Source organism: Misgurnus anguillicaudatus, chromosome 15, assembly GCF_027580225.2.
Source record: "Misgurnus anguillicaudatus chromosome 15, ASM2758022v2, whole genome shotgun sequence".
NCBI lineage: Eukaryota > Metazoa > Chordata > Actinopteri > Cypriniformes > Cobitidae > Misgurnus > Misgurnus anguillicaudatus.
Genome location: NC_073351.2, coordinates 25,678,285 through 25,802,982, shown reverse-complemented (window position 1 = coordinate 25,802,982; position 124,698 = coordinate 25,678,285). Strand labels below are relative to the sequence as shown.

Genomic DNA, 124,698 nt, shown 5'->3' with positions numbered 1-124,698 from the left:
GAAATACTCTTTACAAGAACCAAAGTTTCCACTGTTGTGATGAATTCCTAATCCAGTGAGTCATCCCCCAAAAAAATCTTTCTATTGGCATGCCTAAAGGAGAAATGTAAAGTATTTGTGTTAGTTAATGTACTTGATTTTCTGATTATTATAAAATATAAGATAGCAATTGTTAAACTTTTTTTGTCTAAAGATTAAATCATGAGCTGAATTACTTGGCGTATACTGTCTTGAAATATAAAGCAAAGACAAAAGCCACTTTTAGCCATGTCTTTTTCTTGTGGTTATTTACATGACTTAAATACCTCTCACTGCTAAGGATCCTTAAAGAGGTTAAAAAACCCCTTATAAAGTTCATCTGGATTAAATCAGTGGTTTGAGCCAGAATTTACACTGAACATCAACTGATGACCTAACATTTTGGTTGGCATAGATCCTTATCATCATTCAAATATTTTTCAATTTACCCACATGCACAGCCAGTGTGGGTATCACCAGGTTTCTACTCATATAAACACCAGCAGTGTACATTTAAAACTGATTTTGTTGTGTAGACCTCAGAATGGATTCTTATTAACATATTAATCTAATAAATTGAATAGCCTGCATGTCTAAGTCCGCTTTTGAAGGACTATCTGTTCAGCAGATACGCTGAACTATAGAAATTGAAATAGGACTGCGGGTGCATAAAATGTATAGAAATTGATAACAACATTATATTCTACAGACATTAATACTACCAATATCCATAAAATAACCAATTAAGCCTTTTATTTTTTAGTTCTATGTTAATATTAAAATTGACTTACCCATAAGATGTGGATCTTTTAAATGAACTTAAAATGAATATTGAATCCCAGATCTGCCATGTACAAGACTGGATCAACAGTGATAATGATTTGTGAAGTAAAGTTTACTGATGCTTTATTGTAGTTTTACTGCTTTTATGTTACATATAGTTCCACACCCAACAGTATCATAGCAAAAGCCTAATCAAACCCTAATTAATCACCCGCCTGTAATTTTCAAGTAATCTTGAAGACCTGGATTGGCTAGTTTAGGTGTGTTATTACTTTAGGGATGGAGTTAATAGACTGGTGTTCCCAGACTTAAATTTCCTCAACCAGTTTAGCTAAACCAGCTATTTGGAAAATCCCATATCATTTCTTTTGGTCCCCCTGAAGGTTTAGTTTTTTTTTTTTTTAGTTCCTTATTTGCGCATCGCAGACAGTGTAAATATTTTTTTAAGAAATGTCACACTTCCGACCTGTCAATCACATGTCATACCTATAATGTAAGTTAAACAAAACAACAATGAACTAAAAAAACATTGTGAAAGCTCAATTCAATTCGTGAGAATAATTAAGCAATCATAAGAAATATGACATTTGACCTAGGTGTGACTATAATAATGAGGGTAACAAGTGTGGGAGATAGAAGGGTTTAGTGAACAGCATTCAAATGCTTGTTGCAAACAGTTTACATACTTAGAATGAGAAACCGCTTCTTCTACATTTATTGCTAGGAATGCAGAAGATGATAGAACTAGGTCACCAAATTGCAACTCATGAGGCCCAAACCACAAGAAGGTAACTAATTCATGACATGATTCATGATTCTGTGAATTGTATTATGAAGTTAAACTCGGCTTTACACTGTAGCTTTTTGCCAACCAATCCCAGTTTCTCAGGTTCAGCAGTATCACAATGTTCACTATGACACCTTTTGATTTGATCCTCCTTTTATGATGACCTCAAACAGGTGTAAGTGTGACACATAAGCCATTGAAAGTGTGCACAATTATCTTTAGAATTAAACATTGAAACATTTAACTCCACAAAATGGCAGACAAAAATTATAAAATATCATACAAAACTTACAATAATCTAATTCAAAGTACTTAATATTTGCAAGCAATTTTTATTATACAGGTATGTATGATCACATCCATTATACTGCATAACATTATCCCTTTAACTTTAATGCAAGCGGCCTCTATGCTAACAGCATCTTGTTTCCGTTTCCCTGTCTCGTCCTCGGTTCCCTGAGGACATCTAAGACCGAAAGACTCAGTTCCCATTTGCTTATCCCACATGATATTATATTACCTTGGCTTCTTTTATGTATGTTAATACTTTAAACAATGAGAAAACATATCAACAAGTACAATTTAATAATAATAATAATAATAAACAAGCAAAAGAAAAAAGTTTTGTGTAGACTATCAAAAAATCACTTTCTCTTTCATATTTCGCAGGTCGCTGCGTAGCAAAGTTCAAGTCTTGTGAACTGGTCATGTGGAGTTCTGTGACCAGTACAAAACTGGAATTTCACTGCATGACCTTTTGTCAGAATCCTGCCACAGTCCATTCTACGGTTGTAAACCATATTTAAAAACTGACATTCTTTTGTTGTTCTTTGCCTTCTGTGTTTTCTTTGTTTCTTCATCATGTAAAGCTGCTTTGGAACAATGAAGAGTCGTGAAATGCGCTATATAATTGAATTGAATAACATTAATTTTCATTCCTACAACACTAAGATTATTCACAACATTGTGACTGATGACCCATAAAGTCATTTGCAGGTAACAGGCCAGTGCCATGTTCTTTGCAATGTGCATGCAATCTGTTGCATCAATATCACCACATCATAATTGTTTTTTTTAGATTTTAAAAAAATCGATTACTGTGGATTTGCATTGTATTATAGACCTTGCACACATCCAAGACCAAAGCTCTTATACACATTTATAAAACCGGTACCCCCCCCCCCCCCCAAAAAAAAAAAATCCAAAAAAGTGCAGCAGAATGTTTTTTTTTTTCAATTATTCCCCTTAATTCTTCGATTGTGGTGGAACGGGAGCTTCGTGCCCTGGATGTGCATCCCACAAATCTCCATCAACTGCAAGATGCTATCCAATATGGGCCAACATTTCTAAAGAATGCTTTCAGCACCTTGTTGAATCAATGCCACGTAGAATTAAGGCAGTTCTGAAGGCGAAAGGGGGTCATACACGGTATTAGTATGGTGTTCCTAATAATCCTTTAGGTGAGTGTATATCCGAGTGAAACGGCTTAAAAGAAAAAGGCAAGGTTGGATTTATTTGTCCGTTTTTGATTAAAGATTATAAGGGATTTTTTTAAATAAAGCTCAAAGATAAGTAATTTGTAAAAAAATATTCCAAAACAAATGACAGTTTTTCATTTCAATTTCATTGCGACTTTAAAAATGGCTGTGATGTTGTAACCCATGTTGGGTACATATTGGCCAGAATACACAGCTGGGTTGGAAATTCCCCAATTTTTGGGTATAACAACCCAGCATTGGGTAAATGTTTAACACAATATTTATCCAGCATATTTACCCAGCAACACCATTTTTTTACAAATGGTCCCCAATAAGCAAAAAACAAAGAAAAAAACATAATTACTTAAACTTTACACTTGGTTTAAACCATGGTTAATTTTTGTAAGGGAATTGTGTAAAAATGGATCTCAAGATCAAAGATGTTTGTATTTCGATATATTTTTGTCTCAAAATCTCTATATTTTGCTGTAAAGAATTGATTGTAAAATAGCCTATATAAAGAAATAAAGTAGTGAGTGCCTTGTGTTAGAGATGTGATGATTTAATGACTACCTACACCACTACACTACACTACACTACTGCACACCAGTCAAACAGCATCCACCTCCAAGAAAATGGGATTTGCTTAATCTCACCTCATTATTACCCTATGATTGATTACTCACTGCTATTACATAGCGGGCGTTGTTTAATGTGGTTAATGTGTCAGCTTGATTGTAAAATGTATAATTAATGTCGTCATATTTTGCGTTTTATAAACTGTTTTTTGACAGTCTCTTCATAAAATTCTCTGCGTTTTTCAAGTTCGGTTTGGTTTTGGCGCATGCGCTCTGATGTCCCAGTTCGCACAGGAGCTTCACAGGAATTCTAACGGAGCTACACGGTCCATTTGACTCTTGTTTAGGCTGTTTGCTTAAATAATCCAATTTGCTTCGGTTTGGTGTTTGCTCTGTTTTCTTGACTGGGTAAGTTATTGTAATTGTCACTGTTTTTAATGTTAAAGAGTTTTGTCAATGTGAAAATGTAATTTTACCTCAGAGATGTTATAGCCTATACCCAAAATCTACCATCAGCAGTGTGTTTCATCAACGTACGATTTTATCAGTTAACTGTTATTTTTCAGGTAACGTTATTAAGTAGCCTGCTGTTAAAGGCTTATACCTATATGCGTTTTAGTGTTTAATATAGGGATCGCATGTCTAACAGCCTATTATGTAACATAACACCGCTATAATATAACTGATCTGTACACTCACACTGTAAAAATGCAGCATTTTTGTCAAATCAGCATATATTTTTATGCTACTTTTACTTTTCAACTTGTTTTATACGTTATGTCAACAAGATGTTTTAACTGCATGCTGCATTTTTTTTTACAGTGTATGTAAGTAGTAACCTGTTTGCTCACCTTTCAAACACGTTTTTCAAAGCAATAACTGTAGTTTTATTGTGTTTTTATTCTTTTATTATTTGTTTCTTAATTGGATTATTTATTTTTGGTGACATTTTACAATAAGGTAAGCTAAATTTATTAACATTAGCAAATACATTAGCTTACATAAATGTAAAATGGGCAAAATAGTTTTTCAGAATCTTAAAGGGACACTACACTTTTTTTGAAAATATGCTAATTTTCCAGAGTATAGTTCCTAGCCATATCTGGCTAAATCACAACTTTTAATTTCCGTCAGTCTTAGTACACGATGTAACTACAGAAGAAGTTTTATATAGGAAAAATATCGAAACTCTGTGGTTATTTTTAGTGCAGTGCTAATGGTCTAATCAGATTCAATGGATTATGCTAAGCCAGGGGCGGACTGGCCATCTGGCAGACCGGGCAGTTTCCCGGTGGGCCGACGTACTTTTTGGGCCGATCCATCTCATACTATTTTTGTCTGAGCAGCCCAGTTAGCGTCTTTTTTTTCCTAGACAGACCGGCCCACTGACATTTAAGCAGCAGCCCATTGGTTATTTTTTTTAAACGACATTAAGCTGGCCCAATGACGGACCAGCCCAGTCATCGTCCTTTTTTTACCCTAAATAGACCGGCCCACTCACATTTAAGCAGCAGCCAATTGGTTATTTTTTTAATGACATAAAGCTGGCCCAATCACCGCTTTGGTCTCTGTGCAAGCGAGCGTGCAACGTCGGTCAGTTCACGTGTCAAAATAGAGAGAGAGAGATGGAGAAAAAACTCAAGGGAGGTGAAGAAAAACTGCGCGACAAAAAGAAACAGACTCTTCAGGCAGACGCTGGAAAATAACACAACTGTTTTCTTCAACTCGCGTCGCTGGTGATGATGATGATGATGATGATGGCGCGTGGCACTGGCCGCACCAGCACGCAAAATGTCAGTGAGGAGAGGGAGAGAGAGACGAGGGAGAAGTGAGTTGCGGTAAGCAGAACTGCTTTCAAAACACAAGTTTAGATAGATACCCCTTGATAAAACCAAGTCAAAAACACACAATTATGGTGATAAAGCTGCAACAAAATAATTGCACTCTTTGCTCTGTGACTACAACCCAGACGAACTGGGGACTTCAATACTATTACGTCCGTTGCATTCTCTTCTCCTATTTTCTTACAATTTTCGCGTTGGTTTAGGGTTAGATTTACATAATGACATCCCTACCCAAACCTAACTCTAACCCCAACGCCAGGTGACAACTGTTTCTAACCCCAACGCCAGGTGACAACTGTTTAATTTCGCGTACACTGTTTAATTTCGCGTACACTGTTTAATTTTGCGTAATCTAACCCTAAACCGACGCGAAAATAGGAGAAGAGAATGCAACGGACGTAATAGTATTGAAGTCCCCAGTTCGTCAAAAAATGACGCGAAAGGTATACCCTCCGCGTCACATATTGACGAATGGTCAAGTGTCGTCAAATATTGATTGTGAGACTGTGTTAGTGACTACGAGAGTGTATCTGATTCGTAGATTTTTCGTTGATTGTCTGTTTCAAAACGTGTCATTTCTCTTCAAGCAAAATCAAACAATCCAGGACATCTGCTTACAGACAAAATATATGTTTATTGTATATAACAACACAATTGACAGATAATGTTAAAAAGCTCTATTACTGTAATCACACAAGTTTAGTTCAGTGAATGTAGTAGTGAATACTTTCCTGTAAGTACTGCAAGTAATAATCAGTTTTTAATATTACTGTAAGCAGCACTTGTATTTTGTTAAAAGTCAGCAATTCAATGGCAAATTTTGCCAATTGCACCATCTCTGGTGTCCTGTTCTTCATCATAGGGTACTCTTCATCTGTCTCTCAGACTGTTTACAATCCACACAATTGGTAAAGAATACCATTAGAAAAAAGCGTGTACAATTTTGAGTTGTTGTGTTTGCTTGATGACAACTGAGTTGTAGTTGTGTTCATCTTTAGCAGCCTGCCTGTGTTTAGCATTTATAAAACAAGTTCATTGCAGTGTAAAATGTGTGTTTTACTCAGAAGTTTGTTTAGAGTTTAGCCAAAAGAGTGCATGACGAATGTGTTTAGGCCGCTATGAATTTGGTTCAGAGATTGGGGTTTAGTGTTTTAGCAATTCAGAAAAACTGTAATCAACATATAATATGACAGTTAATCAGATAGGAATATTTTTGTTGTGTTCATTATTTATTATAAGCTACGGTGTGTAGTGAATAGTGTTTTTAGGACCTAACAAAAATGTTTACAAATGTTTGAAGGATGAAGCTTGTTTAAGGATTCATGTGGATTATAGGCTACAGTTTTACTGCATTAATAAATAACACGTTCTAGAAGTGTTTGTTGTGTCAACTCTCACTTTTTTCTACCTGCTATTAATTGGGCTTAGTGCTTTTATGGAATTGGAGTTGCTATTGCTTAAAGGCGTGCAAAGATGGGTGGTATTTGTAAATATATGTAGTGTGGGCCGGTTTGGGCCAAAATGCCAGGGCCGAATTTTTGTCCCAGTCCAGCCCTGTGCTAAGCTATGCTAAAAGTGTTACCGCCAGACGCGGAGATCAGCTGAATGGATTCCAAAACTGTAAAAATCAAATGTTTTACTCTAGGGTAGCTGGAAAATGAGCATATTTTCAAAATAAGTGGAGTGTCCCTTTAATGTTAGTTAATGCCCAATTACAGTAATCATGTTTAGATCATTGTGAATTAACTAATATTAACATTTATCCCATTAGATTCACAAAATGCATTAGTCAGTGCTGAAATTCCCATGAACTAAGATTCATTGTTACTTCATGTTAGCTAATCCATCATTTACTAATTTTTTTTATCAAAGAGTTGTATTTTTAATGCTAAACATAGGCAAAGTGTCAAAAAAGCATTTCTGTGCCGAATTTACTTCGCCAGGGTTCGTACAAGTTCCAGAAAGTTTTTTCGAACATGAGAGATTCATATGTAACAATCTTGCGTTAAGTTAAGGCGCTAAGTAAAACTGCATCAAATGTCTGTGTTTTGTTGGCAATCAATAATGTCATCGACACGACACAAACATGTTGAGAATCATAAATTAGTGGCATGATGTTTTGTGTATGTTACTTGCTTGTGACCCACTCCACTTGAGGGGCTCTGATTTTTAGGTAAATAGTGGGGGTGGCTTGTGTTTTTCACTGTACTTTGATTGGATTAAAAAAGTAGACATTTCATTCAAAAATAGAACTGGCAGCAGATTGACAGTTGGAGTGGGTGGAGATAACGGATGCTCCCGCCCAAGCCGTCTTACTTACATCATCTAAGAATTATCGCCACAGATTTTGATTGAAGTTATGAGGGCACGTGAATTAAAAAAAAATTATGACTTACATGGATAAATTGTTTATAATGAACACTGCATACATAAGAAAATAAAAATTGTTAGTTTCATTGGAACTTTATACATTTTCATAAATGCTGAAAATTGTAGGTAACACTTTACTTGAAGGGGTGTTCATAAGACTGACACGACGTGTCATGAACATGAAGGAGATTTTATGCATATTATGACAACTGTCATTAAGTGTCATTTGTTCAATTATGTCACTTTTAATGCAAATATGACATTGTTTGAGATGTCTTTGTTATGACAACTTGACATAAACCAATACATCATAACCTGACATAAACATGACATAGCAGAATAATTACCTAGCTGTATGGGTAAACATTACATTAAACTGTCATTTAAATGTCATTAACCTCCTAAGCCCTGGATGTCCACAGACGTGGACATCGCATTTTTTTGGTGTTCACACCATAATACTTAATTCTGTGTAACTGGAACCTGTTGTACACAAATGTGGACAATTACACTGCTTCGTGTTCAAAGAAAAATATTTGGTTATTATATTTATTGGTTCTTCTTAACCCCAAAATAGCTGGAAGAAATCCATAATAAAGACAAACCAAAGCTCGGGTTTTAGGAGGTTAAGTGTTAATAATATCTCAATTAATTGTAAATACATAAAAAAATGCAACAGACACGTCAAAAGATTATACTTAACTGTATGTATGTGCTCAATATATAAAAACCGACAACTAACCGAACTTGTTCTTTCTCACACAGAGAAAAATAACAAAACATTTAATTAATTAATTTAATGTAATTAACTGTTCTTCCAGCGATATGGATCCAATGGCTTAACCCATTATTGTACTGTTTTCATTTAATTTGGTGATTTGGTTTTCAAATGCAATAAAATATAATTTTATAAATTTTAATTATTATTATTATTATTGATTTTTTTTGTTAAACACATGGAGAAAACTTAAAAAACCATTATGAACTGAAGAATATTCATGATGTTGTCATAAAACTATTTGAGTATTAACACTTAATGACATTTTAATGAGAAATTATATTTGTACCACTGTAGTTGAGGTCAAGAAAAATATTCATAACGCTGTTATAAAACTATATGACAGAGTATTAACACTTAATGACATTTGCTAATGTTAAAGAAATAAAACCTTACTCTAAAGGACAGTACAGTACATACTGTATACAGTAGACAACACAACCAGAGCACAGAATAATTATACTGAGGTTTTGTAAAAAATATTGTAAATATTATTACGTATAGTTCACTCCAGGCTTACACGACAAGGTTTTTTCCCAATGGAAACAAAAAGGTTTAATTTCCATAAGGGACTTATACATTGATAAGAAATTTGGCTCATTTAGTCAACTTAAATTAAAATATGATCTCTTATCTACGGATTTTTTCAGGTATTTACAAATCAGGGATTTTACAAGGAAACATTTTGCAAGCTTTGAAAACATATCAATACACCAAACTCTCGAAATATTAAGTAAGCGGAGCCCAGTGGAACAAGGTGCTGTTTCTTTTTTTTATGCTCTATTACTAGATACGGTGAACACAAACACTGTTCATATAAAGCATGAATGGGAGAAAGAACTTGCTATAGAATTGTCTGATGATTCATGGGAAGGTTGTCTTAATAAAATTCATGAATGTTCTATTAATGCAAGACACGCAGTGATTCAATTTAAAATTATCCACAGACTTCATTATTCAAGGACCAAACTACATAAGATTTACCCAAATGTATCCCCTATTTGTAACAAGTGTAAAATTGCAGAAGGGACGTTAGCTCATGCTTTTTGGTCATGTCATAAACTTTGGCCTTTCTGGCAACATGTATTTGAATTCCTCTCAGAAGCATATACAATTGACTTGGTACCTGAGCCCAAATTGGGCATTTTTGGGGATACTTCAAATATAGGAAATAAATATTTATCACAGGCCATTTCATTATGTATGATAATGGCCAAAAAAGCAATTTTACAGAAGTGGAAATCTGAATCTGTGCCCATATTTGAGAGTTGGCTCAGAGACATAAGTAGTGTGTTACCCCTCGAGGAGCTGAGATACAAGTTAGCAAATAGACCCAAGACATTTGAAAAAATTTGGAATCCAATAAAATCCTTACTTAATCTTAATTTATAACTTCTTAAGGGTTGAGTGATCAAGGAAAGACGTTCGCTCCGTGTGCTCCCAATAGTCTGAGATATTGCTTATCTTGTCAAGAGACTGTACTTCTGACTATCAGGTTATATAGACTGTTACCACCTTTTGTTCTAGTTCTTGTTTGTATTAAAGTTACAGGGAACAAGTATCGTCCTCAGAGATAGTATTTAAGTGTCATTTGTAATTTTTTTTTTTTTTTTTTTCTTAATTCACTTATTCTTATTACTCACTGGTAACCTTTCTACTGACGAGTATGAGCATAATGTACGTGGGTTGTTACGAAAAGGTTGCATATGGTATGAATATGCATGGTCATGCAGGTGTATAAGTATATTTGTGTTTGTATGAATATATGGGGTGTGTAATGGTATGTAAGGTGCATACATGTATGATTATGTAGGTATATGCAGTGTTTTTTTTTTCTTTTTTTATATATATTTTTTTTTATACTATATATTTTCTATGTAAGTATGTATAATATGTATATATATATATATGTATTGTTTTTTTTTTTTATTCTAGATATTTATTATTTCTGACACTTATAATTGAACAGGTTGTGTTTGCTAATGTCTCCCTGTTTATGAAAAGCCAAATAAAAAAAAAATAAAAATAAAAAAATATTATTACGTATAGCACAGAAAAAGCATACTGAATCAACAAAGGGATGGTAAAAGAGTACATGCACTGTTAAATAACGCTGGAATGTTTCAAACAAGGTTGGGTCACAATATGCAAATTTTCTACATTGTAAAAAATGTTACAAAGATTGTCGCTGGGGCTGGGACTGTCAAGCTGCCTGCAGATTGACGGAGGGCTTCTTTAAAATAAAGTTTTATGGAATTTTGCTTAAACATTTCTGCTGGACAGATTGTTTAACACTAAAGTTCTGGTTAAGTACAACTAGCTGGGCTGCCACAAACTCACAGGTTGAGACCTACTGGATAGATTGCTGGTTGCCTAGCACAGATGTCAAACTCATCAAGCATTCCCCCCCAAAAATTTCCTTTAAGATTTTACATATTATAATCATGTTTGTAATTATATTAAAATGAAACAACAATCATTTAATTTATAAAATATTTTTATAATAACTCAGTTGGGCTATTTATCAGCCCATCCATTGGCTTTGTTGCTGGCCCACAGAAATGTCAAAATGGCATGCAAACCATGCTCATAAACACGGCGCCAAGCCTAAGGTGGCATGAACATCCACCCATGTAGGGCACAGGTGTGAAACACAATCTATTTACATAACAGGAAAAAATAGGGAAAATGTAATTATCATTAAATGGGCTGCAACACAAATAGAAACAGGCAACATATGGATGTTCTCTAAAAATGATGAATTATTTTTAACACAGTGTTGGATGAAAAAAGGGCAAACCCATTTAACCCATTGTTGGGTCAAATATAAAAAAATTTAGTTAATTTAATCCAGCGGCTAGGTTTTCCTCTTTTTTAACCGAGCGCTGGGCTCATTCTGTATGAATTTATAGCATTAAAATAAAACTCTGAAACGTTAGATAAAAAGTACAGTTAAGAAATCAATTAATACACATAACCTGCCTGTAAACTTAATTGCATTTATGCACACATAAACATGAAACTTAATGCTCACACCCTGTGCTACTGGAAGACTTAAGAACTTTACAAGGCACGTGAACCCTTTAGGCACACACACTTACTATAACATGTATGTGACGGTGGTTGACCTAAAAAAGGGTGTGTCGGGTTACTCCTCATTATTTTCTCAGAAATCAAGGAGAGCCCACCTAATAAAGGAACAGAAGGCGGTACATGCAAGCCTAATAGAGCCTGTTTAACATGGCATGTTTATGTATATTTTTCCAGCCATTTTTAATGTTTCAGCAGCGTTTAGTTTGTTTTGACCTTGAGCATATTTTGTTTTGTTTCTGATAAGACAATAATTATGGACTGACACACATAGTAATTTAAGTATGTCATTTAGTCTGTATGTCATTTTCTTTTTGCATTGAAAAGATAAATGCTAAAATAAGGCACTATAAGCTTTGCTTTTAAAAGTGACATGCTTGTCAAGGAAGCAACACATACTCGAAATGTGACCTCTGCATTTAACCCATCCCAGTGAGTAGTGAGCACACGCACTGCAAGTCATGAACACACACCCCCGGAGCAGCGGGCACACGGGGAGCAATTAGGGCACACGGGGAGCAATTAGGGTTATTAAGTTGCCTTGCTCAAGGGCACCACCTTCGCGACCCGCCAGCCGTGAGACTTGAACCAGCAATTCTTTGATTACAAGCCCGACTCTCTAATCACTATGCTACATTATATTAGTCTTTTTGCAAACAGCATGATCATATATAATTATTTTTCAGTCTCTTTATTAGAATACACTTTATTAGAAAATATAGGACATTTGTACTGTATGTAGTATTACAAAACAGAATACAATTATAAGCTAAAGTGATAAGTATTTAGTGTGAGCTTCTCTTATAGGCAGCAGCAGGAAACTGTTGTCTCTCTTAAACCTAAATTAAATGAAATCCTAATTTCCAATTCTAATCTAATAACTTTTGGACTAAAAAGTTCAAAATAGATTAGTGCCAAAAGAGGTCACAAATGCTGACTATTGCCTAAAGAAGCCATTTTGTTTTGACAATTGCGACTGTTCATCTTAATAAAGAGAGTGATAAAATAAATATGGATGGAATAAAACTCCTAAAACAACAAAGTGATGGTCCCCTTAATGCTTTCCCACAAAACTTAGCAACGTAACCTTGTGCATCATCTGCATTCAAAAAGTACCAAAACCATTCATTACAAATGATTCACATTGATTAATTTTTTGCCATGCACGTGAAAGTATAATTTTCGCCTGCAGCTTTCATTGTGGTTATCTCATGCCTTGCGCTGCTTGTGCTGTGATTGTATATGCGTGACATTCCATTCATTACGAGACTGCTAGTTATGCTAATATATAGCTTTTTTTAAGTCAAGACAAAGTCAAAAAATAAGCAAGGCACACACATACTGAATGACTCACTGCTAATTAAATGTTTGTTAAAAAAGGTGTGTAAAAACAATTTCAAAAATCAGGTGTGTACAGATGGGAAATTAAAGTCTGCTGCTTTTACGTTTGTTAAAAGGAATGCAGCATCTACTGTATGTACTTTAATTGCTAACAACTTGGCAACAAACACAAGTAGTCACTAACAGATACAGTAACCATGTAACATAACTAGTGACTTCCCACAAATCCAATACTCGGAAAAGAACTAAATGTGCCCTACCAGTGTTCAATTATACTCTAAAATATCCATTGAACATCTATTTAATGAGTGCTTTCTGTGTTCGGAAGTGCAAATCTTTCAGACAGATACACTCGAAAAAAGCAGTGGGAAAGGGAAGACCCCACCTCATTGGGTTGTATTTGAAGAGTTTGGTTGTAAAACGAGATAATAAAGTTATAATTTTTGTAAAAACGTGTTTATTACTATGTTATCGTGTTTTTATTGTGCTACTTTGCTGTATTTTTAGGTTATGAAGGTTTAAATCAGAACAAACCAACTGCAGTTTGGAAAACTAGATTTTTTAAAATAAAAAAAAAACCTGAATTATCTTGTTTTGGAACAAAACTCTTCACTTTAACCTGATTTTAACCCATTGTTGAGTCAAATGAAAAACATTCGGCTGCACTGTAAAAAAATCTTTTTGCTAATCATTTTGACTGTATTGACTAGTGATACGTTGCTGTAACTTATAAAGTTGACATAACTAAAGTAAATTCAACTTGATTTAAAGTTACAGCAACTCATTACACTGTAAAAATTACACTGCATTTTGGTCAAATCAACATATCTTTCTATGTTACTTTAACTTAAAAAATGAAGTTAAACAATTTCAACCCAATTTTATAAGTAATGGCAACTTTTAAAGCCAAAACTTAAAACTTACTTCCCTTTCTGGTTGTTCCTGGCCAACCCAGTCTCACCCCATGGCGTCAATATTTGACGACACTTGACCATGCGTCAATATGTTGACGCGGAGGGTATACCTTTCGCGTCATTTTTTTACGAACTGGGGACTTCAATACTATTAAGTCCGTTGCATTCTCTTTCCTATTTTCTTACCATTTTCTACCATTTTCGCGTCGGTTAAGGGTTAGATTTACATAATGACATCCCTACCCAAACCTTTCCCTAACCCCAATGCCAGGCGACAACTGTTTAATTTCGCGTACCTAATAGTATTGAAGTCCCCAGTTCGTCAAAAAATGACGAAAGGTATACCCTCCGCGTCAACATATTGACGCATGGTCAAGTGTCGTCAAATGTTGACGCCATGGGTGTGAGACCGTGTTACAACGGCCAAAAAAGCCACTAAATTAAACGTCTGTAAAAATTTATCAATTCATTTTTTACATGATTTTAACTTTTTAATTGCCAGGTAAATAAGTAAATAAATAAGTAAATTTCACTGATTTGGGGGGGACAAACAAAATGACAGATTTTCAATAAAAAATTAAATTAAAAGTGATTGTGGACTGAATTTTTTTTAATACCTTTTTCACAGTCTTGGGCTTGTCAAAGATTAGTAAAAACATTGTAGCTTTGATGCATTTTTAGTTTTTGTGCAGCATCAGATTTTCTTTCTTTCTCCCTAATTAGTTGTTCATGGCTTTTTTTTGCCCCATTGACTTCCATTAAAACGACATTTTTTGATTGCAAAGCCATGACATAATCATACATTCTTGATTGTTGGTGATTTTTCCTTTTGCTAAGAGGTAAAATTTGTCAATTTTCACTGTTGATCACCATCTGGCACCATTAACCCTTTAGTAGGCCTATGTAAAAAAACAGAGCTTAATTTGCTTAATTTCATCAGTAGTGCGGTTGATTAACAGATTTATGCAAAAATTGGAAAAAAATCATCTGCTTAATTCAGGGCTCAACTCAAATAATTTTTTATACTGGCCTGTGGTTCAGGTTTTCACTTGCCCTGCCAAAATCACTGGCACCAATAAAAAAAATGTCAGTGTATTTCACATATTTTAAAATAATAATTAAAAAGTCAAATATAATTGTATACATATTCAACAGACATGTTCCAACAAAAAAGGCTCCCAACTTTTCAGCTTTATCTGTAAACTGACAGCAAACGGCAAAATATGGCATTGTTTCTTTCGTCGTGTTTTACCCAAGTAAATGTCTGCTTCCAAGATGTTAAATAATATACATTGATGAAAACAAATTTTGGTGACTAAGATGAAGCACTGGCCCAATCGGAAATAGCAAAATTTGCCCACAGTTGTTGAGTTTTTGAAAAATTTCAAAGCATTTTCTTAAAATATGTGTCAATATAAAATTTGTCACCAAAAATTATTCCATTTGCTGAAACACAGAAAAAAAGTTGTGGCCAAATTAAGACAAAAAAAACACAAACAAACACAAAAATAGCCTCATAACCCATAAGGGTTAAAACAGAAAGTTGAATTGACTTGCGAAACCAAGTTGTTTACTGCTGCATATTTCTTACACTTGTCAAGATAAGTGAAATGACTTGTAAATCCTAGTTAATTAAACTTAAAAATGTCTCTTTTTGACCCAACAGTTGAAAATATCCCAGCATTGTTTAGTGTGTATGTTCAAAGTTATACCATGACATTTTAAATTGTCAAAAGCGGCTTAAAAGTATTTATGGTGACATTAGTCATGATATTACCAAATGCTTGATGCAGATCAACAGGTTCTTCAGCTACTGTATACTAAACCGTGTTATATTCATTTGTATAGTTTTTAATTAGTTTTGTTTAAAACAATAAACAAGTCAGCAATATGTAACAAATAGTTTTTTTTTAAATGGAATGATAATGATTATACAAGATCTGAGTAGAAACATGCACTGTAAAAAAAATTAGCAGCCTTAAATTTCTTTGTTGAATAAATTTAGAGTCATGTCAACTTACTATGATTTATCTTGATGAGTTCTAAAATGAAGTTGACTTTTTTCAACTATATTTTATAAGTTATAACAACCCATCTTTAGTCAAGATAAATAATAGTAAGTTATAATGACTTGTAAATCTGAGTTGATTGAACAAAAACATTTAAGGCAGCTGGTCATATTAGAATATCATTACAAAAATATATTTTTTTCACTAATTCCATTCAAAATGTGAACAAAATGTTGGAAAAATAAAAATATGTATTGGGATAAAAGGTAAAGTGTGCTGAACAGGGACAAACGGAATGACATCTGCAAACAACGTTATGGACAAATTAAAGAATGCATCAGTTCAAATGAGTGGATGTTGCCTCACACAATCTTGTTCAGGAATAAGTTCTGCATGAGTTCAAATGCTAGAAAATTCCTAGAAGCTGATGAACGAGTTGATGAGCATAACATCTGCAAACTTTGAAAGCTCTGTAAACATTGAGTCATTTTAGATTTAACACCGTATTGTTACTCATTTTAACTTGTTACATCTCTATTGTTCCACAGGTCATGTGAGAAAGAACAAGGAAATGCAGAATGCAAGAAAAGAAAAAGATCACTGGGTCTTTCTTTAAAATCCACCTATTAGAAAAAAGTGACAGGATGGCATGTTATGACAAAAATTGTAGGGTCCATGCAGTGCTTTCATCTGTGTAGAACATGCACCCGCAGGGGGCTTGCTGGAACGCTGTCTATGATGTGAAACAGGGGCGGACATACCCCCATTAGGCAAAGGGCGGCTATTGCTTCGGGCCCCAAGCTACCTTTAAGTTACTGGCAACCAGCTGCATAATTACAGCTATTTTTTACAGTGAACCTTTACAGCATTTATTAGTTAATATTAATTTAAAACCTTTTGGTAAAGCATTACCATGAAATCAAAGATATAAATTCCTTACAATTTAGAGTTGGACATGGATAAAAACAAATTGAACGACTTTTTCAGAATGCGGCTGAAATCGAGTTTTATCAATTAGTTAAGCATAACTCGCATGCTGCCGCAATCTTTACAGTAGCAGCATGTAGGATAAATGTATATTTTCCGTATTAGCTTACCTGCTTCTCGTGTAACTGCGTAGTGCTGCAAAGGATATTATAGAATATTATATAATCGTTTTTTTGTATTATTATTGTTAGTGGCAGTTGTATATATGCTTATTGTTATTTATTATAATATTTTTAATAATTGTTATTACTATTTACTATTAGTGGAGAGGGGCACAATACATTTTGAAACAAAAGGGGCAGGGGCTTGAGCCCCCCTGCCCCCCGTGCACACCAATGATTCCATGCATTACCTTTGCATATCTGCAAATATATAAGTTTAAGCAGAGCTGCAGCGAGCGACTGTGGTACATTAACAACAGAGTGAAGCTACAAAGAAATAAACTAACAGTGAATCGTAGCTACACCAGTGGAGCAAAAAAGATGATGCACAAAAAATGTAGCCAAAGTCTCAGCATTTCTTTACACAAACACCACCACTGTCTGTCTGCGCTGCTGTCAGCAACATCTCTTCCGCCAGAACAGTCCTCTCCCAGTCATGGCCAGTGATAGTGTGCCGGTGAGTATGCGCCGCAATGCACAGTAATTTCAGGTACAATAGCCCTTTAGCTTTAGTCTGCTGAAATTTCTGTCCAGCCCTATTAAAGATTGTAATTTATTCCCCAACCTGTACACAAATTTTTCATTGGTAAAAGGTGCATAGTTGGGGCCCGCTACATGGATTTGCCTAATCCGACCCTTATGTAAAAAATCTTTACTGAGTAACATATAGAGGGTTTAATAATAACACTGCAGCTGTGAATGATGTGAGCAGGATCAGCATGCTGGTGACAGGTTTTGTTAAAACATGACCCATGCATTTCAAAAAGTTTTATTAAGAATGTTGCCAGCTATCAGATTAGGTTAGCTACATCACATAGCTTAAAGTTAGAGTAACTGGCTTATAAAAACTCAGTTATTGTCAAGTTATAGTAAAGAGTGAAGTGTGAAGTGAATTATGGTCTCTTAGAATATAAAAAGTGTCTAAAGGTGGTAAAGCATTTTCCTACTAGCCCCTAAGCTCTGGAAAGATTTGCCAACTGATGTCTGAGAATCAGACACAGTCGATCACTTTAAATCTAAACTTAAGACTTTTCTCTTTAACAAAGCATTTACATAATTTGTCTAGTTATCCCGCAATAGTTAGCTTGTACGGAACAAAGCATTCACATAACTCGTCTGGGTAATATACTAATGCCGCAATACCTAACCTGTCTGGAGCCGAGCAGATATAAAACCACAACTCTCCCTGTGTCGTCCTCAATCCCGAGGACAATAAGACAAACAAACCCAGTTCTGGCTGCCGTGAAGGTCAACACACCACTGATCTACTGGCCGTCCTTCAACGTGATACCCAGCCGATGCCTGACCAATGACCACAGACGGAACCTGTTTAATCTCCTTATCCGTTTACATAAATATATATATATATATATATCAAGGGTTTTTTTCCTCCTAGGACTTTTTTCTCTCCAGGCTAAAAAACACGGGAGGTTTTTCTCTTAGGTGGGTTTTCAACCCCGGGGAATCAGCCTACATTGGCTTAACTTAGCACCCTCTTCTATACGTTACATTATTAAAACACTCGCTTGTAAAGTTTATTCAAAGCCGCTGTATTTTGTTACTTGTGTTGTCGGTCGATTTTTCTGTGTTTTCCCCTCTTTCTATTAATGTAAAGCTGCTTTGAAACAATTACCAATTGTGAAAAGCGCTATATAAATAAAATTGAATTGAAAGAAACTTTTTTGCTGAAGGCTTTTATGTTTTTAATATATCATGCAGAACAGCTAAATTTGTGAGGACTGTGAAGAACAGAAAATGCTCTTATAACTTTATATCTGAAATGAATAGCTTTTGACTTAAATTAAGTGTTGTAAATAGTTTTTGATATAAGTTGTTTTTAAAAAAAGGTCACAGGGTCAAAATATAATATGTGTATATTTATTGTATTTACCCTATAACTATATGGGGGTAACAAAGCATCCTTTTAATTTACAGCCTGCAATGTGACTTATTCAGTAACTACACAGAAGAAGATGGTAACAAGGCATCACTTAAAATTAAAGCATGAAAATAGTATTTTCACAGTAATTAAAGAGAAAATGACCTGTTTTATTTTACTTGCTTTGAAACAAGGATAACCAAATAAAATCAGCTGAATTTTGTCAACTATGAAGGCCAGTTGAGGACACTGAACTGTCACATTTTTGTGGCAGTTTGAGATGATGTTTCCCTCTGAAAGGCATTAAAATGACAATGTGGCCCAAAAATGTCTGAAGACGGGATGGATCCATCATGTTTATTATTGATCTCAAAGAGATTCAGAGTGGTAATTTATCAATCTCAGTTCAAATCTTCAAATAAGGATTTTATTACAGTTGAAATTTAAAGATGTTTCCCATGTTTCAGAATCTATACATTTTATGCAATAAAAAACAAAGCTTTGGATCAAAAGTGTCTCGCATTGGTTAATGTATTACATAATCAAATTCATGTCTTTTTAATTATGCAAACTAATGATATACCTTTTACTGTACTATAGCCACACCAAAATTTCCATTGAAGCAGATGCTGGACAGAATGAAAACTATGTGGCAGACACAGCCTTGTGCATTCAAAATCAGATGCCAGAATCTTCTGGGAGGGACTGTAACTTGGATATGTTCTAATGACAATTTTTTATTCTCAGTTGTTCTAATAATAATAATAATTGTTCAAATAATTGGTTATATAATATGTACCCTCTTTGTGATGCTTAAAATAAAATTATACTACAAAATGTAGAGAATATTCTAAGAAAATCTAACTGTATATCTAAAGTTATAGCTAAAAAAAATTTTTCTAACTAATAAATCTGTGACCCTTAGGATACAAATGTGTTTAAATGAATCTATTGATTAGCTATATCTGACTTTTGTGAATAAAGTGTATGTTTTGTATGTTTTTACATTTACATTACATTTAGGCATTTACCAGGCACTTTTGTCCAAAGCGACTTACTAAGATAAGGAAACAATCAAGCGATTTGTCAATAATACAAGAGGTGCTTATATCAAGTTCCAAGTTTTCACAATTCCCAAGCAATACCTGTTGAGAGAAAAAGAGATAAAGTTTTGGGTTTTTTTAGATAGAAGAGGTGTGTCAACAGTCAATATCAATTTGTCAGGTATATTTGGAAAGATGAGTTTTTAATTGTTTTTTGAATGACAATTTAAAGTGAAGCTAGCATGTTTCAATATATTTATGTTATACAAGTGTGTTTAAAACCATTTGAATATCTCATATATATATAAAAGTTCATTTTTGATGAATGCCATTGGCCTTCTTTATTCATTTTATGCATGTTGAAGATTATAGATATTATTTTAACAATAAGACTACCGGCATTATAAAAGCTTTATAAAACATATTGTGATTTTGGTTTTTTACCTTCTTACGTGTTTAATAGTTGGAAGCGTGGGATGACTTCTCTTTTCTCTTTGAGTCATGTCAGTGCACGACACAGATTTTAACTTTATACGGGCATCACTTCTAAATATGAAGGAAGCAAATTCATGTAACTAATTATTTATGCCAAGCACTAAATGCACATACCAGTGACAGTACAACGCCTCTATGAACTCACATCACTCTTCTGTGGAATAGAGGAAATTGGGCCAAACCCTTTCATCTGACACCTGTCAAGTTGTTTCCTGTTACTACCATGTCCGATGATAGAGAGAAAAGCTAAAGTATTAGAACAAGACTTGCTATATAGAGGAGAGCAGGGTACAACCATGATTAATCTATTCGTGTCCATAGCACAAAATTCATCTTTTTTTGTGCCTTGAGCACAAGTGTCTTTTTCGTGTCACTCAGCATGAATTTCTATAAATAGTTTTTTGTGTCCATGGCAAGACTTTCTTTTTTGTATTTTTTATGTATTTTTTTCCTATTTTTTGTCGCTTGGGGTTGGGTTAGAATTGGGGTTAGGATGTCTAAAATTTAACAGAAAGTGATTCAATTCAATACAATTTTATTTATGTAGCGCTTTTTTACAATTGGAAATTGTTTCAAAGCAGCTTTACATTAATAGAAGCAGGGGAAAACACTGAAAAAATATATACGTAGCAAAATACAGTGGCTATAAATAAACTTTACAAGCGAGCATGTTAATAATATAATAATAATAAAGAGCATGCTAAATTAAGCCAATGTCAGCTTAAAAAAACACTAGGAGAAAAACCTCCCGCATTATTTAGCCAGCATGAAAAAAAGTCCTAGGAGGAAAAAAAACCTTGGGGTTTATATATATATATATACACACACAGTATTTATATATCCCCAAAGGGTTTTTTTCTCCTAGGACTTATTTATATATATATATATATATACCACAGGCGACAATGATAAGAAAATAGGAACAAAAACAGTGAGAAAACAATACATAAAATGAAACGAAACAAAAAAGAAACTTGTGCAATAGAAACGAGAAACTATTTTTAGAAATTAATGCAAGTGACACGAAAAACACATTCATGCTCAAGGTATGAAAAGAAGCTGAACTTCGCGCCATGGACACGAATATATTAATACAATTTTGCATGACTACTACACGACTTTCCGTGAGATCAGTTTGGTTTATTAACATAAAAAAATATTAAACTTTCCAAATATTCCCAGCAAGCAAAAACCAAGACAGTGAAATAACGGCTAGCTATACCAATATAGTCCAGCTATGATAAACTTGAATTTGCTAACATCCTGTTTTTGCCTAAATAACTTGGATATGTACTATATTCCATCATCTAAGCAAAGTCAACAGGTGTTCAAGGTGTTTGCTTTCATTTCTTTTACATGTTCTAAGGGTATACGCATAGTCTATTTTTGGGCTATGATTAGACGTCTAATAGACTTTAACTGACAGCGCAAATTTTGCCTTGTTTTAGCCAAAATTGCTTGCTGGGGATTGTCTTCTGACAGTAAGAGATGACCAAAAGCATAAAGTGCTTGACCCTGTGTAACTATGTAAATTAGCTGTGTTACAATTAACCCCGCTTAATCTTTGTCTTTAAACTGGGAACATTCCTATGAGCCAAATTCTTACACTACAAGCTAACCCTAACATTCACGTTAAAACGTAAAGGTGAAAATTAATCAACAGTTGACTGCTTGTGAACTACATACTTATCAAACAGGCAATATAAGAATGTTTTCTAAGTAAGTACAATCAGAACAGCAACAACAAATAATAATGAATTAAAAACTAAATAAACTTTTCAATCACACAATGACACGGATAAATGAGTAAAATATTTCGTGACTATACCACGGAACTTAATGAGATCATGTTGCAACACCAAATACAAACAAAGACATAACAACAACAACAGCAAACACACGTGTCTATGTTTGACCTAGAAGCCAAAAAGATTTTGTACAGTTCACTGTCGGAAAAAATGGTAAAAATGTGTACTCAGCTGTCACTGGGGCTGTACGCTGTACCAAAGTGTTGGTTTCAAAGGGTTTAGTCCTATGCATTTTTGAGCTGGCTAAATTTAATAACATCTTGCCCTAAAATATCTTAAAGTGCACCTATTTTATTGCTTAAAAACAATGTTATTTTGTGTGTTTGGTATAATACAATGTGTTAATGTGGTTTATGGTTAAAGAAAAATTTTTTTCCTCTTAATTAATTTTTTAGCTCCAGATTTCACTCCTGAAATGCCCCGGTTTTTTACAAAACTCTGTGACGCTTCTTACCATGTTTGAAAGATTCGGTCACAATGCAATGCTAACAGGGGTCAAAGGCAGGGTATCACATTTGATCCTTCACCAGAGTTCACGGGGCACGGAATCACACATGTTCACATATGAAGTAAAATTTGATGCAGTAATGTGTTCCTCTAATAATTTTATCTAAAAAATTTTTTTAATCATTATTGAATGTTTCGCTGTTTATATACTTTATGGATTTAAAATTACATACATTTTATAGGATAATGCAGTTAAATGCATTAATGACACAATTAAACAGTCATTTATTAAAACGTAAATAAACAAAACATGCCGTTTCAGATGTAAATATGATGCCAATATGTCATTATTCCAATTGAATAGTATTTGATATAAAAGTCAACACTTTTATTTTGGAGGTTTTTGCATGAAGGCAGGGGCGCTCAGATTGTTAGAAATGTAAGTGCCATGGAAAAGACTGAAAGCTATATATATTTCATTTGATGTCTGTGTATGCACAAATTTCTGAGAGATGTGCACACTGTGGTCCCTTAAAAAAAAACTTGGAAAATTAGTCTGGGAACCCACCGCAAAGAGTTTATATTAGTAACTTAAAGATATATTATTATCTACATTGTCTACATTACTTTTCCTAATCATATTTTTAAGGTGACTTGACTTTTTAGATGGAAAGTTTTGATGGTTAAATAGTTAAGGTTATTTCAGGTAAGCCGTTTCATCATTGCCCATCCCTTCCTGCTATCTTCAAAGAAATGCAAAGCAAAAGCAGATAGTTGTTGTTGTTTTAGTAGATCTTAGATTTGATAGATTGGATGGATGCCATCTTTTAAGTTAATTTTGCCTTCCGAAGAGATAAAAGTTTTGGTATGGACTTGTGATAGATCAAACTGGGCATATACCTTGTAGATCTTGTAGATCCAGTTGCTAGTTTCACCAGATCTCTCTCCCCATCAGGAAATTAAAGAAACAGAGCAAGATCAAAGAAAATAAAACCGAGTCTGCTCTTTTAAGAAAACATGTTTGTATTCAGCGGTTGAAATATTGACTTTTTTGACTCTCTTGCAAAATTAAGGTCAATGTCAAGCTTTATTAGAATCCCTTTCAGGCGATTTAGAAACAGCGGAAGTCAAAAACACAATGGACCCATACAATACATTTAAAATAAACATACATGTAAATAAATATAATACATTAAGTTTCCTTAAAAGTAGGAGAGAGCAGGTGTGAAAGTACAATTTTTCTTTTTTTTAAAAAGGTAATTTTTAAAGATAATGTTTTAGACAGAGATATATTTTTGCTGTGGTCAGTAACTCACAAGTGTGGTCTATCAATACCAGATGGAATTTTGAACAAATATTAAACAACTTCAGTATCATTTCACTTTGAACATAGGTAGCACATTGTTACTTGTTACTGTCAGCTGGTACGAACGTAACACACTGGTGGGTCAAAAGTAACACAACAGAAAAAGAACACACACACTATCTTCATAAGGGTGGTCCCAGTCTTTAAAGACAAGTTCTTCCTCATTGACTCCACTCTACAACGATTTGTCGTGCTCATTAAGATTTTGGGAGTATGAGCTATAGTTTATAGTTTGAAAAATATGTGCCCATTTAGTCTTGCCTAATAATTTCATTTCTACAAAATGTGTAACCAATTAGACTACAAAACGACCCATTTGCTCTGGCACAATGCTACATCCACCTCTTGGGGCAATTTCCAGTAAACCTTAGATTTTAAGAAAGTTAACATTTCAAATTGATTTCAAATCTCAAAACACGCCCAATGATTGTCCAACCTTGTATATCTGTTTAATCAGATGAGAAAGCAAGAACTTCAAAGATCTTATGTTTTTAATTATCATCTGATCATTTCCACTGATTGTATCTGAACACTCCGTGTGACGTGCAATGAACCACATTGACATGAATGAGAAGTAGAAATGTGTGCCATTCATGCCACGTGAACCGTAGCTGCAAGGTTAGCAAGATAATTTTTAGTATGAGGCTTCACCTTCAACACCACAACTTGTCGTGGGACCTGCAGAGCCATTAAACCATGGGCGTATATTTCATCTGACAATGGGGGGACAATAAATGTAAAATTTCTCAACTTATACAGACACAAATAATACAGCCAGAATTGTACTTGTAAGGATAAGTGTACACAGAGGAAAGCCACCAATTAAACTTGAATTTTAAATGTAGTGACTGTTGGCTAGCGTTATAATCTCAAAGAATATCTGATAAAAATTTGTTTTTTAATAGTTTAATATTGATTGTATTTGTTTTAACTTCGTTGCCCTTAACCCTATCAGATTTAGTTAGTTGGGACATAATGTAATTTGAATTATGTAGAATGACTTTATGAGGAAAATCTGATCTCACGGAAAGTCGTTTTATAGTCACGAAAAATGTTATTAATTTATTTGTGTCCATGGCACAAAATTCTGATTTTTTTTGTGCCTTGAGCATGAATGTGTTTTTTGTGTCATTTTCATAAAATTCTATAAATAGTTTATCGTGTCAGTTGCATGACTTTCTTTTTCGTTTCATTTTTTTGTATTGTTTTTTCATAGTTTGTTCCTATTTTCTTACCATTGTCGCTTGGGGTTAGAATTTCCATTTCTGTTACATTTTTAGACATCTTAATCCAAACCCCAACTCTAACCCCAACTCCAGGCGAGAATAGTTTTAAAAGTGGAAGATGAAACATGTAGAAACCAATACATAAAACACATAAAAAAAATGAAATGTTGGGTATAATTAAAAATATTATGTCAACAGGTTCCACACAATTTTAGTACTTTCAACAAACAATATTAATAATAATAATAATAAAATAATAATAGTTCATTTTACAAAAGAAGTTTAAGTAAAAAAACTTAACAAACCTTAGCAGAGTCAACAAACAACAACTGAGTTAATTGAACATGAAATTTTTAATTAATGATGACAAAAAAAAATTATAATTCCATTTTACAAATTCCACCCCCTTTAATTAGGATTCAATAAGTCCATTAAACTAAATCAATCAATCAGAGTGCAGCTGCTCAATACAACTCATTATATAGACCTTTTTAATACAGTTTATTAAACACATCACAAAGATATTTAAAAATGCAATGTTACAATTCAAACCGTTTGTTTGTTTTGTTCTAAAATATATCAGTTAATTTACTTATACTTGGTCATTTATTACTCGGGTACCTATGGTGCTACACTTATTCTGCCAGCACAACAATTGCCCATAATACACTGCAAAATCCTCAGCCAATGAGATGCAAGTCTGTATTGGTTTTATTCATTCTAATATCTGTTACTTTTATGCAACAATGTTATGGTGGCTAAACAAATAATTTTTAAGTAAAGCTTACAAGACACACTTGAATTAACTAGATTCAATTAAGTTCACACTGTTAAATTGATTTTTTTAAGTAATCACAACATGAAAGAATTATGTAAAATTGGCAAAAGTGAAAGTTCATTTTGTTGAGTGTAACCCAAACCCCAAATTTAAATTCAACCCCAAGCGACAATGATTTAAAAATAGTAAGAAAGAAATGACACGCACACGAAAAACTATTTATAGAAATTCACAAAAAAAATGTTTTGCTCAAGGCACGAAAAAAACTGAATGTTGTGCCATGGACACGAATAAAAGAATCACATTTTGTCATGACTATAATATGACCTTCCATGAGATCATGTTGCGAAAACAGTAAATCACAAGAAAGACTTTAGCTGGGTTTTCCCATACCTTACAGGTAGGACCGTAGCCACTTGCCATACTAGTATTGGAACCATAATGAAACACAAGGAAGAGGAACAAAATAACTTACCGTAAGGGCGAAACTTTTATTCATAAACAAAATTAATTAGGGTGTATTTCACATATTAAAAGATTTGAGCTCATTAAATTCATTTTTTTTCAAAGCCAAAAATAGCTCAGGATGCGTCAACTATTCTGAGAAGACCCATTATAGGACACGTGAATGTTTAGCTTTCATAATGCATTGCTTGGGTTTTCATATTTGTGTGTTTGTTTACTGCATAGTTCTTCTTTTGGTTTACCAACAATAAGCGGATCATTAAAGCAGCTGAAAGGATAATTGGTGCCCCCCTGCCCAAGCTCCAGGACTTGTACATGTCTCCCCAAATAATGCGGCATGTAACATTGTTAAATACCCCTGCCACTTAGGTCACAACCTGTTGCACTTTTGCCCTCGGGCAGATACTGTAAAGATCCCCATGCACCAAAACAAAAGCACAAGAAGAGATTATTTGCATAGGTCATCTCCACCTTGAAAATTTTGCATACATATTACCTACATTACCTTCTTTAAAATGCAATATTCTGTAGGCAATATTTAAGCGTTTGCTTCGTCCACCTCCTTTTCAAACCATGCACTTGTATAATATGTCTGTTGTGTTGCGTGTTATGTTGTTTTGTGAGAAAATTTTGAATGCAGGTTTGAAATAAATAAAATAAATAAATCCTACAGTAGGGTTTATGCTTTTGAATTTTTTTTTTACAGTTATAAACATTATTTACATTATACTACAGTACAGTAATATTGTAATTCTATTTCATTTTCACTTAAGATTTAATTGTCATTCCACTCTTTTACTATATAAAGAGCATAATGAAAACTTAGTTTGAAGTGTACAGACAAGACAGATGTACAATCTCACAGTTGAGTATTGTTGCTGAACATATGAGTCTGAACCCAGATGAACTCTTTGGCATGTGGTAGAATGCGACATTTTGAGTATTCACAACATGACTGAATCCTGTTGTAATATCAAGATTATTCGTTTATTGTCTCTTTGTTTATTATTTTAAAAACATTATTGTTGAGTTCAGAGGCAAAACCCACTAAGTGTGTATGGCATGATTTCTTTGCATTTTTATATCAGACTTCTAATGGATTCTGCCTAAAAAAATGTATTTTTGAATCGCCACAGGGAGGGATATGCTCATTTTTGTCGAGAGCATTTGGTTACAATCATTATCTTATTTTTGAAGGAGATGGCATTTAACAACTTTTACATCTGGACTTAAGCCAATATATTTGATATAATGTGCAATATTGTTACTTTTCTATATTGTGGTTCTCCTCCTAGAACTTTAAAAGTACATCAGCCATCTTGTATAAGTTGACTGGAAGTTCAAATATGATAGTTATCTTGGCTGAGGTCAATGAGTGCATCAGGTGTCTTGGATGAATTTACTGGAATTTTAGGTCATATCATGCCAGCAAAGCTAGTGTCAGTGAGGCCTTGAGAAAGGTTTTGGGGTCATTGACTGTCAATCAAAAAAAAAAAAAACATAACAGATCAGACATGAGGGGTTGACCACCACTTTTGTGGTAGACCAATTAGTACTCTTGCAGACATGCCCAGAGATGACTACACCTATAATCATGCTTATTTTATTTTATATGGTTGAGTATCATTTGCCTTTACATTTCCACCACAGTGGAGTCTTCTGATCAAAGTGTAGAATTTTGAAATGCTTATAATTTAGGCCAACTAACCTGAATAATAAAAAATACTTCACCTGAGAATAATACAGAATGGGGTGTTTAGATAGACAGCAATCTTAAGAAACAGCCCATGTCACAACATTGACACCAAAGGGAGGTCCTGCTAATGCACCTTGGGCTTAAACTGTGATGTATTTACGATGCCTAGAGGGCTGAAAGGAGAATCTGATGATTTACTGAGTCAAAGCAATGGACAGGTCAATGAGTATGAGGCCATTCTTAAGCAGTTCTTGACAGTCTTGGACTTGGATTGCAAGGTGGTTTCAGCTGAATGCTCACTTTTAAAGTCACCATGAAAGAAGCAATCATCTTATTTTCTCAGCGTATTTCCGAGTGAAACGGCTTCTAAAAAATGAATAAGGTAGGGCTGGACTTAATTTGTCTATGGAGAACTGATTTGCATTTTTGATTTAAGATTATGCATTTTTGATTAGATTATTTTTAATTTTATTGCGACTTTAAAGTTTGACCCATTGGTATCCAACAGGTAAGATTCTTACAAGTAGGGGCAAAGTAGGGGAGCTGGTTGTCTCACGGGTTGGTTGTCACATTGCTTATATGCTGTTAAAATAAAGTAAATAAAGCATTAAATAAAGAGGGTTTAACACTAAAAATTATTTCATTTTATTTCTCAACACAGTAGACAATTCAAGTAACTGATCACCCACTTTAATCCCATTATTTAAACATAATGGGCATTGATGACAACTATCATAGGGGTGGTATTCATATTAAAACTTATTTGCAGTTCCTAGCTTAAAAATCTAAAAAGTTACACATTATCTTTTCAGATCCCAATTTATCACTGAAATCCTATTGAACCACTATAGGGACAACCAACCCCATACCCCGTGATGGGGTTGGTTGTCACATTGTGTCAGAGTGTCTTTGATGGTTAATTACTTCCGGTTACAATACAAAGTAAAAAGTATACACATTTAAAGCAATTACCCCAAGTTTTCATTTCATAGGAATTACTGCTGAACGTTTTTTTGAAGATGAGCAATTCATGCATGAGTAAAAATTGTGACAACCAACCCCCGTCTCCCCTATATAATATAAAATAATTCAATAATTTATTTTAATAATCTTTATCTTGGCTGAGGTTAATGTTTGGAAATATCTGAGTATTGCGAAGCATGTTGCTTTAGAAATTTTGTATATAAAACTTACTTTTATTTTCAATTGTAATGTAATCTATAATTACTTGACCTGAACAAACCTGTAACCCATTTTGGGGTTGTTGCCCACCAGTTGAGATCCATTGGGTTGTATTAAATGCTGCAAGTTACAGAAAGTTGATTGAAGGCAAATTATTAGGTTTTTTTGTTGTTGTTAAAATACAAAGCCAAAGATGCCAGTTGATGTTAATAAGGAATGAGTTTGAATGAGTGCAGGCAGGTTCAAAAATCAACATTTTGCCCTACCTGCCAATGGGGGGTGAAGTTAGATGCTTGCTGAATTTTTTTCTTATTTATCATTTCTTAATGGACAATACTGCAGAAATTACATTATTACTTATTAGTCTTTTATTAATCCTGTAAAGATGTAATGATTTAGCTGTTTTTTGATTGTATAATGATGACTAGCCTATCTGTCATAACATTGGCCTCTCATAAATCTGTCACCTGTGAGAAATTAAAAGTGTAACGGAAAGTCCCATTGCGATTTTCTTCCTCATATTTTTAACAGGGTTTTTTGATTTGAAAATAATTTTTCATCTACTGCCGCATTAAGTTCCTCATGATTTCTTAGAATAAATAAATGAGTAATGCATGCCAAACTGAAAAAAATTATATGTCATATTTACTTTGACAGATATGGCGTGTCCTTGGCTAAGTCTGTAAAGAAAATCTTTGCTGCCTTAAACTTTTGAACAGATGAGCAAATACCAACCCATCCCTTGTCAAGATAAATAAAGTTGACATAACTTTTAAAGGGGCCATGGCATGAAAATCTGACTTTTCCATATAAGTGCTATGATTGGGTTCCCAGTGCTTCTATCAACCTAGAAAATGTTAAAAAGATCAACCCAGTAACTTAGTTTTGGGAAACCATTCTTTACAAGCACATGAAAAAATAGGTCGTTGAAATTTGGCTCTCTTTATGATGTCATAAGGAGCTCTTATTATAATAATACCGCCCCTTAATCTGCACTATCCAACAACAGCACTGCCATTTCAGTGCAGAGAGAAAGAGAGAGAAAATAATTCACAGCACAATTGAGTTTCAATTGCAACAAATCACCATCATTGTGATCAGTGTTTGCACTTCATCCGCTCATTTGCATTTTAAATGACACACCCAAAACGCCACATTTTTGCACACACCTACAAAGTGACAATTTTAACATGTTATAATAAATCATTTATATGGTATTTTGAGCTAAACTTCACATACGTGCTCTGGGGACATCAAAGATTTATTTGACATCTTAAAAAAGTTTTGTGACATGGCCCCTTAAAATCTGAGTTGATTCAAGGCAGCAAAGATTTTTTACAGTGTAGAGTAGATCAGTGGTTCTCAAACTTTTTCAGCGTGCAGCCTCCATTGAATACGGTGCATCATTTTATGGCCCCCCCAAAGAAAATTTATGACATAAAACATTGTAAATTTTCATTTTAATTAAACAAAATTAAATCAATTAAATTATTCACTGTAGTGCTGTTGGTTAGTAGTATTCTTTTTCTGAGATTTAAGTACACAGAATTTATGATTCGAATTGATATGATATAAATTAATTTATTTTATAAAAAACCGAGGCCCCCCTGGCACCATCTCATGGCCCACAGTTTGAGAACCACTGACTGGAGTAAATCATGGACAGAAATGGAATAAGTGCATTGTCCAAATATATTTTTCAATTGCAGCGTGAATGCTGACATGCAATAAATAAATGACTGTATCTTTCTCTTCCCACATAGAGGGAGCCCATTGCAGATGTATGTCCATTTAGCAGAGAGGTAATTTATGTGATCTTCACTCGATCGTTGGGGAACAATTTGCGGTTGCATTTCAAATAAGAGCATCGGATAAGAAACCCGCTGCATTTTTTACAGTGAAGGTATCCTCCCTACTGTCCAATCTAATCACTTTTAGTTGTGGAGTCTAGGAAGCAGAATTGATGTCAGAGCTGTGGCCGTGTGGACAGCACTCCAGGGTACCAGAGTTTAAGTCCTGCCTCGTGGTCCTTTCCAGATCTTCTCTCCTACCCTATCACTTTCTCTCTACAATCTTCTCAAAAATAAAGCATAAAACCCCAAAAAACATAACAAAACAAGTGTACAAACAACCTTTTGTGCAATATATTGATGTTAAAGGTTCTTTACAGAACCATACAGCCCAGACAAAGTCTTTTTTCTTATGGCTTAGTGTGAGAACTTTTTAACAGGACCTGAACCTTAATCTGTTTTGTCTAACAGCTGAATGCAATAGCAGGGCTCAACACAAAGAATATTTTATACCGTGATTCAGGTTTTTACTTGCCCTGCCGAAATTTTCAATGGCCCCATCAAAAAAAAAAAAGATTTCATTGTCACATATTTTAAATAATAATTCAAAAGTCAAATATAATATATATATACATTTTATTCATCGTTTGTTAAGACAATTTTAATGTAAACTCTTAATTCTGGAATTTCACAATAATTTCAGGTATATCAGGATTAACTGTGCGAAGAAATGAAGAACTCATATCAAAAGAATCTTGCTGTAAGGAAGATAACGAACCAATATTAATAAAACAGTGTTATACGTCTCACTGTTAAGTTCAGTGGACCAGATGAAGGGTCATCAGCAACCCTTTTGCACGGTGTGCCGTCAGCTTTTCTTGTGAGCTTTGAGGTTTTGTTTAAGGTAGTTGCTTGTTCCAACGAAAACATAAATGTCTGCTTCCAAGATGTTAAATAATTAAGTTTTCCTTTGGTCCCATAATTAGATAGCACTCCTGCCATATCTCTACCAGCTGAGGTAACGTGCAATACACGCAGTGTCCACAACAACTAATAAGGTAGGAGAAACCTCATGAAATTGCTGAGAAGTTCTTGTTTGCAATGCTGAAAATGTGTCTCAATAGCAACATTGCATAAGAATCCATAAAGACAAATGGCCACAGGCAGAAAATATATTTTAGTGCCTGAGGGTGATGGGGCCAGTGAAAATGTTGTTTACTGGCCCAAGAGTCTTTCATGTTGGCCCCGGGCCATCGTGCAGTCCTTTATGTTGAGTCTGGGTGTGTTCCACTGCCTCTGAAATCGCATACTGTGACAATATAAGCTATATGTGCACAATTGAATGAATAGGCCTATACCTATTCACTGTTAAACATTATGTTCTATTATAGTATGTGTGTGGCGTACACACAACATGCATTCCAGACATACTATATCCGCCATGATTTCATTGTCATATGTTCAACCATGTATACTGTAATTTTTATCCGTAAAAATAGTTTACACAGGCGTTGTTTCTTGGTAGTCTACCTATTGCTTAACCTTGAAAGGATGCAGCTGTCTTTATCAATTTGGGTGGCTTTTCTGTGAAAAACTGTCAGGGTATTTCAAACATACTGCAAATGAGTATTCAGGCATATTGATGCTATTTACGCATACCGATTTTCTCTTGATATTTTTCATAATATTTAATAAATGACACAACATAACAAATTAAGATTACATGCACAATTTTAACTGTTATAAAATACATATCTGTAAGCAATAGTTGAGCAATAGATCTAAAAGTGTCAGGATGAACATGAAACCCTCGTTCTGGAGATGTGTTTTATGATCGTTAAAAAATACAATTGATTAAGGAAAACGTGAACTCGCCCCGCCTTAATTTGTACAAAGCCAACAGACATTTAAATGAGAAGCCTTTCATCGACTGTCAATCCGCGTCTATAAAGTGACTGCGCGTGACAGTTGATTCGTATAAATACTAGGTGTGGTAGTATCATGTTATTGGAAAGCATGAGGAGAATAAAAAATAAACGAAAGGTGGAAAATTAGACGTATTAGCCCAAACTACAATGTGTGCTATACATTCCTCTTGATTAAAAATGTATTTCCTCCGGAATTTCGCAGAAATGAAGAATGAGGAATGATCCAAAACAAATATGTTGACAATCTTGGTTTTAACATTGTCAACATAGTAACAGACGCTGTAACTGCGTCTCTCAACACACTCAAAGGGGTTTCAAACTGTGCGCTTTTTTAAGTCGGTGCCCACGTCTGTTGCGCAATATGACACAAAAACAATTTAGTCAAAATAATGATTGCGAATAAAAAAGGTTTTGATAACTTAAAATAATCTATTGTGGTATTGTAAGGGAGTTTTTCGTATTATATGTTATTCATTCCATGTATAAAGCCAATGTTTCTTTATTTGAAAAATATCATTATTTTTTAAATTATTATAGTCATTTTTTGTGTATAAGCATATTGTTTTCTACATAAAAACACATTATAATGTAGAGATTATTCTGTGACAACATAACCTGTTTTTTTTTAACTGACTAAGGTCTTGTCAACGATTGAAATTAAAGTCAAATCAATGACTGAAATCAAACTTTGATGATCATAATCTCATAAATAGATTATAAGATTTAAGCCTGGGATACACAGACAGGCTCACAGTGGGTCCTGAGACATATTATACCTGTCTATGGGTCTTGAAATAGCCTAAAATGTCTGGGAATCTCTGACATAAAACAAACAGCCTCGAACCTTAGCCTTGAACACTTGCGCGTTAATAGTTTCCCCCTTTGAGCGTAAATCAGACTATATATTTTATAATACCATGTATTCTATATATTGTATAATTTTCCTGCTTTCTATTATTTATTCTTCCTTATGTCACTACGGTATTTTTAAAGGCATTTTCTGTAAGTTGATTTACAACATTGCAAAACAAAGAAAGCGCTATAAAAAGACATTTCAACTGAATTGTTGCGGACATTATCTTGTCCGCATTTAATTATAGGTTGATCCCAAATTCAAGCGTCATTCTGATGTAAACATCACGCCTTCGTGTAATTTTAATAATGAACAATATGAGGTGAGTAAGCTTACAAGTATGTAATCATGTCGCAAATTAAAATACGTAATCGTTTGATATATCAATAGCCTATAGGGCTGAGATCTTATGTAAGAAAAATACAGCTCCAGATGGCAGAAAATGTTAACGAATTATTTTCCTTAAACGAACGAAAGTGTGAAGGGGAACATCACTTATTAAAAACAGGTGGCAAACATATAAAGTGTTTGGATATCTCTGTGTACTAATCTAATGCATCCAATTCAAACGAATAAAAGATTCAAATCAAGGACCACACTTTTTTTAGACACTAAGCTGAATATGAAGATAAATCAAGCATACAAAATAAGCAACACAGTGTCTATCACAGCTAATTCTGATTAAATTGTAGAATTAATAGAATTACAGCAGGTTTGTGTTTCCTCATTTGCTAGTCGTGTTATATAGAAACATCTACAGAGTAAATAAATATAAATATATGTTTGATAGTGTTTTAAACATTTTCCTTTAAATAAATTAGGTCTGTCTTGACTTTTGGGCGATCATTTAACCATTGCCGGGACTTAAAGTTGTAGGAGTAAAAGTACGTATGTGGTGGGCAGGGACTTAAATAATGAGGGGAAGGACATTATGATAAGCTTTTAAAGTGTACTGTCATTCTTCTTAAGCTTGAAGGACCAGTCTCATCTGCTGATGATTAAGGAAAGGCTGGCATCAAAATGGATAAAATGGATAAACATCTAAATATCGAATTCAGGTAATGAGCTATAATTACCCCTTTATTCTTTAAAACTTTTATAAAAATCATTTTGCCTTGTATTTGGTTCTTCAGTAGGCTAAAAGTAATTCCGATTTTTAGAGTATTTGGAACTTTAGAGGCATATGATGACGTATTTAATAAGAAGCCAACAATGAATTAAATATTTTTATGCTAATCTAATATGGTTTTATTTCTAAATCCAGATATAACACACTCAAATATGTTTAGTATTTTAGCAATTTTATTCATTTGTCTATTTTTCCACTTTTTTCAAATTGTTCTCTCCTAGTGCTGGGGGGCGTTCAGTGGCGCGAGGGTCATACCCTTTATGTAGTATTGCGGGGTTTTTCAAACTTTTGGTTGTCAGCTGAACCCCCTTGACCTAAAATATTAACTTTAAGTACCCCCTGAGATTTTAAGTAAATATTTCAATAATTTGATAGCAAATTCTATTTTATATAATTTATTTCTTATAGTCTTTTATTTAGATTGTTTATTTTACAAATCCTTTGTAAATGTATGATTTAATTTCTTTATGATTTAATTAAAATAAAAGTTTGTATCAACTCCCGCAATTCGCGAACCCCAGTTTGGGAAACCCTGTGGCCGTTTTACAATCGAAAAGCTGCAGCCTCCGGAGGTCGCATGTATGCAGGCTGCATACGTAATGAAGCCTAGTTTATTTAAGTCAACTGAGCATTACATTCGAAAGTCATACGCATATTACAAAAAAATTACGTTTAACTAAGAATAATTGTCAACTTTATAATTATTAAAATTCTGAAAGGCTGGCATCATTCCGACTCAGAAACGGCCTGAATATATGTGAATAATACATCTGAGCTTGTAACATAATTTAAGTGTACATTGTTATGACTTTTTAAAATAAGAAGGGTGTAAAAGCCCCTTATGGTCGGTTATGTACCTACGTTGTGACAAAAGTCTGTACGCTTGATATCTGATGTTATATGATAAAAAATAAGATATTCTGACAGTCCAAACTGAGATGCGCCGATGCGGCAAGTGCCGCAGAAAATCTATTCCGATCTGAAACTTTTTCCTGTGCAGTAGGTTCCTCCCCGCTGTGTTCATTTCTGCTGCTTTTGTCTTGTTAATGTGCAACACATAATGTAAGATAGTAAAAAACAGATTGTAAAAATGTAAAATAAAATTAATACAACTCTGCTGCTTGGATTATAAAGAAATTAGTTCAATGAACGCGATATGTTTGACAGCTAAGTGACCTGTAGCTATTCAGAATGTTATTCTAAGTCAATTTTCTTGACATTTTTAAATTTGCCAAATATAAAAGGAACCAAATATGTTTTACATATTGAAATAAATGTCCTCTTTAATATTCAGTCATCTTTTGTTCGTTGTTCAAATTGATCCTTTACCATTTATTTATATTTATTTTAATAGTCAATCGCAGCCATGGGACACCTGCAGAAAAGTTCCAGTCATTCAAAATGAAAAGAAGCCAAAACCTGCTGCCCGTTGTTTAAAATGGTTCTCTTGTATTATTGTTACCATACTTGTCTTCGCTCTTGCACTTCTCAGTAAAGTAAGCATATTATTATTATTATTACTATTAGTATTAGTACTATTATTATTAGCAGCTAACAATGTTTTTGTTTAAAAGTATTATATTTACCATCTCCTATATAAATTAAACACAACCAATAAGACTGTCTGTAATACTTGTTATTTGTTTTTGTTTTCACAGACAACATTTCTGCTTTTGATAACTTTTGGGAACAAAAATTCTACATTTGTAGAGCACAATGTGACTGGTCTTTTAGGCATCGGCTTTGTTTTGGTTGCACCATATGTTCTTCTTCTGATTAAGAGCATGTGGAAAATCTTCTTCAAGGCTGCAATAGTACCTTCTAAAAAAGTTTTGTGGGTAAGCAAACATACATATATTTGACACTGTTGTTTATTCACAACTTTACAATGTGTACATAAATGGACCACGTAACATTTTTTTTAATTCTAACTATTTCTATCACTCTTTTCTTCTAGGTGCTTGCTGTCGAATTCGTGATAGCATTAGGAGCTGCAGTCTTAGCAGTCGTGGCCATGCCACACTTTGACATTGTCACTAATGTGATGATACTGAACTGTGTGAGCATCCTGTCTGCAGTCTTCCAAGTGGTCGCTCAGTGCTTTAACGAAGGCAAGAAGAGCTTTATAATAATACCAGCGTGCTCCATTGTCCTCATCGTCGTGGGTTACGTCCTTTTTGCAATCAGTTATCTTGCATCAGATGCAAGCTCTCTTGAGTTGAAAATATCAGTCGGCCTTGCCATCGGGGGATCCATCATCGTTTCTCTGAGCTGGTGGGAGAACTACAGTTCACTCTTTAACATTTCCTTTCTAAAATCCATTTTTAAAGAAATTGAAAGAGAGAAATGCCGTAACGTGGTCGCCCTCTTCTCCAGTTTGATAAGAATTGTGGTTACTGCAGCTGTGCTTGGAGCTTATGTTCCTTTATCAGGACAGGACTGGAAGACAGCAGTGTTTCTTTTTAAAACACCCACGGTTGGATTGCTAGTGGCTACCCAGATTGCATCCTCTGCCCTGTGTCACTGGTTTGTGGTCGTCGCTTGCAAGATGCATTTCCTGCGGCGCAGCTTCATCATGCCCATGTACCTTGTGTCATTCGCAGTTTTGATCGTGTTTTTTGTTCCAGTTGTTTTCATGCCTATGGGGCTTGCAAAACCAAATTCTACCTATTGTGAAAAGGTTCAGTGGACTAATGATGACAAATGGGTGAGCTTGATGATATTGGACGTTGTAAGAACTGTGTGTTCCCGGGACATTGTGGTGACCATGAATACAGGCAGACTGGCATGCATGGGCAGCTCTGCTCTGTGCTGGTGGTTGGGACTCATTCTCAGTACAATTTATGTCTGGTACCTGAAGATCCACAGAATAGAAAGGACAAGAGATTTGTTTGTGAGACGCATGTATGACGGGACATTTCTGGAACAGTCCATGTTGCTGAACACACGTTTTGAGGTCAAAAAGAAAATAAAGCAGGAAAGGTAACCAACTTGTCCTCTTGTTGGAAAAAAACTGCGATTTTAATGTTTTGTAATTTGAAGCATTATTTAACACATTTTGTGTTCCTCAGATCACAGGAAACCATCAAAGTGTTTTTGTGTGGAACAATGTGGCATGAGACCTATGAGGAAATGATGAAGTTAATCATCTCTATATTCAGGTAGAACATCTTTAAGTGTAAATAACATTTCATCAGTTGCATAAAATCCAAATTGCATTAACACCATCATCTTCTTTGCTACCAGGCTTGACAAATACAAACCAAAAACAGATAAACAAAGCGATGTGGAGTTTGAATTCCACATGCTTTTTGATGACGCTTTCAAGGACGTTAATAATACACGGCATGCAAATGAATACGCTGAAACCCTGGTGGACGTAGTCAAAGAAGTCTACACGTAAGTTTTGCTAGTTATTCACAACTTTTTTTGCTTACCGGGACAAAGAGCAAAACCTAACCTCAAACTCTTGTTGCCATGCATCCGTTAGCATTTTCAGTGAAGAGGAAAAATGTGTGTTCAAACAGAGGCCACCACTTCCTCCTCAAAAAGTCATAGAAACTCCATACGGTGGTCGGCTGGAATACACGCTCCCTAAAGGCAACTTGTTGACGGTTCACCTCAAAGACAAGAAGAAGATCCGTCACAAGAAAAGATGGTCTCAGATATCATTCATTGCGGCCAGCTATGGATTAGTTGGAGTACATATAGTTGCTACATTTCATCTGACGTTTCTCTTTGCAGATAATGTACCTGTACTACCTTCTTGGCTGGAGGCTTAATGGAAAATACTACAAAATGTTTGAAGAAGGTGGAGAATTAAAATGCCTTGAAAAACAGTTTAAGGTAAGGAGATTCTAAATATTTGGTCATTATTATATGTTACAATACAGTTTAGTTATTATATTATGTCATAAATAACATTGAAGATTCATATTAGCTGCATGAATTGACCATGTTTGCTCATGGTTCTCAGAAAGAAAAGGAGAACACATACATTTTGGCTGTGGATGGTGATACTGATTTCCAGCCATCTGCACTGATGCTATTAATCGACAGGCTGAGACTCTACCCAGAGGTTGGAGCTGCCTGTGGCAGGATTCACCCGACAGGCTCAGGTAAGATAATAACTAAATTTAGCTGCTATATGTTATACACACATATTGTTCTTCTGGCATAGATACTTACTATACATTTATTTGAATGAAGGGCCCATGGTGTGGTATCAGAAGTTTGAATACGCTGTAGGCCACTGGCTGCAAAAGTCTGCAGAGCACGTGCTCGGCTGCGTCCTGTGCAGTCCTGGCTGTTTCAGTCTTTTCAGAGGAGCGGCACTCATGGACGACAACGTCATGAAGACGTACTCAACCAAAGCCTCTGAGGCCAGCCACTATGTTCAGTACGATCAAGGTGAGTTACCTGTAGCTAACCACTGACAACTAGTAAGTAAATCGAGTTTCTCCATAAACTAATTTGTGGTGTGATGTCAGGTGAGGACCGCTGGTTGTGTACTCTGCTGCTCCAGCAGGGATGGAGGGTGGAGTACTGCGCAGCATCTGATGCCTACACAAACGCTCCGCAGGATTTTAAAGAATTTTACAACCAGCGCAGACGCTGGGGACCCTCAACCATGGCCAACACCATTGACCTTTTGGGCTCAGGAAGTTTGACTGCTGAGAAGAACAGCTCTATCTCAAAATTGTTCATTTTGTACCAGGTTATTAGCATGGGAGCTTCTATCTTGGGCCCTGCCACTATCTGTCTGATGATATCTGGTAAGTTGATGATATAAATTATTATAGAAAAGCGATGCTACTATGACATATTTACAATTGCAACACTTATCTATAACTAAAAGCTTTGTCTTTTACAGGAAGTTTCATGTTCATCTTTAACATGGAAGGAAATTGGGCCCTTTTTCTAGCTGTAGTGCCTCCTTTTATTTACCTGATACTGTGCTTCAAGCTAAAGCCTGACACTCAGATTACAATTGGAGCAGTCATGAGTGTACTGTATGCATTTCTCATGGCAGGAACAATTCTCTCCATCCTAGGTAAAATATGTTTTTAATTATTAATAGATATTTTTCTCTTTCTCCAAAGGAATTGATTTCCAATGTTTTTTTATCAACCCTCACAGGTGATTTAATAGTGCAGAACACTTTCATTACTCCCAGTGGCCTGTTTCTCATTAGCATGGTGCTGTTGTATTTCATCACGGCTGCTCTACACCCTCAGGAGTTCACATTGGTCATCTATGGACTTTTATACTTCATTTGCATACCTAGTGGGTATCTAGTGTTGGCCATCTACTCCATAGTCAACATGAACATTGTCACGTGGGGTACTCGCGAAAGCAGCGACAAGACTAAGGGTACAGCTGTCGAAACCATCAAGAAGCACGTCATGCGGGCTGCATGTTGTAAATGTCCGTGTTTGAAATCTTATCAAGTTATGAATGAGGACCAAGCAGCAGAAAGCATAACAATGACCGAAAATCCACAAGTGGAAGTTCCAGTAGAAGCAGAAAGGTAAATGGGTCTATAGTACTGTATTTGGAAGATTACTAAATTATTTTATTGAAATTAACAATTTGACTGATAATTACATCGTTTTATTTTTACGCTCTAGTGTAGCGGAGTGCTCAGTAGATGCATATCAAAGTAAGTACTGTCTACCTTTCATACATTTTTCCACATTTGTACATGTTGAAGAAACAGCAGTAAGAATAACAGTATGTAAATGCGTATGTTTTGTTTCAATAGCTTGGATTGAACGTCTGCAGGAGAAACCTTTTAATTTTCCAATGCAAGAGGCTACACTTCCAACGGTAAATATAAACCATGAAACATCTTTTGTAATCTTCTTTCTGCTGATGGATTTTAATGCATGTACCATAAAAACTGTAATTTTGCAGCTGGTAGTAATTTACTGTAGAAGATAAAGATGTTACATCTACAGTAAGTTACTGGCAACCAGCTGCCAGTAATACTGTAATTTCTACAGATATTTTTTACAGTGTGTGATTTATCTTTAGGAGGAAATTGAGTTTTGGACAGAGCTGCAGCTACGGTATCTAGAGCCACTTAAAGAAAATAAAGAGGAACAGGAAAAAATTGCTAATGATCTAATAGAACTAAGAAATAAGGTATGCATGTGCAAATGAAGCATTAGTCTTCATCTTTAGACATCTATTTAACATGAGTTTATTTAAAAAAGAGTCAAACATCTAAAAAAGGCACTTCCTATAAGCTCCTCCTTCTTTTTCTGTACAGGTGACATTTGCCTATTTCTTCTGCAATGCACTTTGGTTGGTGGCAACATTCGTCCTTCAAACTATTGGTAGCGCAGTCTCCATAAAGATCCCAAAGATTTATCCGAATGGGACTCAGTCCAATACAGAAGTGCTTTTCATTGATCCTATTGCACTGATGTTTCTACTGGGCTTTGCGGCATTGCTAATACTACAGTTTTTTGCAATGATATACCACAGGTAAAAAAACTTGCACACAAAATGTGTGTTTGGAAATCAACATGATGTTGAGATAAAACATGGCTCTCATTTGAAAAGTACAGTTTAATTACAGTTACTTATGATTTCTTATTACAGAATCTATACGTTAATCCATTTCGTGGCGTATGTGGATACATACACCAAATCTTACAAGAAACGTGCCAAAGCTTTAAAAAAATTACAGGTCAGTTAATAGATTGTATTTTTTTTAAGAATGAATAGAATTTCTAGGAACTAACTTTGAAAATAACAATGTCAATATTTTAATAGGCTTCACCAGTTTCAGAGTCAATTGAGTCACATGACCAAGATGACCTAGACGACCAAGATGAAGAAGATTACCATGATGACCAAGAGGACCAAGAATACCAAGATGAAGATTACGATGAAGCTGAAAACATTGAGTGATGAATGCCATTTTGCACTGGACATTTATACTGTATGTCCATAAACTGTACTGTATGTGTACTGCTTATTTTGTTTCCACAAGTACCTTCATCCCTTATTGTTACCTACAAGGACAAAAATGTGCACTGTGAATTAACAAGAAATATGAAACATAACCGAAAATATGAAGTAAATACCCTTGCCAGGTTTTATTTATTTTGCCATGATATAATATATTATTGTAAATAATATGGTGAAGGTGAGATGTTTTTTTATATTTATAGTATTTTACTTTTGCACTTATAGCGTGATCCCTGTTGTAATTCCTATTTATTTTTTATATTGTATACAATTGTACCTTCACTGTTTAAATGTTTAAAAATGTTTAAATGTTAAATGATAAATCAAGCCAATAAAACTTTGACTTGACTGTGACACTTTAATCAGTATTGATGATCTGACTGTGTGATTTTGATGAATGTAATGAAATGTGTTAAAGATGTTGATGAATGTTCTTGAAAACTGCTGTCTTTATTTATGTGTAATAAAGAGAAATGTTCAATGTTCAGTGGCTTGTAATAAATTAAAAATTGTTTAAAAACAGACAATAAAAATGATTCAAGTTTGTTGATTCGTCGATTGTAACGATGTAAAAACTTTTAGGTTAACAAAAATGTTTAGCATATCAGTGGAAATTAGTATATTATATAATTTTGATGTGAGAATATTTTTTAACATGTCGGTGAAATCCAGGCTTAAGTTTCATAGATAGGAGCATCAAATTTTGATTTCAATCATTGATTTCACTTTAATTTCAGTCTTTGACATGAGTGTTAAATCAAAAGATATCAAGATTATTGTCATCTAATGTTCTTTTCATTATAGGGTGGTTTTATGAAAAGAGTAAATCACAAAAAGCAATCAAGCTGAATTTAAACTTAAAGAGCATTACATTAAGTTTACATTTACTTTGGTTTGTACCGGGTGTGCCTCATAAGCCTTGAAAAGTGAAGTCTCTTGCGCTTTGATCGCCCCCCGGTGGCTGGCTGCAGTACAAGTCATAACCCCGCCCTCTCCATTCAAATGAATGGGACTATGCTCTAAATAAAAAAAATATTTACACTTCCAGTAAAAGTTTTCGAAAGATGGTTTTGGTCCTTTCAAGTAGTTGTTATCACCCTGATATATGTTCAAGTGTTTATTTTTGTGATAAGTTTCATTTTAGTAAGTAATTTGATGATAACAGGGCGTGTCTTTATGAATGGCGTGGTTGAATTGGGCATGCTAGCGTTTGGGCGGAAGTTTGATACAGCGGCTCCGCCTCTGGCTCCACGTATGATTCCTTCTGCGCATGCCTTGGCTCCAAACTGACGTTTTTACGTAACATGGCGGCGACCGTGGTCGGACATTTTTGGCTTCAATTCATTACAATGGTGGGAGGCGAAGTCGCGTCGTCCATCTTTTTTACAGTCTATGGTTTGTACTTTGTAGGTGTGTATTAGTACATGTTAACGATATGCAAAAAGTACCCCAAAGTAAACGATGATTATCGTCTCCAACGTAAATCTCTTGTCTTGGACTACAACAAACATGGATTGTAGGCAACAGTTTACTTCCTGGGATTGGTGATGTAGAGAAGACCGACATAATTCCTCCCACTTCGGACTCACAGCCTGTAAGCAAACTCCTGTCAGCATTGCATGAGGGAATCTTTTAAACATGGTAATGAGCTTCACATTTCCGACTGACTTCAGAGGTAAGGTTACGTTCTTGATCCCATTTTTGTAAACCCTAGTTAGTGTGTAATGTTGCTATAATAATATAAATAGTACCTATATAAGTATAAATAATATGTTGGTTTAACAACATAGTTGATGATGTCACGTGGGAGGTGAATTAATCTGTGCAAATAGATTTAATGTTATTGCTGTAAATAACATGCATCGGAAGATTTAGTTATCTGTTGTTTATTTTCAAGATATTTAATTCACGCGCACCTTTTAATTTACGTCACTCTCCCACGGATTCCCCAGGGTCTTAAAGCTGGTAGGATTGCGCACATGCGCAGTTTTCAAATGCAGCGCTTTCATTCTGTTTACAAATTTAAAGACGTAAAATAAAATTTTAATATATTTAGAATGATGGATATAGACTGTACTACATGTTTTTTTTTGCTTATTTTGTTCAAAAGCATGATCAACGTACGTAAGTCTACATATGATAATAACAGGATGCTTCTAATGACAGTCCAACGACACAAGTTAGCGATGCAGTTTGCGAATGTTTGAACAATCAGTGTCGGGAAACACAAAATCGTTGAACGATGTTAGTAACAATGGTACTTACGATGTTGTTGGCTAACGATGCTTTTGGGAAATGCACCCCAGATTAGCTGGCCAATCAGGGACACGGAGCTTTTCAAATCCGTGCATTTCAGGAAATTCTGGAGCTGCATAAATGTACGGTAGGCTATGTGGAAAATAATGTGCAAACACATTGTATTATACCAAATACACAAAATAACATGTTTTTAGGTTGCTCTTTAAAGTTCATTTACAGTTAATTTTCTGCAAATTATTATACAGTATAAGTAATTTTATTAATTTCAAAAAATGAACATGATTATTAAACCATTAATATTAAATGTCACCCAAGAATTATACAATATTAACATTATGATTTGCATCAGCTATATTGTACAAGGACCTGATGTAAGAAATAATTGATGACGGGCCGTTGAATTATTCGAAAATAATGCACACCCAAAGTGGTAATGTGGCACGACTCGTAATTTAAAGGACCGGATTCAATTATTCTGCTTATACCACGTTATACCGCAAACACTGTTGGTGGTTATTTTAAGACTTTTGACAGGTTAGGTGTGCATTTTACAACTACAGAAAATAATCAACACCTGTGGAACATTTGTCAACCAATCAAAATAAAGCATTCAACATAATAATGCATTTAAGTAATCTATAGTATAAAAGAACATGACCTTATCACATTAGCAAAAGAAATGCAAGTATTAACAGAATTCATACAAAAACTAAAGCTTAATAGGCAGGCCTTTTTTGCACTGGACCTGGCTCAGGGTCTCAGGAAATTTCTGTCCATGGATTCACCATTAGGGTAGATGAGGAAACCAGAGAAGGTTGTATAGCGTCCTTGGTTGCTGTAAACAGCATAGCCTTCATCCTGTTGACTGTACAGCCAAACACTGTCTCCTCTTCTCAGTGGCAACATTAGACTCTGACTCTGCATCTCTCTCTTCCGAGACGTGTCATCATCAAACACCATGGCCTTCACCTCTCCACTACCTGTCATCAGCTTGACAGACAACACCCGATGAGGGTGCTTCCCCACGGTAAATGCAAAGAAGTACGCGCCGGGAAAATGGCAGGTGAAGCGTCCGGATGTTTTGTTGAAATGACCCCCTATGTTCACATACTCCACATCAAATGTGAGAGCTTCTCTTTTGCGCTGACCCTTGCTTTCCCCCTTTGTTGACGATGTCCTGGCAACTGAAAAGGCAGACCGTGGTTCCTCATGGGCCACTTTCCTTTTCCAATCGTAATAATGGTCTACAAAGGGAGGACATCCAGGAAGATGAAGCCCTGGAGGAGACAGGTGGTTACTGAGATAGCTCACAGAGGATGTTGGGTCTGGATAGACGAGATAACCGCTAAATGTTATGTATGGTCCGACATTGCTGTAGATGGCATACTTGGGGCTCTCATGTAGTAGCAGGTGAACCGTGTCCATGGGCTTCAGACTGATCATCACACTTTGACTGTGCACTTTGCGGCCCTCATTCCGGTATCCGTTGTACGCCATGGCTTGCACCTCCATCCCGTTCTTCACCAACATGACCGACAGCATCTTTTTTGGAAACTTTCCGACCGTGAATGAGAAGTAGTATGCTCCAGCCAAGTGGCACCGGAAACGACCCGTATCTGGGTTAAAGTCATCACCAATGTTAACCAGGAGACGGTCAAAGGTTATAGCTTGCCGAGTGCCACCTAATACACTGCTGCTACGTGTGGCAGAGAAGGCCGAACCTGTCGGAAATGGAGGAATGTGGGCAGTGACATATCCCAGGTAGATGAGAAGACCCAGTATAGATGAACAACTTTTCCCTGGTCGCCATAACATCACACCAGCTGTAGTAGAGATATCAAGGTTATTCTCAAAGGTGTTTAATAGAAATTTTACCTCTGTATAGTGCAATAAATCATGTTTTTATCTCTATCTAATTTATCACTGTTACTATCAATAACATCAGTATCATATAGACCATTTCAAAAGATGCAAACAACACTGGTCCAGAAGCACCTCCCGTTTCAGTTTTTTTAACACTAGATAAACATTAGGATAAAATACAACCAACAGATAGAACTGAATCAAAAAGTTAAACATCTTAAAGATAATGATATATGTGAAATAAAAAAACAGTCACAAACTGAAACAGGATGGACCAGCGTTGTTTACATCTTTTGAAATGGTCTAGCTAATATTTTGTTTTACCAAATTGCTTTTTGATCAATTTCCCATGTTTATAAGATACTTCAAGGTCTCATGGTCCTTCAGTTCTGGTATATGCAATGTATAATGAACTGGTTAAAATGATTATAACTGTTCTGGGAAGTTGGGTTTAGCCCTGTCAGAATGCATTTTGCTTTTCATAGCAGGTGCTTGGTGGAAGCAGTAGTCCCTCTAATTTAGCTGGCATTGTCTTTTCACAGTGTGCACTGGCAAAAGGCAATAGATTAGACATTGGTTCATCTGCTCCAATGTGCTGGGACAAAAGCATATTTGGGAAGGATGACTGAAACATGTCAAAGATGTGGATCCATGGGAGAGTTTATAGTCCCCCCACCAGTTAGTCAGGGACAAGAGCATACGGAGAACCATATATAGGTGGTATAATACGACCAGTGTGAATTAATGAACTGGTCACTAATAATATTTTTATTAACCATTTAATCGAAAAACAGGACTGATTTTTAATCTGCAATAGATTTCTACAAAAAGTGTATTATAATGTGACTTTTCTTTTGTGGCTCAGTCTGTATTAAAAATATCAAGTTTATTTTTCACAGAATGCTCTTTATGTTATGTAGGATGAAACAAATGACTTTATCTGAGTTTAAACAGATCACATACAAAAAAATTTTATTTTTGTATATTGATTGAATTAATTTAATAATGCTTTATATATTCTTATTGCATGCCTAATGTTAAACGCAAAATGACATTGCATTGTAGACATTTACTTTTATTATTGGTCTGTTAATTCAATCCACTATTAGATAATAAGCTGTCACTAGGACAGTACCCTTTAAAATTGTACCATTTATGTACTGATTTGTGCCTTCAAGGTACCATTATGTGTACAAAAGTGCTCTTTTTAAAAGCTTTTGTACCATTATAGGAAAGTGTACCATACCTTCCTAATTTCCAACACGTTTAACCAAAAGTAAATCAATTAAATAAACGTTTACTAAATAGTAAAATAAACACAGTTTATAACATAAAACTGTCAAGCTTGGCAAATATTGTAATGATTCAATAAAAACTGAATGAATCTGGATATTCATTCAAACATTAGTTTGATTCAAATACATTATTCATTTAAAACCAATAAATGAAGAATACATTGTAAAGTTTGTAAAGAATAATGTTCGATGATCTCTGGTGATCATTGTGATTTAAACAAATACGTATTCTCTTCTAGCACAAATCACATACCTGATCTAAGCATATGGAGAAATTTCATCTGTGATGTTGAGGTCTTTAGTCCAGTAAAGCTTTTGAAAGACTCTCTCTACAACTTTGTGAAGCCAATGTCCTAATGTTATTTCTATCTGGCACCTCACCAAAAATTACAGTCCCCCATGTTCAAATAAAAGAGATGGGAGGGGGTAAAGATGTATATGGGTGGAGCAGGCAGGTTTTTAGTTTAAATATTTTATTATAGTTTTTTTAAATGATTCCCTTAAAAAAAATCTGGTAACACTTTACAATAAGGTTCATTAGTTAACATTAGTTAATGTATTAACTAACATGAAGAAACCATGAGCAATACATTTGTTACAGTATTTATTAATCTTTGTTAATGTTAGTTAATAGAAATTAAGCTTTTAATTGTTTGTTCACGTTAGTTCACAGTGCATTAACTAACGTTAACAAGATTTGAATAAAGTATTAGTAATTGTTGAAATTAACATTAACAAAGATTAATAAATGCTGTATTAGTGCAGTTCATTATTATTTCATGTTAATTCATATAGTTAACTAATGAACCTTATTGTAAAGTGTTACCAAAAATCCCTCTATTCTTGGAGTATATGGATGCTTAAAAAAAACTATTATGAATGTATGTTTTTGAAATGAAAGGTTTGCCATGCATTTAAGGAAAAGTTTTACATGACAAACAGCATATGAAAAAAATTCAATTTTCACAGGAGGAAGCTACTTTAAAAATCTAAGAAGCTTTCTGATTAGATTAATTCACCATGTGTTTTAGGCCTATAACTTTTTAAAATATTTTTTAAAAAATTACCTAAGAATTTACATTTTGTACACTTTCAGTTCCTAATACTTCTTGATGAATACGATAAATAAAAAAATTGCTCTTTTCAGACATTTTTACTGGAAAGTTCCTAAAGAAAACCAAAAATAGTTATTCTATAATGTAATTGGAAATAACTATTTTAGCACGTTATTTCTAAGAAAATAAACAGAATTTTGCATTAAATAATAAATAAAAGTTAATTATTACATTTTTGTCTCTCCTAACAAAACTACATGTTCCATAACTTCTATATTATCAAGGGCATGAGTTTCCGCGTGAGTCTGGAGGTCACGCCGCCCTGACGCAAGGCGCCGGAAGGCGTGCGTGCGTGCACTGCGTCTCCGCCGTCAATGCAAACGAAGTAAGAGGCACCGAGAGTCAAAGCTAAAAACCGCATTCAAGACAAGATGGCAGGGTTGCCCCGCAGGATCATTAAGGTAAACGTTAAGTGAGATACATTGCACATTTGATTTCCACTTTTTGGTTTGTATAAAATACACGTGCTTAAATATCATTGAAATGATCGGCGACAGCTGGTTAAGCCTTTAGCGTCTGGGCACTGTTTGTTAGCCACTTCCGTTTCGGTACATTCACTCGTATCCCGAATATGGGTGGGTTAAAAATACATCCACTGGTGAGAGAAAGATGGCGGAGGGCCTATCTTTTATTCATTACAATTTAACACCTTAAATCAAATACATTGCGAGATGACAAAACCGCATCGTCGCGAAACACGGACTAAAGTTTAAACGGTGAGCGTGTCAGGCGTGATTTGGTCATATCGTTTGCGGTCATTCATTGAGCGCGAGCTGTTTTGTGGAAGCTCGCGAGCTAAGTTAGCCGCTCCACACACGGCTAGCTAACTCCCCACCAGCCTTTAAAACATGCCACATAAATGATCTTATTCGCCCAACATAATAATATATTTACAAATTTTACACACGCCGACTGGAATATGTGCGTTTTCCCAAAGTGTTAAGTGACTATCTGGCCTATTTTGACACGATTGTAAGCAAAATAATTCGTGTCATTCGCTTCCTGTATGCTACGGAAGACGCGTCTGGTGCTAAATCAGCTAATGTGAAATGATGCCAGGGCCCAAAGAGCAGAAATGTCAAATAAACTTCAATTTGAGATTAATAAGAAAGTGAGACGATCAATATTTAAGTCTCAGGAAACGATTAATGGCACGAAGTATTAAAAGTGGACAGTGAAATGAGACGCTTCCTTATGATAGCGTATATCTTTTTTTGCATATTTAAAAATAAAGAATGGCATTCAGACAGATAGGATATACAGTCATGTTATCTTTACAAGCCTTGTCAGCGTTTGTGTACGTTGTTAATTTTTCTCCCGTATAATCATCGAATGCTTAACAAAACATTCCCAGAGAGACTATAAAAACATTGTGGAACAGTTTTAAGGATCTGCGTCTCCTACTTTTGTCAAATAGCAAAATTTTTAGGTGCTGTCAGAAAGAATAATTTTTTCATGCCACATGGAAATAAAATGTAATCTTGCAATTTCAAACACACCTCAGCTATGGGAACTTTAGGGTTTTGGTGCAGTGGGCTTTGTGTGTTTGAAATGAAAGCTTGATTGGGATTGCTGGGAATGGTTTTTGATGCCTGGTCCCCTAAGCATGAGACCATGACAGGGAGCCGGTCTCTTTGTCTTTGTTTTCTCTGCATGGTTTTGTCTGTGGGTTATCTGAAACATGCAAGGAATTTATTTCTGAGTAGCATCTAGGATAAGTTGCAGATCTAAAAAAATGTATACAGCGGAGTCATAGTTCATAGACGTGTCTAATGTAATTATTCCCAGTGTAGTGATTTCCGAGGGATGCAACAAAATAACAAAACCTTTAGGGAGAGTCTATAATTTGCATAAAATTTTAATTTGCTTTAAACATTGCAACTATTGGAGACCAAAACAATCTGGCATATATTTTACAATAAGATGGTGTTCCTGTAGCTCAGTTGGGAGAGCATTGCGTTGTGGGTTTGATCAGGGAACACATAATAATAAATTGTATATTAACTATCAAGTCGCTTGGGATAAAAGCATCCATGAAATGCCTAAATATAATTTGGTCAAAAGAACATTTTTGACTGTTTAGTTCAAATTTGTATTTATATTTATGCATTTGGCAGACACATTAATCTAAAGCGTAGTGCTGCCTCACAATTAGTTGCGACTAATCGTTTGCAGAATAAAAGTTTTTGTTTATATAATAAATGTGGGTGTACTGTGTATAATAATAATGTATAAATACACACTAATACACACTAATGCATGTATATATTTAAGAAACATTGGCATGTGCATATACATGTTTATATTTATATATAATTTATATTATCTATAAATATGTATTATATAAATATATTTTTTCATAAAATTATACATGTATGTGTATGTATTTATATATACATAATTATTATACACAGTACAAACACATATACTAAGTAAACAAAAACTTTTATAAGCGACTTATTTTTGGCTGGCCTGGGGATCGAACCCATGACCTTGCATAACCAACTGAGCTATAGGAACACTTTGATGGTTTCATAACTTAAGTTTAGAAATGCACCGTTATTTAAAAAAAGAATTCCACCGATACGATAGCCGCTGCAACTATCGACTATTTTTTCAGCCGATTAATCTATTGATTTTTTTTTTATTAATCGAATAGTCTAATGATTTTTATACATATAATTCACCGACAAATAATAAATGTAACATCTGCCATTAATGCCAAAATTTTATTTAAGCATTTTGTCAATTAAACAGATACACAAACCAAAATGTTCAACATGAAAAGTAAAGTGGCAGTGCCAAGGAAAATATGACACATCACATAAAAACAAGTCCAACATAAATTCAGCCTAACATAAACAGTGCAAAAGGGGCATTATTCACCTTAAACAATAAAATAGGCATATATTAATATTAAAGAAGTAAAATAAAAATAAACCGAATAATAACTTAACAACTTACTAATATAAAAACATCTCCCGCTCTTTATTGTTCCATCCCTAGTACTAATCATAAACTAATGTAAAGTCATCATTACTTACAACATGACTCATGATTCAACACATGAATTCATTGTTTATTAATACATTAACTAACAACTAAAAACCATGTCATGTTGTACTTAATGGTGACTCTTTATTAGTTTATGATTAGTACATGCATTAACTCATTAGTTTATTAGCATTAGTTCAGACTGAAGTAAAAATAAGTTCATGGTGATTCATGAACCCTTATTATGAAATGTAACGATTATATTATTACTGTTAATATTATTACTATTAGAAGTACTGCATTCTCATTTAGCATCAACTTTAACATTTAACTTTTCTTAAGTTCCGGGTAAAAACAAGTTTAGTTAGAATGATGATCTAATATTTTATAAACAGCGTTTACACTGCTGTTACTTTAAATAAATGCATGTCAGGAATACCTAATGAGACGAGCTTCTATAATATCTGTACATATATTCGCAAAAGATGTTAATTGGGAACTCCGCACTGCCAGCTCGCTATCAGTTTTCAGTGTGACAGTAACTTATTATTTCATAACTTCTTAATATAAAAACATGTCCTGCTCTTTATTTACTGTTTCAACATACTGCCTAGACGTGATGCAATGTTGCGTCTGTCAGGCGTCTCGCAGCTCGTATTAAACTAAGATGTAAACTCAGCTGTATTAAGCACAATATATGGCCTGAATTGATTCTATCGTTGTATAAAAACTTACTGTAATAGTTCAAACACTTACACTGCAGTCTCGTCATTTTGAGGCCATAGAGCCCCAAGATGTTTATGCACAGATGTTGCGCTGCTGTGCTATGCCATTTCAGTTTTACACAGTATGTGTTTTATTTGGTCTCTGCTTTAAGTATTCCCACACTTTGATCGCGTTCTGGCTGTTTGGTATAACACTTGTATCACCTGGTCGGAGCTGAACCACCTTTATTTCAAAATGTAAACAGTGTGAAGCATCGACGCATTTCCGGCAAATCAACGTAATTACATAATCACCGTAATTGACCACGTCGATACGTCATTCCAGCCCTAGTTATATGTGCTAGGGATGGACCGATAAATTGGCCGATGATGCTTGCTATGCTTCTCAATGAATTACGGTGGAATGACGCTACATCCAAAAGCCAGAGGGTGCTCTCGCGCAGAAACACCTTACCGCAGAAGAAGTAAAAGTTACACACGCATCTCCAGGAAATAGTTTAGGCATATATTTATTAGGGATGCACCGATAGGATTTTTTTGGGCCGATACCGATTTAAGCAGACAACTTCTGGCCGATACCGATGCCGATACCGATATTAAACACTATACAACACTATACAGTTGGTCTATTAGCTAGTTTATTTCTGCATCAAATTATTTTTACTGAACATGGATTGTATCTAATTAACATTCAACTGACCAACATAATAAGAGGCACAAATTAAGCTAAAACAAATATAATACGACAACAGGACAACCTTCAAAGGTGGTTTTTGCTATTCAGCATTTCTTTTATTAACAACATTAACTCATTTTTTTTTTTTACATATAATGGATTTCTTTAATAAACATAAATAATGCCAGTGCTATTGCTTTAAACAGAGTATAAATATTGCTACTTCAAAAAAGTTGGACTTCTTGCCCCACTAAAGTGCAGTCTGTTTCTTTTATTGTCCAAGACATTTGAGCCAGCTTAACAAAGGTTTTCTGTCTGTGCTTAAGTATAGTGCACACTAGGGCTGGACCAGAATGTTCGAATATTCGTTCCGTTGGTTGACATTAGATTTTCAGTTATGAGATTCGAATATATATATATTTTACAGCGTTAATGCAGAGCTTTTGCCAAGCAGGAAGTGCGCTTCACGCTCCAGCTCTATAGGTGGCGCAGAGAGACCAACATCCATAGCCAACAGCCATCAAACGCCACCAGTAGAAGAGATCAGAAAGAGATCGCCTCAAAGCGGGCTTCCTGCTTTGGCATTCACACTAATAGTGTTGTAAATAACGTTCAGTTTTTTGCAAAAACTGATTGATTTGCTTCACAAGATATCAATATGTCACACGGAGTTATGGGGGATTACTTTTGTATTAGATATACATGTTTAAAGTGGCGGATCGGTTGGCTTGCATGACGGAGCACTGGGGTTTCTGCAAAATATCTTCTTTATTGTTCTACTGATGAAAAACATATTGGATGGTGTAAGTGTTAGTAAATAAACTTGATTTTAAAAGTATGCTACCGTTTTATTACAGTTTGTTGAACTTCATTCATTCGTTCATTTATTTACGTTGTTTTATTTAAATGGGCTAAGTTACCCTTTACGTTATCAGTAATTACTATGCTTCTAATTTCTTATACGGGAGTGTTTGTTTGTTAGAAAAATGTTAGGCTAACGTTACCTTATTAAAAGTTTTGCTCGTGTTTTGTTTCACTAATGCTGATCTCGCAGCACGCGTGACAGGCACGCCGCTACATACGCACACAGATTCCTGCCTTTATTAAAGAGAAAAATATGTTCAGCCCCTCTTTCCAAAGCTTTGAATATTTGATTTGATTTTTACTAGAGCTTTGAAGCTCAAAAAAATGGTATTCGGAACAGCCCTAGTGCACACCCAAACATTAAATCATTTTAATTGAACATGCAATTCATTGACTTTATGCGGTTAAAACAATCGGTATCGGCCTTTCTCGTGCTATTGCCGATATGCCGATGGTTTCAAATTCATCAAAAATCGGCCGATAAATATCGGCGGCCGATGCATCGGTGCATCACTAATATTTATATTGCTTTTCTTTAAAGGCGGAGTCCACGATGTTTGAAAAACGCGTTGGAAAAGGAGACGGGCCGACTACCAAAACACACTTATAGCCAATCAAATCAAATCAAATGCCGGTTTGCGTATGTGTGGGGCGGGTCTATCAACAGAAGGTCCAGATTCTATTGGGGTAGGGGCGTGTTTGTTTAGGTGATTTCAAATATCAACATTGGCTTTCAAACATCATGGACTCCGCCTTTAAACCTTTTCAGGTATTTTCATAATAATAAAGAATATTGTATAATGATTATGTTTGACGAGTGTTGCTTGTTATAAACGACTCAAACTAACAGTGATTTTAGATTGATGAGGACTTACTGATCAAAAGCCATAGTACGTGAAATAGCTGTGCATAATATTGGCTGTGCGATTCAGAATCGTTATCACCAGGTACTATAAGGGTAAATCAGCATTTATCGTTCCATCCCTAATATCTGCCGATACCGATATTTTGTGGTTATATTAACTTGCCTTAACTAAATTCTATAGATTAAATTTTCTGAATGTTATTCATTCACGTAATGACCATTAATATTGAACATTATATTAGTGATGTTTATTTACATTTTCTATACACAGATCTCAAATTTCCTGAAAAAATGTACTTTTATGGACCGATACCGATTATTGGTTGATATATCTGTGCATCTCTACTGTTGTTGTTTCATATGACATTGTCACTCTTTGATATGAGATAATTTGTCCAATATGACTTTACTGTAATGTTTTGTCAAGTGGTTTTGGGGTTTTATTGCAAGAACGTTCAGGGGTAGACTAGACCATATTAAGGTTTCGTTTCCAGACTTAGACACTTCACAGGTGATATCAGGTTCTTGGTTTCATTAGTCATGTGGGTGCGTGTTTCCAAAGAGCTTAAAGTTCAGCATTGTGCCATACTTGAGTGTAACTTTGGATCCGTTTTTGTGTAATGCAAAGTATAATGTCAGACAAAATGTCAGAAAGCGGTACATGATGATGATGATGATGATGATAATGTCTAATAGGCATTTAGCTGAATGACAAAGCTACTTCCAGTCTAATTGTTTTATTTCCATGTGTGTAGGAAACGCAGCGTTTGTTGGCAGAACCAGTGCCCGGTATTAAAGCAGAGCCGGATGAAGGGAATGCTCGCTACTTCCATGTGGTCATCGCCGGACCTCAAGACTCCCCCTTTGAGGGAGGAACTTTTAAACTTGAACTCTTTCTTCCTGAAGAATATCCCATGGCAGCTCCGAAAGTACGATTCATGACCAAAATATATCACCCTAATGTAGACAAGCTGGGAAGAATATGTCTAGATATTTTGAAAGGTGAGACCATCTTTTTAATATCTTAAAATTATATATATTTTTACATACCGACTGTATATGATTGATGGTTTACATCTGTTGAAGTGGAACACACTAACTGCTGGGACATGGGACAATACACTATACAAAACTTTATCATCAAAATGTTACCATCTTACACACTTACACTTTAAAAAGTAAGTGTTGATTTCTAAAAAAGATATCTCTACCTCAGAATTTCTCAAATCCTACAGTTCTCTATTATACAATTTATCTTGCTTGGCATGTACATACTATGATTTCCATATATTTTCCATCTATATTTATGCATTTTTATCTAAAGTGAATTACAGGCCATTCAGTGTATACATTATTTATCAGTGTGTGTGTTCCCTGGGGTAAGAAACCATGACCTTTGCGTTCCTAATGCCTTTCACAAGATGACCTTTCTCTGCTCTACTGTACTTTATAACTTTACTGTGCTGAACTGCTAATCATTTTCTCCATGTCTCGTTCATATCTTTGATGTGATGTCACACAGATAAGTGGTCTCCAGCCTTGCAGATCCGCACAGTGCTGCTATCAATCCAAGCATTACTAAGTGCTCCCAACCCTGATGATCCTCTAGCAAATGATGTCGCAGAGCAGTGGAAGAGTAACGAAGCTCAAGCCATAGAGACAGGTGGGTGCTTGTGTCATAGATTTTAAGTAACATTTACCCTCATGTCATTCCAAACCAGTGACACTTTCTTCTGTGGAAGAAGCACTGTTGGGTTTCGGGTCTGTAGTCATTGATGCCACACCTGGTGCGGCACACCTTTGCTTTCCATATTTTAAATAAGCCTCAAAAGCTGTGGCAAATGTTTTGAGTAAATAGTGACTTACTCGTACAAAGATATTGAATGGTTTAAAATTATTCAGAATATAGCGGATGAGTCATATGGCATTTTTTGGTATTGTATTTGAGCAATATGACCCCTGTCTTAATTGTTATTAAGCAATCTGGAATGCTGCAGAACATTTTTAGTGTTTCATGGAAGAATTAGTATGAAATGATAAATGCATTAGAAATAGATCTGACTAGGAATTTATTTGTTTGTTCTATTTTCATTTGTGGTTTCCCGGGTACTTTAAAAGCTCTTTTGATGGCGTTGCTGAAGTTTAAATGCATATTTTGCAAACATATCACACGCTAATATATTTGTATATATTTAAATACTATATATGAGGAGCTCAAATGCAAAAGCCACTAAATGCCACCTCGGTCAAAAATAAGATGATCATATTAACCGAATGCTACGTTCATCAAATACCTTTGCATCAAATCCGCTAAAATCTTGGCCTCAGGCCATACAAAAATACTGCTTTGTTGGTACAGAATTACAGAGAGTCCGCTAAATGCCACATTGATTTTTCGTCAAAGTCGTTTAAGTGCTCCGAAGAGTAATTGGATAACTGATGGCGCAAAAAAACAACCGTACTTGGGTAGCTTGTGAGTACTTGTACCTGAATAAAACCCGTATGTTGCAGTAACTTTGTTCACAGCGGCCCCTAATGTGTGTTTCATTTTTTTTTTTTTTACATTCTTACATCATTTGCAGTGTTTCTGGTTGCATCTTTAGTGATTTTGCAACTGTTTAATGTCTTGTCAATTGCGGAGAAAGAGTTTTTAAAAAATCCACTGCTTTGGACAAGTTATTTCTTAAATTTAAAAGACATCGCTTACCTGCCAAATACCCACCTTCTAACACAATGAAGCACCTATGGATCCAAAAGCAGTAAATATTCTATGTATGTTTTGATCATCGTTCTGAATTCTGATCTGATCTTTAACAAAAAAATCATTATCTTAGCTTTTTGTTCAAAATTTTGTATTTTTTAAGAAACCCAACTATATTTGAGAGGTGATAAAAAGAACAAATAAAGATAGCATGAAACTTTTTTGTTTAAAAGCAGAGGGTCCGTTTCATTTGATATACTGAATTTTCATATATTGAAGTAAATAAGTAAATTTTCAGGAAGGCATTCAAATGTTGTGAAAATCCTAGAAAATGCTGGCACTGGCTGGGAACTTTTTGAAAAAATGCTGGTGGGGAAAGGGTTAAATGGAGGTTTTTTTGTCAAAAAAGCTTGCATGCACTTAAAGGGTTTTGCAGCGAAAGACATTCGTGAAATGAAATGACTAAAGTGGCATTTGTGAAAATAAGGAATTTCAGTTACTGACTATTAACCTTTTAATTGCCATTAAATTGAAATTTCTGTACTTAAACATAAGAGCCTGATAAAAAATGCTTATTTACAAGAAAACATGTCAGACGCACTTAAAGGCGGAGTGAATAGACCTTTTGCGAGTCGACGTCACAGTTACGTCACGCGTGTAATGTGGGGGCAGAAAAACAGTGGAAATGAATGAGACACGAGTGAAACGAACAATATAACTCACTAGAAAATGTCTTGTTGTGCTGTTGAGTATCAGAATAGGAATGTCAAAATAGATGACCTTCATTTTTATAGTATATCGGCGTCGAAGACACCATTTGAAGATAAACGTAGGTGTTTATGGTTGCAATAAGCCCTCAACCGGACAGACTGGAGTGATGAAATCATCTGGAAATCTTTTAATAATTTGAATAGAAAATAATTAGAGATGATGTCCAGTATTCTGTCGAAGTCTGTTCCCTCTATTTGTCTCTTATAGCGTTTTTATTACGTTACGTTTATAATTTATTTAGAAAGATTAAAGATTTGAATGAGTTCATAATATCAGTAATATTACCATTTATTAAAGTTTTCATTTTTTTTTGTTTTCTATTACTTCTTTTTACCTTCTATCTTAGCCTATGTCTTCCTGTTTGTTCTAAATTATGGTGTTTACTAATAAATATATAAACATAGCACCCACAGAACCAAACAATGTAAAGTGTTAATAATATATAAACAGGCCTATACAAATTAATTTGTATGTAAACATAATAGCTTTAGAACAAACACGTAGGCTAAAAATATAAGGAAGAAATTGAAAACAGGAAATGATGAAATATTTAATGATATTATACAGAATACATGATAGTATTGCTCTTATAAGTACTTCAGCGATTCATACTGTAAAAATAATTGATTTACCAATAAAGAACAATACATATACATAACATACATGCACACATATAGTAGCCAAGCCATTTAAACTTTTAATTTATTTAAAAAATAAACGTAACTTGGTGAAAACGTTCTAAGAAACATTACACTTAAGAGTAATATAGGGGAAACAGACTTCTACAGAAAAATCACAGTTTAACGCTAAAACGTATCCCTATTGCGGAGCTGTCTCTTTCTGCCACCATTTGGGCTCCGCCCACAAAAACCGTCATCTCTGTTTGCAAACACGCAAAAGGTCTATAATGTTTGAAAAAATGCTTTGGAAAAGGGAGTCGGGCCGACTATCAAAACACACTTGTAGCCAATCAGCAGTAAGGGCCGTGTCTACTAACCGACATCTTTGCCGGGATTGCGTATGTGTGGGGCGGGTCTATCAAAAGAAGGTCCAGATTCTATTGGGGTAGGGGCGTGTTTGTTTAGGTGATTTCAAATGTCAACATTGGCTTTCAAACATTGCGCACTTCACCTTTAAGAGGGGTTTGCATCTGAACTTCTGATATTTTGATCTCTTTATATTGTTCTGCTGTAGTTTGCCTGAGCCTCAAATTAAGTATTTTAATATACAAATTATTACTGACATCTGTACACATGATTAATATAACTTGAAACTACCACACTATGAGGCGGTTTCTCAAACAGGGTTTAGATTATGCCAGGACAAAGCCTTAGTGGTGGTGTGAATCCTGAGACAAAACAATGGCACTGATATAGATAAAGATATATATTCACACCCTTTGTGTCGTTTTAGACAATTTAGGTTTGCAGCAAAGGTATGCTCAATAACTGATCTCCACTGGGATCTGAGTGTTATAGTAAACCTGGCACACATTAGAATACACCATAGAAAGTTTGAGGTTTCCTTCAACATGAATTTTTTTTTTTGTAAAACAGCTTTAAAACGACAACATTGCCAACAGCTCTACACAAATAAATTTGAATTGAGTTGTTATAAACTGTACTAGGAAAATGTATTAACTCTGCTTTTTTGTCTTTTGCAGCCCGAACATGGACCAGGCTTTACGCCGGAAACAATATTGAAGTCTAGAAATGTATGGTGGGGTGAGGGAAGACAAAAAATGAAAGAGTGAACACAACACCATGCTCTGCCAAGACCAATTCATTTTTCATGTAAAGGACACAGTCTTAGGGGAAAAAATTGATAAACTAAAGCATATATTAACAAAGCGTAAATGAGAGAACTGCAGGCAATTTGTGATTTAAATGCACATAAGTTAAAAAATGTTCGTTCTGATTCACTGCTGTTCAGATGCATGGGCAGACCTACTCATACAGCTTTCTTTTAGTGTGGATGGGGAGGTGGCCTCAGACTTCTGCTATGAAGTGTGCATTAAACTGACTGTCATTTGTGTCCCATGTTTTTTTTTGGAGGGGGGTTACGTTTTATATTTCTTTTAACTTTTTTCTTATGTTGATAATGAGGAAGCAGCAGACTAGCCCCTGTTTAGAGCACTGTTTCTGTCAAACTGCAGATTGACCACCTAGTAACAAGTTAATAAAAAACGAAAAGAGACATAAAATATAAACTCAACATATGCGGAAATTTAACATTGGAAATAATTCAAATGGAAAGATCATCCACTGTCACGGAAACTGGGGCATTTGTAGACCCTAATGTAGATTTATGTTTTGGACTATGGGCATGGTAGAGCTATGATAGAGAAGGGAGATTTAGCATATTTCTTTTAGCATAACAATTATGTTATCGTATTCGGTTTTAGAGTTTTGTCTTATCTATCTTGCCATTGCTGTACTAATTGCACTCTGAAACATTGTGTGCTCTTTTTCTTCCCAGTCCGTTGCATCGATTCATTGGTCTGTTTTTCCCCTGAGCATTTATTTCGAAACACCAAGGTTGAGGTGGGGCTGGACACAAATGATAAATGGAGAGAGTTTAGTGAAGGGACGGGTGGGAATGTTTGCAGAAACATGGCAAAATATCAATAAAGGCTTTGTCTCTATTTCCACGATTGGTCTTTGGTTAAAAAAGTCAAAATCATTTGTAAATTCCTGCTTTCTATAGAAAGGGGGGAAAATCCTGCTTTTTTAAATGTGACAACAACAGTCCACACACATAATTCTGTTCTTTATGTAAATAAAATCTGTTGATTAATAATAAGCATTTATGTGGTGGTTTTATTACAGTTTTGATGATGATTAACCAGTTAACTGGTCATTTTGTTTTGAATTTCTGCCTGTATGCTATTTGCAAGCCATTCAGTTGAGTGAAATAAATAAATGCATTGAAAAGTGTAATCTTCATCCTTATTCCAAAATATGAAATTTAAATAAAGTACTAGTTTAAAAGTATTTTAAGGGCTAAAATTGACTTGTACATGGGGTGAATCATTGGCGAAGAGCATTTATTTGCGACGGCCGGAAGATGGCGCCAGCACAACGCCTCACAAGCGTCGAAGGTAAAACGCCGCAGTAGTTTGCTCTCAAATGCTACTTTTTATCAACAAATGATTGTATTGCCTCCATATAAAACAGTTTATCAACGTTGAATTCAACTCACTTTAGGGGCTACACCAGAGACGTTGACAGTTTGCACGTCTCATTCATATATTTTCAGCAAGGAAACGCCTATCTGTTGATGGTATCTTTGGTTTGTAACACTGATCCTATTGCAGCTGATTTAAGGCGACTGCGCAGAGCTACACAGCCGCAGCAGCAAAGGAGTCTACCCAGCCACCATGGTGAACACACAGAAAGCCCAACTCAAGATCTCTACTGTCAACAGAGGAATTATGTCTTCAACATGAGGTTTTTATAAATACAAACTGTATGATCAGTCGGGACGATCCGGGACGACTTTCAGCGTTCGGACTGAAAGGCAGTTGCGTTGCGCGTGCGAGCCAAAAACTAGGCAACCGTGAACACTTGTATTCTTGTTTCGTACGGAGAAAAAACCCTCATGATGAAATTTAAGCCCAATCAGACCAGGACTTACGACGGAGAGGGGTTCAAAAAACGGGCAGCCTGTCTTTGTTTCAAGAACGAGCGCGAGGACGAGGTAAGGCTCACAAAACTGCCCATGTGTGTGTGTGTTAGCGGATAACATCTGCCGCCACTTCTGTCCCTCAGATATTAAACCGTTGTGCGTTCAACACAGCTAACTCTACTAAATACAACATTGTCATGTTTCTTCCGATGATAAAATCGTTGTTAACCGTAAAGATAAAGTTTAATCTTCCAGGTGAAAACTCTTAGATCAAATGTTTATGTCAACCTGAACGATTAAACGTCATGAAAAACTCATTCATGACTCATAGCTAGAAATATAAGCCGTTTCATAGATGACTGAGGTGAGGAGATATAAATGTCATGAATGAGATCAGGGGTTACTATCTTATCTGTTTGGTAACTACTATTGGGATTTCAATCTGAAACATTGAGAACAATGTACTGTCAGATCTTAACTTGGGTCATGACTGATCACAGCTGTCAACAACAGCTAACCAATGACTTTCTGCTTTGCGTTTCCTCAGATCATCTCTCACAGTTACTCATTCACCTTTACGGTGTATTTTATGATGTACAGTTTCGTAGCCTGTATTTGGGACACTGTAGGGTTGTGGCCAGATGTCTTAACTGTACCTTATTTGCTACTTATGATATGCATTTAGGTCCAACTTTTTGATTTACCCATTTCAGATTTATTAAATGAGAGGCGGAAAAGCATTCAGTATATTTCAGGGTTCCCACGGGTCCTTGAAATCCTTGAAAGTTTGTGAATCTGGGAGAAAATATTCAAGGCCCTGGGAAGTTTTAGAAAATATACATAGATACAGGTCATTGAAAGTGTTTTAATCTATTTTATGCAAGATGTTTTCTGTAAAAAAAAAATTCCCTGTGTAGTGTAGGATATAACAATTCAAGTTTTTTTAAGCACACATGCCAAACTGTTCACTTTAAATGCTTAAATCTTCTGTATGTGAATGTTGATTCATACCAAAATGCTTTTTGCATAGTTGTGTTTGACAAATGAAAACGTCTCGGGTTACGTATGTAACTGTTGTTCCCTGAGAAGGGAACGAGACGTTGCGTCTCCCTTGCCATACATTCTGCGTCCCTGTAACGCCGTTTTTAGCAATATTTCAGTAAGTAATATATTTGCTGGCTCCCGCGTCACCCTGTCTTTGTCATTAAGCCTCACCATTGGTTGAATTTGATATACACATTCAGACGCACTTTCCCTTGAAGGCGTCCCCAAAGTGTCACCGCAGTGATGCTGCGTGAGTTCCCTCGAAAGGGAACTGTAACAATGTATCTTTAAAGGTAACACAATGCAACCTTGCTCTCACTTGAAATGTGTCCCCACATTTAGTCCTTGAATTTGAGGGTATTGGACCTGGAAAGTCCTTGAAAGGTCCTTGAATTTGAAGTTAACTAAGGTGTGGGAATACAGTTGACAGTATTTTTACGATTATTTTGAAATGGCCTTTGGGAGATTTGATCTACTGGGTGTCCAGGTCTCACTGACTTCCATATTATTTGTTTTTCCTACTATGGAAGTCAATGAATTCTGTCAATTCATCAAAATGTCATCTTTTGTGAATAACAGAATATAGAAACCCATACAGGTTTAGAACAACATGAGGGTGTGTAAATGTAAACAATGACACTTTTTTATTTTTGGGTGAACTAACTATCCTTTTTATATAGGGTTAGATCAAAATAAAAGTCAGTCTTTCATGCATATTAGCTCTTTATCATCTAAATCAGGAGTACAGAGAATAAATTTGTCATTGCATAACTGTAGATCGTAGTTACATTCCAAGAAATACAAGGCTTGTACACACATGATGGCTCACACCCCTTAAAACATTGGTTTGATATAAACGGGTCCTTTATATACATACAATTGGCAAAGAGTTGTTCACACCATACCAGAAGCAGGTGGCATTTGATATTTCTCTACAGTGATGCTACACCTGCTTTGCATCGGAGCCTATGTTTTGTTTAACCTTAACATCATTTACACCACATTATGTACTCTTTGCACCTTAAAGAGAATATAGGTAAAAGCTGTTTTGGTTTAGCCTGGCTCCGCCCTCCTACGTGCTTCCGCTTAATTTTCATTTTGCTTCAGGACTACGTCTGGGACTGCTGTGTAGAGTTTCGTTTTTTTTCCCGGCAAAAATCTGCAGGTCCAATCAGCGAACAGAGGGGGGTGGCTAAGAACGATGATGTTGAGGTCGTGCGTCAGTTTGAGTTGTAGTTCAGTAATGGCAGCGTAGAAAGACTTGAGAAAAGCTATTCGGTCCGTTGTTGCAAAACTGCAGAATATACAGAAGTTAAAGCCGGAACAAGAACAATGGTTTTAAGTTTTCTTGGTCTGATCATTCGGACTTGTTGTTTCCGTCCGGTTTCGGCACATGATATACGTCACGACCACACGTTAGCGATTATGGCAGATCCTGAGTGACTCTGGGTAGATCCAATAGTTTTAAACTTCAACAGAGGACCCTCCTTAACGGCAGTAATGCTTTGCAATGGAGCGTGGCCAGACTCTCTGTAAATGAAATGAATGTACGAGAGTCTGGTTGGACCAGGCTAGTTTTGGTTTGCACAGCTAAATGACTCATTAAGGCATCCAGAAAAAGTTGTTTTTCCTATTGCAATTAGTCATACGCTGCGTTCAAAAGCACCCACTTATAGAGTAGTATGTTGAAATCATAGGTTATAAGCTCTAAAATGCTGCCTTCGGAGGCATCAAGGCACATCCAAATCTAATGTTTGCTTTACTTCCTGGCTCCTGAGATACATTTAACGTCTTGTCCCACAATTCTATGCGTGTATTGCTTAGAGAATGTGATTGGTCGAGTTTAAAAGAATAAAATAGCGGCCAAGAAAGCGGCTGGAGCACAAATTTAGTGTAAATAAGGTTATATTTTCACTATTTACATCTTTTGATTGCATTTCTAGCAAGAAATTAGTATTGCAGTTTCACATATGGGATTTGTTATCACAAAGGCACTCTCTGTTTATATTTCTGTTTTATGAAGGCTGTCCGAATGCGTTTCCTGGAGCTGCTTTCATGCCGCTGAAGTCATTGCCTCATGAGGCAGCGAGGCAACAAGTCAGTGGCTTAAGCTTTCGGACGCAGCCATTGATTAGGGGTGTAACGATTAACCGTGCAAATGCGCGTTTTCTCAATGAATGAATTACGGTGAAATCCAGGCACATCCGAACGGCAGGGGGCGCTCCCGTGCAGAAACTCCCTTTGTGCCACAAAAGTAGCAGCATTACGAATGCTATTCCAGGAAATGTCTACAGGAATATTTATATCGCTGTTCTTCAAATTGTTTCAGGTATTTTCATGATAATAAAGAATATTTTAAATGATTTTGTTTAACGAGTGTTGCTTTTTTAAATGCACGTTATAAACGACTCCGTCTCGTTATGATTTTAGATTGATAAGGTCTTCCTACTGACCAAATGCCGTAGTACACGTACAAGCTGTGCATGAAACAAAGAATAGCAGCCTTGCGATTCAGAATCGATTTCAGACGATCATTTTTAATGGGACACACGGTTGAATCGTTACATCCCTAGCAGCCATAGTATTCGTAAAACAGTAGGCGAGAAGAACCTTGATGATCTACTTCTTTCAACAAGATTTTGAAGTGTGCATTTGATGGACACTTTACGTGTGTCTTAATCAGTTCCCTAGCTTCCTATAGACTGTTTCAGCAGTAACAACATAAACAAGCGTCTTTAATGGTCAACACAAACTTCCAGTAAACTCCGCTAAGAATAAATAACAACAAAGTCCTTTTTAAAGTAGTTTATTTAACAAGAAAAATAAACAACACAGATTACCTAGGACACCAAAACATTTGTTATTTTCGACGAGGTATTTTTTCAAGAGTTAAGTTAAGCAACTAGTCAGACTATTAAAAAAACTGAAACCGGAAGTAAAGTTTGGATCAGACGCGTAATCGCGTCACCGCACGTGCGTCCGATGAAACCGTCTATAGACGATTTCAGTAGTAAAAACATAAACAAAAGGCTTTCGTGGAACAAACGTAACTTTCAGTAAACTCCGCTAAGAATCAATAACAACAAAGTCCTTTTTGAGTAGTTTATTTCTGTAATAAACAAGTACCTTAGTTCATATTTCATAGCTAAGCGTATAAAAAACAACACTAAGCTATCGTTGCTGTGTAAAATGTCTACTGTAATGTATACAGTATTAACTACAAACCGGCTGCCAAACCTCCCTTTACATAGTGGTGATCCATGATCGGCATCTCTCCCGTCTTTAGGAAACCCAAACATTTGTTATTTTTGACAAGATATTTGTTCCAGAGTTCATTTTAGCCACTAGTCAGACCATTAAACAAACAGAAACCGGAAGTAAAGTTCCGACCAGACGCGTCCGATGATATTGTGTACTGTGTACACGGACTCACTATGCATTGGGACACTTGATGACTTATTTTCCAGTGACCACATGTTTGTTGTGGTTAAAATGCGTTTGTTTAGCAGCATCCAAGTTAATGGGTCACCTATTGTTATGATGACGTGTTTCACGAGATGCATCAACATGACGGATGTTGTTCATCCGAAATTCATTCACACTACCCATATTTATACTACAGTATATAGAACATACTGTTTTAACGGTGAGTAGGTACATCATCTAATTCAGTACGTAGTGTCACAGTATGCGGTTTCGGACGCATGGATTGAGTGTTAGGATGACATTGACCACACGTAGCATTTTGTGACCTCCTCGAAAGTACTAAAAATACTGCAGATTATGAAACTTGTGACGCACAGTTGAGGTGTTGTTGAGTTTTGAGACAAGTGCTTGACCTGATGTGGGTGGTGTGCTAAACACACATGCTAAACACGAGTAGTGCCGGTGCTAAACTGTGCCATGATGCATAGGTGTTTTGGGTGGTTATTAGGGTGTTGCTATGCAGTTGCTGAAGGGTTAGGCAAAATATGTTGTGTTTGCTAAAATGTTTGTTTTTTAAGTTAAGTCAAATAAGCCCAAGTTTTTATAACTCTTTCCCTCTCTCATTTTCTCCATCATATATGTATTGTACACAATATGCACATATTCGCTGCTAGAGGTCGCAAGCACAAAACAATGGCGTAGCTTGATGACGCAGTGAAACAGGTTGGAATGATGGGAGTTGTAGTCTTCACCTTCAATGTCGAAAGGAATTGGCCTGACAGTACTCACAAATCATGTTCATGGATGACGTAATGAAGTAAAGTTTTATAACCGTTACATTATAATGTAAGCCCAAAGCGTGGCTTAATAGAAGGAACAACAAATCGGCATGCTAAATGCTACAAATACAACATACAGCACTGCGCAGATTTATCGCCGTATGACATCAAAGTATCACGAGAGTGACGCAACAGTATGCTTTTGAATCGCTCTTGCAATACAAACACACCTTTGGTTTCTATGGCAGCAAAAGTAAAAATTGAGAATAACCTGGACATGACACCATTGACTAGCGAAGGGGCAAACTTCTGAATGCTCTGAATTCAAACTTTGTTGAAAACAATTGGGATAATGTGAGTACACGTGAGCATAATATGTAACAATGTGCTAGTGATCTTTGGATATTTAATGCTAAAATCTTACATATTGTCATTGTGCTTTTGGCCTGGAAGCCCTTGACCTTAAATTTTACGCATAGCAAAAGGACCCGGCCTCCAGGTCTCCTCCATGTGATTGCACTGGGATGGAGGAGGGGGGCTGAGGGTAAGTTACACTATGGGCTAAATCTCCAAGTGACCTATCAACAGCAATTTATACTATTTAGCACTCACTGTTCCCTAACAGATTACTTTTGCTCATTTTTTTGCTGTTTCTATCTCATTGATTTCATCAGATAATCTGTTGCCCTCATTTGTCCTCTTAGTTAAGGAGCTCGGCTCTTTCTGGTGTTTATTTTCACCCCTGATAGCGTTAAGAGTTCATTCGGAACAGCGGACGTCAGTACATTCCTTACGTGGTGACAGTGAACCAAGTACAAGTAACAACACACCGTGTCCTCGAGAAGGGTAGTCCTACAACTCCTCTGTTATTTGTACGTTTTTCATATAACACCATCCACAAGTGGTGGCCTATGCTAAACTAAGCCAAGATGCTTATGTGTGGTGGGTGGTTGTTAGGGTGTTGCTGGGAGTATTTTTTTGTGTGTGTTGATCGGATGTTTTGGGTTTTTGCTAAATGGTTTTATGCATCGAAATTAAATAATCCCAAGTCTACAATATTTTGCTACCTAAACATTGCTCATAATGCTTTTTTCCTTAAAGTTATAAACATGTTTTAGTACATTGTATTGTCTGGCAGGGTGATCAGATACCACCAGCATAACTGACATGCTAGTGCCAATGAGCTTTTATTGGCCAAGGACCGCCTAATGCGCCATTCACGGTACATTCACACGGGAGGGAACTTTTCAAGCGGCAACGCGTGCGTCAGCCAATCAGATCGCCTTATGCAAATAACCTAGGCAGAGCCAGGCAATTTTGTTATAGAAGACCGGAGCATGTGTTGGATTAAAGGAACAGTATGTAGGATTGTGGCCAAAACTGGTATTGCAGTCACAAAACTTGTGGCTAAACCTGGTACTGCAATCACACAGCGGGTGGCCAATACACAAAACGACAACATAAACATCAGTTGAGGGCTGCAACTCCACTTTTTAAAGGACAATATCCTGACCATACCACTGTTGTCAGTGTTATAAGTATTTGAAATGAAAATGATTTCGTAATGTCTAGTGACATATCAGGGCCATTTTATGATTAATTGATATAAATTTCTGACATACTGTTCCTTTAACGCTTCCCATTCACTTTAAATGGGTGACATCAAGAAGTTGAACATTTCCCAACTTTTCAAGTGGCAACGCGTGCGTCAGCCAATCATATCGCCTTGCAAATAACCTAGGCAGAGCCAGCCTATTACGTTTATGTAAGACCAGAGCAAGTGTTGCGGCCACTGTGATTGGCTGTTGGCCACGCTTCAAACAAGCCTTCCATCAAGCGTTAACGCTTTCGCCCCGGGTGTCGCCAGTCTCTTTCATTGAGGTCATTAGGAGGCGTTCCTAATTTTGGTTGTGTTAAACAAATGAGTTAACAGATGACATGAACGCCACTGCTTTGCTTTCACTGGTAGTTGCTCCCGAAAGTTGCTTATAACCTCAACTTTGACACATCGCTGGAAACGGCCACTTCCTTTTACCAATGGTCACTGTTGCTTGTCGCTGGGGGTATACAGGGCATAAGAGGCATCTGCAGCCAATCACAGTTCGTTTTGTCCAGCAAAAATGTAAAGTAAAAATGTATGACGTTGATGTCCCAACACATTGTCATAGCAATTCATGGGTGTCTAATTAATACATTTTAGGGATGCAACGCTAAATGCCGATATACACTCATAATAGCTGGCCGATAACTATTCTGAATCGCACAGCCGATATTATGCACAGCTATTTCATGTACTGCGGCTTTTGGTCAGTAAGTCCTTATCGATCTGAAATCACTGTTAGATTGAGTCGTTTATGGCGTGCATTTGAAGGAGCAACACCCGTCAAACATAATAATTATACATATTCTTTATTATCATGAAAATACCTGAAAAGGTTTGAAGAACCGCGATATAAATATATCCTTAAGCCATTTCCTGGAGCTGCATGTGTATGATTCTTCTTCTGCGGTGCATATTGAATTTCTGCACTAAAGCGCCCTCTGGCTTTTAGATGTAGCGGCATTTTTACAGTAATACATTGAGAAGCATAGCAAGCATCATCAGCCGATAATATCGGTGCACCCCTAATAAATTTGAATTAGGGATGCACGATATATCGGCCGACATATCGTTATCGGCCGATAACTGCTTATTTTAATATTATCGGTTATCGGTCTGATAGCAATATTAGGCCGATAAATGAAAGCCGATAAATTATGGATTATTTTGGTTTGTTGAACCACTTCACTTGGTCATTGCTGGCCATGTGAAGTTGATTGGGGCTTTCTGTGACATAGCACAAAGATGACACGTGTTGCGGGCTTAAGAAGAGTATACTAGTCTAGCGCAAAGACAAGATGTCCGCGGTCTGGGCGTTTTTCATTGTGAAAATAATATGAATATAATTGGCCTATATATATATATCGGTTATCGGCCCCCAAATATAAAGAGTTATCGGCATCGGCCAAAATTTCCATATCGGTGCATCCCTAATTTGTATGCTCTCATTCGTAAGTTTTGATCTGCATTTACCCCAGTGACAAGTTTAGGTGTGAAAATGCTTTCGTATTTTCTAATAATCATGCAAATCTGTATAAAATCGTCGCCACCATGTAAAATAGTTACGTTTAGATCAGGTTGAATGTATCTATGCTTTTGGGTCTTTGTGTCTCTCAGAAATCCTGTAGAATTCAACCAATCATCAAAATTGTGAAATAATTCAAATGCAAATCGTTTGCATTTTCGTTTCCAGGAATGTACAATAAAAAATTCCTCTTAGTATAATGCACCCCCAGGATTGATAAACAGGTTTCTGTGCAAGGCATTGGAAATGCAAATGCAAAGGGAATTGCAGTTTTATTTGAATTTTGGCAGGCGTCATACGCGATGCAGCGTTTTAAATATGATAGACTCATAACTCATTCAACATGGTAAATACAATTGCAAATGGATATTGTCTTTCCATTTGAAATTTGACAGCTTTGTACGTTCATTGGAACGAAAAATAGCTCACAGCACCAGATGTTACTAGAAGTGTTTTTTACCACATGATTTCCAAGAAAGACAAGTAATTAACCTTAAAAAATCCCTGAATGCATAACAGCAGTGTAGGTGGTGATAAACCCACTAAGGACCATGCCAAAATAAAAAAACAAGATGAGCAAGTGCGATGGTGCAGTAAGAGCAAAACACTGAGTTTAAGGCAATCTATGTGAAACCTTTACTAGGAGCGACCAATTCATCCGATTGCCAGTCGGGAGAGGTTAAACGCCTCTCCTCTACCCTGTACACTGAATAACAAAGGACGCACGATGAAAAAAGAGTTGCACATTTTAAAAATCAGCTCAAAATTAGACGAAATTGCACAGTGTATGCCCGGCTTTATGCATAAGACTTCAGCCAGGCTGAGATTACTGACATCCAATGATGGATATTGCTATTAGTAGTACTCATGATAATTCCTTCCATAAACATGCTTGTTGACTGTCCAAACAACGTGGGCACGCTTCTCTCAACAATGCAGATAAGTTCTCCGAAGCAAAACTGCTGATTCAGTGCTTCTGAAAAATGTTTGTGTTTGTGGCCATATGTGTTTGGATTGGTTCACCATCATTCTTTCGCCCGCTGACAACTCTTGCATTTTAAAATGCCTGAGCTATATTTTCGTCTCTGAAAGTAGAGTTTAGGAAAGTTTATACATAGTTTACAATCATTTATCTTAGAGATAAGCACTTGGGTATAGAAAATCAATCAAATTTTCTTCAGTGACTTTATTTGGAGCCATTTGGTTTGTCAGGATGAGCAGACTGACGGTTCAGTAACAACAGCGTCGGAGCAGTCAAAGCAAGAACAATCCTGATAAATGCAAACGGGTCGCAGTTGACCGAATCTGAAGAATGACTATTAAAACAAACCAGAATGTATTAAAGCTGCATGCAGTACGTGACCATGAGCACTTCCTCCCTGCAGCTACTAAGCTTTAGATGAAGCCGTGATAGAGTCGCATTGAAACTCTGTGTGAAATGTTGGTTGAATGTGTGAATGGCCTTGTAGCTTAGTATTGTGTTGACCTGCTGTGCACTTTTTAGGAAAATTATTGCTAGTACAAAAGCACTAAGCCAAATCATTACTTGAATACAGCCACTGTTTTGCTGGGATTTGAAGGTTTCCATTCTTTTCTCTTGTGTTTGTGGCACACCTGAGTTCACACCTGCCTCTTGCTGGAATGTAAAACTCTGTGTTCATCTGTCTGATGGGCTCTGAAATGGGTCAAATGTCAGCTGATTGCTCTGTACTTTGAGTATATGATATAATGGTGAACATTCATTAAATAGTGAAAAACCAAACACATTAATACGGTGAATAAAATGATGTCAGTTAAAAAAAAGATCATGCTTGTCGTACACTGTTTAAGTAGACCGTTGCAACAGCAATGACTTTAAGATTAATGTGCTGGGAAAGTATGCCAGCGCTGTCACACAATGCAATGTTGATGCTGAGCCGATATATTGTGCAGCCTAATAGTTACACTCTAGAAAATACTGGGTTATTCCAGTGTACGGTCAAAAAGAGACAAACCAAACCAGTTGCTGGGTACTTTTAACCCAAATTGCTGCATCGTTGGGTCAAATCTTAAAGCGATACTCCAGCCAAATATCAAAATTACCACATGATGTACTCACCCTAAAGCAATCCAAGATACATATGTCCATCATAATGTCCTTTCAGACTAACACATTTGGAGTTGTTTAAGTAAATGTCCTTAGTTTTCCAGGCTTATAATGGGAAAAAACTGGGATCAGGGAACAACTTCTGACTTTGAAGCCCATAAAAGTACATCCATCCTTCAAAGAAGTATTCCAGGCGGCTTCAATTAAAAAGGTTTTTTGCGGGTTATTGATGCAATATTGTAAGAAAATATTCATATTTTAAACTTTATTAACCATAATATCTAGCTTCAGGTAATGACGGCATCTTGGTCACGATTCACAACTTGCCTATGGCTACCACAGCTAAAACTCCCACAATAATTGCGTGAGTCCAAGATGATGTCGTTACTGGAAGCTAGTTTTTAAAGGTTGAAATCTTGTTTTTTTCTTACAAAATCACATCAGTTGCCTGCAGAAGACCTTTATTAACCCATTGGAGCTGAGTAGATTAACTCTTTGAAGGATGAATGCACTTTTTGGGGTTTAAAGTAAAAAGTTCTCTGATTCCTGTTTTCTACCATTATAAAGCTTGGAAGAGCAAGGATATTTACGAAAATAACTCCAAATGTGCTCTTCTGAAAGATGATGGAAATGGGCATCAGGCATTGCTTAAAGCTGAAGGGATACTAGGGCCGTCTGCGTATGCATGCCGTCCGCATGATATGTCATTTTAGTCATCAGTAGGGTCGGCGGCCGGACCGTATGTGTACAACAGCGTGTGTGAAAATATTGATACGGGACACTCCACTACAAACTATTACACAAAGACAGTAGACAGCATTTTTTATCGTCTTCTCTTCTTCTTTTTTTTCACTTCCAAGAACAGAAAGCTGTGGAGCATTTTCGTCATCAAAATGTTTGATTCCTGTTCTTTGTTTTCTTTTTGTTTGTTCTAAACTTTGTTTGGTGTATCCGCTACTTTTCTTCATTGATCCTAAAATTTGTAATGTACTGTAAATGTCGCGAATCTGTGCTGCCCTGACGGCCTGGTAGAGTATTTATTTATATAAAAAATCATTTGTTTTGCGTACGTGTCGAACACGGCAATCCGTGCGTAGCCGCGGTTGAGTATACTTTGAAAGAGCCGGACGTGGAATAAAGTATACCCGGCCCTTAAGGGTAAGTTAATCATGGGGTAATTTTGATATTTGACTAAAGTGTCCCATTTTCTGTGTTTATTTAACCCAACCTGACCTAATGCTGGGTTGAAAATAACCTAGCATTTTTTTTAGAGTGTGGTCCGAATGTACCTGTTTGTTCTATCAAACCTACATGAAATTCCTCTGTCATCATGTGTTCAGTTTTCTTGCAATTCAGTGTCATTTTCTACTAGTCATTCTAATTCGAATGTCTAATTAAATATTAAACACTCACTTCAGCCCAGCGTTGGGTTTAATTAACCCAGATAATGTTTATATTTGACCCAACACTGGGTTAAAACAACCCAGCATTTTGGGAACAAACAACCCAGCATAGGTTAAATTACAACCCAACGATTGGGTTTATCCATTTTTGACCCAACGCTGGGTTGGAAATAACCCAGCATTTTTTATAGTATATTCTTAAGAAGTCAATTTATAGTGAAATGTTTAAATGTAATAAATCACAATGCAATCTACAGTATGTGATCCTTTGGGCAGTCTAGTTTGAATTAGGTCTGATGGTGGAAAGCACATTAGAACAGTGGCTCTCTCAGTAGGATTGCTATTCCTGGAAATGATTGTTGACTTAGTTTGTTTTAGTTTTACTAGCTTCTCATTTTCAAGGACAAGTGAATTGAAAGAGATGAATGAAAATAGCTTGTGTACAGCTATCACAGCACACGAGATTTTTGCTTGACACGCACACAAATATTGACTGCATTATGTATTAAATGGTATGTATGTACACTAAAGCCCTAAAAATAAATAGGAATGGTTTACATAAACAAGGCATTGTCTTTTCTTTCCAAGTCATGTTTTACTGGATCAACTGGAGATCCTGATTAATGGTAATCATTTCATGTAGAGTTATTCAGTAATTTATCCATTTTAGTGGCTTTCTTTAGTGACCTTTCATGCCACCATTCCCACATATTTGTTTAACTCTTATTGTAATCCTGTTTAATTAAGTTTATTTAAACCAATAAGCCCTGCATGCCAAATTCAGCCTCTGTTAGCCTGAAACAATGCTGGGATTAAACCCTTTGCTCTTTCAGAATCAACGTGCTAAACGTGAGATTCTCCATTTATCAGAGCCACCTGGTCCGGTCGCACCTGTTATTGCTCTCACACCTCATACAGGAAAGAAGAGCTTGACTCTCAGCATACACAATCCGCCGCTGTGCTCAGGACAGCTGTTACTGGTAGTTTATTTATAAGAAGTGATACCACAGATATTCGATCGCCGTCCAGAAGTGTGATGGATGCAAAATTAGAGATGATTTTGCATCCATCATGATTTTGCATCCAGTTACATGTACACAAATGTTTAGGGGTGTTTTTCTCTGGACAGTGGGACAATAAATTGTCATTTATGTGAAATGAAATAATTACTTTCCATAGGATTGCTCTATTATGGGCAAAATCATAATTACAATTATTTTGGAAGAATAAGCAGGGTTCCCACGGGTCCTTGAAATCCTTGAATGTTTGTGAATCTGGGGGGGGGATTCAAGGCCCTGGGAAGTTTTTTAAAATATACATATATATAGATACAGGTCATTAAAAGTGCTTGAATCTTTTTTATGCAAGAAGTTTTCTGGGGAAAAAAATCCATATTATTCCCTGTGTAGTGTAGAATAATATCATAAAAATTCTAGACTTTTTAAGCACACGTGCTAAACTGTTCGCTTTAAATGCTTATATCTTCTGTATGCGAATGTTGATTCATAACAAAATGTTTTTTGGCATAGTTGTGTTTGACACATGAAAACGCCTCGGGTTACGTATGTAACTCTTGTTCCCTGAGAAGGGAACGAGACGCTACGTCTCCCTTGCCATACTTCTTCCTCACCATTGGTTGAATTTGATATACACATTCAGACACACTTACTCCTGGAGGCATCCCCAAAGTGTCACTGCAGTGACGCAGCGCGAGTTCCCTCAAAAGGGAACTGTAACAATGTATCTTAAAAGGTAACACAATGTAACCACCTTGCTCTCGCTTGAAATGTGTCCCCACATTTAGTCCTTGAATTTGAGGTTATTGGACCTGGAAAGCCCTTGAAAGGTCCTTGAATTTGAAGTTAACTAACAGTGGTGCCTTCAAAGTGCCTTACAAACACATCGGCCCACCAGCATGTAATTAATATTTTAAATCGCACAATAATTGTTGTCGATTACCTTGTTTTTATAATTGTTTGAATCAAAAATCAAAAACGAATGTCTGAACAATCCCACAATAGAACGCTTTGTGTTAGCTCCTCATTTAACTGGATCTATATACAATTCACTTTAAGTTGTATCGTGAGTATGAGACAATTAAACAAATTTAATTTGACTTGACTTAAATCAATTCACACTAAGGATGTCAGCAAATAGCAGAAGCAGGAATTTTAAAATAAAAATGAAAGTACTCAATTCATTTTTTTTATGATATACCATTTAAGATTTAATTTAGTTTTCCTGTTTTCTGTGATTTTTTTTTTTCATTTTCATGTAAAGTTGTTTTGAAACAACTGTAATGTTGTTACAAAGCGCTATGTACCTAATGTATATGTGTATATGCAAAACCACAAATAATTTGGAATAGATGAAATGAATTGCAAGTGTGGCAGGGGTTCAAGAGGTGGAAGGGTCCTTAACAGATCGATGTACTGTGAACCGTATCAGGTTGGGCTCAGTTACGTAATGAAGATGTTCTTGCAAAGTGTTGATGAGCGTTGGGATTTGGACTTATCTGCAATCTATTTGCGTATGTGTGCAACAGGTCTTGCTTGTTAGCAGCAGTCGGCATCCAGACCAGTGGATCGTTCCAGGAGGAGGAATGGAGCCAGAAGAGGAGCCAGGAGGAGCTGCAGTTCGAGAGGTCTATGAGGAGGTGAGGTCTGTCCCAATGAAGCTGCTCCTTGATTATTTAAGGATTAGCAGATGTGTCAGTGTGAACCACTAAGATCTCATTTTGGCTATTAAAGACTTAATGAGTTTGTCTCATGTTGAAAACAACACTGGTATAAAAGCATCTTTTAAAATTATTTTGTATTAAATAAAAATGCTAATAAATAGTTAATAAATGATATTTACAGTACAATCCATTAAGAAAGAAAACATTCAACGTTTGTATATTCAAAGGATTATTTACATTCTATCTGTATTATACATTACATTATTCTGTATCGGTATTTGCATTACTTATTTTTTTGTTGTTGAAGCTTTCTGTATATTTCAAATAGAGTTGCATCATCAATACTATATGTGATCTGTTGAGTAATGGGGTTCCACTCTGGATTTATGGGAAGCGACTTGGCAAATGTTAGGTCTAGGATCCGAATGAGACCTGGACTGTATCTACTACTATAGAGAGCTCATGTTTGGGTCTAGAGTTATGGCCTGCAGCTGTTCCTCGTATCTTGTCACCAGAAATTTTTCGTTTCGGATATCCACCATGCATACTGAGCAATATACCTTATACTATATTTTGTCTGCTATTTTTAAGTAGCAGCATGTATAACGGTGCACAATATGAAATATAAACATAAACATGTCAAACAGTCTCTTTAGGTTGAATCTTAAAATCAGAGTGTCATGTCGGGAATCTGATTTTTAATGAAAGATATTTTTCTTATTCCAACAAAATTGAAAATTTTGATGTAAGTAGCATATCCTTCTGTAAAAAGTGTTCACCGTGGAGGTGTATATTCCTATAATATAAAATTAAAAACTTGATCAGCATGTTTTCTATCAACATCAAATGAGGCGTAAATGCATTGTTGAGCTAGTGGTTTTGTGGTTCATTATGAGGAGGGGCTGTGTCATGACATTGAAAGGTCATTGAAGAGGTTGTAAACATGGTAATTTGTTGATGGGTCTGAGCATCTCAAGGACATTTAAAAATTGGGAGTCATGGTGTGGTTTGGAAGCTTGCAGCTATCCAGTTTGAATGACTTAGCATGTGTTGTTTATTTTTATTAGTTACAAATTTGTTTAGGCAGAGAATTCACATATTTGCACTTACCTTAGGGCTAAATATTTTTACCATATATAAAACACAATGATTCAAAAGCTTGTAAAGTTTCCTTGTATTAATCCTTATATGAAACCTGATATCAGAGGTTTTATATTTCAGTTAAGCATAATTAAATTATTGCATAACGTAAAAACCTGTAGACAACCAAGCCCTATTGTTCCCCTATCCATTTTATCCTGCATGCACATGACTTTATTTTTACTTCGAGGAATTTGTTACATGATGGTTTTAAAAGGTGTAACACAAACCATAAGAGTGTCAGGAAGACCCTGTCTAGAGAAAACCATAAACCTGTCTGTGAATTATGACATGCTGGCTATGGCAGCACTCGTGGGACCTGAGCTACTACTCTCAGGGACTTTGCCAGGGGCAGGATGTCCCAAAGGTCTCGTGAAGCTGGTTGTTTATTATAACTGACCTCTTGTTAAAAGGATGCCTTCAATATTTTGATTTAAAATTATCATCACCTAATAAATCTGTTTCTGCATGATTAATCTCTCTGTCTACCTACCGTCTGTCTCTCAACATACATATGTCTGTCTATATATTTTTTATCTGTCTCTTTGTCTGTCTGTCTGTCTGTCTGTCTGTCTACCGTCTGTTTATCTGACTGTCTGTCTAATCTGTATATCTAGCTACAGTATGTCTACCTACCTACATCTGTCTGTCTTCCTACCGTCTGTCTGTCTGTCTATCTATCTAGCTTTGTCTGTTTGTCTACCTACCGTCTGTCTGTCTGTCTGTCTGTCTGTCTGTCTGTCTGTCTGTCTGTCTGTCTGTCTGTCTGTCTGACTATCTACCTACGTCTGTCTGTCTATCTACCTATGTCAGTCTGTCTACCTTCCGTCTGTCTGTCTGTCTGTCTATCTACCTATGTCTGTCTGTCTGTTTTTTGTCTGTCTATCTGTTTTTTGTTTGTCTGCCTGTCTGTCTAAGTATCTGTCTCCCTTTCTGTCTGTCTGTCTGTCTGTCTGTCTGTCTGTCTGTCTTCCGTCTGTCTATCTGTCTATCTTCGGTCTGTCTGTCTACCTTTTGTCTGTCTGTCTGTCTGTCTATCTATCTATCTACCTATGTCTGTATGTCTATCTATCTACCTCTGTCTGTTTGTCTACCTACTGTCTGTCTGTCTGTCTGTCTATCTACCTATGTCTGTTTGTCTACCTTCTGTCTGTCTGTCTGTCTGTCTGTCTATCTTCCGTCTGTCTGTCCGTTTGTCTGTCTACCTTCCGTCTGTCTGTCAATCTATCTACCTATGTCTGTCTGTCTATCTATCTACCTCTGTCTGTCTGTCTGCCGATCTACCTACATCTGTCTGTCTACCTGCCGTCTGTCTCTCTGTTTGTCTGTCTGTCTATCTACCTACATATGTCTGTCTGTCTACCTTCTGTCTGTCTGTCTGTCTATCTACGTCGGTCTGTCTTTCTGTCTGTCTATCTCTCTATCTTCCGTCTGTCTGTCTACCTTCCGTCTGTCTGTCCGTTTGTCTGTCTACCTTCCGTCTGTCTGTCTACCTTCCGTCTGTCTGTCTGTCTATCTGTCTATCTATCTACCTCTGCCTGTTTGTCTACCTACCGTCTGTCTGTCTGTCTGTCTGTCTTCCGTCTTGCTGTCTTTCTTCCGTCTGTAGGTCCGTTTGTCTGTCTACCTTCCGTCTGTCTGTCTATCTATCTACCTCTGTCTGTCTATCTATCTATCTATGTCTGTCTGTCTGTCTACCTATGTCTGTTTGTCTACCTACCATCTGGCTGTCTGTCTATGACTACTAAAATTTCGGTACCATTACAGCACTAGTTGACTGGTTTCTCTGAGCTATGCCAAAAACTGTTATGTGACCATGTCAAAAAGGACACATGGGGATGACAGAAACCCATTTAGGGCAGTTTAAATGACTCCTTCATATCCCCTAAAATTGCCTCCTGCTGTTTGTCAGATCCAGTTATGAATGTCCTTGTCAACCCGAACTGCGTGTGGTCGCAGAGTTGTACGTTTGTCCCTAAACCGGGTGAACTCGGGCTAGTTGGGTCATTTTGCAGTGTCTGGATAAAGACCTGATGTTCCCTTGTGAGGGTTATGTTGGGAATCTCCAGTGTTATGGAAACATGCAGCTCAGGGATCAATGTGTTTGGTATAATGCGCTGGCCTGTGTATCAGCACTGGCTTGTGCGGTTTCAAAACTCTTCCTGTTAAGCTACTGATAATACTGTAAGAATCATCCAGAAGCTTATGTCATCATGCCAAAGACATTCACTGTAAGAGTCAAAAGCTACACAATAATGCATCTTAATCCCTCTTTATATATTTGGACATGACCTGATGGATGACCATGTGACCTACTGTGACTGTGGCTTAGACTTTTAATTTCTCTTGAACAATAAGAAATGTATATTTTGTATGAATGAATAATGGAAAAAAATGTACTCAGTGGTTCAGTCATGAGGTTTATGTGTTTGTTTGTTCATCATACAGTTTATTCAGTAATATTTCTGGCCCTTACAAAGTGGGACATCCTGCAAAAACCGTAAATAAAAGGAGCTTGTGGATGGGGAGAAATGTTGTAGCGAGTCTCACCAATGTTTTTTCCATGTCTATTTCTACTCAAACAGGCTGGTGTGAAGGGCAACCTTGGCAGGCTGCTGGGAATATTTGAGGTAAGACTGCCACACTGCCTTTATATAAAGTAAGATGTTACTTTCGAGCCCCTCTTGCATGTGGTACTGATGGATCGCATACACTTGAGACCTTAATAAACAAGACTTTATTCCATAAACACTCATAAATCTTATCCTCACACCTTCTCAGTGCACATTTTACAGCCTTGCACATGTTGAGTTTGTGCAACATCGTGATAATATGATCTTTGTCATTCTGTAAAGCAGAACCGGGACAGCAAGCATCGGACATATGTGTATGTGCTTACGGTTACAGAGACGCTGGAAGACTGGGAAGACTCGGTTAATATTGGTGAGTTGCTGACAAGTGTCAGTTCTGCATTTACAGTATGTAGTTCATGTAGCTTAATTGGTAGAGCATGCTATTAGCAATACAGAGGTCATGGGTTTGCTTCTCAGGAAACACATATGCAGATACGTATTTAGAGCATCGTATTTAAACACGTATTTAAAGCATCTGCCAAATGCAGTAATGTACATTTGAATGCTAATATAATGTTAACACATTCTCCTGATGCAGATGCACAGTACCGTTCAATTGTTGGAATCATTTACTTATTCTTTATTTATATTTATTTACATTATGTAATAGTAAACTCATCAAAACTATGGAATAACAAAATAGTAACTATAGGAATTATGTTGTGACTAAAAGCATCCAAAAGAAATGCCCTATTATTGGCTGCCTTTTTTCAATATTCATTGTAAGTCATCAAATTCAAAAAATAAATAATATTTTTTTGTTTTCTAATGGAAGAAATGTATATGTTTGGTCCAACTATATTTTAGTCTATAAAGGTTATTTCAAACATTTAAAGATTTTTAAGATCACGGTAAACAATTCAAGTGTTTCCAAACTTTTAACGGTTGTATACGGCTAGAGTCTTAAAGTCCCCATGAAATCAAAACAGACAATTCTTGTTTTTAATGGAATGTTGCAGTGTTTATTATAAAAAACATCCCTGTAAGTAATACATTTTTTTAAAATGTGCCCTCATAAACTTTAATCAAAATCTAAAAATGTACTTCCGCCCTTTTGTGGCAATTACACTGAAAAACGCAAGCCACACCTGCTGTTTTTCTCGTGTGATATTCCATTTCACTTGGAAATATGTCACGACACGGAAGTTGATCGCAACTTCCGGTTCATGGGGACTTCGGGCTCATAGTTGCTTAGCAACGGAAGACGCCACGGGAGTGCAACCTCCCGAGTGCCAGAGCCAATCCTCCCTATACGCAGTGTATGCAAACTGCGTAGGGCCCCGAACCACTAGGGGGGCCTCTTTGTTCATGCAGTGTTGTACAGACCAGTTGGTGAGTGACATCATTGTGCCACGAGAGTCATTCGAAAGCATAACAAGCAGTCTGATCTCACAATACTTTAACTCTTTCACCGCCAGCGTTTTTAAAAAAAAGTTGCCAGCCAGCGCCAGTGTTTTTCATGATTTTCACAAGTTTAATGCCTTCCAGAAAATGTTCTTCTTTAAATATATAAACATACAATATCAAATGAAAGAACAGACCCTCTGCTTTCAAACAAAAAAAAGTTTCATCCTACCTTCAGTAGTTCTTTTGTAATTAGCATTTGAATATGGGTAGGTTTCTGCAAAAACACATTTTGAGCAAAAAGCAGAGATAATTCAATTTTTATGACAGACTTTTCATAGAGTTCCCATTCAGAGCGATCTTTAAAACAGACACAGACATGCAGCTGCTTGCCATAGGGCAATACTTCCGGGTTTAAAAAGTTGCGGAATTATCCACCTGGTGGATAATAGCGGTATTGCGGAAAGACGGAAATACTCGTCATTGGCGGGGAAGCGTTTTCTCTTGATTGACGAGACATCTCATCAATGGCGGCTAAAGAGTTAATTCCAGTTGTTATTCTGTGATCCATGCAGCATGCAGTTGACATGCCTATAATACAACGTGTTTTAGTTAACATTTTAGCTACATTTAAGTAGAGACTAGTGAATGGGTTTTTAGGAACATGCTGACAGGGACCCCTCACAAATTTGCTTAGGGCCCCCAGAAGTCTAGGATCGGCTCTGCCGAGCGTTTTAAAAGAAGGAAGAAGCGGCTTGATCTGCGTTTAACATGCTTTTTTAAGTTTAAATCAATAATCAAACAAACATGAAAGTTGAAACTAAGTAAATAAAAATCCGGGGCGGATGTTATATTATGTTATATTTTTACAGTAGATGCGGAGAGGGGGAGGCTGGGCCCCAAATGTCCTGCAGGCTGGCGTTTTGAGACCCCTGGTATACTGACATGTGCAAAATGCCTAAATATAACTCGCTGTATATTTTGTAGCTCGCACTAATATAAACACTTTATATTTACTTGTCAAAGTTATTTCAAACTTTGTACAATATTCTTAACAAATGCACATTTCTAGTTTTATAAACGATCACCTGTAATTTAACAAGATGATTCAACATCAGGGATTTATTTGCGTACCGAATGCTTAGTCTGCTAACAGGTAAATATGGGGATTTGCGTAACTATTTTTAAAAAGCTATTACAGATGTTGAGCTGGCGTGTGGATCAGCAGAAATCTTCTGTTTGCTGGATTTTTGTTGATTTTGAAGGAGCCATGAAAATAACATTTGCAAATAGACATTGCAATTTAAAACTTGCACTATTTGTAGATGGTGTGGTAAGAAAAAACCTAGTAACCCTTCACTCCTAGCAGACGTATAAATAGACGTAGGTTTGTTCACAGGGAGGCGTGTCTGTTAGCAGCGGCACAGTTGTTTTCCAGTTAACGTCACTACACTCCCCTATGTCTGGCCTCTGTCTCTCTCTCTCTTTTTGCCTGTACCACAGTTTCAGTTGCCAAATAGGGCATCCTAACCTCAATATATAGAGAGCAAGCTGTTTGTATACTTGACACAGAGCTGAGCAGAATGAAGAGAGGTTGACAGTCTGACTCTCGACTTTGACCTTTCACCCTCCAGCATATTTAACATATTAAACAACATGTTTAAATGCATTCATTTCGTGAGAGACAGTTTTGAGGACTATTAATAAAGAGGAATGTTCGCCTGCCAGACGGTGGGCAGCCGAACATCTAACAAGTTCACTACAAAGTTGACCTTTTGTACGGTATTTAAATAAATGCTACACAGTTTTAAACCGAGCTGCTTAGTGTATTTAATGGCAGGATGTCAAAGGTACATGAAGCATCCAAAAAAAGTTTTAGAGAGTATTACACACACATACTGTGACATCATAAATCTAATGTAGTGCATTTAAATATTTTTCACTTGGGTGGCCCCGTCCCATTAATTTTTTACATTTATGCATTTGACAGATGCTATCCAACTTTATGTTTTTCAAGCTTTTGATTTTTTTCAGTATGTCAGTATATGTTTACGCTGCTACATTTTTATGTATTAAATGTTATTTGAACTATTATTAAAGGTACAGTGTGTAATTTTTAGAAGGATCTCTTGACAGAAATGCAAAATAATATACAAAACTATATGATCAGGGGTGTATAAAGACCTTTCATAATAAACCGTCATGTTTTTATTACCTTAGAATGAGATGTTTTATCTACATACACCGAGGGTCCCCTTACATAGACATCGCCATTTTGTGCCGCCATGGTTGTACGGAAGCCCTTAAAGGACATACTTTTTTACTAAGTTGTCTCTGATGATGACATGTTTGTCCGGTGGTGGCTAATGTAGCTTCTCTATGCGTTTCAAAAGCGAGGAGTGAGCAGTGAGCTTTACTGTTGGTTGCAATGCGCAACCTCACCATTAGATGCCACAAAAATTTACACACTGCACCTTAAAACTTAAAGTTAACCTATAATAAAAAGTATGTCATTTCAAATGCATCTTTTGGTCCCAAACCTACCTGTATAGTATTTAAAGGCGCTCTAAGCGAATCTGTGTGACGTTACTTTTTGTTGATGTTTGAACTGTTTTCAAACAAACGGAGCGTAGCTAACTCCTCCCCCTCCCTTCCGTGATTTCATGAACGGGCCCAACCCCCACCCCCACATCCTGCTTGTCGTTTATTGGCTGGAACACCTTGTTATCGTTTCTGGTGGTAGGTTTGGCCACTTTGTTTTTATTGCAGTTTGTGGAGCCTAAAGGCTGTCTACAGAGAATGCGTTTTTTTACAGTTTGTTCAGCGGACGGGCAGCAAGCACATAGTGAGGAGATGTTTGCTGTATGTAACAAAAAAAATGTTATGGTCTAAAACGCGTGAGTTCGCTTAGAGCACCTTTAATTTCACCTCCTTAAAGGGATAGTTCACCCAAAATGTGTTATTTTTTTGTCATTTATTTGCCATTGTGCTATTCTAAGCCAGTATGAGTTTCTTTATTATGTTGAACACAAAATAAGATATTTTAATAAATAATGGTAAGCACACAGTTGACGGTACCCATTGACTACCATAGTAGGAAGAACAAATACTGTAGAAGTTATGGGTACCATCAACTGTGTGCTTACCATTGTATATCAAAATATCTCTATTTGTCTTCAACAGAATTTAAAAACTCAAACAGATGTAGAACAACATGAGGGTAAGTAAATGATGACAGCATTTAAAGGTGCAGTGTGTACATTTTTGTGGCATCTAGTGGTGAGGTTGCGCATTGCAACCAACAACTTAGTCCACTGCTCACCCCTCGCTTTTGAAACGCATAGAGAGGCTGCGTTTGCTGCCACCGGACGGACATGTTATCGTCGGAGACAACTTGGTAGGGGGGTTTGTCCGTTGGGGACTTCTGCGGCAACATGGCGACACAAATGGCGACTTCCATGTTGGGGGACCCTCGGTGTGTGTAGATAAAACATCCCATTTTAGGGTAATAAAAACATAACGGTTCATAATGAAAGGTCTTTATACACCCCTGATCATATAGTTTTGTATATTATTTTGCATTTCTGTCAAGAGATCCTTCTAAAAATTACACACTGCACCTTTAATTATTGGGTGAACTATCCCTTTTACCCTAATAAGACCCTTGGGGTCAATTCTACCCCCAAGCCACTTTTCTTTAGTTTAAAAACATGGTTCCCTTTATCTCAGTGGAATAAGATTTTGTGACTTTTCCAGATTTTCTGTCAAGATTCATATAAAAAAACTGGGCTTGATTTGGTCGTTCTAAAGAGGCGTAAAAAGTTCATTAATTGGTCCCTTTGGGGGTAAAAATGACCCCAAATTAAAATGAATGGGAAATGCAGAAAAAATCTTTTTTTTTTCTTTTTATTTGTCAAAAAATCAATGCATCCAGAATAAATCTAAAAAAATGTAAACACAGAAAGGTAGGCCTGATACTAGAGCACAAATGTTACATAGAAAATACATGATCAATAACACACACACACACAAACAGATACACACAAACACACAAAGGTATGACTGCCACAGAGAGCATTTCTTGAATTTGGCAAAATAACAGCCATAGATGCAAAACAAAGATGTAAAATACTCACACTTGTGTGCGCACACACACACACGTGCGCACATACACACACAGACTCACACACAAAGACACAGTAAAACTTACACACACATAAAGACACGACACATACACAGAAAGACAAAGTCACACATAAATGCAAACATGCACACGGACACACACACACTTGCATTGTCAAATTTTTGTGGCATTTTGTAAAAACAGACATTTCAAAATGCATCAAAAACTACAAAAAATTCTACTATTTGAAATAATTTTTATTTTTTAATGTCCTTTCTTATGTTTATATAAACATAAATTCACAAAATGTTTCACTAAAGTACTGATGTTGAGCAGTTGGCCACATTCAGTGAAATAAATGGGTCTCTATCGACCTCTGCTGGTCGAAATGATTTATTTCCTAAACTGTAACCATAAAACTGTTGTTTTCTAAACACCAAATGGCTGAATTCAACACATAACATCTAGATCAATATCTAAAAACAATTTAAATCAAATTTAGCTAATAAGTTATGTGAATTTTTCATAAAAGTGTGATATTTTTCAGGCAAGCTAATGGTGTAGTTGAGGAATTGAGTGGTAAACGGGTGTAAAAGCACTTCATATCTCCCAAAACACAGCATTAATGTATATATGGGAAGTAAATGAAAAAGTTATAAATTATTTGTATCATTAAAATGTATACATATTTTTTTGTTATCACTCTTTTAATCTCTGGGGTCATTTTTACCCAAGGGACTATAACGTATACAGGAAAATAGGGTCTTATGAGGGTTAATGTAGATAATCAACTTTTTCTGAAAGTAAATTATCTTTCCTGACAATTTTTTACAAAGAACAAATAAAAGATTTATACCCTGTTAATGGAAAGTCATTACTATTGACTGTTATTTCACAAAATTGCAATGTAGTCTCATTAAACATGCTATAAAATATAATGCTTGTAAAATGCTTTTAATATGTAATATAACATACAACACATATTAAAATATATGTTTGGGTTTTTTTGAAGGTCGGAAAAGAAAATGGTTCAAGGTTGATGAAGCCATCCGGGTGTTACAGTGCCATAAACCTGTCCATGCAGAATACCTCCGCAAACTCACTCCTCGCTGCGGCCCCACAAACGGCAACTCTCAGGAGCCTATGAACACCGACGACAACGCCCCCCTACACCAAACAACCTCACAAGACTGTGGACTGACCCGTTTACACAGATAAAACTGCCAACAGACAACACACCAGAAAGTACTTTATAAGGGAAACGAATCTAGGCCTGGAAAAGACAATTTGTGCATGCAAAATTTCAATGTTTACTCTTTGAACCTTTTTTAAGTGTAGAAACCAAAGTTTTGATACCCCCGTTTCTTGTCAAGTAATTAAGATCAGAGCCATTTTTCGCATTTCACATTTCTAAACAAACATTTCAAGCCAAACAAGGTGCAGTTGGAGTATATAAAGTAGCATGATTTCAAGTATTAAGTTCAAAGATGACGAAATGTAATAATGAACGTTTTGGAGATGTTATATGACAGATTTTATGACAGTGATGGATTTGTGCAAGGTTATTTTGCCAAGCTTTTGAAGTTGTAAGTTGTACAGAAGGGATAATTGTGGTGGATCTTTAAGAGTGCTGTCTATTTATACCTCATTGATAACTGGACCTAGATGTTAGGTATTTGGTAAAGTAAAAAGTCTGCACAACATCATACAGAACCAAAATAAAGAAGTCATTTACTTAAGATTAAGATTTATAAAGTATGTACCTAGTTCATAAATAGAACTTGGGCTGCGTTTTGATTATATTTAATGCCTTCATCACAGATATCTACCTGTAATATAGGTTTAACATGCTGTGATGTTTGATGGTCTTTTGATGGTCACAGTTTGGTCTTAAATGTGAATTTGCCACATTGAACTGTGCAATCTGGTTACCCTGCTTTCTCTTTGCAAATAGGTGCTAAAATGAATCCCCTGTACACTTTAAAAACAAACTGTGCTAAATAAAAGTGGTTCACTGGCTCGTAATCATAGGGGAACCATTTTAAGTGCCATATGTCACCCGTGTATAACCATATTGTGCTATATAGAACCATATGTGGTGCTATATCACCCCCGTATGGTTCTTCATAGGTGCTATATAGCACTAAAAATGGTTCCCCTATGATTACAAGCTTGTAGTGCTATTTAGCACCAATTTTTTTTTAGTGTGTAAGGCAGAATAACGTCATGTGGCCATGTCACTTCTGAACCACTTTATCTTCTGAAGCCGTGATGAGAACAATGAAATAAAAATAACTGCATGGCGTGGTTGATCCATGGAAGACTTTGAAATGTCATTTTGTTAATATTTTTTTAAAAGATATTCTGAATATTTCAGAAAAGACAAAGCCCCCGGTTATAACCATTACACATTATGTCAATCAAAGCAGGTAGACATATACATACTGATGTTTTCTTTTCATTTTTCACAAAGTGTTTTCTGAAATAAAGGAAACAAAATGCAGTAAACATGTATTGCAATTTACATTTCCACAAATGTATGTATTTGGTCAGTGAACAGTATGTGGAATTCACTGAATTGCAATGGGATATGTGTTTTATTTAGACTGTGTATGGTTCAAATCATTTCATTTTTTCTTCAGATGGAAGATTGCATGTCAGGTTGTAAATATGTTTTAATATTCAAAGATTTAAGCTTCTGCTTAAGTAGTTTATTTAGTGAATCACACAGTTTGTTTAATTAAAGGATTGCACTGCTTGAAACAGAAGCACCTCAATTCTTAACTTATTTATCAACAAGGATCAATGGTATATATTTAATGTGTAAAAGATTAGGAATTTTTCCTAATGTGATTTGACAGAACTAACAAAATGTTTATTTCTGCCAATTGTATTGATTGTCTTTCAGAAAATCAGCAAAACCCTGAACAAACTGAAACAAAATAAAAAACTTATGTTCTAACAATGTCAGTATATGATTTCTTTAGCTACTGATTGTGGTTCCGCATGTTCTTGAGTCAAGGTTCTTGTTGGAAACAAAATACTTTGTTGGTCCCAGAACAACTTTCCTGACAGATTAAGATTTTGAGGTTAGGTTTATTGCTAATTTAAGAATTAGGCATAGGGGCAATATGTTAGGGGCTTTTTATCCACCTATAATTTCCTTTTTTAAAGGTTTATTTAAAACTGGTTGTAGGACTAACAAACGATGTTAACCTTTGATAAATGAGTAAAAAATGGTGTAAGGCAACTTGTGGAATGTTAAAGCTGACCTGTGATGTAGTTATATACATTACACAGTATATAATGAAAGAATACATTGTCACATCATCCACATCATCAGCTAGAGGTGACATAAAATTGTAAATATTTTTTAGGAGAAAAAAACGTTCCAGAGATTAGGAAATGATTTAGTTGGAAAGTCGTGAGGACCTCACCCGAAGTATGATTTAAGCCCTTCTTAGAAATGACACATTAAAATTGTGTTCAATTAATTTAAAATACCTCATTAAGAGCAATAAGTATATATATTAAATTAGTCCAACACAAAATAAATGAGTACTATAATTTATTGATTTCTTTTTAATTGCGTTAACACAATTAGTTTGAGTTTGGGTTCTGGAAAAAGAATACCGTGTTTTTATCTCAACATAATTTTATCATGTTCAGTCCACTTAATCATTTTATGTTGGGACAACATGAATGATTTGTGTTGCTATTACTAACTGGGCTGTGGATCTGTATTTCCCTTGCATGCAACTGCTTTTGGAGAGTAATTTTTTTTAATTAAGTGTTATTTTATGCATTTTTATGTAAAGAGAAAGACTTAATAGTGTTTAATGTTCGTTTATCTTATTGATTTAGAAGCGTTTGTGTTATATTTTTTCAAATTGTTTGGTTACCATCGTGCAGAAGAGTGGCGCTTGTGGTTAAGTTGTGGATGTAACATATTACTCTCTATGAGCACTAACTGTGTTAATGCCTGTTTGGAGATCAGTCTCTTCTCACATGCTCATCCAAAGTATCATATGTTATTATTATTAGCATGCTAACATGTGCTCATGCTAATTAGTATGATATAAAAACGTTTTATATAAAATAACTGAATTGAGTTATTCAAACTATACTAAATTTAGTTGAGGCAACTACACTTAATTGAGTACTGCCATCTCAAAACTCAATATATTTTAATTGTGTAAAGCAGTTTTTTATGAGTTAGTTGTACACATTCATATTGGATGGAAATCCTGCCCACAATTTAATTGAGTTAATCCAATGATTTTTTTTTTTTTTGAGTGTACTAAAAGTAAATGTATAATCATTATAAGGAACCTCAGAAAAACACCTAAAAGAAAAAAATTTGTACTTTAAAAACCACCGATTTGTATTTTTTGATTTCCAGCATTTATATTTCTACAAAAAAATATGGTATTTTGTACTATATTCAATATATAAAAATAGTATTCTGTACTGTATAATAGGGCTGAATGAGCCACATCCTCCATGCCTGCGGGTGGCAGTAATAACCCATCTTCATACCGAAAGATTTGCTGAATGACGTTAATTTAACAAAAATATGTAGTAGGTATAATATAATAATGGAATTTAATTTATATTTTTAGTTGTATATTGTATGAAATACATTTGTTAGTCCGCTCCGAGAATGATCCCACCCCATCTGAATTCCGTCACGCCTTTGCTATGCTATGATTCGTAGGCGCCTCTATCAGACAACCTACGATTGGACAGTTCATAAGTCGTTCACACAGTTGATCCAACCATACCAAACAATGGTCAGATGAAGGGCGGGACATTCCGTAATACGGTTGTCTTGCATAGAATCGATAGTGTGTCTGTCTGCAGGTGTCAACAGAAAATATTAAAACGTAAACATTCACCAGGACCCAACGAATAAGAGTCGATTCATCACAGTTTTAGACAGAGAAAGGACTACACAATGTTAAGACGAATATTACAGATGGTGAGTGGAAAAAACTGAGAGAACACAGACAGATACTTTCATTCACTTGAATGTGATTTTTAGCTTGACAGGCCTGACACTAAATAGTGGCCTTGTGCTATCGGATAATCCCTTAAAATGTTCTTTGTTTTGATATTTCTAACGGACAGTTACAAATAGCGAGTGCAGATAACCCCTTTTTTATTTTAGGAGTGGTAAATGTACTGACAATTTTGCGCTGCCATGAATGTTGACATGGAGACAGCTGTTAGCCGATAGCGGGAACACAGCTTTGACAAAATAACTCGTTTTATTGATAACTACATGCAATGACAAGGTGTAATGAACTTTATGTAGTTTATGTTGCGTCTTTAAAAGAGGTGTCCATTTTAAATGACTAATGTTAGTGCATTGTACACCCAATAAGCGTGCTGTGGTCTGACACAACATGTGACCTCACAGGATGATTTCCCCATTAACAGGAATGTTTAGCCACCTTAGCTATAAAGCACTATAAAGCAAGTGTTTGGTCGTGTACCATGGTAATATCATGGTTGTAAGACAGCAGGGCTTTGCATGGAATGCTATTTATTTTCATTTTCATCTGTGATGGGAACTGATGTCTTTAATCTCTACAAAACTTTGTACTCTCTAACACCAGTAAGCAATAGCTGTCATTTCACCATTTAGGGTAACTATAGACCAGATGGTCTGGCTATGAGTAAACCACTTCTAGACTTAAATAAACTTGAATTTGGCTACATGTTGTTTATACCAAAATAGCTTGTGAGATGTATGATATTCTATCATGTAAGCAAAGTCGACATTGATTACAAGGTGTTAGGTTTTATTTATTTATTTTACTTCATTTATATTTGGACTATGGTTAGGCGTCTATTAAATTTTCACTGACAGCCCAAATTTGGCACTGTTTTTGCCTAGACGTCTGGGCTGTTTGGATGATTATTCAACATCTTTTAAAAGCAAAATTGCTTGCTGGGACTAATGGAAAATATGCGTTGTGTATTATGAAATTATCTTTAGCTATGTTAGTAGTACAGACAGAAGCTGTCATGCAAAAATGTGGTACATTTGGATTGGATTTGATTTTATGTCCAAAATCAGACAGTTTAAACATATTTGCTTTAAAATTTATACTAAGCACCCATTGTTAAGCTTTAAAGTCCCCATGAAATTAAAATTGAATTGTTGGCATTTACCATATTTTCCGGACTATAAGCTGCACCGGAGTATTCAAAAATGTGTCATTAAGACGCAATAACATATAAGTCGTAGTGGACTATACGTCGCGTTTATTTAGAAAATTATTTCACAAAATCCAATCCGAAGGACAGACATTTAATGTGAAAAGGCAAGTAATTCAATTAAACAATAGCAGACAGAACAGCAGGCTGAATAGATGTCTGTACGTTAAAGTAATATTATCAGTTATTTAAATGATAAACCATAGCATACAGAACTTACCTGGAAGGTTGAATAGTCTAAATTAACCGAACAAGCCAACTAGCGTGAAATTCGCAGACTCGTCATTCCGCATCTCTGAATTAATTGAATTACATAAATAAATACAGGACCAGCATATAGCGGACTCTTGCGGCTGTAGATGGTAATTATGTTATCAAAATTAATTCATACTGACTTACAAGGCGCACCTGACTATAAGACGCAGCACCAGTCAAGTTATGAAAAAACGCGCCTTATAGTCCGAAAACTACGGTAGTATGAATATGTTAGTGTTAAGGATGTCTATAAAGTTGTGTGCTCCAAAACATTGAGCAAATTCAAATTTTTTTCATTCACAAGAGTTATAAACATTCAAAACTTAACTTGCAGTCCCACACTCACCGTAGAGCTGCGCGATTAATCGTTAAAAGATCGTGATCTCGATTCGCCCCCCAAAAGATCTTAATTCAGCATTTCGACAATTCAGGTAATTATATTTTTAAGGAGGAAAAATGCAGTTTCGTCAGTTCTCTCGACAACACGCAATCACAGCGGCCGCGATGACGTCTTGACATCTCATTTATTATTGCGCAAGCCAGATGTGCTCGTGTTCGCACCACTGGTACAGCGGATGCTTTCGCCGAGAAGTTAGATAGAAAGAAACAGAAAATAAAGAAAATCAGTGAGGCAGAGCAATGCGCAGTTACGTCCGACAAGAACCTTGACGTTGTTTTAGTACCAAAAAGAGGATCTTATTCCGGATCTTATCCCTTCCGAAAGGGTTTTTAGCACAGGGGGAAACATTGGCTGCATCCAAATAACCACACTTGCTGTCTTGCACTTCACTGCTTAAATTACGTTTTCTTGTATTTGGCCCAAGTGTAGTGGGCGTGAAGATTAAGTGAAGTGAAACTAAAGGGTTAATAAACACAAACTGAAGCAGATTTATAGAACGTCTGGCGAACGATGATATATAGCGCTAAGATTGTAAAAACTGTTTTTTTCCCACTATTAATTACATTATAAGAGCGCTCAACAATTAAATCTAATCAACAGGCACATTCAACCTAGCTAGAAGGTTGCTCAAACAACAAGAATCACTAGCTAACTTACTTTAAATTTGCAAGAACTATAGACTAATACAATAACAGGTTTAAATAAACCTAAAACAGAAGTCCACTTACAGTTCTCACGGTCATGCTTTTTATCAACTGGCTATCCTCCAGACAGTCGATGGTCCTTTTTTTTTGGACGAACTAATTAAGGTATTCTTTTTTCCTTCCACGAACTGTTTGGTTACAAACATTTCTCAAAATATCTTCCTTAATTTATACAGGTTTGTAACAACATGAGAGTGAGTAAATCATGACAGAATGTTCATTTTTGGATGAACTATCTCTTTAATGATTTTAATATGCATAGTTTTATAAATCTGAAAATGTTTCTGCGTATGTGATATCTGCCTATATGCATACGCACACTTTAAAGATGAAATCTATGCAAAGATTTATAAACAAGTCCTCTGGACTTAGTTTGAACTAGTGCAATGATTCATTGAATCAGGCCAGGCATTGAAGTGATATCAAATCAATGTTATTCTCTTGTAACCGCAGAAGGCAAGCATAAAGATTTTTGCTGGGCTAATGGCTTTGAATTTCCAGATGTCTGTATTCTTTGGAAACTTGTGATTTGAGTCTGACGAGGCTTGTATCAGCATCATAGGCATGGTCTTATACAAAATGTCAAGGGCGTATCAGTGTTGATATTGTTTGGCATCATACTGCTTTTGGTTGCCAGGAACAACTTGGGGAAAAGCTTATCGGCCGCTCACTATATTGTTTCAGCATCACGCGTTACCTCAGATAAATGAGCCATGCCGGGTACATCCCAGGAAGCAAACAAAGCCATTCCTCGCCTTCGGAGCTTGTAAATAAAACTCATCGAGCAGGCCAAATCAGCACTTAGGCTGCCTATAAAGTTAAATCATTCTTACCATAAAATAGTGGGATCGAATGAGATGAGTTTCATCGGTTGCCATGTTCACAAATCTGTTCTGACTTTTTTGTCCAGACTCCTGGAAAAGGAGGTTCCCAAAGCTCAGAGTCCGAGCAGCAGCCTTCTGCCGACATGAATAACGAGTCTTCAGAGGTAACCTGAATAAAATTTAATGTTTTATCATGCAGTATTACCAGTTAAGTGACCTATCGCTGTAAAGTGTTTTTATTTGCATAAAATAGAGCTTGCTTATCCCAAAATGAATTATTATGCATTGCTTTCTTGATATTTGCCTGATATCTTGGTGGTGATAATTTGTTTCTCCAGAGGGGTTCATTTGTCCTCAGTGTATGAAGTCTCACAACTCTGCGGAAGAGCTCTTTAAACATTATGAGGTTTTCCATGATACTGGAGATCAACCTTCTCACCTAAGTGCTGGCAGGTTGGGCTTCTTTATTATTAAACCCTTCTTACTCTCTTTCCATTCAGTGAAACACAGTTGCTTAGTCGGATAATCTTTCTGACATGATAATGTCATTCTAACATGTGGGCTGTAATTAACGATAACCCGACTTTTGGCTGAACCATGATTTAACCAATTCCCCAATAAAAAAATCAAGCCCCGCCTCTTTTTGTTGACTCTGAAATATTACTGAAGTAGAATCTTGGAGGTGGTTTCCGGGACAGGTATTACACTAAAGCAGGACTAGTCCTTAGTGAATTTATGACATTAAGGTAGTTTTTACAAACAAGCATTGCAAAAAATCATTACATGTGTGCATATCGAGACAATACAATGGCATTAATGTATTTTAAGATATGTCAATGCAAGTTATTTTTAACTTTAGACAGTTCTAAAATTTATATTACTTTAAGACTAGTCTTAAACCCTGTCCGGGAGACCGCACCTTAAGCTTTAAATGCTGTGTTAATTTGAATTCATAGATCGTTTAAGGTAGCGTTTTGTGTCGGAGCTGATGGTGTAGTTGGCAGTTCTCTGACATATGGTGCAGACGCACTTTTGGCGACCAGAGTTCGAATCCCGGCTCGAGGTCCTTTGCCGATCCCGTACCCCTCTCTCCACCCTATACTTTCCTGTCTTCTCCTATCATACTATCTATCTAATAAAAGGCAAAAAACGGCCCAAAAACATAACTAAAAAAAGGTAGCGTTTTGTTGTTGCTAAATACAACCCGGTAAGTATGTTCTCTCTCCACCGGAGCATGTAACAATACAGGCCGTTTTTCTTCTTTAGGGAGGATCTTGGCCTTCTTCGACAGGAAGTCCAAGATTTACAAGCATCATTGAAGGTATCCTGCTTTTGACTCCCACACTTCTTATCAGTTATAGTATGCATGAAATGTTTGGTGTTACTCATAACACCATTACTCAATGCTGTTATTGCCACTGGATCATACTGTTGTTGGATCACAAGTGCTGACACTTTTTTGTATGTGTGTGTTTTTTTTAGGAAGAACGCTGGTTTTCTGAGGAGTTAAAAAAAGAGTTAGACAAAGTACAAGGACAACTAGCGACTAATAAAGTAAAATCTTTCATAAAGTCTACATTTGTAGTAATTAATAGTTTAAAAGGGCTGAAAAAACATGTGTTACATTGTACAACAAAACGAGTCATAAGGTTTTATTTTTTTAATGAAGATTTGGCCGCGATTCAACTATTTGAAAATCTGGAATGTGAGAGTGCAAAAAATCAAAATATTAAGAAAAGCCCTTTTAAAGTTGTCCAAATGAAGACCTTGGCAACACATATTACTAATGATAAATGCAATTTTTATATATTTATTGTAAGAAATTTTCAAAATATTCTAATGAAACATGGTATTTAATTAAAGGGACACTCCCCTTAAAAATATTAAATATTTGATTTTTACCGTTTTGTAATACATTCAGCTGATCTCCGGGTCTGGCGCTAGCACTTTTAGCATAGCTTAGCATAATCCATTGAATCTGATTAGACCATTAGCATCGCGCTCCAAAATAACCAAAGAGTTTCAATATTTTTCCTATCAAATGTTTAACTCTAGGGTAGCTGGAAAATGAGTATATTTTCAAAAAAATTGGGTTTCCCTTTAATGTCCTAATGATTTTGGGCATAAAAATTGATAATTTTGACCCATACAATGTATTTTTGGCTTATTGCTACAAATATACACATGCTACTTATGACTGGTTTTGTGCTCCAGGGTCAGATTTGAATTATTCACAAAGCTTGATGTGTTTTGATTTTAGGGCCCACAGAGTGATGGTACAAGTGTAGAGGAGTCAGGTTGGTTGAGAGTAGTTTTAACGGCTTTTTAAAGTTAGTATTCGCTTTGTAGTTTGAGATGTAAAGTTGCAATCTTTTATTTTTTCAGAGCTTGAAATGAGGCTCAACGAGTCCGAAACTGAGAAGTTTAACTTAAAACAATTGAAAGACCTGTTTGAACAGAAAGCTGCCCAGCTCGCCACTGAGATAGTCGGTAAGCTTTGTGGAGGTTTTTATGCCTTTTTCATTTGTGCAGTCTTTTGGAGAATATTAAGTTTTATTATAAAATGACTAAAACAAGATCTTTTAGAAAAAATGTAAGTCTTGATTAAAGGGATTAGTGGTACATAACGATTAATCACGATTAATCTATAGCAGAATAAAAGTTTTTGTTTACATCATATATGTGTGTGAACGGTGTTTAATAATTATGTATATATAATTATGCACACACATGCATGTATAATTTAAAGAAAAAAAATATATTAATTATGTATATATAATATAAATATACAAATGTATATACACATGTAAACATTGCTTAAATATATACATGCATGTGTGTGCCTTTATTTATACAAAGTTATTATACACAGTTCACACACAAAAACTTTTATTCTGCTATAGATTAATCACGATTAATCGTTATGCATCCCTAAAAGGGATACTCCAGTCAAATATCAAAATTACCCCATGATGTACTCACTCTTAAGCAATCCGAGATGCATATGTCCATTACCTTTCAGACAAACACATTTGGAGTTATTTTAGTAAATGTCCTTGCTCTTCCAAGCTTTATAGTGGTAGAAAATGGGTATCAGGGGACTTTAAAAAAAAGTGTATCTATCCTTCATAAAAGTAATCCACACGGCTCCAATGGGTTAATAAAGGTCTTCTATGGGTAATCAGAAAAATATCCATATTTTACAGTTTATAAACTATAATAAGTAACTTACGGTAATGACCCCATCTGGGTGCAATTTATGTTAAAGTTTTAGCGTAGTGAGTGGAGTCCAAGATGGCTTTGTTACCGGAAGCTAGTTTTTATAGTTTATAAAGTTTAAAATATGGATATTTTTCTTTTAAAAAATAGCATCAATTACCCTCAAAGACCTTTATTAACCCCTTGGAGCCTTGTGGATTACTTCTGTAAAGGATGGATGCACTGTTTTGGGTCTTAAAGTCAGAAGTTGTTCCCTTAAGCCATACACAAAATCCAGCTTTTGGTTGAGCCAGTGTTGGACAAACAAAGAAAAACTTTTCTATGCATATATCTATATAATTGTCTCTGTATATGGAGTAAAAATAGTAGAAAGTCTTTAAATGTTTAGTGTACATGATTTGGATTTAAAATAAGCATGCGCTTTAATTCCAGACATCAAATCTCGTTACGATGAGGAGAAGAGCATGAGAGAAGCACTGGAGCAGAGGCTGACCAGTCTGAACCAAGATCTGCAGAGAGAAAGACAAGAAAAGGAAAAATTGTCGGCAGAGCTGGTAACCGCACGTTTTATTGTCTGGTGATTAATTAATGAGTTAATATTCTCTCACCTGCTACTGCAAGTGTATCATCAGGTTCTTATGTCATCTGTCTCTCCCGGTCTAATGCTGTCTGTCGTTGCTCTCTTCAAGCTTCAAAGGCCTGGAGTGGAGGACGTGGAGGTGTTGAAGAAAGAGCTGGTGCAGGTGCAGACGCTCATGGACAACATGACACGGGAGAGGGAGGAGGAGTCCAAGCGCCTTAAGAGCCAATACGAACAGCTGCAGGCCAACTTCACTACCTCAGAGGTGAGCTAAGGCAGCTCAAACTTGCCGTGACCTTGTCTACGCTGTACAGCTCACGTAAGGACGGGGTTACTGTACCATGGTGCTTTACTTTATAGACATTCGATCCCTAAGCTGTTTATTCGGAAACTGTGAGTATTGATAGGACCAGCCACATAAAGAGACCCATGCCAAAATCAATAGCTTGTGAACGCAAATAATGGGAGGTAACAGAGGCATGTATCTGACCTTTGACATTTTCCCCAGCAAGTTTTTCCTTTTGAAGCTTATTGTGAACTTTTAAGTGACATGAAATTTAAACTGCCACACTGTAGAGTATAAATGGATCTTAACGTTAAAAAAATAAGTTTTAAGCTTATGAGGGACACTGACTGTCTTTTCTAATAGATTCCTGAGGTTAACCATTAACCCTTTGGCCTCCCTCCCACCTACAAATGTTTCCTGTAAACACATCTGTAATGCCTGCACTCGTGACTCAAATGTGGTTGTTATTATATGAAGGTCCCACCAAGGCAGAGCAGCTTTGGATCATAGATTATTAGAAACGGGTCAATTTTTCAGATATTCTAATTTGACGACTTTCATTGGTCTACACCATGGTCTCCAACATGTTGCCTGTGGGCACCAGCTTGCCCACACAGAGTCTTTGAGTTGCCCGCCACAGCACATTCTATAAATAGGCTCAATTGTAATATTTATTTATTACATATTGTTATATTAGCTTTGCCTATTTTATGTATGTTAACATTTTAAACAAAGATGAAAGATATTAACAAGTAAAATAAAATAACATCAACAAGAAAATATTTTTTTTTTAAAAGTAGCCCTCCAGATTGTTTTATACATTGTAGTAGCCCTTGCTCACAAAATGATTTTAAAGACAATTTTAAGACTGCCACCTAGTGACTCTAAGGAGAAAGTTTTTTTAAGGATTCATATTGTTATTTCAAATACACTATTCTTTTTAACAAATGTTCAAGATGATGAATGACACCAAAGTATATTTTCAGGGATTTTTGAGTAACATTTTTTTAAGCATCAAATTTTATACCACATTATTACACGGCTCATTGGAATGCTTGATTCTAATTGGCCAGTCGCAAAACTCAAAACCAATGACACACAGTAACCCGGATGCTGCAAATCATTTTGACAGGTGCAGTTTAATATTACACGAAAATTAAATATGTAATGTATATGACATTATATTTACAAATGATTAAACCAAATAGCACTTTCGGGACATTTGATCGTCTTGTCTTATCTTAAAACCGAAAGTAAACGGGTTTTCCTTGCGGAAGGTCTGCATTAGTTAAAAATTAGCTAATCAAAATTTTTCAAAACAATATTTAATGTCCCTAACCTTTTTTATGAGGTAAATAGCCATGTAATAATATTTCGAAAGGACAAGTTATCTCCACTTTGCGTCAGGTCCTGATCACACTGAAGCTGTCGGAGCTTATTTTTGAGATAATATTATCCCTTACTTAAAGACTTTATTAGCACCTCTGTCTCTATATTGTGTGTCCTGCCTCACTTCATTGGTTTGTGTGTTTATGTGTCTCCCTCTTGCATCTCTCCCTCTCTCACCCTTCACGTACCACTGTGCCCACTTTTCTCTCCCTTGGAGAGTCGTAAACTGGAGGTAAAACTTTCTAACTTTGAATGCATCGATGTCTGTGAATGCCCATTTTATCACAAAAGTTATTTTAACTATTTTATAGCTGCGGTAAAATTTAAAAGAATGTTACACATATTTGTCCCCTTAACATCTGGGGTGTGTTTTTCATGTTTTGTTTGTTCAATTCAATTCAATTCAATTTTATTTATATAGCGCTTTTCACAAGTGTTAATTGTTGCAAAGCAGCTTTACATGAGAAGATGTAGAGGAGAACACAGAAAATCAATAGATAATATAAGAAGTAGAGAAAGCGGTTAAACCGTACAAGCGAGCATATTAATAAAGTAACGTATACTGTAAAGTGCTAAATTAAGCCAAAGTTGGCTGACTCTCCCTGGGATTAAAAACCCTCTAGGAAAAAAAACCCAATGGGAAAAAGTCCTAGAAGGACAAAAACCCTTGGGAGGAATTAATATATATTTATATATATATATATATATATATATAGAAACGGTAGGGATAGGAGGCGGGTAAGCGAATTAAACTGGTTTAGCCGGTGGTCGTTGGTCGGGCATCGGCTGGTCATCACGTTGAAGGACAGCCAGTGGATCAGTGATGCAATGATCTTCACAGCAACCGGAACTGGGTCTGTTTGTCTCATGGTCCTCGTGGTTGAGGACGAGACAGGGAGAGAAAAACAGAATTCTATTAGCGTAGGGGCCGTTCGCATGCAATGCAAGTGTCAAACATTATAGTGGTTCAAGTCGGCTCGGTTCCAGACAGGCTAACTATTGCGGCATAAGTATATTACCCATATGAGGTATGTGAGTGCTTTGTTCTGACATTTGTTCTGACATTTGTTTTCCAGCTGTGCTGTTTTTGCATTTTGTCTTTTGTTATTGAGTGTATAATGGATATACACCATGTTTAAACGAAAACACCACCAGTTTTTCAACATTTTACTATGTTCTTATCTCAACTTAGACAAATTAATACATACCAATCTTTTTTCAGTCTGTGCGTGTTGTGAATGTGTTAGCATTTAGTCTATCCCCATTCATTCCTTAGGATCCAAACAGGGATGAATTTAGAAGCCACCAAACACTTCCATGTTTTCCCTATTAAAGACATGAGTTACATGAGTAGTTACATGACTAAGTATGGTGGCACAAAATACAACGTGCCAATTTTTTTTAAGCGGATAAAAATGAGAACTATATTGTATGGCGGAAGAGCACTTAGTTTGCAGCACTTTGACCTCAGGCGCAGTAACATCATCACTCCTGACCACTCCCCCTCTCTTCCATCAAACTTCCATCAATATTACTACACCTGAGGTCGAAGTGCTGCAATTAAAGTGCTCTTCTTCCATACTTCCATAGTTCTCATATTTTATGCGCTTAAAAATCACGTTTTATTTTGTGCCACCATACTTACTTGTGTAACTACTAGGGGTGTCACGATTCTCCAAATCCTCGATTCGATTACATTTTCGATTCTAAGGACACGATTCGATCCGATTCTCGATTTTTACATATTTTTTATATGGCATATAATTTAGACAAAAATTATATGCCATTATTTATTATTATTATTATTATAATACTTTAACATTAACATGCACATTGCACAACTCGCATGGGGGTTTGTGGGCTTCACTTAACGCGAGAGCTTGTAGAGAGAGGATTGCTTCTTGCACACACAGATCGGGCGGATGACGTGACAAATTTTTTTTTAAAATTAAATTCGGTCGACTGCTTGTTATTAGCTGTGTCCTTCTAAGCATGCGACCTCTCTGCCTTTCATAGTGGCAGCCACAGAAGTTCAAGAAGAGAACTGAAATGAGACGGTCTAGCCTTCTGAGGACCCACAATTTGCGTCACCTGCTGCACACGCCCCCAGTAGCGCCCACCGCGCCTGTCAGCAGAAAACAGCGGAGACATTTCTGACTTATTAAAATAAATATGTAATCAGAAAAATATTAATTTATTTTAGAACATATGACACATTGATGTAGATTAATCTATTCAACAGCATATCAAATAATCAACCTAGAAATATACGCAACATAAACAGAATAATATTAACACAAACATAACTTATAATACTAAAACAGTGACAAGAAAAAGTTTTCTAATAAATATACACTTTTATTTAATAAAGCTTTTAATTGTTTGGGATATCCTCGGCTGTTAAGGATCCATTCGTTGAGGATGCATTTTGACACAGCTCTTATCAACGCCAGGGAAGGAGGAACGTGGCAAACTCAAAAAATGAGAATTAAAAACAAAGGAAATAGAATGTCAGAAAAGGGTTGCCTGGAATAAGTTTTACAAAGTGGTAAATCAGGATGACACCAGTGCAGGCTATGTAATTTGTGCGTTTAATTTGGGCTATTTATTTATTTGTTTTTGTCCCATGTGCGCCGATCAGAGACGGAGTTCACTGCTGATATTCTAGAGCTTTCTAGTCTCGCGGCTGTCATCAGCAGCGTCTTGCATCGCCCAGTCAGCGGATGGCGGGCGGGTGCGGTTTTGAAAACTGGTCAGAAACGGTGCGGATGGATGGTGGACAGATGATGAGTTTTGTGATGCGGTTGCGGATGAAATAATAGTCCATCCGCGCATCTCTAACATGGACTTAATGCACATGGACTTAATGCGCGTGTCTTGGACTCATAGCATCTGAAATAAATCCAGCATCATAAGCAGCTGCGCTTCTCTCTGTCTCACGTGTGCATGCGCTCTCGCATCTGTCCGAAGTCTGAACATAAACTAAAGTAGTAATCCTTATGTATTTGTTCAGTTTTATGCGTTTCATGCAAGCTGATGCAAACTATCCTTTTGTTTAAAATATAACCCGCTGCATCTTTGCGCCTCCCTCACTATCGCGCACGTGCAGAGAGCTGCGCTCTGTCCAAAGTCAGATCACGTAATCCTGTTTATGATATGCATTTCAAGGAGTTGTAGCAATTACTTACATCCCTCGTGTTTAAAATATGATCGCTTTCTGCTGGACAGATGTTTTTAAAGGCATCTCTGAGAGTTTTTTTCCTCGCTTGCCAAGCCGACCAGACGTGAAATGGGGGCGTGGCAGCATCGACGATCCCATTTTTTATTTCGAAGTTCGGAGCTGTGACTTAATTTCGATCGATTTCGATTTAAAATCGAAATCGTGACACCCTTAGTAACTACTCATGTAACAGTCTTTAAATAGAGAAAATGTGAAAGTGTTTGGCGGCTTCTAAATTCATCCCTTTTTGGATCCTAAGGAATGAATGGGGCTAGGCTAAATGCTAACACATTCATAACACGCTGTACAAAGATTAAATGCACAGATTGAAAAAAGACAGTTATGTATTAATTTGTCTAATTTGAGGTAAGAACATAGTAAAATATTGAAAAACAGAGGTGTTTTCCTTTAATTTGATAGGACTAAAATAAAGCTGTGAGAGATTGTTTAATATGTAATCTCTAAAGAGCTGTTTACAGTATGGATGATAAAGATAAGTATAAAATCATAAAGATAATTATATTAATGTCTGCACCAGTGGAAATAATGTTATGTTAAGTTAGTAGTGCACTGCAATGTCATGAAGATTAAGATGTAAATGACTTGCTTTTGCTTTGTTTCGCAAAGAAACAAGTAAGAACAGACGCTTTTGGGTGGGTACATGAAAACGTTAAAGGAGTTGCCGTCAAATTTTATTCATATTAATACAGTTGTGAACTCACTCCGCTATTATCTCAAATTTAGAGCAATTTTTACAACTTTTATCTGTCTTTGTCCTCCATTGTCTCTTAAGGGTTCTAAATCATCTTTTTGTGCAACCTGCTTTTTAAGGTTGTGGCTGCTAAACGATTTATTCCTAAACAAAACCACTCACCTGTATATCTATTCCTCACAATTTCAGCATTTATTTTGTGTCAAATTGAATACGATAAATACTCTGATCAGGTGTATCACATTGCTTGCTCTTCCTGTCTCACACTAGTGTGCTTGGTTGCAGAAAACGATAGCACAGCTGAAGGCCGAACTTGAGAAAGGACCTCAAGAGGCAGCAGTCTACACTCAACAGATCCACCAATTACAAAGCAACCTGAATAACTTACAGCAACAGTCCCAGGTAACACACACAGAGTGACACATGCATTGTTCTTAGAGTAACAAGCTTGCAGCAAATACAGCTGTATATTTTAATTGCTTTGCTGCTTTGTGGAACGCACGCCAGCGCCTGCTATGTAAAGACCGGCAGTCTCTGGACACACCAAGTATGTTGAATAACTTCTAAATTTAAGCCCCCATAACAGCGTTTACAACCGTACCAGCTGCCCTTTCAGGAAACAGGCTGACACATTTTACAAAAAGAGAGCTGTGCCGCCCTCCCACGTGCCCGGTACAAAGCGAAAGCGCCCCCCTACAATCTGTCACACATGCGTTTTGATTGGCCGTTAAAGAGTGTTGACATACGCTTCACAGATGCTGGTTGTTAAAGCGTCAGGGGGACATTGGTCTCATGCCAGTGGTGATATATTTACAGTGACTGACTGCCACAGGTATTGATCCTCAATCCTCTAGTCCATTGTTTGAATTGTCAGGAAAGGATTAAGAGATCACAGCCCAGAGGTGCACTGACTTCCCAAAAATGTTGACCGCAACAGATGATTGGAAGTGAAATATGGACGATTAGGGGTCGTTAACATAACCATTCCTGTCAGCCATCCTGGGGAATAAATATAAACGGTAACAGACGTGAACGCGCAGATGACATATAATGTCTGCATGAACAGGGTTTTCAGTGCTATGCAAAATACGACGCCGACGTTTTGTGGTCCTACGCTTTTCACAGATGACATATATTTATGAAAATGTTGATGTTTCTTTAAGATTCTTTCAGGCACTCAGAGAAACTAATAGAAAACAAAGCAATGTAGGATGAAGACACTGTTTAAAGGGACACATATGAGGATATGCTCATTTTACAGCTCCCCTGGAGTTGAGCGTTTGATTCTTGCCGTTTTGGAGTCCATTCGGCTGATCTCCGGGTCTGGCGGTGCCACTTTTAGCATAGCTTAGCACAATCCATTGAATCGGATTAGATCATTAGCATCGCGCTAAAAATAACCAAAGAGTTTCGATATTTTTCCTATTTGAAACTTGTTTTTAACTACATTAAAAAATTTAGTTGCGTTGTGTACTAGGACCGATGGAAAATTTGAAGTTGCAGTTTTCTAGGCTGATGTGGCTGGGAGCTGTGCTCTCATTGTGGGGTAATAATCAAGGACTTTGCTGCCGTAACGGCTGCAGGAGGCGCAATTATATAACGTAGTGCCTGAAAATAGTCCCCTGCTATTGAAAGATACTAAGGGGACTATTTTCGGCTGCTGCATAATATCATTGCGCCTCCTGCAAAATATTGAAACTCTTTGGTTATTTTTGAGCACGATGCTAATGGTCTAATCAGATTCAATGGATTGTGCTAAGCTATGCTAAAAGTGCTGCGCCAGACCCAAAGATCAGCTGAATGGATTCCAAAATGGTAAAAATGTAATGTTTAACTAGGGGAGCTGGAAAATTAGCCTATTTTTTAAAAAAGTGGAGTGTCCCTTTAACAAATGAAACTGGAGATTGACGGGGCTTTTTAGTAATGGGAACACAGCTGTGCCCTATAGTCTATATGTTAAGAGGTAAAGCTCATTGTATGATGTAGGTGCCATCTCCATATTACCATTATGTGCTTGTCACTCTTTCCTTATCAGCCTTACCTTCTTTATAGCTATCACAGTGCAAGAGTCACATCAAACTCTTTTGCTGTCAAGTGCCCAGCCCTACCCTAATAAAAGGGACACTCCACTTTTTTTGAAAATATGCTAATTTTCCAGCTCCCCTAGAGTTAAACATTTGATTTTTACCATTTTGCAATCCATTCAGCTGATCTTTGGGTCTGGCGGTACCACTTTTTGCAGCAGGCATAGTGATATTTCGCACTGCCTGAAAATAGTAGCCTTGGTTACTTTTAATAGCAGGGGACTATTTTAAGGCGCTGCGTAATATCACTACGCCTGCTGCAGCCATGTTACAGCAGCAAAGTCCTTGATTATTACGCCAGAATGAGAGTATAGTTCCTAACCATATCTGCCAAGAAAATCCCAACTTTTAATTTTTCGTGGGTCTTAGTACACAATGTAACTACAGAAGAGTTAAGTTTTAAATAGGAAAATATCGAAACTCTTCGGTTATTTTTTAGCGCGATGCTAATGGTCTAATCAGGTTCAATTGATTATGCTAAGCTATGCTAAAAGTGGTACCGCCAGACACGGAGATCGGCTAAATGGATTCCAAAACAGTAAAAGTCAAATATTTAACTCTATGGGAGCTGGAAAATTAGCATGTTTTCAAAAAAAGTGGAGTGTCCCTTTAAATAGTCCTCTTTTAAATGGTACTACACAAAAAGACACTTTACAAAAAGATGTCCATCTAGAGGTCCCCATGCTAACATGCTCTTTTAAGACTAGCCAGAGGTTATACTTTTTTAATATAATATTCTGTATGGTAATCATCCAAAAGGTTGCTTTTTTGTAAGTTGTCATATTAAGACAATAATTATATACAGTAAGTGAGATAACAATAAGTGTCATAATAAAACACGTATTCATTCATTCATTCTGCCACTCCTCAGCAATTGTCAGAGAAGTTATCTCGTAAAGAGAAGGAGAATCAGGAGCTTGAGGAGCGTCTGGGTCAGGAGCAGTCCTCTAAGAAGAGTCTTCAGGGCAGCTTGCATCAGAAGGACCTGGAGCTCCAGGAGAGCCAAGCCCGGGCTTCAGCAGGCGATGCGGCCCTAACCCGGGCCCAGGCCGAACTGAATGAACGCGGCGAGGAGGCTGCTCGACTCAGAAGCGAGCTCAGCGAGCTGGAGAAGAACCACCAGGTGCTAAAGGCAGAGAAGAAACAACTCCAGCAGCAAAGGGAGGATAAAGAGAACCAGGGCCTACAGCAGCAGAGTGAGATCAGCCAGGTCGGATACTATAAATACATCCATCCATTCAGTTTACATTTTTATGCATTTTGCAGTCGCTTTTATCCAAAGTGACTTACAGTGCATTCAAGCTATACATTTATACCTTACATCTACAGTATCATCCATCTGTTCTTCTATATGACCATGTATCCATTCATTTATCCAACATCCATGTGTTCATCCATCCATAGAGCATCTTTGATGACTATGTATTATTACAAAAATGATCTCCCATGCAACCGTATTGATGTAAAGTTTGTGTCTTCAGCTTCATGCCAAGCTGCTGGATGCAGAGCGTCAGCTGGGGGAGCTACAGGGCCGACTGAAGGAACAGAGGCAGCTGTCAGGAGAAAAACTAAAAGATCGAGAACAGCAGGTGGCAGACCTGCAGCTTAAATTGTCCCTGCTGGAAGAACAGGTAGGAATGGCGTAGGACCATAAAATCACATATTGCAGAAATGCAAATCAAGGTGAAGCTGATGAGGTCATACCACATGGATGCATTTGTGCACTTTATAAATAATTATTAGGTTAATCAGCATGTGTATATTTATACTGATGTAATAACAATGTATTAACAATTGTATCTTCACATTGAACCACTGCACATGTCCCTCTGTGTGTATTGTGTGTAGTTAAAAGAGGGCTTTGCCAAGTCTACGGACCTACAGCATCAACTGGACAAATCCAAACAGCAGCACCAAGAACTTCAAACGCTTCAGCAGAGCACCAATGGCAAACTTAGAGAAGCACAGGTGAAAATCTCACTCCTGGATTAGACAAAAAGTCCAATCTTGGGTTAATTCTAAGATAATCTGACCTTCCTATTTAGAACGATCTGGAGCAGGTGTTACGTCAGATCGGGGACAAGGACCAGAAGATCCAGAATCTTGAGGCTTTGCTGCAAAAGAGCAAGGACAGCGTGAGCCAACTGGAGGCTGAGAGAGAGGATCTATGTGCCAAGATCCAGGCAGGAGAGGGAGAGGCAGCTGTGCTTAACCAACTAAAGGAGAAAAATCACTCGCTACAAGAACAGGTAATGAGGAACGCTTATCTTTTCTACAGGAATTCATTCTCCACTAAAGCCCTTTTCACACAGACATTCCAGAAAATACACGGAAAATGCATCCTGGATTTTTCCAAGATCGTTAGATTTTTTTGTTCGTTCACACTGCCAATGATTTGCCAGCATCTGCAAGGTCCCGGAAAGACACGTGACCTGTTTAAAGTCCTACACTTTCTTCTACGCAGCATCTGAAGTTTGCATATTATTTTTTATTTCTCTCTCCAAAAAACCACTCGCGGGCATTTTTGTTTATAAGACTATAAAGGAGCGCGTGGCGCGCCGTTCTATGCTGGTGAATGATCTCAGCTTCAGAGTGGATATTTGACGAGCTCCCTGATGTCTGCTTTAATCCAGTTTTCAGACATTTCTCATCTTGATTGTTAATATGCATTTAAAACCCCCATTTTGTGGAGCTGAACGGTAAATCTTGTAGGGATGACGCGCGGGCATTTTTGTTTATTATAAGCTCAAATGAGCACGTGACGCGATATTTTTTTATGCTGCTGAATGATCTCCGCTTTAGTGCAGTAAATGACGAGCTAACTTACCTCATATCTGCTTCAGTCCAGTTTGCTGACATTTCTCGTCGTAAATGTTGTATTGCATATAAATCCCTCATTTTAAAGAGTTGAACCAACTTCATGTTGCCATGACACCCGCATCCTCAGTACGGCACGCGTGTCATTGTTTTTGGGTCTCATTTATCATTTCCTGACAACTGCTTCAATCTAGTTTGCAACATTTCTCGTCGTGAATGTTGATATGCATGTAAATCTGTCTTTTTAAAAAGAGCTAAACCATAACTTTTGTTGTGATGACGCGCGTGTCCTCACTACGTCACGCCCATTACGGCACTGTTTTTAGCTTCTTGTTCACACACTTCAGAGTACTCAAAAATTTTGTTGAAACTGATTACATAAATTTTTTTTTAAGTAAACCAGCATCAAAAAATTTAAGTAAAGATAACTTAAAAAATTTCAGTTAACCCAAATTTAAAAGTTTACGCTTCATATTATTAAATCTTTAAGTACAATATACATAAAACTACTGTTTATTATAAGGACTGTTTACCATATATATTTTTTGTATACCGTACTTAAAAAATTTAAGACCAGTGAAAATGTGTTGAGACTGAACTCAGTGCAGACTTTCCCACAGTCATAGTTTATACTGTATGATAAAGCAACATATATTCGACCTACAGCCTAAGCACAGGCACTACACTTCTGAACAATGGTAACCACAAAACTAAAAAATAGCAAACTCTTCTAAATCTCCAAGATAAATAAATGTTTATCACTATTGAGTCTTTCTCTTTATTGAAAACCACATAAAATATTACTTAATTCCAAAACAATGCTCTCATATTGCAGGCTCATGCAAAGCATGCTGGGAACTGGAACCTCCTCAACCAATCATGTTGATTTAACTTTAAACTGAAGTAATTTGCAGTGTCAGTTCTTAGCTTACATGGCAAATTGAACTCATCACAACCACCAAAAGTTTGTCATTATTTGCAGTGTTTGTTACAATGAGGCTGTGGTATTAAAATGACTCTGAAGTAATAAATACAATTTTTGAGTTCTTTGACTCATTTTATTTGAGTTTGTGGAACTTAAAATAGCGAACTTGTTGAAAACGCATAAAAATTTTAAGTTCAATAAACTTTTTAACAGTTTTGAGTTCAGTTCACTCATTTTAAATGAGTACATTGTACTGTTCGGGTTTACAGTGCACAGAGGGTTTTCCGTGTATCTTACTAGATCCTCTTTCCGGCAACGATCCCAGAAGATTTATGGGATGTGTTTGCGTTCACATAGAAGCTTGTCTGGCAACTTTATGGGTATTTTCTGGGACCAAAGGTCTGTGTGAATGGGGTTTGAATTGGACAGAAATTGAATCTAATTTTTTTTATCCAGATAACGCAGTTGACTGACAAGCTCAAGAACCAATCAGAGAGCAACAAACAGGCTCAGGATAACCTTCATGAGCAGGTGCAAGAGCAAAAGACCCACCTGCGTGCGGCACAAGACCGCTGCCAGGGTCTGGAGACCAACATCTCTGAACTCAACACTCAGCTCATAGAGAGCAAAGAGAAGATAGCCCAGCTGGACACACAGGTAAAGCATCTTCACAGAGTTTTTATGTGAGATGTTGTCAATTTCTAGAAATATTTACTTGATTCACTCGTTCGCCTCTTAGTTAAAAGCCAAGACAGAGATGCTGCTGGCTGCAGAAGCAGCAAAAAGTGCCCAACGTGCTGACTTGCAGAACCACCTGGAGACAGCCCAAAATGCATTGCAGGACAAACAACAAGTATGTTTTGTCAATAAAATGTATGTCATCCGCAATAAGTATCTCCTGTTGTTTTAGTAAATGCATACATGTTTACAGGAGTTGAGTAAAATGCAGGCTCAGCTGGAGGAGCAGGGCCGCAGGCTGCAGGAGAAGCAGGAGCAGTGTTCTCAACTGGAGGCGAATGTGAAGGATAGCAGAGACAAACTGCTGACTGCAGAACAGAGGATGGAGACACTGGAGACCCAGACCAAGGTCAGGGCGAGCCTAAATGACTGCAGTGGCTTTTTGCTTGATCATCATGGCTCCACTTTTTGCATTTAGTGCTTTTAGTGCTTGAATAATAGCATGAATGTGTGTGATTTGAAATGACTCCATGTGTTTGTGGCTGCAACAGAAAGCAGACGTTGAGTTAATGGAGCTTCGCTCTGGAAGGGAACAGTCTCAGAAAGAGCAGCAGAAGCTGAAGAAACAAGTCAGTGAGCTGGAGTTGAAGATAAAGGAGCTGAACCATCTGTTAGAGTCAGAGAAGCAAGGGTAGGTAGTTTATAGACGCTTTCATCGGATGCACGTGCGTTTTCACAGGTACACGTCTGGATTAGGGGTGTAAATTGGACAGTTCATTGCGATACGATAAAGTACCAGTTATCTCCGCTAGCGGTGCGATATTTCTTCGACACAATTGCAGTTAAAATATTTATAGATACTTTAATATTACGTGCCTAGGTAAGCAGTTGCATTTTTTAATAACTCACTAATGCAACCAAAATAATATAAAAACATTTCATTAAACTCTTTAAAAAAGGGACATAAACAGCAATAAACAAAGACATTTTTATTAAAAATAATAAAAAATCAGGGATAAAGTGTCACGTGAAATCAAGCTTATGATGGCAACAGTCTTAAGTGTTTCAGTGTTCAAACTTTATTGTATAAAAAATGTGGATACTCCCCCCTAAATGCAAGATAAGTTTGGGAGAACTTTCTGCATGGTCGAGCAATCTGTGCTTTTGTTCATTTTCTCTTACTGTCAGAAGTTGATCTCCTGTGAATTTGTGAAAAGTTTTGATGTGTTTTGGTTAAGATATTGAACAAAGAGTGTTTTGGTGTTTTTCTTTTCTTGGTGTTTGGTGTGTAAGTCACCAAATCCAACCTTATATTATTTTGATCACTGTCTTGTTACCTAAAAGATAACATAATTTTGAATCATGTCAGCAACTCCTAGTAACTTACAGCTGGGATTAAAAAAAAAATATCACAGCGGGGTTAGTTGTAACACTGTGTTGTTAAGCCTCCAGTATACAATGATAATGAAAACAATGTAAATACTATTTATTAAAATGATAACTGTTAATACTGTTTCAAAGGAAATAACTCACAATTATCATTTTGTTTGTCTTAATTGTGCAGCCCTTTAAAAAAAAATTATATGCGTTGATGCATAATATAAAGATGGTTAGATGAAGGATCATAAATGGGTAGATATCCACACATTCATCTATTATAGACAGATGTATATAAACATTACCCTTCTTTAGTATATACAAATAAACTTTTATTTAATTATTATTTGTTTAAACTAAATTTTCTAGCAGGTGTTACAACAAACCCTCTGTTTTTTACAATGAACCCCACATATGGGGTAAGTTGTAACATTTGCACTTCTGTCACTTTCGGTGTAATTGTAAGATAACGGTAGCTCCGACAAACAGTGTTCATTTGTAGCAGAGATGTGTGTGTTGATTGTGTCAAAAAATTTAACTAAATATTTTTTAAATGATAGAGCCAATGTCAAAAAGCGTTCTCCCCTACATTTAATTCATATTTGAGGTAATTTTACTCAAACAGACAGCATTGTCTAAATCCATAAATAAGTTCATTTTATCAGATGTAGATGTATGCTACAATATAGGTTTCCTCTAAACTAAACACCACAAAATCCAAGTTTTTAATTATTCTTTATTGTCTTTCTGTCTCAGAGCTGCCAGCCAACAAGAGGAGTTGAAGAAGAAAACCTCAGCTCTCTCTGAAACAAGACAACAGCTGGAGAAGGCAGAGGAGAAGAGTGGAAGCTTGCAGGCCAGCTTGGATAAGCTTTCTCAGGAGGGTCAGACACGACAGGCAGAACTGGATAAGAAAGTCCAGAATCTGAGTACAGAGATAAAGAAGACCCGGGAGGAAAAAGATGCTCTGACTAAAGAGATGGCCACGATGAAAGAGTCTCTGAGCACATCTTCTAAAGCTCTGAAAGAAAGCCAGAGTCAACTGGAGAAAGAGAAGAAGTACAGCAAAGCCATTCTGGAGGAGAAGGTGGGTGCCACGACTGAGTTTGAAGCTTGATCAATGTTAATATCCCAGATTAACTCTTTCCCCGCCATTGACAAGTTAATTCGTCAATTAAGAGAAAACGCTTCCCTGCCAATGACAAGTATTTCCGGCAATGCGTAATACCGCTATTATCCACCAGGTGCTGCTCTTCAGCAACTTATAAAACCCAGTGGTATCGCCCAAGGTCACACAGCTGTATGTTAGTGTATGTTTTGAAGATTGCTCTGCATCTCTATCAAAATTCATTCACAAAAATTTAATTATTTGAACTTTTTGCTCAAAATTTGGTGTTTTTGAAGAAACCCACCCATATTTGAGAGGTGATACAAAGAGAATTAATAAAGGTAGGATAAAACTTTTTTTGTTGTTGTTGTTTGAAAGCAGATGGTCTGTTCTTTCATTTGATATTGTATGTTTATATATTTAAAGAAAACATTTTCTGACAGGCATTAAACTTTTGTGCCGGGGAAAGAGTTAATTGACTTCATAGATCCATTAGAAATGAACTTTACATAAAAGGTTTTCTAATAAGCCACTTTTCTTTAATATTAGGAGAAGTATTATCAGAAAGCACAGCAAGAGCTTCAGAAAAATGCTGAGAACACTTCGAAAGAGCTTGGTGATGTCAAAGGTCAACTAGAGATATCAAAGGAGGTAAGAATGCAAAATGTGTATGACCTTCATGTTGCCTCCATATGTTACTGTATTGTTTGTTCAGTAGAAAAATCATGATGTATCGCAGTCATTAAATTCTGGTTGAAATCTTTTAGGCAGAGAAGAGCTTGCAGTCTCAGGTGAGCACACTGAGCGTCCAGCTGAAACAGTCTCAAGACACGCTGAAAGAGAAGGAGAAGAGTGCACAGCAGCTACAGGCACAGCTCAAGACCGCCCAGGGGTCCTTCAGCCAGGAAGTGAAGAAACTCGAGGCACAAGTGTCCGAGATGCAGGCCACCCTCACTAAAAAGGTACTTGCTGTTACATTGCACATTTATATGTGACCCTGGACCACAAAACCAGCCGTAAGTCACACGGGTATATTTGTAGAAAGAAGGCAAAAATAAATTGCATGGGTCAAAATTTTTCTTTTATTCCAAAAATCATTAGTATACGTAAAGCTCATGTTCATGAAGATATTTGTACATTTCCTACTTTAAATATATAAAAATTTTCTTTTTGTGAATGGATGCAGCAAAATTGCATCAAAATTGGCTAGTAACCCGCTTTGCTAACCGGTTCCTAGGCGATTTTCATAGACTGTAAAAAAAAAAGATGGACGACGCGACGTTGCTTCCTTCTATTGTAATGAATTGAAGCCAAAAATGTCCGATCATGGGCGCTCCCATTTTACATAAAAACGTCAGGAAATGTCCGTATAGCCAGAGACGGGGCCGCAGTATCAAACTTCCGCCCAAACCCTTGCATGCCCTATTCAACCACACCAATCATAACGACACGCCCCGTTTCTATAGCATCAAATTACTAGTTAAAATGAAACTTATCACAAAGATGAACTTTTTTGCAAATGTGCGTTTTCTCAATGAATGAATTACGAGAGGGCGCTCTCGTGCAGAAACTCCCTTTGTGCCACAGAAGAAGTAGCATTACAAACGCTATTCTAGGAAATGTCTAGAGGAATATTTATATTGCCGTTCTTCAGATTGTTGCTGTGCATGAAGCTGTGCATGAAACACAGAATCTATTCGAAATCGACACGCGATTAATCGGTGCAGCCCTACTAATATGTGTTAAAAGTAAATTTTCCACAAATTCCATGTTTTCAAATCATTGTATCTTGGCTATCTCGGCCAAATATGTCCTATCCTATTAAAGGATTAGTCCATTTTCTTAAAAGAAAAATCCAGATAATTTACTCACCACCATGTCATCCAAAAATGTTGATGTCTTTCTTTGTTCAGTCGAGAAGAAATTATGTTTTTTGAGGAAAACATTGCAGGATTTTTCTCATTTTAATGGACTTTAATGGACACCAACACGTAACAGTTTTAATGCAGTTTAAAATTGCAGTTTCAACTGAGTTTCAAAGGACTTCAAACGATCCCAAACGAGGATAAGGGTCTTTATCTAGCAAAACGATTGTCATTTTTGACAAGAAAAAAAGCACTTATAAACCACAACTTCTCGTCTATCTCTGGTCCTGTGACGCGTCAGCGCGACCTCACGTTATTGCGCAATGCCGTGTGTAGGTCACGTGTTACATATATGAAACGCACATTTGCGGACCATTTTAAACAATAACCTGACACAAAGACATTAATAAGTATCATTTCCCATACAACAACGTACAATCCTCTTTCTCCACACTTGTAAACACTGGGGCATAGTTTCCCATATGTCATCCATGATCTCTTGACGTGATGGTCGCGCAGGCACGTCATAGGACCGGAGACAAACGAGAAGTTATGGTTTAAAAGTGCTTTTTTTTTCTTACCAAAAATGACAATCATTTCGCTAGATAAGACCCTTATGCCTCATTTCGGATCATTTAGAGTCCCTTGAAACTGCAATTTTAAACTGCATTAAAACTGTTAAGTGTTGGGGTCCATTTAAGTCCATTACAATGAGAAAAATCCTGGAATGTTTTCCTCAAAAAACATAATTTCTTCTCAACTGAACAAAGAAAGACATCATCATTTTGGATGAAATGGTGGTGATCTGGTATCTGGATTTTTTTTAAAGAAAATGGATTATTTCAGATGATGTATAAATCTTTTATTTAAAATAAAATCGACCCTTACGACTGGTTTTGTGGTCCAGGGTCACATGTGTCATAAAGTATAGGCCATGACTGTCATGAATGATTATTATGACTGATTAATTAATAATATGACTATTATTCCTGAAAAAATCAGGAGATGCCAACAAAATTTTCATTGAAATTGTGTACCGAACTAAGCTGACCCAAGTAGTTGTTAATTTAGATAATGTGTTCACTGTGTCCCTGTTTAAATTAGAAGCGATCCTCGTCCATACTGCCATTTCAGACCATTCACACACACTGGGCATGTGTGTACAAGTGAAAAGAGCTTATTGCTCAAATAATAGCTTGCCTTTTGCGCATATATGCAGTCTCTTGTCCTGGTGGTGTTAAAAAATGATAAAATAGAGATACATGTGATGTTTATGTATCTATGTATTTGCTTAAACCAACCATGCAGTCTCAAGGCAACCTGTTATATTAAAAAACACAAACAGACATGCCACAGTTTACTGAAAATAGTCCGATAGTCAGATGATGTTTATTTGCTCAGAATAACCTAAAACAGGTTCAATTCTTGACCTTCACGTTTTGTTTATTATAGGTTATTATAGCAAAAACATTGCTAATTCCTTAAAATATTCTTATTGTGTTTATCATGTTCCCCCATTGGTAATTATTGAGATGGTTTGTGGCACGTAGCTTATAGTATATGACTTCTCTACTTCTATAAAAACTTAAACTTCCTATTATTAACATGTCAGATAACAATGCTTTAGATAAAAAAAACATTTTGTTATTGTCACTTTACTTCTCCAAAGAAAGGAACCTAGTTCAGTCTGAATTTAACTGAAAATACAAAGATAAGGTTAAGCAGAATTATCCAATGAGCATTCAGCATGACCTCCATCTCATTTTCTTGTTGATATACTTGTTTTGTTTTAGGCCGAGGAGGAGGCCAAGCTTAAGGAGCAAGTGACGACATTGTCTAAAGATCTTAATTCGGAAAAGAATCGCTGCACAGAGCTGCAGACAACTAGCGACAGCGTCACAAAGAGTCTCACCGCGCTTCAGTCGGATTACTACGGCAAAGAGTCGGAGCTCTCTGCTGTACACCAGGACCTCAAGGTGTAAAACTCACCTGATATAAATCTCATCTCTGAATATGACATGATTATTATATGTGGGTGATTCTCACGAAAACTTGGTTTTAAAAATGTCAAGCATGAAAATGTAAAAATTGCTTAAATTTACTTTTTTCCCACCAGACATTGAAAAACAAAGTCTGGAGTAAATGGGAACATTAATTTAAAAACCTTTACTTATCATTTAACACTTGTTGTAACATAATTTAAAAAATTAGTCCTAAAAAATCTCATTACCGCAACAGTCAGAAAACATCAACACTGACATATTTTCAAAATGACATGACAAACCTGAAAGAACATAATTTGGAGATTCTGCACATGCATTTAAAATCAAAGTATTATGCTTCTATTAATTAAATTAACATTTAATAAGCATCTTTTGCGGTAATGATCATCAAAATGTCGTGTAAGCATTCTGACAAGACAATATTTCAAATTAAATGTAAAAAAATGATCTTACCTGGTAGCCATCTTGAAGTAACTGGTCCTTGTGCTTGGTCCCTCAAAATCAAACTTTATTAAAATTCTGTATGTGTGCTTAAACTGTTCTCAAAAAGTGTTGCGGAGGATGAGAACATCAGGCATGGACACATCATTTTCCTAATTTGTCTTCATTATTATTATACATGAATATTAAGTAAATATTATTTCTGTCATCTAAAGTAGTGTAGCAAAACATCCATTTATTTTTTTTTCTTAATATTTTTGTGTTAATTTGATTAAATTACAACATAACGCATGTTCAAACACAGCCTGACACATTGCGGTAATGAGAATTTCAGCAGAAAATGAGATAAAATTTCCAATTATAAATTCTTATGTTGAAATCACACATTGTGCAAGGTAGAACACAGTATTGTGTTAATTCTGATGCTTTTTAATGTTACTATATTACACATTTTAAAGCTAAAATCATTAGTGCCGTGGTGTTTCAATGGTTTCGTGAGAATCACCCATGTAGTATTTGATTATATCTCCCTGGTTGTGTTGTGTAAACGTAGATGTGTGAGGAGAAGCTGGTTCTTGCTCAGGAGGAGCTGGTGACCAATAGGAACCAGCTGGGTTCTCTCGAAACCAAGATGGAGGAATTAAAGACGGGTCATGCGGCACTGGAGAAAGACCTTGGGAAGAGAGATGAAAAAATCAAAAAGCAGATGGAGGCTCTCCAAAAGCTCCAGAAACAACAGGTGTGCCAGGTTTGAATATTTCATGGGCTGATTGTTGAATTGGTTTATTGATTGATGTCAATCTTCTGTGTGTCTTTTGCAGGAGGTAACTGGGGAGCAGCTGAAGAAGGAAAAGGTTCAGTGTGAGGAGTTAAGAGAGCGTCAGAACGTTCTGGAAAAGGACAAGAACAAACTAAGCGCTGATCTCAAAGCATTGGGAGAGAAAAATGAGAAGGTCAGGCTCATGACCTCTGACCCCCGATTACTGTAATGTGCTTTGAGGAAATTCCAGTAAACTAATGAGAAATTGTTGTGTGCGCAGGAGCTGAAGGAGCTTCAGGCAGCAAAGCAGCTGTTGATGCAGCAGAAGGTGGAGCTTCAGGGGAAGGTGGAGGCGGCTCAGGCATCTCTGGAGCAGGAGCAGAGAGATCACCAGAAGACCAGAGACTCCATCAAACACATGCATCAACAGCTTAAAGCTGAGAGCGACAAACTACAGAAGCAACTGGTATTGACGATCTGAACAACATAGACACAAATACTTTACGTTACGGATGGTTTAGTTAACTTATTTCAATTCATGCTTTTTTTATTTAAAGAGATAGTTTACCTTAAAAAAATGACAATTTTGGCATCATTTACTCACCGTCAAGTTGTTTCAAACCTGCATACATTTTTTTTTTGTTCTGCTGAACACAAAAAAAAAACTACATTTTGAGCATCTTTGACTTCCATAGTATTTTTCTTTCCTACTATGGAAGTCAATGGTGCTCCTGCTTCCTGCCTGATTACAAATATTTTCCTTTGTGTCCAGCAAAACAAAGAAATAAAATGTGTTCAGATCTAGGGCAATTTGAGGGTGAACATTTCTGCAGAATAGATTAAATTTAGATTTTTAATATACTGTAGTCCTTTTACAACAACATGGACAACTCTTAAAGGATTGGTCTATTTTCTTGGAAGGATCCGGGTAGTTTGCTCACCACCATGTCATCCGGGGTGTTGGTGTCTTTGTTGGTTCAGTCGAGAAGAGATTGTGTTTTTTGGGGGGGACATTCCAGGATTTTTCTAATTTTGGTGGACCCCAATGCTTGGCAGTTTTGGTGCAGTTTAGAATTGCAGTTTCAAAGGATTTCACACGAGGCATGGGGGTCTTGTCTAGCGAAACGATTGTCATTTTTGGCAAGAGAAATAAAGAATGTGCACATTCAAACACAACTTCTCGTCTTTCTCCGGTCCTGTGATGCGCCAGCGCGATCTCACGTATTACGTCATCACGTCAAGAGGTCAGGGATGACGTATGTGAAACTACGCCCCAGTGTTTACAAGTATGGAGAAAGAGGACCGTTCCGACGTTGTTGTATGTTGAATGATACTAATTCATGTCTTTGCGTCAGTTTATTGTTTAAAATGGTCCGTAAATGTGCGTTTCGTATATCTAACACGTGACCTTTGACATCATTATGCAGTTATGTGGGGTCGCGCTGGCGTGTCGCGGGGCCGGAGGAGGACGAGAAGTTGTGGTTTGAGGGTGCGTGTTTTTTTATTTTTCTTGCCAAGATTGCGATCGTTTCGCTGGGGAAGACCTATGTGTCTCATTTGAAATACTTTGAGTCCTTTGGGGCTGCAATTTTGAACTGCATTAAAACTGTTACGTGTTGGGGTCCATTAAAGTCCATTAAAAGGAGAAAAATCCTGGAATGTTTTCCTCAAAAACATAATTTCTTCTTGATTGAACAAAGAAAGACATCAACATTTTGGATGACATGGTGGTGAGTAAATTATCTGGATTTTTTAAAGAAAATAGACTAATCCTAGCCCCATTCAGTCCTTAGGATCCAAATAAGGATGAATTTAGAAGCCACCAAACACTTCCATGTTTTCCCTATTTAAAGACTGTTACATGAGTAGTTACACGAGTAATATGGTGGCACAAAATAATAAGTGGCTTTTTTTAAACATATAAAAATGAGAACTATATTGTATGGTGGAAGAGCACTTAGTTTGCTTCTCCTGGGGAATGAATGGGGCTAGGCTAAATGCTAACGCATTCACAATGCGCTGTGCGGATATTAGGTGCATGCATTGAAAAAAGATAGGTATGTGTTTGTTCGTTAAAGTTGATGTGGGAACATAGTAAAATATTGAAAAACTTACATTTAAATAGTATAAACATTTCATCTCCTTCACAGGCGTCAGAAGCGAAGGCTAAAGAGGAGATGGAGAAGCAAAGGGAGGAGGCAGAGCTGAAGCTGTCCATGCAAGTTACGGCACTGAACGAGAACGTAGCCACGTTGAAACGAGAGTGGCAGGGCAGCCAACGTCGGGTTGGCGAGCTGGAGAAACAGACGGATGAGCTGAGGGGCGAGATCGCCGTGCTCGAGGCCACCGTCCAAAACAACCAGGATGAGAGACGTGCACTGCTGGAGAGGTTAGATGACGCTGGTCATATTTTGTTATGAATTATACATTCACTTATTTTTGTGAACTTTTAGGCCTTCGGTTGTTTTCCAGATGTGTCAAGGGGGAGGGGGAGATCGAGAAGCTTCAGGCAAAAATGTTAGAGATGCGCAGGAAGCTGGATGACACCACAGCCGCCATGCAGGAGCTTGGCCGTGAGAACCAGTCTTTACAGGTCAGCCTGATGCCCACACGATGTAACTACAGAAGAGCCAAGTTTTAAATAGGAAAAATATTGAATCTCTTTGGTCAGTTTTGAGCGCGATGCTAATGGTCTAATCAGATTTAATGGATTATGCTAAGCTATGCTAAAAGTGGTACCGCCAGACCCGGAGATCAGCTGAATGGATTCCAAACCGATAAAAATCAAATGTTTAACTCTAGGTGAGATGGAAAATTAGCATATTTTCAAAAAAAGTGGAGTATCCCTTTAAGGCATCTCAAACATGCATTTTAGGCTGGGACCAGGATAAGGGATGCCAGAAAACCATTCATACCAAAAACCAAGTCATATTAATTCAATAAGTCATATTAAATTGGGAAAATATGAGGTTGAAAAAATCTTTTTTGGGTACACCATCCCTATAACACTTTCTGGTCTTACACATTAAATATTATTTATTCAGTCCTGATCTTGTTCTGAATCTCCAGTATTTGTTGTTAATTTAGTTGGGATTATTTTTCCTATTGCAGATAAAACAGTCACAGTCCCTGACACGGAAGTGGACAGAAGATCATGAAGTACAGAACTGTATGGCCTGTGGGAAAGGCTTCTCTGTCACTGTCAGAAGGGTATGCAACACACACACACACACACACACATATACACACACACACACATATAGACAAACATATACACCCTTATTTAATAAAGCAGCCGGTCAGATGGATCAAAGTGTGAGATCAATACGATGTTAATGATCTATCCCATAAATCTATGCTCCTTGTTCAAAGGGCTGATTTGACGGTACATCAAAGTGGGCACCACCGACAAAAGCATTTGTTTGATGTTCTCAGGAAGTCACAGGTGTAAATTTGCCAATATTGTTTTGCTATAATGTACTATTCATTCAAAGTATTCCCAGTTTTGGCAAGCTAAGGAAAAATATAGATTTTCTGATTACTTTAAATTGAATAATCCGAAATTCTTAAAGGGATAGTTCACCCAAAAATCATTTATTATCTTAATCATTTAGGTATTTCTTCAAGAGTTCAGTTTAGCCACTAGCCAGAGAATTAAACAAACTGGAAACTGGAAATTATGTTCCGCTCAGACGCTTAACCGCGACAACACGCGTGCTTCCAATGAAACAGTACAAATGTCACAGTTTTATTAAACACTCGGAGGCTGCCATTGTGTTTACATCACAATACATGACGTCAACAGGATGGAATCAAAACCGGTTTTATTAATGCTACAGTGAGGTAAACATGGTAAACAAGTCTTCAATTGATTGCAACATAGATTGTAAAATGATGTGAAACAGAAGATGAGAGTTATAAAATCACACAGACAGTAGGTAATGGTATGTGGTCTTGACATCTGCATGCCATTAAAAATGCAAGAACATCAACGTCTCCTGTCAGCCCTTTAATATTCTGAAGAGTAACATAAATGATGAACAATACAGAAAACATACAAATAAAAGAGAGGTAAGAAGGTGGGGAGTAAAACATTCTCACATGAAAAACAATAGTAGATACTATAGTAAAGTGTAGTAATATCTCCCAGTGGCGGTCTGTGACTTCTTTTTTCTAGGCCACTCGATGCGAAGTTCACAACATGTATGTAGCCGTCATGTGTGTGGTTCCTTTTTTCAAAATATGTGTTCTGCGCATCGAGAGATTGTTTGTGCATCACGTTTCTTGTCAAAATAAGTGCCTGCTGCAGATGCATCTAAAGGGTTTGTGATAAAAGAGACGCTAGCGTTTGCCAGACCATCGCATAATTTCATGTGTAATCAGAGTTTACTGTTAAGGGAGTGTCTTGCGTGTATTTTGTGAACGTAAGCATCTCTTTTATCATAAACGGTTTTGACGCGTGTGCAGCAGGCACTTGATACAAAACACGGTTTACATGACACAACAAAGACATATTTTGAATTGGCGCCCTTCAGATGAGCAGTCACGAGCCGTCACTGATATTTCCCAACAACCATTACACGTCGTCAACCCACACTGCACTATGCGCACAACATAATGGCGGCCTCCACAGGTTAAAATGAGTATTACATGTTGGGATTTTTTTAAGTAATATATTTAATAGATTTTAGTAGTAAAAGGCAAATATAAAGTATTAAAGCATACAGCACTGTGTTATGTAACTAAATGAAACAATATACAATCAAATTGAATTTAACTTGAAATTGAATCAAAAAATGTTTATTAGCTGATCCTGCTTTCTGTTCTCCCCCAGCACCATTGTCGACACTGCGGTAACATCTTCTGCGCGGAGTGCTCCGCACATAACGCCATGACGCCCTCATCCAAAAAGCCGGTTCGAGTGTGCGATACTTGCTTTGAAGAATTGCACGGCTGATGGCTCATCTGCAGTCCTCTCTGCCCTTCCCATCATGACCTCACCCCAGAACGGATGGGCGCGTGATGAGAAAGGTCGGGGTGAGGACAGGACACAGGACTGCAAGAGCCACTGACTAACAGTGGCCATGTAATCCAGCCAATGGGAGGAAGGGAACCCTAACTAGACAGATCAGAGAGCCTGTCCTCATCTGTACAGTGCCTTTTCCCTTTTCACACACACACACACACACACAGAGGAATCAAAAGGGATGGGCCGGACCACCCGAAGCAACGGGCCCTTTTTTGTTGTGTAGTTTGCAAATATATAACAGATGGAGGTTCTATCAAAACTTTATTAAGGTTATGTGCTATAGTACTGCTGATTTCTGTTTTTGCAAAATTAAAGTTATCTTTTAAAGCAGAAGTATTGAATGGGGGCAGATGAATGCCAATTGAAAACAATGGTCAAGCGTCTATTGTAAGATCTCATTGTATTTTGGGAATCTGAATAGAACCAAAGCTCTCTACCGGATCCTTTGATATGTTATTTGTAAAGTAAATGTACAGGCAAAGGCATACGCGTATGTGCATAATTCATACAATATTTACATTTCGGGGCTGTACCATTTGTCAGTCAATGTGGGCATGTTTTACGTACGTATGTGGCTCTGATGAACTTTACATGCTGTGCTGCTCAGATGTCTATTTAAACAAAACACTTGGCTGTTTTTGCATTCATCACTAATAGAAGTATTTGTTTGATTGTTTTTGCTCACTTATGTGGTCTTCATTTTTGTTTTTTATCCATTGTACATGTCAGATGTACGTAACCTGCTTTTGAGCAATAATCGTGCTTTGGATGTGGCGGTATGTGCCATCATATTGAAAATGAATGACAGACTGTCATGTTTAAAATTCACCTACAACAAGCTGTAAAAAAATCTGAATTTATTTTTAGCCGAGTTTGATCCCAAGTGAGCGGGCTGTGATACTAACTGCTGTAAAGTGTTTTGATGGTCGCACTGTTAGTTTTCTGTCCATGTGATTCTGAGGTATTGTATATTGAGAAGCATAATGAATTTGTTTCTTAAAATCTGGACCGTGCCGTGTCTCGGGATGTTATGGGTCCTTCATCACCAGCTCAGTCAAGTCACATGACTTCAGCAAATGTACTTCTTGTAATAGTTTGATGCCCCTTTAATATTCATTGTATCACAGATGCTGCCACTCAGTGCCATATTACTGGTGCCCTCACTACAGAACCATATACTTGATGACATCACTTCATTTTTCTCTAACCATTACCTACGCTGTAATTATAAGCAAGGCGTTTTTAGCACGTTCAGGTTGTGCAATTTGCAAAATGTACTTTGTGACCGTATGCAAAATGTATCACTTATAACGTAAGTTTTTGGAAAAACACTACACGCTAACAGTATCTGTTATACGGTTTGTCACGCATTATCTATTGAGTGACTCACGGTTGACCATTGCCTCAACAGCAGCATGACATTCATATTGTAGTAGTGGTAATGTAGGTGTGCCTTATGTCTCTGTCATCTTTGCACTTTTTGCAGATGTTCCCAACAGGCAAAACCTGATCAGATACATGTTGATTTATCATATGTGTGATGTGCAAGCGTTGTCAGAGATTGATCAAAATTAAATTCCAGATCTAAAATAGGATAAAGTGACAGTAAAGTCACATATTTAAGATGATTTCAGGTGAATTACCTTGCCAGAATTGCCATGCGCTCATCTAAACAACACTCATTATGGGAACAAGTGCACTACTTGGTAACCCTAACTGTTGTTATGCCAGAGAAAAAAATGTTCAGAGCTATTATGTGTTTTCTAATTTTTCATCGAGTAAATAATAAACTAGTTGTTTCTATTTTCATTTAGTGTCCTGATTGTATTTTTTTTTTAAGATTTGTGTAAAGTCATCAGATAATTATTTCTAAACACAGTATAAATGTTAGAAATGTATTGCTGGGCGGGGCTAAGCCGGTGGCTTGATGATGCACAGGAGTCACCGATCATGGCCCCGCCCCTAACACGAACGCGAGCATCGATTCAGGTTGTAGCCGAGGGGCAACCTCCGATCTCTGATGAACCCGATACGTAAATGACTTAAACTGCAATT

At 36.5% G+C, this 124,698-nt stretch overlaps 5 protein-coding genes across 5 annotated transcripts; 4 read left to right on the top strand and 1 right to left on the bottom strand.

The window, feature by feature from the left end:
• Nucleotides 1-35,056: 35,056 nt before the first annotated feature.
• On the top strand, nucleotides 35,057-42,689 carry LOC129419419 (chitin synthase chs-2). Its single transcript, XM_073853661.1, has 19 exons — nucleotides 35,057-35,152; nucleotides 36,578-36,719; nucleotides 36,882-37,061; nucleotides 37,181-38,205; nucleotides 38,295-38,384; nucleotides 38,470-38,622; nucleotides 38,714-38,891; nucleotides 38,971-39,069; nucleotides 39,200-39,341; nucleotides 39,433-39,633; nucleotides 39,714-39,998; nucleotides 40,097-40,276; nucleotides 40,363-40,753; nucleotides 40,854-40,885; nucleotides 40,988-41,052; nucleotides 41,260-41,370; nucleotides 41,498-41,715; nucleotides 41,833-41,920; nucleotides 42,007-42,689. The coding sequence occupies exons 1-19, from the start codon at nucleotides 35,115-35,117 to the stop codon at nucleotides 42,142-42,144; spliced, it is 3,756 nt and encodes a 1,251-aa protein (XP_073709762.1). The 5' UTR covers nucleotides 35,057-35,114; the 3' UTR covers nucleotides 42,145-42,689.
• A 1,849-nt stretch (nucleotides 42,690-44,538) lies between these two features.
• c1qtnf13 (C1q and TNF related 13) lies at nucleotides 44,539-47,958 on the bottom strand. Its single transcript, XM_055173828.2, has 2 exons — nucleotides 47,875-47,958; nucleotides 44,539-46,286 (listed from the first exon to the last, which is right to left on the bottom strand). The coding sequence occupies exons 1-2, from the start codon at nucleotides 47,900-47,902 to the stop codon at nucleotides 45,214-45,216; spliced, it is 1,101 nt and encodes a 366-aa protein (XP_055029803.2). The 5' UTR covers nucleotides 47,903-47,958; the 3' UTR covers nucleotides 44,539-45,213.
• A 1,017-nt stretch (nucleotides 47,959-48,975) lies between these two features.
• ube2na (ubiquitin-conjugating enzyme E2Na) lies at nucleotides 48,976-61,271 on the top strand. Its single transcript, XM_055173830.2, has 4 exons — nucleotides 48,976-49,137; nucleotides 55,616-55,862; nucleotides 56,383-56,523; nucleotides 59,996-61,271. Exons 1-4 carry the CDS (start codon nucleotides 49,108-49,110, stop codon nucleotides 60,040-60,042), a joined length of 465 nt encoding a protein of 154 aa, XP_055029805.1. The 5' UTR covers nucleotides 48,976-49,107; the 3' UTR covers nucleotides 60,043-61,271.
• Nucleotides 61,272-61,537: 266 nt separating this feature from the next.
• Nucleotides 61,538-88,073, top strand: nudt4a (nudix (nucleoside diphosphate linked moiety X)-type motif 4a). Its single transcript, XM_055173829.2, has 5 exons — nucleotides 61,538-62,031; nucleotides 76,368-76,478; nucleotides 80,228-80,272; nucleotides 80,498-80,585; nucleotides 86,755-88,073. Exons 1-5 carry the CDS (start codon nucleotides 61,933-61,935, stop codon nucleotides 86,958-86,960), a joined length of 549 nt encoding a protein of 182 aa, XP_055029804.1. The 5' UTR covers nucleotides 61,538-61,932; the 3' UTR covers nucleotides 86,961-88,073.
• Nucleotides 88,074-90,554: 2,481 nt separating this feature from the next.
• Nucleotides 90,555-124,452, top strand: eea1 (early endosome antigen 1). Its single transcript, XM_055174016.2, has 29 exons — nucleotides 90,555-90,723; nucleotides 94,237-94,314; nucleotides 94,491-94,603; nucleotides 95,417-95,471; nucleotides 95,633-95,704; nucleotides 96,411-96,447; nucleotides 96,536-96,640; nucleotides 97,802-97,923; nucleotides 98,059-98,214; nucleotides 103,842-103,958; nucleotides 106,512-106,850; nucleotides 107,122-107,271; nucleotides 107,489-107,608; nucleotides 107,686-107,889; nucleotides 109,839-110,039; nucleotides 110,122-110,235; nucleotides 110,314-110,469; nucleotides 110,612-110,751; nucleotides 112,194-112,524; nucleotides 113,095-113,196; nucleotides 113,313-113,507; nucleotides 116,204-116,386; nucleotides 117,408-117,593; nucleotides 117,676-117,807; nucleotides 117,895-118,080; nucleotides 119,765-120,003; nucleotides 120,087-120,207; nucleotides 120,726-120,824; nucleotides 122,449-124,452. Exons 1-29 carry the CDS (start codon nucleotides 90,700-90,702, stop codon nucleotides 122,569-122,571), a joined length of 4,200 nt encoding a protein of 1,399 aa, XP_055029991.2. The 5' UTR covers nucleotides 90,555-90,699; the 3' UTR covers nucleotides 122,572-124,452.
• Nucleotides 124,453-124,698: the final 246 nt, after the last annotated feature.

What these genes read in the sequence shown, in the direction of transcription:
- LOC129419419 (XM_073853661.1), top strand. Translation starts at nt 35,115, where the DNA reads ATGGATAAAATGGATAAACATCTAAATATCGAATTCAG. An exon ending in CATCTAAATATCGAATTCAG is followed by an intron (nt 35,153 to 36,577) that starts GTAATGAGCTAT and finishes TTATTTTAATAG; the next exon opens with TCAATCGCAGCCATGGGACA. An exon ending in TAATAGAACTAAGAAATAAG is followed by an intron (nt 41,371 to 41,497) that starts GTATGCATGTGC and finishes TTTTCTGTACAG; the next exon opens with GTGACATTTGCCTATTTCTT.
- c1qtnf13 (XM_055173828.2), bottom strand. Translation starts at nt 47,902, where the DNA reads ATGAAATTTCTCCATATGCTTAGATCAG. An exon ending in TCTCCATATGCTTAGATCAG is followed by an intron (nt 46,287 to 47,874) that starts GTATGTGATTTG and finishes TCTCTACTACAG; the next exon opens with CTGGTGTGATGTTATGGCGA.
- ube2na (XM_055173830.2), top strand. Translation starts at nt 49,108, where the DNA reads ATGGCAGGGTTGCCCCGCAGGATCATTAAG. An exon ending in TGCCCCGCAGGATCATTAAG is followed by an intron (nt 49,138 to 55,615) that starts GTAAACGTTAAG and finishes CCATGTGTGTAG; the next exon opens with GAAACGCAGCGTTTGTTGGC. An exon ending in ATGTCTAGATATTTTGAAAG is followed by an intron (nt 55,863 to 56,382) that starts GTGAGACCATCT and finishes GATGTCACACAG; the next exon opens with ATAAGTGGTCTCCAGCCTTG.
- nudt4a (XM_055173829.2), top strand. Translation starts at nt 61,933, where the DNA reads ATGATGAAATTTAAGCCCAATCAGACCAGGACTTACGACGGAGAGGGG. An exon ending in AGAACGAGCGCGAGGACGAG is followed by an intron (nt 62,032 to 76,367) that starts GTAAGGCTCACA and finishes TGTGTGCAACAG; the next exon opens with GTCTTGCTTGTTAGCAGCAG. An exon ending in TTCGAGAGGTCTATGAGGAG is followed by an intron (nt 76,479 to 80,227) that starts GTGAGGTCTGTC and finishes CTACTCAAACAG; the next exon opens with GCTGGTGTGAAGGGCAACCT.
- eea1 (XM_055174016.2), top strand. Translation starts at nt 90,700, where the DNA reads ATGTTAAGACGAATATTACAGATG. An exon ending in ACTTACAGCAACAGTCCCAG is followed by an intron (nt 103,959 to 106,511) that starts GTAACACACACA and finishes GCCACTCCTCAG; the next exon opens with CAATTGTCAGAGAAGTTATC. An exon ending in TGGGAGAGAAAAATGAGAAG is followed by an intron (nt 117,808 to 117,894) that starts GTCAGGCTCATG and finishes TTGTGTGCGCAG; the next exon opens with GAGCTGAAGGAGCTTCAGGC.